Below are 144,179 nucleotides of genomic sequence, written 5' to 3'. Positions count from 1 at the left end.
TTGATCTTGGATAAACATAACATCAGGGGGCACGAGGGTTTGAACCGAGGACCTCTCGATCTGCAGTCGAATGCTCTACCACTGATCTATTCCCCCGCTGCTCTGCCTCAATTGGAATGATATTTCCAGATTAAGCGAGATATCTGTCTGAAACAAAACGCTTTCTCTGGATTCCTTATTCATCGAAACGTAATTGTTCAAAAAATTTTGATCTTGGATAAATATAACATCAGGGGGCACCCGGGTTTGAACCGCGGACCTCTCGATCTGCAGTCGAATGCTCTACCACTGAGCTATACCCCCGCTATACTGCCTCAATTGGAATGATATTTCCAGATTAAGCGGAATATCTGTCTGAAACAAAACGCTTTCTCTGAATTCCTTATTCATCGAAACGTGATTTTTCAAAGAATTTTGATCTTGGATAAACATAACATCAGGGGGCACCCGGGTTTGAACCGAGGACCTCTCGATCTGCAGTCGAATGCTCTACCACTGATCTATTCCCCCGCTGCTCTGCCTCAATTGGAATGATATTTCCAGATTAAGCGAGATATCTGTCTATGAAAGAAAACGCTTTCTCTGGATTCCTTATTCATCGAAACGTAATTGTTCAAAACATTTTGATTTTGGATAAACATAACATCATGGGGCACCCGGGTTTGAACCGAGGACCTCTCGATCTGCAGTCGAATGCTCTACCACTGTGCTATACCCCCGCTGCTCTGCTTCAATTGGAATGATATTTCGAGATTAAGCGAGATATCTGTCTGAAACAAAACGCTTTCTTTGGATTCCTTATTCATCGAAACGTAATTGTTCAAAAAATTTTGATTTTGGATAAACATAACATCAGGGGGCACCCAGGTTTGAACCGAGGACCTCTCGATCTGCAGTCGAATGCTCTACCACTGTGCTATACCCTCGCTGCTCTGCTTCAATTGGAATGATATTTCGAGATAAAGCGAGATATCTGTCTGAAACAAAACGCTTTCTCTGGATTCCTTATTCATCGAAACGTAATTGTTCAAAAAATTTTGATCTCGGGTAAACATAACATCAGGGGGCACCCAGGTTTGAACCGAGGACCCCTCGATCTGCAGTCGAATGCTCTACCACTAAGCTATACCCACGCTATACTGCCTCAATTGGAATGATATTTCTAGATTAAGCGAAATATCTGTCTGAAACAAAACACTTTCTCTGAATTCCTTATTCATCAAAACGTAATTGTTCAAAAAATTTTGATCTTGGATAAACATAACATCAGGGGGCACCCGGGTTTGAACCGAGGACCTCTCGATCTGCAGTCGAATGCTCTACCATTGAGCTATACCCCCGCTGCTCTGCCTCAATTGGAATGATATTTCCAGATTAAGCGAGATATCTGTCTGAAACAAAACGCTTTCTCTGGATTCCTTATTCATCGAAACGTAATTGTTCAAAAAATTTTGATTTTGCATAAACATAACATCATGGGGCACCCGGGTTTGAACCGAGGACCTCTCGATCTGCAGTCGAATGCTCTACCAATGTGCTATACCCCCGCTGCTCTGCCTCAATTGGAATGATATTTCCAGATTAAGCGAAATATCTGTCTATGAAACAAAACGCTTTCTCTGGATTCCTTATTCATCGAAACGTAATTGTTCAAAAAATTTTGATTTTGGATAAACATAACATCAGGGGGCACCCGGGTTTGAACCGAGGACCTCTCGATCTGTAGTCGAATGCTGTACCACTGAGCTATACCTCCGCTGCTGTGCCTCAATTGGAATGATATTTCGAGATTAAGCGAGATATCTGTCTGAAACAAAACGCTTTCTCTGGATTCCTTATTCATCGAAACGTAATTGTTCAAAAAATTTTGATCTTGGATAAATATAACATCAGGGGGCACCCGGGTTTGAACCGTGGACCTCTCGATCTGCAGTCGAATGCTCTACCACTGAGCTATACCCCCGCTATACTGCCTCAATTGGAATGATATTTCCAGATTAAGCGGAATATCTGTCTGAAACAAAACGCTTTCTCTGAATTCCTTATTCATCGAAACGTGATTTTTCAAAGAATTTTGATCTTGGATAAACATAACATCAGGGGGCACGAGGGTTTGAACCGAGGACCTCTCGATCTGCAGTCGAATGCTCTACCACTGATCTATTCCCCCGCTGCTCTGCCTCAATTGGAATGATATTTCCAGATTAAGCGAGATATCTGTCTGAAACAAAACGCTTTCTCTGGATTCCTTATTCATCGAAACGTAATTGTTCAAAAAATTTTGATTTTGCATAAACATAACATCATGGGGCACCCGGGTTTGAACCGAGGACCTCTCGATCTGCAGTCGAATGCTCTACCAATGTGCTATACCCCCGCTGCTCTGCCTCAATTGGAATGATATTTCCAGATTAAGCGAAATATCTGTCTATGAAACAAAACGCTTTCTCTGGATTCCTTATTCATCGAAACGTAATTGTTCAAAAAATTTTGATTTTGGATAAACATAACATCAGGGGGCACCCGGGTTTGAACCGAGGACCTCTCGATCTGTAGTCGAATGCTGTACCACTGAGCTATACCTCCGCTGCTGTGCCTCAATTGGAATGATATTTCGAGATTAAGCGAGATATCTGTCTGAAACAAAACGCTTTCTCTGGATTCCTTATTCATCGAAACGTAATTGTTCAAAAAATTTTGATCTTGGATAAATATAACATCAGGGGGTACCCGGGTTTGAACCGTGGACCTCTCGATCTGCAGTCGAATGCTCTACCACTGAGCTATACCCCCGCTATACTGCCTCAATTGGAATGATATTTCCAGATTAAGCGGAATATCTGTCTGAAACAAAACGCTTTCTCTGAATTCCTTATTCATCGAAACGTGATTTTTCAAAGAATTTTGATCTTGGATAAACATAACATCAGGGGGCACCCGGGTTTGAACCGAGGACCTCTCGATCTGCAGTCGAATGCTCTACCACTGATCTATTCCCCCGCTGCTCTGCCTCAATTGGAATGATATTTCCAGATTAAGCGAGATATCTGTCTATGAAACAAAACGCTTTCTCTGGATTCCTTATTCATCGAAACGTAATTGTTCAAAACATTTTGATTTTGGATAAACATAACATCATGGGGCACCCGGGTTTGAACCGAGGACCTCTCGATCTGCAGTCGAATGCTCTACCACTGTGCTATACCCCCGCTGCTCTGCTTCAATTGGAATGATATTTCGAGATTAAGCGAGATATCTGTCTGAAACAAAACGCTTTCTTTGGATTCCTTATTCATCGAAACGTAATTGTTCAAAAAATTTTGATTTTGGATAAAAATAACATCAGGGGGCACCCAGGTTTGAACCGAGGACCTCTCGATCTGCAGTCGAATGCTCTACCACTGTGCTATACCCTCGCTGCTCTGCTTCAATTGGAATGATATTTCGAGATAAAGCGAGATATCTGTCTGAAACAAAACGCTTTCTCTGGATTCCTTATTCATCGAAACGTAATTGTTCAAAAAATTTTGATCTCGGATAAACATACATCAGGGGGCACCCGGGTTTGAACCGAGGACATCTCGATCTGCAGTCGAATGCTCTACCACTGAGCTATACCCCCGCTGCTCTGCCTCAATTGGAATGATATTTCCAGATTAAGCGAAATATCTGTCTGAAACAAAACGCTTTCTCTGGATTCCTTATTCATCGAAACGTAATTGTTCAAAAAATTTTGATCTTGGATGAATATAACATCAGGGGGCACCCGGGTTTGAACCGAGGACCTCTCGATCTGCAGCCGAATGCTCTAGCACTGAGCTATACCTCCTCGGCTCTGCCTCAAATGGAATAATACTTCAGGATTATGCCAAATATATTTCTAAAGCAGAGCGCTTTCTCTGGTATCCTTCTTAATCGAAACTTATTTAAATAAATAGGCATCATTTCTAGAAAAAACAACTTCAGGGGGCATCCGGGACCTTTCGATCTGCAGTCGAATGCTCTACCACTGAGCTATACCCCCGCTGCCCTGTCTCGAATACTTCTAGATTATGCGAAATATATTTCTAAAGCAACACGCTTGCTCTGTTATCCTTTTTTTATTGAAACGTAATTAAAGAAATAAACAACATTTCTCAAAAAGGCAACTTTATTGGGCACCCGGGTTTGAACAGGGGTCTTCTCGATCTCCTAGGGAATGTTCTACTACTGAGTTATACCCCGTTTCTCGGTCTCAACAGGAATAATGCTTCTGGATTATGCGAAATAGCTGTCTATGAAGCAGAACGTTTTCTCTGGTGTCCTTATTTATCGAAACGTAATTAAAGATAAAAACATGATACCTGGAAAACCAAATTTCAGGGGGCACCCGGGATTGAAGAAGGGACCTCTCGCTCTATAGTCGAATGCTGTACCACTGAGCTATACTCCCGTTCTCTGTCTCAATTGGAATAATATTTCTACATAAAGAGAAATAGCCGTCTATAAAACAGAAGGCTTGCTCTGGTATCCTTATTTATCGAATCGTAATTTAAGAAAAATCATGATCTCCGGAAAACACAACTTCATAGGGAACCCGCTTGTGAACCGGGGACCTGTGGGTCTGCAGTCTTATGCTCTACTAGTGAGCTATACCCCCGTTGCTCTGTATAAAATGGAATAATATATCTAGATTATGTGGAATAGCTGCCTATAAAGCAGAAAACTTGCTCTTTTATCCTCATTTATCGAAACGTAATTTTTGAAATAGTGTAGGTTTGAAACGGGGGCCTCTTCATCTGCAGTCGAATTCTCTACCCCTCAGCTATACCTCCGGAGATTTACCTCCAATGGAATAATATTTCTAAAGTATGCGAAATAGCTGCCTATAAAACAGAACGCATGCTCTTGAATACTCATTTTTTCATACTCATCGTAGTTGTTGAAAAAATTTGATTTGTGGTAAACACAGCTTCAGGGGGCACGCTGGTTTGATCCGGGGACCTCTCAGTCTGATGTCGAATGCTCTACAACCGAGCTGTACCCCCATTGCTCTGTCTCAAATGGAATAATATTTCTAGATTTTGCGAAATACCTGTCTATAAAACAGAACGCTAACTTTGGTATCCTTATTTATCGAAACGTAATTGTTAAAAAAATTTTGATCTTTGGAAAACACAACTTCAGGGGTCTCCCGGGTTTTTATCTTGGATCTCCCAATCTGCTTTCGAATGCTCTACCACTGAGCTATACCCCCGACTCTTGATACCTGTAATGTAACCTTTTTGTGACTTTATGTCGCTTCGTGATCTGTATAAATGATTTGCAGTGAAACAGGCAGATAATCTGGATATTTTCTTCCTTTGTTTTAACATAATAAAAATATATGTTTGTGTGCGTGTTTTTCTGAAATTGCGTTATGTGTGTAGCAAATATCATTCAAACGTCCTTATTGCATTTAAAGTGACTAATTTGTAAGTAATTACTTCTTAGATTGTAAGAACTCATCAAGAGTGGATTTCCCAAAGCGTTACGGTTGCCGTATTTATTAAAATTTTATAGATATTTTAAAGTTTTTTCCGAATATTTTTTGATCACATGATTGCTGAAAAATTATATTTGTTTTAATTTGAATATTCTGGAACTTTGCATTTCAGCGATACTTAAATCTTTTTTTCTACCTTCTTTTATTTTTATGTTTTTTTTAATGATTAAAATGTAATTATTCAATTATTTTTTATTTGAATTATAATTTTAAACACAATTAATGTTTTTATTTTCACGTGCCGCACATCCGCATATCAAAATCATGGAAAGCTGTATGAAAATGGAATATTCAGGTTATTTTTAATATCTCTGAGAGCTCTTATGATCTTTAACACCTTCAACGCCTACTGACGAGATATCTCGTTTTTCAGATACTTCTAATTACAGGTTTCTGTGGGCTAAAATTAATCTCTTGTGCCAGTTTAGATAGGTTGAACTTTCTCATACATATCTATCAACCAATAAGAAACGAATGTTAGCCCACAGAAATCTGTAACTGGAAATATCTGAATGACGAGATATCTCGTTTTTCAGATACTTCTAATTACAGGTTTCTGTGGGCTAAAATTAATCTCTGATGCCAGTTTAGATAGGTTGAACTTTCTAATACATATCTATCAACCAATAAGAAACGAATGTTAGCCCACAGAAATCTGTAACTGGAAATATCTGAATGACGAGATATCTCGTTTTTCAGATACTTCTAATTACAGGTTTCTGTGGGCTAAAATTAATCTCTGATGCCAGTTTAGATAGGTTGAACTTTCTAACACATATGTATCAACCAATAAGAAACAAATGTTAGCCCACAGAAACCTGTAACTGGAAATATCTGAATGACGAGATATCTCGTCGGTAGCGTTGAAAGTGTTAACAAAATAAATATCAGATTAAATTTAGATTAGATTTTTTAGAGTTTAATTCTAATTTCATGCTTTAACATATTTGAAATCATTGGATATTAATTTAACTCTGCTTTTAAAATCGACATTTTTTTAGTTATTAATATGATGTAAAAAACGCTACTCACTAAATAAATGCTATGACTAATACAATCAAAATAGACAAATAAAGGCTATGGCTCTATCTTGTTCCGAAACTTTTAAGTCAATGAATGGATTTCCTCCCCCCTTTTGGCAAATTAAACAACATGAAGTTATACCGAATGTTGCTGCGTTAGTTGCATATTCCATACGCTAGAGGGCTGACAGCTGCTTATGTAATTCCAAGGCCGCATCTTAAAAACAAATAAATGCTAAGTGATTCTGATAAGACTTTTTTTTAACATTGTATTTACAAAACCGGATATTCGCATGATGTTTCATTTTAGGATGGTAGTGTCCACGATATTATCTTATCAATCCAACTCTTAGCGTACTCAAGGTGAAAATGACAGCGTTGATATTTTATCAACTGATATCAATAATAAATAAGTTTCGCGTATATTTTTATTCAACTAATTGAATAATATGTTAGTAAGTCGAGAGATTATTTACAATTGCAAACATCTTGTGTTTTGAACTTGGCCTAATTCTGTTTGGAAAGGTAAGATATTTCCTTATTCGATGGATGCCAAATCAAATCATTGACAGTATACTAATTATTGATGGATTAAATGTATGGATATTTAACATTAAGTATAACCTATATAATATTTAAAATGTAATTTGTTTAAATTTTTAGTTTGATTTTGATGGATCACTGTTTTTAAATATTTAATATTTACATTTTGAAATGTTGATACTAAAATTCTTAGGCTAAGTGGAAATAATTAATTCATTTTTCATGTTTAGTTTAACAACTTACCTGATTTATATGTACTCCATGCATACATCGTTTTACACATTTTTACATTTTTTTTAATACAATAATAAAACTACTAAAAAAAATATAATTTTGTTACAAAATTTCCTGGAATATTTAAACAATCTATAGATTCCAATTTGAATCTAAGGGACAATCCTTCCCTAAACAGATATATATTAATAATACAGTTGAGAAAATAAACCAGTAGATGAAATAAAGTATAGAATGTAGTAAGTGAATTTTTAATCATAATTTGATTTTTAAAAATGAGGTTAATGGTATGTTTTAATCCCATCAGAAATTAACCATCGTTATTTGATTGAGCGTTTACTATTGTAAACTATGTTTCAATAGATATTAATGTGCATCCACAGTTCAATCATTCGTTGAATATATTGAACCTTACACATTTCATCTTTACTAATAATAAAGTGTCTCTATACGTCTGTCCTTTGAAGATTATTAAGTTTAAAGTTACACCATACATATATAATATTTCAGGGTTAATATCTGCACACTTTTTGAAATTTAATAAGTATTTTAATTTATAAAACAAATAATTAAAAACTTTCCAGTTATTTCATGGTAACTTTGGAAATTATCATAGTTTAATCATTCTTTTTACATTATTAAAAAATTTTAAATAACTTTTTTAAAAATAATAATTTATAGTTTGATAATTATTTCTTTAATTTTAATACATTTTTAAAAAATGTTTTATAATTAATACATAATGTAATATGATGTTAATTATTAATATAATATAATGTATGTAACATAATACATGAATGTAATAAGTGAATTTTTTATGATTTATAATGTAAGATGTAAAAAAATGAATGTTTTATACATCTCTTATTTTTAATACATTTTTAAAAATGTTTTATAATTAATTATTTTCATAACAACAATAATTTTCACTGTTATTAAGGAAATTTAATTATCAATCAAATTAATTGTTACTGCATATTTCCACTTTGTTTTTTCTTTATTATTCATTTTTAATAACCGAAGTATAAAAAAATTGGTTTATTTTTTCATTTTGAATGGATTTCATTATAATAAAATGCTTTAATTTAATTTTTTAAATATTAATTACTGATAAGGTTTAAAATGAAAAAAAAAATGATGAAAATTTACATAATGTAATAAGTGAAATTTTTATGATTTATACAGATGTAAAAAAATGAATGTTTTATACATCTGTGATTTTTAATACATTTTTAAAAATGTTTTGTTTTAATACATTTTTAATGTATTAAAACATGTTTGTACATGTTTTAATACATTTTTAAAATGTAGTGTTAACTTTATATCTGAATTTCGTCACGTTACCGAGATGTTGAATTCATATTTGTATCATCATTTTCGCCCTATATTTCATACGAAGTGGACTTTAACCAAAAAAGGCTCAATTTATATACATATATTTATTGCTCACTAGCCGTCTTCGGCAACCAGCTGGTTAAAAGGGCTGTAGTATTAAATAGATAAAGAAAGAAATTGACAAGAGACCATATAACTTTAGAGGGGTAAAACCCCTCAAGATTTTTTTTTTTTTTGCTATATTTTGGAAGATTTAATTTGTGATGTCATTTAATTATAAATACTGTGCATTCTAACTTATTCAAATTAAAATATCGTATTTTTTAAAATTAATTTTGGAGCATTATTTTTATAATATTCTGAATTAAATACATTTACAGATTTTTCATTGTATAAATAGTCACCTTTAGCGATTTTATTGAATTTTAGTTAAGGCATATGACTACATTTGGGATGTAGTCATAAACCTACATTTTTCTTTTGAAAAACGAAATAAAATTGAAATATTTTTGAATTTGGGCATAAAATAGACACTTGAAACATCAGCCAAATCAAATTATATCAGTTAAATGTTAAGCCGTTTTTTAATTGAAAAAAAAACATATATTTTTTTTTGCTAAAAAGAGATATAAAGAAAAAACTTCTGATTCAAAAGTTTATGAAATGATTTTAAAAACGCGTGCAAATAGTTTAATATATATATTTCTTAATTTCAGAACTTATAACAAAAGTTCTCCTTCTATTCAATCTCTAAATATTTGAGTTCAACTGTTAAATAGCCTGAATATCTCCACTTTTCAACATTGGGAATCTTTAAAATAACTATTGAATATTTCTAAATGAATAGATTGTTTATTCTCAAGTTCAAAATCTCCAGAAAATATTAAAATATTATTATATCAAATTTCAACAAAAAAAATGGCATTAAATTTTAATCTGCAATAAAACAATAATGCATAAAAAAGTGGCCGCGGTGGCCTAGTGGTAAGATCTCGGCTTCAGAACAGGAGGGCTTTTGGTTCGAGATCTTCAATCTGCACAATCTTCATCAGTTTCAGCTTCAGCTGTTAGTACTAATATAAATTAACTACAAAGAACGGTATAGAAATAATACAAAGAAAACAACTAACGAAAAAGAAAAGTAGATATAATACAAAGAAAATAACTAATAAAAAAAGAAAAATAGAAATAATAAAAAGAAAGCAACTAACAGAAAAGAAAAAATAGATATAATACAAAGAAAATAACTAACAAAAAATATAGAATTACAAAGAAAACAACTAACAAAAAAAAGAAGAATAGAAATAATATTATTAACAAAAAAAATTATAATAGAAATAATACGAAAAAATAACTACAAAGAAAAACAATCCTTCAAATAAAAGAAAATCTACGGTTAATCAGAAATAATAAAACAAGAAAAGACATTTAACTAACAATCCTTTATAGTTTCATTAAAAAAATCATAAGTGAATTTGTTAAGAAACTCAATAATAGTGGTAATGGTAAAGAAAATACTATGCCACATTAAGTACTGTAAGCCTCTCCCCCTCCCCCAGAATATTTGCAATCCGCTGACCCTTTTAGTGTCGCTAAGCTATCCTCATCTGAACGAGTCCTGAATGCCACTGAATATTTTGATGAGAATAGGTTATAAAAAAAATTAACATATCTCACCAACTGGTTCTCTTTCTCTTGAAATATATGTTATCCTATTTATAGATATAAATTATATTAACTATCATTTTATGCAAAAAATGTTATAATTTTTATGATTCTTTAACCCTTTTGCATACAATGACGAGTCTGACTCGTGCCTCGAATTACTGAATTTTTAATTTTAAATCTGCAATTAAGTAAAAGCGTTAAGTAATTTAAAATGCAAAAATCGCTTGAAAACGCAACATTATTTCAAATACTCTTGGATTATAGTTGGAATTAAAATAATTATAATTTTTTTCATATTGGATGTGTCATCTAATTAGATGGCTAAGTAATTCATGTGTGAAGGGGTAAAGTAATTATAATTTTATTTCCCCTTTCTTGTAATTGTTGTAACTGTCGGCGATTAACTATTATTGAGCTCAAAAGCTCTGTTCAAACATTGCACATTTTAATAAACGATAAGTAAAACTACATATAAAATTTCCTTTGAGAATTGGTTATTTTTGATGATTAGCTACTAATTAAATTAAATGGCCTTTTTCATGTAATCCATTTTGTTTAATAGTAGCCAAATTCGGTGTTTAATATTTCTATATTCTACTCTTTCATGATGAAATGTATATTTATTGTTGTAGGTATGTCTTCAACCTACAAAGACGATTTAGAAAGTAAAGGCTTTCTGCCTTTTCACCTCGATCACCTGACACCTCATATGATACAAAAAGCAAAGCAGGAACTGAACGAAACCGAGAGCACGCGCTCTTCTTCAATCAAGCAACTAAGAGAATTAATTAAAAGTAAGCATTCTCAATTTTTAGAATTTCTTATGTTTACGAAAATTATTTACTGTTATCATCATAATAGTTAGCAAAAGGTGCCCTGTTTATTTTGGAGTAATTAATGAGCTAAATAAAAATGACATCTCAAAAATGAATAGTAACTACTGTAGTCATTCCATTACGATTTATTAAATTTATCCTTTGCAAACAATACAGATACTGTATAATCAGATACTTTAACAATAGTGATAGACTCAAACGTCCGTTCAACAAAACTACTGCGAGCGCTCAAAATGGCTGGATATCACTCCTAGATTTATGTTCCTTTCGTTTCGTGCGATTGATTGAATACTTAACGGGCGGGCTTTGCCAGACACACTAGCTCAAATAGATTTGGTAAAATAGAAAATTCCTCAGAATTCTCAAAAGATGTTTGAGCAAACATTTGCTTAGTAGTCACCATCTGAGCGGGACCCTGTTTTTTATATGAACCTATCAATTCAGGCTGTCATTGAGGTTTCTGAGAAGTGTAGGGAATTCTTCTAATCTTTGAAGTGTTACAATATTTAGAGATACTTGAAATCAAATAAATGAGATGGCTAAATAATAATATTAAAAACTGCTTGTTACTGATTTTTTAAAAATCACTTTTTAGATAAGGTTTGCAAACAAGTTCGAATACTTTTAAGATGACCTGTTATTTATATGTTTTTTTCTGTCGGCACTTGTCATAGACAAACCCGCTGACTAATTGTTAGCGAATTTAAGCCGAAATTATTGCGTCTCTTGTTTTACAGTAGCGTCATCTAGGGCCAAGAATAAGACTTAGCTACTCACGCGTCGCAACCTTTTTTACGGGGCGAACTTCATTCTTACATTCCATTCATTCAAACACAGAACGTCATTTAGACCTGAATCAGAGAACGATCACCTCTGATCCAGTGCCCCTAGTGGTATTACTCTCGACATGGAGGACTTTGTGACCACGACAGATTTATACTTGCGCCAGCCACCACACACACACACGGAGAGTCTTCGACTGGCGGGTTCGAGCTCACAATCCAAGAGATGCGAATCCAACGCCCTACCAGCCAGGCTATCCCGGCCCTTTGTTATTTATATACTACTCTCTAGTAGCTATTTTCTTTTACATTCACGAATTTCACGGGATGCAGATTGATATAGAAAAAGAGATCGATTGAATCTGATTTCCAGTTTATGGAAATCGTGGATACTGTACCTTGACTGAAGGGATGAGGTGGTAATTTTTACTTATCTTTGAGAGATAAACAGGAGCTTTTCAGTATTTTGACGAGCCTGAATTTGAATTATTTTAGTAACTGTTAAATACACTGATTCTGTATATAGCATAAATACAAGCAAGTTGACTCTATTAAATTTTCAGTTCATGTAATTCTAAATATTTGCATTTTTAACTTGTTCCATGTTTGTGATAAGTATTGCCAACGTGATGTGTTAGTAATTATTATTATTGTTTAATATTAAGATAGCGTTAATGCTTATTCGCGCAATTCAATCTGTTAAAATACAAGTACAAAGCCTTGCCTTAGATGTTGGTGAACATTACCGTCGATAGGACCAATGAAAAAAATTCAAAACAATTGAATTTAAATGGCATCCTAGAGAAGTACTAGTGATAAAGAAAAGTTATCAATCTGCGCAACCCTTCCACGAGGAGAGGATTACTTAAATAAGGAGACATAATTTATTTTAAGTTCAAAGTAATATGAATAAAATGATTTTTATTGAACAAAGTTGACTCGTAGAGAGTATAAAATATATGTTATAGCACCTCTTTTTCCCCTTGAGCAGAGAGTGCCCCCTTGTGGCGTTTTGTAGAAGACAACCAGTTGAACCGCAGACCTGCACCCTGAGGTCGACTTTTTCCCAATGCGCAACCCTTGCCCTAACGTCGTATGGCTTCTGTTGGAAACAGTGAAATCCCTCCACCATACTGTTCTTTAACCTAATTTTCTATATGTGTCTGTAGTAATAAGTGTTTGTGAATTTTGTAGTGTAACTGTGTTTGTGAAGATTAAAAATAGTGTATTAAAAACCGGGCAGTTCCTTAGAAAACACAACACACAACTATAAGGTTAGTTTATAATACTAGAACCTAAACTAATGCTAGATTGACCAGCGGGAATCCAGAAACAGCCCCTCCTCCACTCTCCAATAAAAGTCTTATCTCTCATCTTGGATATAAAATTGTGGACGTTGGGTAAGCCCGCGAATAATTTGTATAGCACTGGTGAACGATAGGTACAAAATATAGATCTTTGGCTTGAATATAGTGTTTTTACTGAATCAATAGTGCAAATATATTTTGAATGCCGTTTTCCCCAACGATTGGAACTACAGTTGTCATCACAAGATGACATGCCAAATTTCATTAATTTAAGTTATTGTGTTCATGAATTATTGCATTCAAATGCATGCAAAATTCCAGGTTGCTAGACAGTCAATCTTTTACTGGATTTCTGTAAGTCGTCGTCAAAATTTGAGAAGTATCTATATTTTAGATTTTAAACTTTGCACCAATATTTATCTGCCCATCTCTTTGGCCATTTTAGTTAACGAACTCATTTCTAATCCAGACCTGACAGACAGACTTTCTCTGAATGAATTTCGTTCAACGTTTGACAGATATCTGGAGATTCGGTCTGATGTCCATATACCAAATTTCAGCCGCCTTACTCAAAGAGTTTTTGAATTGTTGCATTCTCAAGCAGATATAATGCCAAAAATGCATTTTTTTTTATTCAATGAGGTTCCGATGTCGAATTTTTTTATGATTACGATACTTTATATGTGAGAAATAAAAAATGCAGAAATGCTCAATCTTTCGAATAATCGAATGTATTTGCAACAAGAAATTAAATCACAGGTTAAGACAAAAATGTGTGGTGAATAGCATATAACAACTACTCTACCTGAGCAATTGCTTTTGTATTCTGGTCATGTTACTGGACTGCGAATCACAAGGTCCCAGGTTCTATCCTCGCGCATCTCAATTCGTTAAATTGGTGACCTCGGACGATGAACCTTCAACCTTCGTATAGCTGTGGCGCCATCTACCCGCAACTAAAGTCGCCAGACTCACTTGGCGCAGCAGCATCAGCAACCACTCACCCACATACGCTCGCCATAACGATTGGCGCTACTCTACTGGGTACAGGCCCATTAGACAGCAGCTAATAATCAATACATCACCACTCAACAGCCATATCATTCGTCTTACCTCCGACTCACTGGAGGGAGAGTCTGTGGTGAATAGCATATAAGCCAGTTAACAACTATGCTGCACGAGCATATGCTTTTGTATCCCGGTCATGTTACTGGACTGCGAACTACAAGGTCCCAGGTTCTATCCTCGCGCATCTCAATCCGTTAAAAATGTATTAAAAGCAGTAACGCCTCTCAGCACTGCAGGTTACCATACTGATTTTGAAAGTCTCGGTTATTTTGGTGACAGGACAGAATTCTTAATTAAATTCACAGTCCACGCTTTCCAGTTGTCTATTGCTGTTTCTCTTCAAAGACGTTAATCCCTAGTGTGCATGCACTTAGTCACATTTTGTTCTTTTTTTTCAGAGGAAAAGAACTTTCAGTGTCGCATGGATGACGAATTCCTCTTACAATATCTGAGAGCCAGGAAATTCAACGTCAAAAAGGCCTTTGATCGTCTTCAGACCTTCTATCAAATGGTGAGCAAAAGCTTCTCAGATGTTTTCTTGCACATGGACGAAGAGAGCGCGAAAAAGGCGATTAGAACGGGATTCATGAGTCACTTGCCATACAGAGATAAAGATGGAGCTGCCATTGTCGGCTTCAAAATGAGTAAGGATTGACAATGTTTATAGACTAATTGTTATTTGGAAATGTCCGGATGTTATAATTGCATGCTATAAACTGCGTGGCAAGCTATGATGTAAAAATATTTCAAATCGTTTTACAGGATAGATATGGGATCTAGAGCCAGCAAACTCTGCATGTGGTTATTTTTTGGGGTTGTAGGTTTTCAGTGAGAATTTTTTTTCAAATTGTTAATGAAAGAAATTTTAAATCAAATATTAATTTTTATCATTGACTTCGGAACATTTTATCCAACAAAAATCATTTTTACACCAGTTTAAAGGAAAATTAACTCCTCAGTCATATTAATTTTATTTCAGCAGAAATTCTGAAGCTGAAAGAAATTCTGAATTTCTTCCAGCACAATTTTTTCTCTAATTTCAATAAAAATACTTTCTAAGTATAAAGCACAATAAAATATTTTTTATTGTTTTATTTACTGATTTTATACATTCGCGCATTGTGACAATATTTAATATATTTTTGAGCTCACTTGTTGCTATAGTTTAGAGTAAATTTTGTAAAATAATACGAAGGCAGACGATATAATTCTAAAACTTTATCCTGTTACGTTATTCAAGATTAGAAGTTAAATTTTTAAAAAATTTTTTTATTTCTGTAAACGGTGCAGGAGAAAGTAAGAAAAAGAATCCGACAACTTTCTACTGTAAATTATCATGAGAATGCTATTTGTAACTTCTATTTAATATGGATAATCCTTGCGATGGCTGTACAATGAACGTCCAGCAAGCGCAGTAAGGAATAATGGCAATTTATTATACACAAAAGATGGAACCCTCCGGGGGGCACCTCGAAATGAGAATGAGATGCTACCGGCATGGTAGTTTGATCTCGACACCCTGAAGGGGTACACTAATAGGTGGGGGATCTGACTCATCCCATCGATGACGGGACGTACTTCCTTCGGGGAGGGTTGTAAAGTGGCCGGTGACGGCCCTTAGGACTCAACCACAGTTCCCACCAATATTGCTTTTGCGGCGGTCCGGTGATTCAGTTTTATGGTTTAAATCCGTGTGCCTTCGTGGCGGGTCGGAGAGTTAGATGGCTGATTACACAAAAGATGGCCCCCTGGGGGGCACCTCGAAATGAGGATGAGAAGCTCATTTCGTGGCATGGTGGTTAATTCTTGCCACTTTGGAGGGTGCACAAAAAAGTAATGTCTGGCTCTTTCCATCGATGATGAGACGTACTTCCTTAGGGAAGGGTTGTACCGTGACCGGTGATGGCCCTTAGGACTCAACCACAGTTCCCGCCTGTGTTGCTGTAGCGGCGGTTCAGTCATTCAGTAATTTTTACCCTGGGCCTTCAGGCAGGTCGGAGAGTCAGTGATATGACTTACAAAAAAGACAGGAAACAAAAGGCAGGCAAAGCATACAAAAGATAACATTTGCCTAAATTAATAACACAGAAGCGGCAAATCGTTATTAAACAATCACAATGTCACAAAGCGGACAGAGAGAACTTTTCTTGAGAGAAAACTTCCTCGACTACTTGCAGTTACTGACTACTGAATTCCACCTCCACAATTTATAACTTCCATGACAGAGATTAGAATGTTTTTATAGGCAAATGTTCTTGCCACTTTGGAGGGTGCACAAAAAAGTAGTTTCTGGCTCTTCCCATTGATGATGGAACATACTTCCTTAGGGAAGGGTTGTACCGTGACCGGTGATGGTCCTTAGGACTGAACCACAGTTCCCGCCTGTGTTGCTGTAACGGCGGGCCGGTCATTCAGTAATTTTAACCCTGGGCTTGGATTAGAATGTAACAGAGATTAGAATGTTTTTATAGGATATCGTATCTTTGTTCCAAATCAATATATTACAAAATTCCATCAATTTCAGATGGATTTTTTTTTAAACCGCAAAATCGTCGACAGGCTCGGATATGGTGAACCCATCATCCATTCAGCACCTGTTAGAATTATTTGTAAAACACTTTTTCTAAATAATAAATCTAATTGCATAAAACTAAATAATTGCTCCGGGAAACAATATTTCGAATTTATAACATAGTAAAAAATGAATGTGAATTTTCCTAATACTACTACGTTCTCTATCGCTTTTACTAAATCGCATGCAAAATTATCTTTCTTCTGATTTTCAAGTATATTGATTTTAAAACTTTTATGTTATCCAGTAATATTTTAGGAACTATTATCAGAAGAAAACGTTTTAAGATAATTTTTTATATGAAAAAAATCATTATTATCTTCATTTCTATTTAATCGGAAAAAGTATAAAAAGAAACGTTTTATCTTTTTTTTTTCTGATTGCAAAGCTTTTAGCAATTCATTTTTAATGATAAAAAATATACAATATAAACCATAAATCTGTTCCTATTTTCTTAAAATGTTCTTGCTACATTTTTGTTACCAAATACAATAATTGAAAAATAAGCTTTGTATTTATTCAAGGTCAATACTATAATAAATAATATATAAATAATAATAATATTCTAAGTATATATAATAAATAATATATAAATAATAATAATATTCTAAGTATATATAATAAATAATATATTAAAGTATAATTTTTTTGTATATTTTCATAGTACAAATAAAGAAAAGAATCTTATATGTTGCGTTATTTAATCTAACAAAAACAGTTACAATAAACAAAACAAAATACAAACGAACAAAATACAGTTAAAATAAAAAAAATCGTTTATAAAATTAAATATTATAAATTTAAGACGTTTGTTAACCAAACACATCATTACCGCAATTTATATCTGAATTAGAACTTTGAATCTGAAATGTCAGGTTCACAACTTTTAAAAACCAAAAATATGAAGATGGTTGCTTTTACCAGTGCTGCCCTCTGTGTAAACCCAACATCCAACGATGCGTGCTTTTACCAGTTCTGCCTGTTTGTGAACAAAACATAAGGACTTCAAAACAAGAGGAAAGTCACCGTCAAGTTTTGAACGCACAAAAATATTAATAAATTAATAAAAGTCATACCAGTTTTTGTTGTTTTTTAGCTATATCCTTTAAAATAATACAGTATTTTAACTTCAGCATAATCTGAAATATCTAAAAATCATTTTTTAAATTATATTAATTTCCTTTCCCTATAATTTTGATAAATTTTAAATGATAATTTGACAATTGGAATTAGTTACTATATAAGAATGTTTTACAAATTTCTTGCTCCTGTTCTTTGAAAGATAAAAATTTCTCCTTTATTATAATAAGGAAACAACATTACCTATAAATAAGGAAAAACTTAAAACATTTTTTCTGATAAGAAAGAGGAAAGTCTTAGATTTCAAAGACCTGTTATAAATTTTAAATAAATAACTTCTCACTGAAAATAATACAAAAGATACTGGATATTATACATATTATCCAGTTAGATGCAACGAAATTATTGAACCCCAAGCGAAACCAAGTAATCATAATAGTTAATTCCTGAAATAGAATAAACAAAAGAAAAAATAAAACATTAAAATAAAAGATATTTTTCGAATAAAAGAAATCTGTTAACATGCCTTAAAAAACTAATTTATTCCTTTTATATAGTAATATTTTTTTAACATTTAGAACACATTATCTTTTATAGAAAAAAATCTTTAAAGAAAAGATTTTGTCGTATTAGGGAACTTCAGGCTGCTAATTTTTGTGTGTAGTTAACAGTAATAATCAATAAATGGATTTTACACATAGTGGTAGTAAGTGTAAAACAGCACACCAATATGTGTACTAGTAGTATTGCCAGTTTACACTTGGATAGTTATAAGACGGCAGCGCATGCGTAGAAAGGCTGATAATTGCTGCTCGGTCGATGGCAAGTAATTGTCCTGATGGGACAACATGCCGCTTTATTGTATATTTTTTTTCTTATTGCGCATGCGTTTGTAGAATTTGGCGGATTTTTTTGGCGTGAGGAAATTGATCATATATCATGGATTAATTCCGACATTCTTTTCTCTTTGTACTTTCTGATGCGAGTTTTTTTTTTGTCATTTTATTTGCCATTTCTTTCTTTATGGTTCTCCAAATTTAGGTATGTTGACCGTTTTTGTTTGTTTGTTTTTTAAATTTATTTTACCATGTCTCTTTATGTAAATATCCATCATTTTAATAAGATGCGCAGTGAAAAAGAGAAATTCAGGGGAGCCAAAACGGCAGTTCATAGCCAAGCATGGAATGCCTGAATCTATCTTATGTGATTGTGGCAAACATAAATCAATCCCTCTCTACGCATGCGCTGTTTACTGTCCATCTAATAACTAGCCCATTGTAAACCCGGCTTAAGTTTCTATAATTTTAATAGTATAAGATAGTGGGTGGGGAGGATAGAGTTACTTGTAAATGAGAAAGTAAATTAGATTAGAATAAGGCCAAAAGAGAGAAGTGAAAAAATAGAATTATTGATTTTACAGAGGTTAATTTAATGAGAACTTTCAGAGGATTTGTGCTTGCGTCATGGAATATGACCTTCTTAACGAAATCGGAGAGAAAAAAAAATATTTTTTGGTCTATCGGAAATTTATCAAGTGGAACAGAAGAAAAATTAGTAACTTTGTAAATCCGTGCTAAGTTTGTCAAAATAAAAAGAGTTTTTGTTAAATTTCTACTTTTTCGTATACGTAGCATAGTGAAAGTATTCGTCAAAATTTTTGAACTCGAGATTTTGGCGAATCTTCACGTTTTAGATCTCCCTGAGTTCGACAAACACATTTTTGGACGATGTCCTTCTATTCAAATAACTCAAAAGTGCTTTGAACTAGACAACTAAAATTTGGTATACAGTCTTTACATAAAATTTTCAGATTTCTAACAAATTTTAAGCAAAAATCTGTTTGCCCGGAAACAGCCCGTCTGTCCGGCTGTTTGAATATATGATAACACAGTAACTAAAATATGAAAAGAGCTTGAGTTATAAAATTCGGTACACTGATTTAGCATTTTTAGGACAAGATGCCTTTCAAATTTTGAGCCAAATCTAATGAAAGGTTGACCATCTGTCTGCCTGTACTTTTAGAAACATGCAAACACAATAATTCAAATGTTTTGCATATATCAAATTTGGTATTGAATTTTATGACTACAAATATAAATTTGAATCAAATTTTTCAATCATTTGACAAAAATTCGTCTAAAATATAAATTCTATTTTCTAATGCTACTAACAGCATACCAGGGATTAAGCGCCAAAAACGTCACCAAGGATAGCACAGTAAATTTAGTAAAAATGCTAAATTCACGCCAAGCATTAATATTTCGTAACTATTGGACGCCAATGCCATGTAAGGCCTTCTCTGGGGTAAATCTTTTATTAGAGTGTATGCAGGAAAGATTTGGAGATGTCAAACCCACTGGTTATTTAACTTATATTACAGAACTGACAAATATAATCTGCAGAAAAATTACAAAACTGCAAAATTTTCTTAAGTTATTCAAGTTTTAGCTCTCGCGGTGGCATCATGACGGAGTCTTGGTTTTAGGGAGGTAGGATCGCTGGTTCATGACCCGATTCTATGGACAATCAGTCAAATATATGGTTTTAGAGCATATTAGATCTATCAAGTGTCGAATGTTCTCCTATTGGTATAGTGAGAAATTTTAATGAGAAACCCGCTTAGGTGCCCTCGATACTTAACTACTATTCAATATTACAAGGTCTATCCGTTACCTATACATTGATTTGAAGTCTATAGCCTATGTGTTACCTATACATTGATTTGAAGTCTATAGCCTATGTGTTACCTATACATTGATTTGAAGTCTATAGCCTATATGTTACCTATACATTGATTTGAAGTCTATAGCCTATGCGTTACCTATACATTGATTTGAAGTCTATAGCCTATGCGTTACCTATACATTGATTTGAAGTCTATAGCCTATGCGTTACCTATACATTGATTTGAAGTCTATAGCCTATGCGTTACCTATACATTGATTTGAAGTCTATAGCCTATGCGTTACCTATACATTGATTTGAAGTCTATAGCCTATATGTTACCTATACATTGATTTGAAGTCTATAGCCTATGCGTTACCTATACATTGATTTGAAATCTATAGCCTATGCGTTACCTATACATTGATTTGAAATCTATAGCCTATGCGTTACTTAGGAAGATTAAGATAATCAAAATAAAATGAGCTGTTTTGTTCAAATTTCATTAAGCTCCTAGCAATATAGATACACAAATTGTTGGAGTTTAGTTTAGTTATAATAACGTCTCGTTTTAAAGCAACACTTGAGCTATTTTGGAACGGACCTTGTAATTTTGAAACTCGAACAGATAACGAGGACAACACCTGAGCCAGCACCCCCTCTCCAAACATCCCGACGGATTTAACGTGCACCAGACAGAGTGATTCTTCGGTGGAATCGGCTCTCGAACCTTAAACCCTCTAGCTCCGAAGCCAGGCCACCGCTGTCTAACACTATACCTGTTGAAATCATATTTAGTGGGAGCTTATAAATTGAAATAATATTCAGTTCGTTATTTTCCCTTTCCCAAAGCCAAAGAAAGATACCAGTTAATCATTTAATGAAAAGGAATGTAACCCATAATATATAACTGCAATTCAGTGTCAATTATTTGAGTAATCTTTATTTCTCTTTCAGGCAACTGGAACACCGAAGAGCTCGACGCCTTCAGCGTCATGAATTGTTGCGGTATCGTAATCCAGTCAGCCATAGATTATCCGGCCACTCAGGTATGTGGTGTCCAACTTCTGATCGATTGCAAAGGAACCTCAGTGCAGCACATGACGTGTCTTACACCCAGGCTTCTCTATCTGGTATCAAAAGGTCTCCGGGTAAGTTTATTTTCATTTTTGTGAACGTGGATTCGGATGTTTTAGTCAGTCATATGATGAATCAGTAGAAACGCTCAGCCCTAAAATTTCTCATTTTCTTCTCGAAACAATATAGGCTTTAGAGTAGAAAGAAGCATAAAGTAGAAAACTAGGTATGGACTTTTAATATCTTTTTTTGCAACTGGATGAGCTCAAAAGTATTTCGGAACTATCATTTCGGTGACAAGGCGACAACCCTTTGGCAGAATGGGTCCGAAATAGGATATTAATTAAAAATTCTAATCATAAATATGCACATTTTATTTCATCCATCCACCAATTTTAATTTTTATTAGGCCACGGTGGTCTGGTGGTAAGGTCTCGGCTTGTGAGGCGTAGGGTTTCAGGTTCGAGACCTGATTCCACCGAAGAACCTTCGTGTAAGGTGATCTGTTGCACGTAAAATCCGTCATGCCAAACTTCCTCCCGCTGGTGTGGTGTGGTGTGGAGAGAAGGGGGGGTGCCAGCTCAGGTGTCGTCCTCGTCATCTGACCGCGTTTTAAAATTACGAAGTCCGTCCCAAAATAGCCCTAATGTTGCTTTACAACGGGACGTTAACATAAATAAACTAAACTTGAATTTTTATCATCTCATATAAGGAGTTTTCAAAAAGAAAGTATTGTAATCGTAAAAAAAATAAAATGAAATAGATATTTTTGCGAATTTTCATGCTTAAAATCTTCCTAAAACAACAGTCTTCCTATACAATTTTGTCTGTCTGTCTGTGAATAAGTAGCTTTAACGCGATTTGAATTAGACGAATGAGATATGGTACGTGGTCTGAAGGCTAAATGTGTACCTCTCTGTCAAATTTTTTGTGCAATTCTATTACATAGTATCTATCTGTCAGAATAGAGGAACATGATAACTTATAAAATTTAAAGAGTTAGAATAGACAAAATACGGTTCATAGATATAGCATTTAAATTGATTTGTATTAACTCTCTTAGCCTTAGAAACGAGAAATCTGTGTGAATTTTTTTCCCCTTCAAAACGGCAAGCACGAGATATCTCGGGTAAAATAAGTCTCTAAAAAATGTCAAACCCGAGATTTTCTGTTACCTATTTTTCTGCACCCCCCTCCAGCTGCATGTGCAGATATCCAGCTGCAGGTATAATGGTCGGAAGAGTCTACTATCAGTTGAAGGTCAGTGATCGATTCACCATTAGTGGGACCTATCTTCCAATTCACGAGGCATTAAATTTCGAACCAAATTCATAAAGGATTTGATCTTCCGCCATTCTATAGTTTCGATGGCATGTAAACTCTATTAAAAATTTGTTATGCGATCTTTTTACTTAAACTGTAATTATGTCAACTTTTGGTACCAATCGTTCTAAAAAAATCGTCCGTTGTGTATACTCTATTTTCGTCTTTACATTATGAAACACAAAATACTGATATAAACTTGGGGTTCTTTCAATTTGTTGGTCGCTGAAGAAACAAACCTCAGTAACAAACGACGACTTTTATTAACTCGAAGACAAGAATACGCTGACAACAAATGCACAGTCGAGATGTACACAGGCAACACACAGCAGCACATTACAACAAACAACAAACAGTAGTCACAAGTAGTAATCTGTAATAATAACAACCACAGAACACAAAGACAAAATTCAACAGGAGGGGGGGGGATCTTCGGAACTACTCTCTACGGTCTCTCCAAACGCCTACAAATCTCCACTGTCTCCTCAATTTAATTGTATAAAATTGCCGACTCACTACTAAAAGACTGGCTACTCCTCACACGACACGATACTGCTTCTATAATAAATTACAGAATTCGACCCACAGCTCAGTTCAGAAAACTTTTGAACTCCACACAATGGTTGTGCTTTGCTGGACTGATACAACTGTTCACCGTTGAATCGCTATGCGACTCTAAACATTTCGGCGACTCTTTCCACGATAGTTTTAGCTCGGACTGTCGGCATTTTATAGTTCCCGGAGAACTATAAAATGCCGGAAGAGAAGGGCAGCGAAGGTTTTGGAACAATCGGGCATATCTTGGTTCCTATTGGCTCTATCGCCAAAATTCTGGAAGATTCCAGTATTATCTATTTTGTCGCCAAATTCCTTGCCAAGTCGCCAAATGATTGCCGTGTTTGTCGCCAAGCTCTGGGATCACTCATTCTGCACCCGATGAGCATCCATCAGAGCTGATCGTAAAACGATCTTTCCAGTGATTGAACTAAAAGTGTTGGGAAGCAACATTGCAGATTTGTAACTATACTTATGAGCAGGGGACTGAAAAATTGACCTCTTGTGATGTTTTTAGCCTTGCTAAATAAACACAATTTTAAAAAGTTGGAATCGGAAATAACACATTTATCTGTTGCATAGAAAGAAGCTTCGTTGAGACTAATTGTTGCTGGTTTCAAAACGTCGCTGAATTGGAAAAAAAAGTGAAATATATTATAAAGCCTGATGTGATTTTAATGGTCTTCAATATTATTCGATGATTCTTTTATTTTGACTATTGCATAAAACGTAAGAGATTTCATAAACATAAATGAATAGAAATAATAAATGAAAAATGATGTATAAATGAACTAAGGCCACTGATAGCTAGCTGCATACTTACATGCTTTATTATTTCTCCTCCAAATTAAAAAAAAAACAAAAAAAAAAACCTTAAAATTTTTTTTTTATTATGCTTTATTAAAAATGTTTTTTTGGCATATGGTATTCCACTTTTTTGAAGATTCGAATTTTTGAAAGCATTTTGGGCTTTTTTTTTTCGTTTTACATAAGCGTTACTTTAAATAGAAATAAGTAAATTTCCTTCATAGAAACAAAGATACAACTTCTATTTATATGAAGTTGTATCTTCCTTTGTTTATATGAAGGAAATTTACTTATTTCTATTTAAAGTAATACTTACTTTACTATTACTATAATACTATAACTTCTATTTATATGAAGTTATATCTTAACCTCCTTCATTTTTTTGCAATTTCCTTATATATATATATATATATATATGTGTGTGTGTGTGTGTGTGTGTGTGTATGTGTGTAATGATATTTCTTAATATAACTGAAGTTTTAATTTATTTCCTATTTTTTTATCTTAATTTAGCCCGTATTAACTTCGTTCTAAAATATTCTCTTATTTCCTGATCCAATTCCACCTTCCATTTAAAATTCAGGAGATTCTCACACTCTGAACAGAGAGATAAAAATCCTTAATGCTTTTGCACACTTTTTTGAAGATACCTAAATTCCCCTATCCTAAATCGACACATGTCAAAAAAAAATCTCTATCAAAATCTCTTGGTATAAAATCACTAAGGGAAATATTTCTGTCTCTTTCGCTCTCTTTTGCTCTTCTACTCTTGTATCACGCTGTGAACGAACGTTAGTTTCATCATCGCTCCCTGTACATAAAATGATATGCCTGCTGGATGAAATCAAAAGTAGTATTAAACATATATATAAGAAACAAAACGGATTCATCTTTAAAATTTTTAAAATGATTACCTAATATTGCCTTATTAATTATTAAATATTTTATGCAGTAGATTTAATTTTTTAAATATTTTTTTGTATTTCTTTATTCTAGGGTGCTATGGCAATACGCTTTAAAGGCGTTCATCTAATCAACGCTTCTGCTATATTTCGATATTTATGGGCCATTATCAATGTTTTCCTTACTGAAAAACTTCGGAAGCGGGTGAGTTTCAATGATTATTAATACAGACATTAATTCACGACTGTTTTTTCTCCCTTTGTTTTAGATACTGAATTAGAAAAATACCAATAGACTTATAAAAATCCGGAACTTCTGAAATATTTTCCAGAAGTAAATGAATTCGGCCATTTATCATCCAATAAGAAAAGGGTGCCTTGTGAACTAAGAATGGGTACATCCTATGACTCATGATTGCAGGCATTCAAAATTTTCCATCGTGATGTCAAATTTTGTATATTTCTTCGAAATTCGTTTGCTTTACCAGATGAACAAGCCAACTTATAATGGTAATGGGTTAAAATAAATTTTTTAAAGAAACATCGATGGTTCAAAAGGGTTGCTAGAGCATAGGGGAGGATGGAAGGTCAGAATGGCAATCAGTATCTACAACGGATGTAGAGACGGAAAAAAGTCAGGACAACAGTCAGTATGCCCAAAGAATTTGGAAAAGGATGAAAGGTCAAGATAGCCGTCAGTATCTACAGTAGATACAGAGAAGACTGAATAGTCAAGAGGGCACAATGAATGGAAAAGTGGATGAAGACGGTCCTCAATATCAACAGTCGATATAGAGGAGTACAAAAACCCACCGTGGCAATCAGTGTCCACAACGAATGGAAAAGTGGATGAAGACGGTAATCAGTATCGACAGTCGATACAGAGGAGTACGAAAACCCAACGTGGCAATCAGTGTCCACAACGAATGGAAAAGTGGATGAAGATGGTAATCAGTATCGACAGTCGATACAGAGGAGTACGAAAACCCAACGTGGCAATCAGTGTCCACAACGAATGGAAAAGTGGATGAAGACAGTAATCAGTATCGACAGTCGATACAGAGGAGTACGAAAACCCAACGTGGCAATCAGTGTCCACAACGAATGGAAAAGTGGATGAAGACGGTGATCAGTATCGACAGTCGATACAGAGGAGTACGAAAACCCAACGTGGCAATCAGTGTCCACAACGAATGGAAAAGTGGATGAAGACAGTAATCAGTATCGACAGTCGATACAGAGGAGTACGAAAACCCAACGTGGCAATCAGTGTCCACAACGAATGGAAAAGTGGATGAAGACGGTAATCAGTATCGACAGTCGATACAGAGGAGTACGAAAACCCACCGTGGCAATCAGTGTCCACAACGAATGGAAAAGTGGATGAAGACAGTAATCAGTATCGACAGTCGATACAGAGGAGTACGAAAACCCAACGTGGCAATCAGTGTCCACAACGAATGGAAAAGTGGATGAAGACGGTGATCAGTATCGACAGTCGATACAGAGGAGTACGAAAACCCAACGTGGCAATCAGTGTCCACAACGAATGGAAAAGTGGATGAAGACGGTAATCAGTATCGACAGTCGATACAGAGGAGTACGAAAACCCAACGTGGCAATCAGTGTCCACAACGAATGGAAAAGTGGATGAAGACGGTATTCAGTATCGACAGTCGATACAGAGGAGTACGAAAACCCAACGTGGGAATCAGTGTCCACAACGAATGGAAAAGTGGATGAAGACGGTAATCAGTATCGACAGTCGATACAGAGGAGTACGAAAACCCAACTTGGCAATCAGTGTCCACAACGAATGGAAAAGTTTATGAAGACGGTAATCAGTATCGACAGTCGATACAGAGGAGTACGAAAACTCAACGTGGCAATCAGTGTTCACAATGAATACATAGGAGGATGAAATACCAAGACGGTAGTTAATATCCAGAATAGATGAATATATCTCCATTTTCAAAGAAATTGAAAAGAATATTAAATAAAATTTACTGAGTATCTAAAACTTGTAGCATTAACCCTTAACTGGGGAGGTGAAATTTTAGGACTTTACTGGGGAGATGCGGTCTGCGAGACCGCATTTCATTTACACTCAAATTAATTTTTCTAATGAATGTATTAATATGAAAAAGTGTCAATATATTTTGCAGATATTTTTCTTGATATATAGACATGTTTTAGAAATTTTTCAAACTATATTATCAATAAAAATAATAAATGCGTTGGAACATACAGTTTCTTCTCAAATTACATGTTAAAATAAATAATATTCTTGAAAAAACATATCATTTTTTACTTTTTAAATGATATTTATTTTTACAGTATATGAAGGTATATAGAAGACAATAGAATGTAAAATTCAACAATTATAAGAAAAAAAAACTGACATTGGGTAAAATTGGCCCTTTTCTTATCGGCTTGTGTGACTTTCATAGCACGGTTTTCTAGGGCATTTGAAACATACAGATTAAGAACTAGTATAAAATCAACCTATAAATTCTTTATATGTATCTCTTGGTATATTAATATATTTTATAAATTTTTCAAAATACATTATCACAAGAAAAATTAATTATGTTTGAATATACATATCAGAATCAGTTGAATGCGAACTTTCATCGAAAAACTCTTCTGTACAATTATCCTTATCACTAAAATCACTTTCTGCTTCATTTAAAAGTGTCTGGAGCATTTCTTCATCATAAATCAGTAAACTGCATGATATTTCGGAATCCAAGTTTTAGCACCATCTGCTAAGCCTTGTTTATCACTGGGGCATTAACAGGGAGGTGCGGTCATAGAGACCGCACTCGAAGAAATAACTGAATTATTTTAAAAAGCATCCGCTGAAATCGGTTGAAAAAGTGCACGTGTATGCAAGGTCACAAAACAGGAAGCTACAGGATTAATCCATTCCATTGAGCTAAAAATAGCATAGGGGTGACCGAAAATCTATCGCTAGCGGTCTCACAGTCCGCACGTCCCCAGTTAAGGGTTAAAAAACTTGTTGATCTTTATGCAGTAGCAATATTCGAGGATTATAGCAATGATTCGAAAAATTGCCAGACAATAAAGAAATTATATATTGAGTAAGTACTGAGCGCTTATGAAAGTACAAAATATGTTGCGCATTGATGATATTTATAAGTGTTGAACACCTATGAAAGAAGATGATATGCGGAACATTGAGGACTCTTACAAGTATATTGTTGCATTTTATTATATGAAGAGTCAGGTCAACCATCATTTAGTGGACGAAAAATGGGTTCATAATATCAACCTAATTAAACGCCTTTCTTCAACGATATTATTCAATTTTCCAAATTCTTTTCTCATAGCTTTTGATTTATCTTCATTCAGTAATTTTTATAGTCGTAATATGGTGGCAAGTTCAATGAAGAACTGCGTTTGGAGTGGAGGAATCTTTGGTAAAAGTAGGTGGAAGTAGATCTTTCAGTTGATAATAGTTTCAACGTGAACCGGATACAGATTCTCAATTTTGCCCTATATTGGATGGACTATAATTTTTTATGACTTTCTACATGGTGAGTTTTTTCGCTGTGACTCATTTTTTCCCAGTTTGACTTTAGAGCGGGCAGGATCGCATACCAAAAGATTCATTCTCGCTCTTGCATTATTAAATGGTTTGCGTTGTATTTTACCTCATGAAATACTTTGCTTTGAATCTTATATTATGAAATGCTTTGCTTTAGATCTTGCGTCGTAAAATGTTTTGCTTTTTGATCTTGCATTATCAAATGTTTTGTTTTATGTCTTGAATAATGAGATGCTTTGCTTCGTACTTTATATTACGAAATGCTTTGCTATGGATCTCGCATAATGAAATGTATTACTTAGATATCATATTGCCGCATTGAAAAGATGTGGTCGACTCTCCATGGCCGAATGGTCATAGCACTGATCTCATATTGAAGAGATTGTAAGCTCGAATCCCGTTAGAGACAATGCGATTCGCAGTTTGTGTAAATATTTTATTCCTTTACTTTATGTTCTCTTTATTTCATGTTCCAGAAGATTCTGGACATTTCTTTAGTTTACCAGACAAGTGTTCTGGACTTTTTTTACTGTCTCTAGAAAAGTATTCTGGAACTTTCCCTGCTATTATAAAAACAGAAGATTTTTCTGTCACTGTATTCTCAGTTCAGAGTTGAGTTAATAAATTGGTTTAGCTCTACTTATTGTGTGTGTCAGTGAGTTCCACACTAAAGAACTTACCTGACAATATTATGAAATGCTTTGCTTTGAATCTCCTATTATAAAAGGCTTCTGTCAAATGTTTTGATTTGTATCTGGTATTATGAAATATTTTTCTTTTGATGTTGCATCTTATAATATTATTTGCTTTGCTTTGGATCTTATATTATTAGTTGCTTTGCTTCGTATGTTATTTCTTTTATTCTCAAATGTTTTGGCTATGTTTATGGGAAGAAATCTGATAAACGTTATTTTTGTGAAACTTTCGAAATGAACTCGGATACTTTAACAAAACAATAATTGTTGCAATGTTTTAATCTGGATCCAAATCGATCGGGAATCGTAATACTGGTGCTCATAACGAAAACATTTGACTAAATTTTTAGAAATTACCCAATACTTCGTAAATAGGGAGATATAATACATTATTTTAATAAATTACTTTTACTTCATTATTTCAGTTTCAATTTTTACAGATGCCAAATTTTAGTACTTCACTGAAAAAAAATGTTTATTTATTTTTGTATTACAGATCCACTTTCATGATAACAATCTGGAAAATTTGCACAAATACATCCCAAAAGAAATTCTACCCACGGAATATGGAGGAGATTGTCCCAATTTCGACCCACACGAGTTAGGAGTAGCAGAAATGGAGAACTTTCTACCCAAATATTTTCAAATTATGCATGACGGCTACAGGAAAAATTAGATTAATTCCATATAGACATTTTTTTCTTACAACATTGTATAAGATCACGATGAATATGAAGTGCATTTGAAATTACAAAGATTTCAAGGCAGGTGGATTTTAGTCACATAAATCGTATAAGTGTGAAAAAGTACAAAGTTTTTTATGCATGAAAATAAAATCTGTTGCTCTTCGGAAAGCTAGAAATGTCTTTTGTTTCATAGAACATAGTTACCAATCCACATCCTTTTACAAAAAAGTGAATGCAAGTCATATTCTTTGCTTTACATTATTTTATAATTTTTTTATGACACTATACATGGAACCGCATAATTAAACTTCAAATTATAATATGTTATATTTATCTCATGAATGTCAAAATGATGTTCCATCTTTGATTTTATATAATAATCCTCGATTTCCATATTTTACCAAATAAATTTTCTATTTGAGTTCCAAATATTTTATCCTAAATGCATGTTAGATTTTTTTTTTCTTTCGCCAGAAAAATACATTTCTACAAAAAATAGTAATGCAGTACTTTCAGAAATCAGACTATCTTAGATTCATTACTTGTTGTTAACAAAAGTTACATTTCCTGTTGTTACATTTCCTAATAGGCAAACTGAACAATTGCCTACGATCGTTGAACTGAGAAGGAACTAAAAAGTAGGCCATTTAAAAAATTATTAGTTAAGTTACTGAATAAATTTGAAAAATTATATATATAATATAAAATATTAGGATAATAATACCTTGACAAATATAATTTTCCAAGTTCCTATCTGTTTCTTTCCGTTCACTAATTATTATATTATTTATAAACATTGGCCATTTGAAAAATTATATATATAATATAAAATATTAGGATAATAATACCGTGGCAAATATATATAGACTAGTCCAAGTTCCTATCTGTTTCTTTCCGTTGACTAATTATTATATTATTTATAAACATTGGCCACTTGCTTATAAATGAAATTATGTACAAACGTGGAAGCTGCTCATTTGTGAATGACAAATAAATAAATAACATTTTCAAAAACTTATGGAAATGAAGTCTATCCTAAATAAATTATTAACATGTCGATTCATCTAAAAATGAGCTGAAATTTGAAACTAAATTGATTTGTTTGTTAACAGAAGAGCTTCGTAATGTATACTGTCTAAAACCACAATTCGCCACTCTTTAATTACTCTAAGACGCTGACATAAAATAACTTAATTCGAAAATTCTGCAAAGAAAAACCATCTTAATTGAATTTATATTAATTGCGGTATAAAGCATGTAATACATAAATAGACTAAAAGTCAGGACAATGAGTTTTAATGTCTGTACATTCAAAAGCATGTGAATGCGATAGTTCAGAAGCGCAATGATTTCAATATATAAAATCTCTTATGTGGTTTTTGTGGTTGCAGATGTAGTCCTGTGTGACATTTTTGTTTTAGTCATTTGAAAAATAGCATCAGAAACAGACTAAAAATTAGAATAAAGAGACATGTTTACTTTCTGTCGGTCTGTACATTCACAGACATGTAAATAAGATAACTCTAAAACGCAATGATTTAAATATATAAAATTTCTTATGTGATTTTGTTATTACAAACTATAATTCTTTTGTAATTTTTGTTGTAATCATTCAAAAACAAAGCGCCTGAAACAGGCTGAAAATCAGGATAAAGGGTTTTACTTTCTACCAGTCTATATATTCACAAGCATGTAAATGCGATAGCTCAAAAACGAAATGAATTAAATCTGTGAAATTCCTTATGTGATTTTGTGATTAGAATTGTAATCCTTTTGTAATTTTTGTTTTAATCATTTGAAAACAAATTGTTTGAAACACAAATTTAATTTTCCGATACCTATTTTTAAATGCCATGAATTAATCGCCTATTAAATCGTCAAAGATCACACGACAGATTCAGTAAATAAATCATAGACTAATAACTCTGTCTTTCAATAAATGTAGGAAATCATATGAGCAGCTAGTTGATGAAACAATAAAACTGATTACACATTAGGACAACAATGTAATCTATTGTCAAACATTAGGTAAAAAGATATTTAAAAAAAATTCTCGAAATTCAATAGAACTTCATACAATTATTAAATTTATATCATTAAATAGGCATTTTTTAAAAATTTTGAAACTATGGAAAATTTATTTATTTTATTATTATTTTTTTGCAATAATATTTTTAGAAGTTAGCGCAGAAGATTTCAAAATGCAGCTTAATTTTTAATTAATTAAATTCCAATTAAAATTTCAAACAAATTGTTCCGAGGTGCAGAAAATCATGCGATCAGGTAAGGTAGTTGACGAAGCAACGAAACCGACTGGACTTCAAGGCTACAATGTAATCTATTCTTAGACATTAGGTAATTTAGAAAAACTTCGTGCATTTAATAAATTTATATCATTAAATAAATAATTTTTCAAAATTCTAAAAAAATGAAAAATTTATTTTCGTGTAGCAATATTTTTAGAAGTTAACGGCAAAGACTCCAAAATAAAGTTTAATTTTTAATGAATTAAAATTCTAATCAAAATTTTAAACGAATTGCTCTGAGGTGCATATTTTCACCTTCCAAGGTATATATGTTCTATATGTCCGCGGATATAAAATGAAAAATGCGAACTCAGTAGTGTACTTACACTAAACGGAATATATATTTATAATTCCTTTACTGCACAGTTCAACGCCAGATGGCAGCACGATAGAAGAAATAACAGATAACTTTTAAATCTTATAAATTTTCAATTTTCATCCCATGACTACTTTGAAAATGTTAAAAAATAATAAGAATATTAAATTTGAGGAAATTTTATTTTTATTTGAATTTTTCAACAATAAAATTTTTCTTAGAATGGAAGAAAATTCGATTAATCGAATTCCTTGAAATTCTTTTTTCTCTGATTCTTTGAATTTCCTAAAAACACATCATTTCATAGAATATGCGGCTGAAATTTGTATTGATTAATTCTATGCTAAAACGATAACGGTTTTTCTGCTTGATGTTTTTTCATTAATGAAGTTCCATCAGTTTCACTGTACCCAAAAAAATCACTAAAACATATAAATTTTTTTATTGGTTCATATGATAAATTGAATCTTTCTAAATGCGCCTGTATAATTTTAAAGCTGTATCTGTATTTTTAATTAAGTTACTGAAGAATTTTTGATGCGTGACAAGAGAGTAAACAATGTTGCCAATCTACACTTTCGAGATCGTCTGCTACAATAGACATCGATAAAAAATTAATTTTTTTTTCTACCGCTCGGAAATGTATCATTAAATTGAAATGAAGTAAGTCACTTAATTTTGTTTATATACAGTTTATCTTATAAGAATAAGCATTTCAATTAGACGGAGCGTAATTTTTTTTTTTCCTTTACAATTTTCTACACACTAAAGCTTTTAAAATAACGAGAATAAAAGCGTTTCTATTTTTATACATGTTGCTAATTTAATTTTGCAGAAGAATACTTAATCGTTCTCCCATATTCTCTAATAAAATTGTCTCGCGAAATATCTCTTTACATGGCATTGCCGTAAAATAGTCACGAAATATTAACTTTTGGAGTTAATTTAGCCTTTCTACTGATTTTGACCTGTCATCCTTGGCGAGGAATTTGGCGATTAATTCCTGGCATGCGGTTAATAGTATCCTAAAATCGAATTTTTGTTTTAGACAAGTATTTTCTCAGCCGATTGAAACAAAAATTTGATTAAAAAAAATTGCCCTTGTAGTCAAAAAATCATATACCAAATGTGATATATTTAATTCACTATGTTTTTTGAATGATCGCGTTTACTTATTTCTGTAATTACAGACCGACAGACATTTCATCCGTTGTTGGATTTGGTTCAAAATTTAACAGGTGCCTGCACTATAGATATTAAATCTGAGTAAATATTTCATCTATCTAGCTTTCTTCATTTTGTAATTATCTTGTTAACTTATATTCGAACAGCTGTACAAACGAATTTCCTCTGAACAGATTTTACTGATTTCTGATACTAAAATTTGACGGCAATCGTGCACCAAATTTTAAAGGTCTATCTGAAAACATTTTATATTTATCTTTGTCCCCGACAGACAGACGAACAGACTGAAGAACATTTTGGAGAAATCTGTTTTTCAAACTCAAGGTGGACTAAACCTTAGATATTCGTTAAAATAGAGTCCGAATTTTTTTAAAGATTACTATTGTTGTGACTTATGGCACTTTACAAGCCCACCGATAGTTATCGGTTAGTAATTTAAGCCAGGTGAGCGCCTCTTGTTCTTTCAGTAGCTCCATCTAGGGCCAAGAGTACAACTTAGCAACTTCATGCGTCGCATTCGCTTGCACAAGCCTTTTTTACAGGCCTTATTTTCACCCATTCGCACACCTCGCAAATAGAACACAGAAGAAGAATCATGCCCAAACCGGGACTCGAACCCGGGAAAAAGTGCTACCCCTATGCCAGGACGCCAGCAAAATTTACTATATTTCCTCTATACTATGTATACAAGAAAGTATAATAAAAAAGGCATTTATATTATCTGGACATTCAAAAATTTACTTTTAATGATGTCATTTTCATTTCTGCTAAATTTTTCCTTTATTTCAATAATATGTTCTACCTTAATTTGATATAAAAGTGATTTGACATAATGTTCTATATAACAAAGGAACTGAAACTCATCCACAGAAACCTTCAGTTGGGTGCTTCTGACAATTATTGACTTCGCAGTGGGATTTTGACTTTCTTCTAACGAAGTATAAAGAAAGTATTATAATCGTTAAAAAATTCGAACCTGATATTTTGACCAAATATTTACGTTTTAGACCTCTCTGAGCCAGAAAAATATATTTTTGGAAAATGTCTGTCTGTCTGTGACAAAGATAAATAAAAAACACCTTGAGCTAGACGGACGAAATATGATATACGGTCTTTACACCAAATTTGGAGATATTTATCAAATTTGGAATAAACTCCGTTCAGAAGTCTGTAAGATTATTCGAATATAAACTAGCATGATAACTACAAAACGAAGAGAGCTACAGAGATAAAATTCCCTTTGCAGATACAATATCTATAGTGTAGGCATTTATCAACTTAGAAGCCAAATCTAATAAGGGATTCACTGTACAGTCGGCCTGTGCTTTCATAAGAATGTAAACTCAATAACACAAAAACGCATGTCAAATTTGGTGTATGATTTTGTGATAACAATTTTAGCACCATATCAGCTTTTGGTTTCCATAGATTGGGAAAAAAACTCGTCTATAACACAAATTCGATTCTTGGATACTATTAAACGCATTTCAGGAATTAATCGCCAAAAATATCGCCAAGGATCATACAATAGATTTAGTAAAAATGCTAATTCACGCCAAATGTTAATATTTCCTGATTATTGTACATCAAAGGTATGCAAGGTGTTCTATAAGATAGCATCTTTATTAGAGAGTACGCGAGAAAATTTTATGGAGACCACTCCCACAGGCTATTTTATATAATATATACTTTTTAATTTGTAGTAAACTGATTCCATTGAAGTAGTGTTTTTAAGTAATATCATATAACTTGGTTATTAAAAAAAAATATGCATTCTATATAAATCATTTAGCAACATAAAATTCAATAATCTGGGCTAATAATCTAGTCACCAAAAGTAGAAAATAATAATTTATAATTTTATACTTTTTACAGCTTTTTGTTATATTTTAAACTACTAATTAATAAATTAATTTAAACTACTAAACAATTATTAAATGTTTTAATTTGTAAGTTAATCAATCGTTAACAAATAATTGTGGTTAATTTTTCAATTATATTATTATTTTATTCATTTTTATCCATAATAATTAACAATTTATAATTTATTATAATTTTGTACTTTTTACAGCTTTTGTTATCTTTAAAACTACTAATTAATAAATTAATTTAAATTACTAAACAATTATTTAATGTTTTAATTTGTAAGTTAATCAATCCTTAACAAATAATTACGGTTAATTTTTCAATTATATTATTATTTTATTCATTTTTATCCATAATAATTAATAATTTATAATTTATTATAATTTTGTACTTTCTACAGCTTTTTGTTATCTTTAAAACTACTAATTAATAAATTAATTTAAATTACTAAACAATTATTTAATGTTTTAATTTGTAAGTTAATCAATCGTTAACAAATAATTGTGGTTAATTTTTCAATTATATTATTATTTTATTCATTTTTATCCATAATAATTAACAATTTATAATTTATTATAATTTTGTACTTTTTACAGCTTTTGTTATCTTTAAAACTACTAATTAATAAATTAATTTAAATTACTAAACAATTATTTAATGTTTTAATTTGTAAGTTAATCAATCGTTAACAAATAATTGTGGTTAATTTTTCAATTATATTATTATTTTATTCATTTTTATCCATAATAATTAATAATTTATAATTTATTATAATTTTGTACTTTTTACAGCTTTTTGTTATCGTTTAAACTACTAATTAATAAATTAATTTAAACTACTAAACAATTATTAAATGTTTTAATTTGTAAGTTAATCAATCGTTAACAAATAATTGTGGTTAATTTTTCAATTATATTATTATTTTATTCATTTTTATCCATAATAATTAATAATTAATAATTTATTATAATTTTGTACTTTTTACAGCTTTTGTTATCTTTAAAACTACTAATTAATAAATTAATTTAAATTACTAAACAATTATTTAATGTTTTAATTTGTAAGTTAATCAATCGTTAACAAATAATTGTGGTTAATTTTTCAATTATATTATTATTTTATTCATTTTTATCCATAATAATTTATAATTTATTATAATTTTGTACTTTTTACAGCTTTTTGTTATCTTTTAAACTACTAATTAATAAATTAATTTAAACTACTAAACAATTATTAAATGTTTTAATTTGTAAGTTAATCAATCGTTAACAAATAATTGTGGTTAATTTTTCAATTATATTATTATTTTATTCATTTTTATCCATAATAATTAATAATTTATAATTTATTATAATTTTGTACTTTCTACAGCTTTTTGTTATCTTTAAAACTACTAATTAATAAATTAATTTAAATTACTAAACAATTATTTAATGTTTTAATTTGTAAGTTAATCAATCGTTAACAAATAATTGTGGTTAATTTTTCAATTATATTATTATTTTATTCATTTTTATCCATAATAATTCATCATTTATAATTTATTATAATTTTGTACTTTTTACAGCTTTTTGTTATCTTTAAAACTACTAATTAATAAATTAATTTAAATTACTAAACAATTATTTAATGTTTTAATTTGTAAGTTAATCAATCGTTAACAAATAATTGTGGTTAGTTTTTCAATTATATTATTATTTTATTCATTTTTATCCATAATAATTTATAATTTATTATAATTTTGTACTTTTTACAGCTTTTTGTTATCTTTTAAACTACTAATTAATAAAATAATTTAAACTACTAAACAATTATTAAATGTTTTAATTTGTAAGTTAATCAATCGTTAACAAATAATTGTGGTTAATTTTTCAATTATATTATTATTTTATTCATTTTTATCCATAATAATTAATAATTTATAATTTATTATAATTTTGTACTTTTTACAGCTTTTTGTAATCTTTAAAACTACTAATTAATAAATTAATTTAAATTACTAAACAATTATTTAATGTTTTAATTTGTAAGTTAATCAATCGTTAATAAATAATTGTGGTTAATTTTTCAATTATATTATTATTTTATTCATTTTTATCCATAATAATTAATAATTAATAATTTATTATAATTTTGTACTTTTTACAGCTTTTGTTATCCTTAAAACTACTAATTAATAAATTAATTTAAATTACTAAACAATTATTTAATGTTTTAATTTGTAAGTTAATCAATCGTTAACAAATAATTACGATTAATTTTTCAATAATTTTATTATTTTATTCATTTTTATCATAATAATACATAATTAATTATAATTTTGTACTTTTTATAGCTTTTGTTATCTTTAAAACTACTAATTAAGAAATTAATTTAAACTACTAAACAATTATTAAATGTTTTAATTTGTAATTTAATCAATCGTTAACAAATAATTACGGTTAATTTTTCAATAATGTTATTGTTTTATTCATTTTTATCCATAATAATTAATAATTAATTAAATAAATAATTTATAATTAATTATAATTTTGTAATTTTTACAGCTTTTGTTTTCTTTTAAACTACTAATTAAAAATTAATTTAAACTACTAAACAATTATTAAATGTTTTAATTTGTAAATTAATCAATCGTTAACAAATAATTGCGGTTAATTTTTCAATCATTTTATTATTTTATTCATTTTTATCCATAATAATTAATAATTAAGTAATAAATAATTTATAATTAGTTATAATTTTGTACTTTTTACAGCTTTTTGTTATCTTTAAAACTACTAATTAATAAATTAATTTAAATTACTAAACAATTATTTAATGTTTTAATTTGTAAGTTAATCAATCGTTAATAAATAATTGTGGTTAATTTTTCAATAATTTTATTATTTTATTCATTTTTATCCATAATAATTAATAATTTATAATTAATTAGAATGCTGTACTTTTTACAGCTTTTTTTATCTTTTAAACTACTAATTGATAAATTAATTTAAACTACTAAACAATTAATAAATGTTTTAATTTGTAAATTAATCAATCGTTAACAAATAATTACGGTTAATTTTTCAATTATTTTATTATTTTATTCATTTTTATCCATGATATATGCATCAAAGAATAAATGAATAAGAACGTATACATTTTCAAAAAGTTCTCAAAATAAAAAACAATACTAAAATAAATTATTATAATATGAAATTCAGATTCTTTTTGAAATATTATGGTTGTGCGCGAATTGTCCAATTATAAAACAGGGACATAATAAAGTACACTATTGCTATAAAACACCCAAATTCAACATTATTGAATTAAATATATAAATCTCGTACATATATATTGACGTCGCGTGCGCGTTACCATTTAAAGAGGGTGCAGTAGCTTCTGAGGATAAAGACCCCTGAGCAATTGCGGGCAGAATTCCGACTGCTAGCTCAAATGAAGATGAAAACCACACATTCGCTTGCACAACCCCTTTTTACAGGGGAGCACCTTCACACACCTCACAGAAAGAACAACCATGCCCGAACCGGGATTCGAACCCGGGACGCCCAGATCATGGGGAAGATGCGCTACCCCTGTGCAAGGACGCCTGCTACAGATACGTTGAAAAATAAATATTTTTTATCTCAAATATTGTGTTTTCTTACACTTTGCACTGACTTATCGAATAGCCTTCAAACTCTATATAATTTTAAGTCATTCGTCATAGATAAATGCATAATTTTTCGAATACGGAAGGTCGCCTTTTATGCCTATTCGCTTATCTTTTTTTCTAGATGTATTTTCTAAAACAGAATCTATAATATCTGATAAAAGACTATCAGCTTGCTTTCAATGTTTTTGACTATTTTAGGATATTAAAGATGATAGTAATTACTTCATCATTTATCGGTTGCCATGGATACACTCTACTCTAAAGGAAAGGGGTGTGTGACGTTTTATCAAAATGATAATATTACTTACAAAATATTTAGTTTTAAATTTCAATAACCCATTTTAAAATACTTTGAATACAGACACATTGTTTGCAGGGTGAAATTCCATGGTGGTTGTTCTTACTCTCATTTCTGTTTAGAAGGTAATATACTTTCCTGTTTAGTGAATTCCAAAGCAAATAGTTGAAGTTAAATTACAATGTGAGAAGTTTGAAATATAAATTTCGTTTTAAAATATTTTGAATAGTTAAATTTTATCTGCAAACAGAGAAAACTTTACTTACCTTTCTTTTTGAATCTTAAGATATTTTCTAGTTTAATGAATTACTGAGCAAATCATAAAAAAAGTTACATAATGTGAATTTGAAATTTACATAATGTGAATTTGAAATTTACATAATGTGAATTTGAAATTTACATAACGCAGTATTTGATTACTTAAATGCAGTCTGTACAGTGAAAACGTCTTGTCCTTACTCTTATTCCTGTTTAGAAGGTAATATACTTTCCTGTTTAGTGAATTCCAAAGCAAATAGTTGAAATTAAATTACAATGTGAGAAGTTTGAAATAGGATTTCATTTTAAAATATTTTGAATAGTTACATTTTATCTGCGAACAGAGAAAACTTTACTTACTTTTCTTTTTGAATCTTAAGATATTTTCTAGTTTAATGAATTACCGAGCAAATCATAAAAATAGTTACATAATGTGAATTTGAAATTTACATAATGTAAATTTGAAATTTACATAACGCAGTATTTGATTACTTAAATGCAGTCTGTACAGAGAAAACGTCTTGTCCTTACTCTTATTTCTGTTTAGAAGGTAATATACTTTCCTGTTTAGTGAATTCCAAAACAAATAATTGAAATTAAATTACGTGAGAAGTTTGAAATATGATTTTATTTTAAAATATTTTTAATAGTTACATTTTATCTGCGAACAGAGAAAACTTTACTTACTTTTCTTTTTGAATCTTAAGATATTTTCTAGTTTAATGAATTACCGAGCAAATCATAAAAATAGTTACATAATGTGAATTTGAAATTTACATAATGTAAATTTGAAATTTACATAACGCAGTATTTGATTACTTAAATGCAGTCTGTACAGAGAAAACGTCTTGTCATTACTCTTATTTCTGTTTAGAAGGTAATATACTTTCCTGTTTAGTGAATTCCAAAGCAAATAGTTGAAATTAAATTACAATGTGAGAAGTTTGAAATATGAATTTCGTTTTAAAATATTTTGAATAGTTAAATTTTATCTGCTGACAGAGAAAACTTTACTTACCTTTCTTTTTGAATCTTAAGATATTTTCTAGTTTAATGAATTACTGAGCAAATCATAAAAAAAGTTACATAATGTGAATTTGAAATTTACATAACGCAGTATTTGTTCACTTAAATGCAATCTGTAGAGAAAAAACGCCTTGGAGATGGAACTTTCTCACATTTCTTTCTAAAAGGTAGGACGTTTCCTGTTTAGTGAATTCGAAAGCAAATAATCCAAATTAAATTTCAGAATGTGAGGTTTGAAATTTGACTAAACTTTTAAAATATTTTGGAAACTTAAATTTCATCTGCAGATAGAGAAAACTTCCTGATAGTTTGCTTGTTCTCTTTTCTATTTGGATTGTAGAATAGTGAATTCCAAAGCAAATAGTTAAAAACTACAAATGATGAGTTTGAAATATGAATAATTCATTTTAAAATATTTTAGATACTCGAATATTATGTGAAACGGTGGAAACCTTGTACTGGTTGTACTTGCTCTGATTTGTTTTTGGTGATAATTGGATGTTTTGCTGTTTAGTGAATTCTAGAGCAAATAGCAGAAAAAAGACTGAGTTTGAAATTTGAATAGCCCATTTTAAAATATTTTGGATACTTAAATATTGTCTGTAGAGTAAAAACTTTTACAATCTTTTTTTTTCTTTTTGGATGGTGGAATGTTTTCTTATTTAACAAATTACAAAGCTAATAATTGGAAAAACATTGTACATACATTTAATTTTATATGCATAGTGATTCAATAGTTAAACTGAAATCTGTTTAATTATTTTCAGTTTAAAGTTGATAAATATCTATTTTTAAAAACTTATTGCGATAATAATAAAACCACCGTATATTATGAAGTTCCTCTTTATTTGGAACATTAGTATACTTTCGGATCTAATTTTTAAAACTCTTTAATACTTTAACTAATTTAAGCTAAAAATTTAATCTCTACTAATAATAAACCTGCCACAGGGCTCTCTGTCAAGAAAGCAGATATGGGTATTATAGGTCTTGGCCCACATGGGCTGTCGCACCACTGAGTTTTTTTTTTTAATTAATAAACATGAATGTGAGTATTTGGATGGCCTTCTAAAGGCCAAACTGTAGGTTTCTAATCCGTATTTGTGCAACAATATGCTGAATTCTGACTGATGTATTCAGTTAGTTTTGATTGGCATTATGTATACACTAAAGGATGGATTGATTTTGCCAATGCCTGCTATATAGATTGCTGACTACGAATTAAACCGGCGTGAGCGCCTCCCCCATACTTTCTCATGTACTCTCTGATAAACTTGTCATGCCAGAGAATGTCTTACAAGGCAATGGCCTACAATAGTTACAAAATGTTAACTTTTGTCGGTGAATTTAACATTTTTACTGAATCTGTAATGTTATCCTTGGCGAGAATTTTGGCGATTAATCTTTGGCATGCAGTTAGTAGTATTAAAAAATCGAATACTAATTCAAGTTACGTAGTGTTTAAAATACTACGTGTATTTTAAGCATGTTTTTCTCAACCGAATGAAATAAAAATTAGATAAAACAATGTACTTGTAGTCACACATTTTCATACCAAATTTGATATATTTCAGTCATTGCGGTTTTGAATTACCACGTTTGTATATTTCTGAAAATACAGACCAACAATAACTCAACCCTTTGTTGAATTTGGCTTAAAAGTTGACAGATGTCTACACTAAATATGGTAAATATGTGCGCCAAATTTTATCTATCCAGCTCTCTTTGCTTTGTATTTATCGGGTAGAATTATATTCGAACAGATGGAGTTCTGAGCAGGTTTTACTCAAAATTTCATAGAAACCTGCAAATTCGGTATAAAGACCGTATACCAAATTTCAAATATCTAGCTCAAAGCTCTTTTCTGTTATCTTTGTTGCAGACAGATAGTCATTTTTAAAAAATGTGTTTTTTGAACTAAAACGTGGAGGTTTATTAAAATCTCCAATTCGAATTTTTTAACGATTATTGTACTTTCTCTATACTACATATTATGAGAAAATTAAAGCCTGCCTTTAAGTTCCAAATGATGACCATTTATTAAAATTTAATGAAAATTAATAAATAAGATTTAATGTTCTGATTCTACTGTTCTGATTCTAATTTGTGGTATACATATTATCCCTGAAAGTTGGAAGGAAAGTCTCCTTCCAGTAACGGTCAGAGGTGTGAAATAAAAATGGTTTAAGACAGTAAATTTATCTTTTTATATCTTAGCAAATTTTACAGAAGCATGAAACTTTTCAAGCGCATAAACGTTATAAGAATAATAATGACGCTTTTCCAATATGGGGGGAGGTCTTAAAAAATTCAATTTTTTTAACTTTTAATCATTGCATTCAACAGAAGACAAAATTATTTAGCATAATTGGGTATTGTGGTGGTATGTAGATTATTATGATCCATGCAGGAAGCAACAGGACGAATGTTTTTAGGAACATTTCTTTTAATAATCACATTCACACACTAAACAAGCACAAAGACAAGACATTCACGCGCGCGGCTTCACAGTTCAGCGTCACATCTCATTCCAATTACAATCGCAATGCACTATGGGATAGCCTAATCAGGCATCGCCATCTAGTATCCAAAAAAGAAGATAAGAGTAATGCAACTGCTACTGTATCTTGTTTTACGACACTTTGCAACTGGAAGTATGTATCTAAGAGTAATTACAATAGTTAAGGAAATAAAGGCTTGCACTGTTTTCTGGGGACACACTGTATATACAAATAATAAAGGGATTTATGAGTACGTGCGTACGTGTGTGATTTAACACTGCACAAAACCAATCATAAAATCTATAACTACAGAATGTGCGCCGATATACTGTGTAGGATTGAAATAATTCCTCTGACCGATTTTTTAAAATTCTTTATTAGAATTTAATTAATTAAAAATTAAGCGATATTTTGATGTTTTCTTCTGCTATTATAGTCAAATATACTATAGAATAAAAATTAATTTCACACCATCTTTATTTTTCCGTATACATTGTATAGAAAAGTAATCGTAAAAGAATTCGAACCCGAGATTTAGACGAAGCTCCACGTTTTAGACCTCCTTCAGTTCGAAAAACACATTTTTTTGAAAAATATCTCCCAGTTCTGTCTGCCTGTGATGAAGATAACTCAAAAACGCGTTGAGCTAGATGGATGAAATTTGGTAAAACGCCTCTAAATCGAATTTTAAGATTTCTTTCACACTTTGTGCAAATTCCGTTGAGAGGAAGTCTGTCTGTCTAGATCTTCATATATAGGTTAACGCAATAACTAAAAAACGAAGAGATCTAGATAGATAAAATTTGGTAGGCAGAATTAGCATCTACAGTCTAGACACCTATAAAATTCTGAACACAATCCACGATGGGGTTGATTGTCTGTCAATTTGTACTTTCAGAAACATGTAAATTATATAACTCTAAATCTCTTAAACATCAAATTTGCTATGGATTTTGAGACTATAAGAGGCAGTTTTAGGTCAAATTTTTGTTTCAATCGGAAAGGGAAAACTCTGCTAAAACAAATATTTCATCTAGAACAAAAATGAATGACCAAAAAAATCTCCAATAATCATATTATAGTTTCAGCAATAAGGCTATATTCACCTCCAATGTTATTATTTCCTAACTATTGTACACCCATGCTATGCTAGTCATTCTATGGAATAGCACCTTTATTAACCCTTTAAAGGGCCATTTTTTTCTAGTCATATTATGTTAAAATATTTTTAGGCTTAAAATTAGAATAAGAAAAGGGATTCATTTAGCTTATTAGATAAATTTAATTTGATTAATTAATTAATTTGGTTAATGAATAATTAAGTGACAAATCAAGACACATCCTTTTGTGTGAGATAAAGAACTGAAGCATCTAAGTTTCTGTCTTTCTAAAAAAAATTGTCAGAACTTATGCTAACCTACATAAATTCATACAAAGATTGATAAATTTGGTGGGAAGCATACTTCCCACGGCCTTAGAAAGGGTTAAAGAGTATAGGAGAAAGTTTTGACTAGACCACTCACGCTGGTTCGTTTTAAAAATTACCTTTTTAAATTCTTAATGAAAATTTAATTAATCAAGAAACAATGTTTTGACATTGTCTATTATCCTAACTACCGAAAATATTATAGGACAAAAATGAATTTAGCGTAACTTCAATTATAATTATTATCGATTCACTTATATAAATTTAGATTCATATCTAATCATCGATATCATTTTTTAAATTTATTTTTATTTTGCAGTAATATATTTCATTGTTATAAAACAATTCAAATCAATTCATTGTTTTATTTCATTCCAGAATACACTTCTATTGTTAATTATGAAGATGTGAAGATAAGGTTTATTTTTAAACATTAAACAAGATTCTTTTAAATTTTTTTTTTGTTCTAACAATAATTGATTAATCTCAACAAGTAAGAAATAATCAGGAAAGTGAAAGTGTGTCCATTTTTAAACAGTGATAACTTTTTTCTGAATACAATCGAGTGCACAAAATTATATTATTGATTCTATTATCACGGGAGAACATGATGTTGCTTTGGTTTGGGGTTTTTGAAGCCTCAAAATACACGGGCAGAAAACTGACGATAAATCGCATTTGAGCCATCAATTTTTCTCTTTTAGAATTGTTGGAATATGATGAAGAAGGTTGTCCCACGTGGTGTCTTATCGCCAACAAAAAGTTACAACTATATATATATATATATATATATATATATATATATATATATATATATATATATATATATATATATATATATATATATATATATATATATATATATATATATATATATATATATATATATATATATATATATATATATGTATATATATATATATATATATATATATATGTTACCGTTAAAGTATATAATGCAGTTATTTCATAGAATACCTAGTTATTCCATGAAATAACTGATCGTGTCCGTTAAAGTATGTAATATGTTATTAATTTGACACTTTAACTAGTTATTCTATGAAATAACTAGGTATTCTATAAATTAACTAATGAGAGACAGTTAAAGCGTAAAATAAACAATTTATCTAAAATGAATTTAAACTAATGATAGACAATTAAAATGAAAAAGAAGCAATTTACCTAATTTATGCAGTTTCCATAAATGGTATTTATGGAAACACATACACACACATATATATATATGTGTGTGTGTGTGTGTGTGTGTGTGTGTGCGTGTGTGTGTGCTAAAAAAGATAAACACAATTTATCATATTTTATAGTTGGTAGCGCCTCCGCTTGAGGCTATTACATATTTAACCCTCCGGGACATGCATTCCAAAAATGTTTCTATGATGGACACTGGTATTTTCTTCCACTCGGCTTGGAGAAAACATGTAAGTTCTTTCACCGATTTCGAGTTTTCTAAAGGATTCAAATCTGGACGTGGGACAGACCAGTCCAGTCGGTTCGCCCCATTGTCCTCATACTAATCCATGGTGGATCTTGCAGGACGACAAGTGGCGTTGTCATCCTGGAAATAACAATGATCCAATGATTTACCACAGGGTAGGAATTACATTGTTGGCAAAAATGGTGGGGTAGAAGAAGTCGGCGTTGAGCTTACCAAGATTTGGGATCAACGGTTTCATTCCATACCACGAGAAACATCATCAGACCATAATTCCATCTCCTCCAAACTTTACTTTGGCACAATGCATTCTACCAACATGCGTTGTCCATGCGTACGCCAAACCTAAACTTGATCCATCATTCCATAGAGCCTGTTTCCACTCATCTACAGTCCAATAACGACGTGCCAAACACACTTCAAACGAGCAGCAAGGTTGGATTTTGTAATCAAAAGCTTACGGCGGCAAAACGACCATGAAAACCAAACAAGTTGGGTTTCCTTGCGGTTGGTATTTATTGAAGTTCCGAATGCTTGTTGGAACTCCTGGAGTATGTGGGCCATCCGTTTATAGCCGTATTTCCGAATTTCTTTGGCCAGCATTCGTCGGTCTCTCTCTCTTATTTTTGTAGGACTGCAAGGTCGAAGCATATTCTGAAAATAACCATTCACTTCCCACTTCTTAATCACAAAAGCCACTGTCGATTTTAGAATGTTTAACTCGTTAGATGTGTCCCTTAAAGATCAGTCATTTGTATGATATCCAACCATTGCTATTTTCCCGAAGTCAGACAGCTCTGAATTTCGTGACATCCTGCGTGCATCTAATGTCAATGATGTTTCCTACACGATATTTAAGTACAGAAGGCATGACGTAGATCAGGAACACAGATATTCTCAATTTTACAAGCTAGCAAACAAAATTTTGCAAACGATTTTGAGATGAAAAATACCATTATTTTCTAAATAAGCGTGCGAAATCTGATAGCTACGTGATTTTTTAAACCGGTTTAAACTGGTTTTTCAATATTCTGGCCTCAAGAATAAAATTTTAGAACTCTACTGATTTTGAGATGGTCGAAAACTATCATTTTTTCTAAATGTTGGTAATTGCGAAATATGAGTCAAGTGAGAACATGATGTTTTTTTTTGTCGGATTGATACCACCTGACCTAAAAAAATAAGGTTCTCACACGATAACTTGAAATTTGCGATAGCGGCTTTCAATTTTTTATTAGTTGAAAATTGTTTTCCTACTGAAGTGCGCTGAATTTTTTATTGCTGTTTTTGAACCACAGAAATTTTTAACAAATAATCCTCTGAAGTCTCTACTAATAAAGATGATCTTGTGTAGGTCTTTGTTTTTATGTGCATATCTGTAGGTGTGCTGGCACTCTATAGGCTTGGCCATTGACCTACAACTGCCAAATTGGCAAATATATACCTTTAAGGCTAAAAAGTCCAACTCGGAGCGATTGTTTTTGAAATTTTAATAAGATTATAAATTAATAAGAGTTTTGACGTTTTTTAACAGCGATTTTCAAAAATATTATAACGCAACGATGTTTTTTAAATCATCTTAAAATTCACAAAATAATCTTTTCAATTTTACTAATTTATATTCGCGTAAATTTTTTTTGATGAATTTCCAACAATAGAGGACATTGTTACCCTGAAATACGAAAAGTTTACAATGTTTGATAGAATAGTTAATCGCATGATTTTTTTTTCATTCTTGAAAATGAAAAAAAGAAATGATATCTTTATCATTATATTTTAAAGTCATTGTGATTTTGAATTATCAAGTTTACTTTTTTCTGAAAGTAAACAGATGACCAACCCCTTGGCGGCTTAATTCAAAATTGGATAGGTGTCTATACGTTAGATTTTAATGTCGTGCATCGAATTTTATCTATTTAGCGCTCTTCGTTTTGTAGTTATCATGTTAAATAATATTCGAACAGCCGGACAGGCAGACTTCCTCCGATCGGATTTTATTCAAAAATTAATAGAAATCTTCAAATTTGGTATAAAGACCAGATACCAAATTTTATTACTCTAGCTGCAAGTGGTTTTGATTTGTCTTTGTCACAGATAGACAGATGGACATTTTCCAGAAATGTGTTTTTCCCACTCAGGGAGATCTAAATACGGAGTTTCATCAAAATCATTCAATCAATCAATTTCAATCATTCAATCAATTTCACTTCATTATTCAATCAATTTCATTTCATCATTCAATCAATTCAATCAATTTCATTTCAATTCATTCAATCAATTTCAATCATTCAATCAATTCAATCAATTTCACTTCATCATTCAATCAATTTCATTTCAATCAATTTCAATCAATTCATTAAATCAATTTAATCAATTTCATTTCAATTCATTCAATCAATTCAATCAATTTCATTTCATCAAATCATTTTTTGACGATTATTATTCTCTCTCTACATAAGAAAGTAAAAAAAAAAAAAAAAAAATACTAAATATATCAGAAAATAAAAAATCCAATAAAAATGGTTTAAATTTCACAGTTATAAAGCCAATTTAGAAATTGGGTCTAAAATCTATAAAAACGTAATAAATTTTAGCAAAATAAGATTGGTATCATTGGAATGATAGTTTTTTCTTGTATTTTAAAATATTGCGAAAGTTTTCATAGTCCAACAGTATATATGCTCTGAACTAAATGTCCAATCAAGATTTTTTTTTATCTGTTTTTTTATTTAGCACTGACAAATAAGGTTACTCTAGGTCCAAAAACCAGTCCAGTGCCAAATTTTGAAAGATTTCTTACATTTTTGTCATGAACAAATGACGCGATTGAAAAAAATATGCCGCCTTATCGTGTTAAAATGTACGTTAATATTATAGAATAGCTTCAAAATATAGAGTCCCTGATATGTTTCACTATCCAAAGGCTGTCTTTTTCTTCTGTGTAAATAAGCTGAGTAACCTGTTTTATATTTTGTTCTACAATTTCATGAGTAATCTTTGGTCCCTCAACGATTGGATATCTGACAGAGAAATACTCATGCTTTATCGCTCTTCTGTTTATTCTCTAAATTATATATCAGTGGTTTTCATTAAACTTATAAGTTCGCTAATTTCCGTAATTAATGATTAGCTAAAATTCTTTGAGGAAAACATGCTCATCTTTGCATTTTCGATACAGCATTTGAAGATATTATCAGAATTTCGGTTATTTAACATTATGTCTGGGCATCTATTATTTAACACTTTAATGGTCATAAGTTTGCTTGAAAATATTCATTTTCAGTTCTTTTGGAATGGAAATATCATAATTATAAACAAAAATTAAAAGTTATTTCATTTTAACTAAAAAAATATTTCAAAACCTCCTTCTTTTTAAGTGCAAGGCTTTCGACATTTTATTTTGGTGACAAACATTTTTGGGACTTTTTCTTCAGTAAAGCTTATTATTAAAAACTGAAGTCGCTTTTTTTCTCACAAATCTTTTCGCTGTTTCAAATTTAAAAGCGATAATAATAAATAAATAAGCTAAAACCAATGAAAAATGTAAGTATATCTCTACTGCAGCTTCCAAAAAATGCTCTATTTAGCTATAAAATTTGTAAACACATTGTAAAACCAGCTATTTATTATGCATTTGATTTCACTTTTCAAATATAAAATTCGTTCTAAGTCTAAACTAGTGAGATTTTGTTTGAACCTTCCTTTTATCGAATTTTTAAAAAATTAATTAAAAGATGAAAAATTAAAAATTCAACACACGAATAAAGTTAAAATTTGTTTGAGTTGCTAATTGAGTTTATCGCCAATATGGTAACACAAACAAGCAAAATAGTTATAACAACTAAAGTGTTATTGTTATTTATTTTCTAATGTTTTCGCTTATTGAGTTGTACACAGACAATAACTAATTTTATGAGAATTAAAAATTAAAAACAATCGAAAAAAACATGGATTAAAGAATTTAATTAAATTTTGACTATAATTAAAAGCATTTTTAATGCTAATAAATGATTTTAGTGTCATTTTTAAAACGAACTACAAAATTTTAAAGTGATAGCTGGGGAGATGTGTTAATTGTAAAAGGGAGAAGTTATAACACACGTTTTACGCAGTGATGTTTTTAAAAAAAACTTTGTTAGAAATTTGATTAAATATGAGTTTTATAACTGAAGCTGTTAAATATACACAATTAATTCCCTTCTGAAAAGAGTAATGAGAAATTGTGTGAACGTGTCCCTTTTTAGCTCGTTAAAGGATAAAGTATTTCGTCAATTTTGATTTAATGTAAATTAAGTGAAATAGAAAAATTATTATTTATTTTATCTATGTATAAGACTACATAATCTTATAAAATACAATTATAAACCTTAAAATACAATTATGATTTAAAAAATTTTAATAAGTGCAATATTAATTTATAAATCAGTATAAATATCCGAATCCATATGATGGGGCAAGTTGTAATATGCTTTTCCTCGTATCTCGATTTGTGCAGTTAGACATTTTGCTTTAACTGACATGTTACCATGATAGTTAATTACTCTTGTTAAAATAATTTGTGAACAATTGTCGATCGGAAGGAAGAAAAAATAAATTATTATTTAGAAACAGATGACAAGAGTGGTAAGAAAATAAACACACATATTGAGAAGATATCAACCAATCATATTAAAATACGCCAAACCTGAATACGTAGTTGCTTTAGTTTAATTTAGTTAGTTTGACGCCCCGTTTTAAAGCAACACTATGACTATTTTAATACGGATCTTTAGTTAGCTTGACATCCCATTTTAAAGTAACACTAGGACCATTTTAATACGGACCTTTAGTTAGCTTGACGTCCCGTTTTAAAGTAACACTAGGACTATTTCGGTACGGACCTGTAGTTAGCTTGACGTCCCGTTTTAAAGCAACACTAGGACTATTTTGGTACAGACCTCGTAATTTTGAAACGAGGTAAGATGACGAGAATGACACCTGTTCAAGCACCCCTTCCCCGAAAGTCAACACCCCATCGGGGAGGACGTTTGGCCCCGACGGATTTAACGTCCAGACCCGCTTGCGCGACAGCTCTTCGGGGGAACCAGGTCTCGAACCTGAAACCCCGCGGTTTCAAAGCCGAGACCTTACTAGCTGGCCACCGCGGCCCTCAAGTACGAGGTTGCATCGGAGAAATTAATAGATAGCATGAAAGTGATTATAGAACAAATTACTAGCTGGAGAAATCTCTCCAACACTTTCTCGCACGCTCTTTAATAAAGGTGCTATTTCAGAGAACGCCTTGCTTGTCATTGGCGTACAATATTTAGGACATGCCAATCTTTGGCTTGAATTTAGAATTTTTAATGAATCTATCATGTGATCCTTGGCGTGTTTCTCCTCGATTAATCCTTGGTATGTCGTTAATAGTATTCGAATATCAAATTTGCGTTTTAGGCACGTTTTTCCCAAACAACTGAAACAAAACTACTCTTATAGTGACAAATGCCCTGCCAGATGTGTTATATATTTATATATTATATTCCATTTTTGAGTTATCGCGTTTGCATGTTTCTGAAAGTACAGACCGACAGACTGTCAACTCATTGATGGATTCGGCTCAAAATTTGACAGATGCCTAAACTATTGATGTTAAATCTGTGTACCGCATTTTATTTATCTGGCTTTCTCCGGTTTGTAGTTATTGTTTTAACTAACTTATATTCGAATAACACGACAAACCACTTCCTGTGACTAAATTTGGCTCAAATTTTGAAAGAAATCTACGTATTCAGTATAATGACCGTATGCCAAACTTCATTCGTCTAGCTCAAACCGATTTTTGAGTGGTCTTTGTCACAGACAGACGGACATTTTCCAAAAATATGTTTTTCGAACTCTAGGAGTGGAAATTCTTCAAAATCTTGAGTTCGAATTTCTCTATAATACCTATACGAAAAAGTAATAAATCTGAAACGATTCTATCTAGTAATTTCTTGCTTTAGAATGAAAAACTATAAATGAAAATTTAATCGCTCTTCAAGAATTCGTGATATATATATGAGTTAGCTGTTATCTTAATCAGAAAAAAAATTATTATGTTAGAATCAGAAAAATATTAAATGTTAGAATTGCAGTTGCATTATTCAATATTTGTTACTTGTCTCTGCATATACAGTGGCTCAAAAAATTGAGAGTACACTTTACGTTTACTTGATAAATGTGATTTTCAATATAAATAACACATTACCGGGAAGTGCAAACATGATTTTATTTTTACATGTAACAAATGGTTTAATTTAGAGTAAAAATAAAGAAAAATCAACGAAAAATTTCTAAATTGAAAATTTTCAGAAGCATTTTAAATAAACATACGCAGAATTTTGCGTCAAAAAATTGAGAATACACCAATGAAATTTTTGCAATATCACGCATAGAAATAAAGTGTCACTATTAAATTGAATGTCTTTTGGCTCTTATAATGGCCTCTAAACGTCATGGTACCGATTTGACATATTTTTGGTGGTATTTGAAAATATTTTACCCCATTCTTCTTGCACCACTTATTTTAAATGAGTTTTGTTTCTAATTTTGTGTCTTTGAACCCCTTTTTCGGGTATGGCCCACGAATATTCAATGGCATTGATGTCGGGGTACTGTGGTGGTGTGTGTAACTGCTATTTACAATGAAAAAGACACCATATTTTGAAGTTACGTGTATTCTGTTTCGGGTCGTTGTCTTACTGGAAAATGAAATTTCCATCTAAACCCAAATTTTTGGCACTTTACTTTAGATTTCTGCGAAGTATATCCAAGTAAACCGTATCATTTATAATACCATCTATAAAAATTAAATTTCCTACCCCGAATGAAGCCATGTAACCTGAAATCATCACGGAGTCACCATCATGTTTAACTGTAGGACGTAAATTTTTTGGATACAAAGCAGTATTAGGCTTTCTCCATACAGTAAGATGGTTGTCACTGCCAAAAATGTTGAGGTTTCTTTCATTACTAAATATAGATTTTTTCCAAAGGTTATTGGTCTTCAATTGATGAGTTTTTTCAAACTTCAAATGCTTTTTCTGAATTTGTAAGCTGGTGAACGTTTTCTCTCTAACAATGTTACTTTTATATCCAGCTTGTTTAATGGCATTTATCACAGTTTCAGCACTTACACTTCTGCCTATGATTTGAAAAGTTTCTGCAACACTTTGGATGAACCATATGGTAGCAGCAATCTAAAGGAAAGTGTTAAAAATTTGGGTTTAGATGGAAATTCCATTTTCTAGCAGGACAACGACCCCAAACAGAATGCACGTAACGTCAAAATATGATATCTTTTTCATTGTAAACAACAATTACACACACCACTACAGTACCCTGACATCAATGCCATTGAATATTCGTGGGGGATACTCGAAAAAGTGGTTCAAAAATACAAAATTAGAAACAACACCCATTTAAAACAAGTGGTGCAAGAAGAATGCGGTAAAATATCTTCAGATACCACCAAAAATGGGACAAATCGGTACCATGACGTTTAGAGACCATTATAAGAACCAAAAGACATGCAATTTAATAGTGACACTTTGTTTCTATGCGTGATATTGCAAAAATTTCATTGGTGTATTCTCAATCTGAGGCAAAATTCTGCGTATGTTTATTTAAAATGCTTCTGAAAATTTTCAATTTAGAAATTTTTCGTTGATTTTTCTTTATTTTTACTCTAAATTAAACCATTTGTTATGTGTAAAAATAAAAACAAGTTTACACTTCCCGTTAATGTGTTATTTATATTGAAAGTCGCATTTATCAAGTAAACGTAAGGTGTACTCTCAATTTTTTGAGCCACTGTATATATTAAACAGAAACAGCAAAGTGTTTATCTTGCTGCTGTATCTGCTAAACCAATGTTAATATTTACGTCTACGGAAGAAAATAAAATATTTGCGGTAATTCGAATGTTTACTTTAGATTGCTTTATTTGAAGTAAGAAAGTTGGCTTATCAGAGTTGTACAAGTATTAGCTTACAAAATATACTATGTTCTTGGCATGAAAATAAAATGGCTGATTAACTCTGATGACTAAGACTAGTTGTAATATTTAATTTTCAAATATTACAACAAATTTTCAGCAGTTTGTGAGAGGAAACGATATGTTATTGTTTTGCATCAATTCCAATTTTGTTAAAGATTAACTTTTATGTTGAAAGTTTAAATAATGTTATCATTTCTTTTCCTATAAAGCACTTCATATCGTTCATTGTCACTATTCCAAATAATAACAATAGTAGGTGTCTATTTTGTCTCACTTAATAATAGAATGTTAACGAAAAAGATATTTTTAAATATTGTTGCTCTTATTGTTACAACTTGTCCCAAGAAAGAGACAAGTTGTAACAGCTGATTTGTTTTGAAAAAATATTGCGTTAAAATCATCAAAATTATCGAATGTTTATATTTATGTATAAATAGCTATACTATAAAAAAGCAGCTCTAAATGAGAAGTCTTTAATATTTTTAAAATAGGAACATTTACCAAATGTTGTTACAAATTACCTCCAGTTACTCTATTTATCTTTTTGCTATTCTTACTGAATTTATTCTAAATAAAATCAATTATTCACGAATTTGTTAGAACTGAAAATAAAAAATAGCAAATAAATTATTGATTTTTAAGAATTTAATCAAAATCTGTTTCTAATTTCATATAATTAAAATTATTTTGTGAAAGAATAATTAACAAAACATATTAATGATATTTTTAAATAGACCCAAAAAAATTTTTCCCTTTTGTTTTTCTAAGTAAATGAATTGTTATTTTAATTAAAAACATCTGCTCGAGCTTTTTCAAATCGTTTTCTTTTATTTTACACATTTTATTATTATTATTATTTTTAAATCTTGTCATTCAAATGGAGTTCCTTGTCGTTCTTTTTACTCTGATAATTAAAAGTACTAAAAACAAATGTTTTTTAATTTTTTATTTATTATTGCCCTTGATAAATCGTTATGTCAGCGGTCGTTTGAAAATAGATATCTGCTTAATGGGATGTTTAGAAATATCAAAGAATTCGATGCTTTCCATCGCAAAGTGTAAATCGCGGCGACGAAATAAATATCAATATTATATTGAAAAGGTCCGCCATTTTTTTACAAAAACTTCCAAAGCATTCTCTGTCTAGATCAAAGGTTAGTTGAATCAAGCAAAAGCATTAATTCCTTAAAATGGTTGGTGAAAAACATCCATCTTTCCTGGTGAAAAGTACTAAAAACAGATGTTTTTTTTTATTTTAATTCTATGCTATTTCTGTTATTCTTCGAATTTTTAATTATTTTGCGTTAACGGAGCTAATAAGTTGTTGCTCCAGAAGCCAGAAAATATATACAATAATTTTTGATTATTTTATTGCCGAAAAAAAAATTCTACCGATATTTTATTCAAACGCCGAAGGTTACTACCTAAAGACTCTGCCTTTACCATCTAAAGCGCAATTTGGATAATACAAGGAATCTCTAGAAATCTGTTTAAGGTGTACGTACACACTTGAAACTTCCAAAATCGTTCAAAATATCGAATATCTTTTTAATTGCTTAGTAATGTTCTCTGATCCTTTAGCTTTCAAACGATACCAAGATGTTATCAATATTCAAAATATTTCTGGAGTTATAATTATTTTTCTTGAGGTGCTTTCATTAAAAACTCTAGTTACGGTGTTTTTAAAACTCATTTTATGAAGAATGATATTTTTCCACTATGTTGCTTCATTCAAACACTCATAACTCAACAAGAAATGAACCAAATGCAGTTTTTTTATATATCAAAATAATATGTATGAAATAGCGGATATTTTGTGTCTCAATCAAAGTTATATTTATAGAAATAAATTTTTAATAGCTATTTAAATGTAAAAATTACAGAAAAAATCTCGCTTTTTTTAATTCATCGTTGATGAAAAATATTGTTTAAAAAAAACTATATACTTTTATAACTTGATGGAGGCAGACAACATGAAGACTAATATTGGGCATCATTTTCAATTAGAATTGTGAGTCTGTACAAATTAGAATTTAAGATATCATGTTTTTAAAAAATAGGCTAATTAGCTGATTAAATATTATTTAATTAATTAATAATTAGTGTAATATGGTTTTTTCTCACTGAAATGAGTTTAAACATATATTAATGACCTACTGTGAAAAAACTGGGTTTTTAAAATTAAAATTTAAAAAAAAATCTTCTATTGTGTACGTGCACCTTAACCGAATTCCAGAATCCAAAGAAATTGGTCAATAGTTACCCAAAATGATTCAAAAGACCGCTTTCTTAATCCTGATGAATGAAACTCACAATTGTAATAAGAACATTTAATTGTTTATTGTTCTATTATACAGTATGTTTTATCTTCCGAATCATCTCTATTTTTTACTTTGATATCTTGTCATTGTTGGCATCCTAACATAGATTTCAAACAATAAAAAGGAAAATATTATACACTATTCGCCTTTGGTGACCAGCGGGCTCGCCAGAAATATTGATAATATTTAATTTTATTTAAATCGTATAGACTTAACATTGATCATGATTCTACGAAATTATGATACATTAAGACAGTTTTACTTTAATTGTGTTACATGCTCTTTGTTTATCGTGTGCATGAACTTTACTAATGGATATCAATCCCATGACGTCATAACCCAATGAAAAAAGTAAATGTTCAGTTCATCTGTCTTTTAAATATTGAGGCACTTTAACTTCACTTTTTTTTTTATTTGTCTTGTAAAGTCTATAGGCATTGAACAATATCTTTTTTTAGCTTTCTTTTTAGCTTTTTGAAATAATGAAAATAGTTTGAACTTCAGAGCAACAAAGTAATCTATTTTTGGAAATCAGGCAAGAAAAAAATTTAACAGAGCTAAAGTTCAACAAAAATTCGACACCATTTATTAAATAGTGTCACGAAAAAATTTTTGCAATAATATTTTTCAAAAATTATCTCTGGAAAACTATAAAATCCAGCTGTTTTTTTAATAAATTAAAATTCTAAATAAAATTTCAAAAAAAAATCGCTCTGAAATGTGCATTCCCTATCTCGGAGTTATAATATGCTAAATTTGGCAGCTGCTTGGCTTATGGTATCCAAACACACATTTATCTTCATTAGTTTTAAGGTTATAAATCTTTTCTTAAATACAAAGCGTTTATTAATAATAATAATAACAGTATTTTTAATTTGTTAATTTAAATTCCAATCTAAATTTCTAAAAGTTTTTAGATTTCTTGGTGCGTTATTGTTAAGTTCAAATGATTTTGATTTTTGCGCAAAGAAAGAAAAAAAAAGGAAAGCTGATTATGAGAGGGGGAAAATAGGTCCATGATTTCTTATGAAAGTGTTGCAATCGTTTTACGAGAATTGATAACATCGTATTATAAAAATAAAAATAATAAAAAATGTTCTCTATTATCGAAATCTAAATGGTTTCAATAAAGAAAAAAACACCTTTACAGCTGTTTACGTGCAGTTTTGTGATTTCGCAACTTTACAAAACTATATATTGTTCACTTCAGAATCTAAGATAAGCACTTTTGGACACTTCCATTTCGCGAAGGGGTCTTGCGCAGTAAGATGATTACTTCATTGTTAGGCCTTGGCCTTGACATCCATCGAATCAGACACGATTTCATTCCGTTTTATTTTACGCTTATCGTTTTGAACTGAAATATCTTATTTCATTCGGAACTTATGTACTGTTCATATGCCTAGTTCAAGTAGCGATAAAACTTTCTTGAAGAATTTTTCATATTAATATTATGTTATTCGTATCAGGAAACTTTCAGCTGGGAATTTTTCATATAAATATTATGTTATTCATATCAGGAAGCTTTCAGCTAGGAATTTCTTCATATTAATATTATGTTATTGATATCAGGAAACTTTCAGCTAGGAATTTCTTCATATTAATATTATGTTATTGATATCAGGAAACTTTCAGCTAGGCATTTTCATATAAATATATGTTATTCATATCAGGAAACTCTCAGCTAGGAATGTTTCATATTAATATTATTTTATTCATATCAGGAAATTACAGCTGGAAATGTTTCATATTAATATTATTTTATTCATTTGGGAAATTACAGCTAGGGATTTTTCATATAAATATTATGTTATTCATACCAGGAAACTTTCAGCTAGGAATGTTTCATATTAATATTATTTTATTCATATCAGGAAACGTTCAGCTAGGCATTTTTCATATAAATGTATGTTATTCATATCAGGAAACTTTCAGCTAGGAATGTTTCATATTAATATTATTTTATTCATATCAGGAAACTTTCAGCTAGGCATTTTTCATATAAATATATGTTATTCATATCAGGAAACTCTCAGCTAGGAATGTTTCATATTAATATTATTTTATTCATATCAGGAAATTACAGCTAGGAATTTGTCATATAAATATTATGTTATTCGTATCAGGAAACTTTCAGCTGGGAATTTTTCATATAAATATTATGTTATTCATATCAGGAAACTTTCAGCTGGAAACGTTTCATATTAATATTATTTTATTCATTTGGGAAATTACAGCTAGGGATTTTTCATATAAATATTATGTTATTCGTATCAGAAAACTTTCAGCTGGTAATTTTTCATATAAATATTATGTTATTCATATCAGGAAACTTTCAGCTAGGCATTTTTCATATAAATATATGTTATTCATATCAGAAAACTCTCAGCTAGGAATGTTTCATATTAATATTATTTTATTCATATCAGGAAATTACAGCTAGGAATTTTTCATATAAATATTATGTTATTCGTATCAGGAAACTTTCAGCTGGGAATTTTTGATATAAATAATATGTTATTCATATCAGGAAACTTTCAGCTGGGAATGTTTCATATAAATATTATGTTATTCATATCAGGAAACTTTCAGCTGGAAATGTTTCATATTAATATTATTTTATTCATTTGGGAAATTACAGCTAGGGATTTTTCATATAAATATTATGTTATTCGTATCAGGAAACTTTCAGCTAGGCATTTTTCATATAAATGTATGTTATTCATATCAGGAAACTTTCAGCTAGGAATGTTTCATATTAATATTATTTTATTCATGTCAGGAAACTTTCAGCTAGGCATTTTTCATATAAATGTATGTTATTCATACCAGGAAACCTTCAGCTAGGAATGTTTCATATTAATATTATTTTATTCATATCAGGAAACTTTCAGCTAGGCATTTTTCATATAAATATTATGTTATTCATATCAGGAAACTTTCAGCTAGGAATGTTTCATATTAATATTATTTTATTCATATCAGAAAATTACAGCTAGGAATTTTTCATATAAATATTATGTTATTCTTATCAGGGAACTTTCAGCTGGGAATTTTTCATATAAATATTATATTATTCATATCAGGAAACTTTCAGCTAGGAATTTTTCATATTAATATTATTTTACTAAATACTTTTATTGAATCAACAGGTGGATCTCTTTGAAACTTTCTAGGATATTCTTTAACAAAAATGTTATATTACACCCCCATAAAATTGTGAACCTTGAGAGAAGCGATGAAGGCTTCGAGTGCTGACGGTTTTCTTTCAACATTTGAGAGTTTTGTGCTTCCCAGTATATTTCCAGAAAATATTTCCCCTCACAATTTTATAAAAAAGTCTTCAAGTTTGCTGTAAAGATCATATACCATCAATCGTCTTCCTCCAAATATTTTTTAGTTGCCATTTTTCACTGACAGGCATATAAATAAATTTTCAAAAATGTGTTTTTGTCTGAAAAGAGAAGATTCGTTCAAAATTTCGAGTTCGAATTTCTTGATGATTACAATTTTTTCTCTTTGTATACTTTTCATACGAGGAATGAAAACGGTCTCTAAAATATATACTCAATTTTCTTCACTATTTCACAAAACATAAAATTCTCATACAAGGGCCCTTGGAAATAAAAATCTGAGCAATCGAGAATTCCCCACACTTGCTTAGAGTCAACAGTTTCAGTGCGAAGGGAAGATATAATCCATTTAATAGGGTAAGTATAAGAAAGTTTCTGGGGAGCTATTCTCAGTGATTTAAACAGGCGGTCGAGGGTTAAACATGATGATATTGGATATGAAAATTGGCAAGAGAATGGGCGGTTCGACTGTTCTCCTGATTCCTTACAATGGTTAAAGTTATGAGTCTAGTTTCACAAAAAACCTTGTATAACATCAAAAAAAAAAATATTAATACAAAAAAAAATCAACAGATTTTTGAAATTTGATATCGAAAACAATACAAATAAATTATATTGTTTATTGTCTTGCATTGCGGTAGTTGAAAGTAACAAATCAACAGTAACGAGTCATTCGAGCACCAATTTCATATTACTGAAATATTCTGAAATCTTTTGTATTATTAAAATTGTATTCTAATATTTACGAACTCTATGAGAAAACAATTCGTAAGAGTTCAGTTAAAGTCGTAAAAAGGAGGTTATAAAGTATATGGTTAAAGCTGTTAAAAAATAAACCTAAATTTTATATTTTGGATGTGGCATACCAAAAGCAATATTCACTCAGAGGTGAAAAATATAAATGAAATAAAAAATAGGCTTCAAAACAATCGCACATTTATTATCGCACGAAAATAGGGATTAACCATTGCAAAACGGGTAATCGCTATGACTTAACTATGGAAATTGATAACTTTATTTTCCAAAATACTCCAAAAGTTGTCTCCTTAGTGATGACAATTTCATCTCCGTACAATGTTTTCTTTATTTTTAAGTGTAATACAGAATTTACGACAGTCAGCTTTTAATGTCAAAACATCCCAATGTTAAGATTAAGATTTAAAAAATTTCTCTCGGCAAGCTGGAAGACAAAGATAAATTCTTTTTCATTTGAATTACTATCTGGCAACATAAATTTTTGAAGTTAGAAGCAGTCAAAATTAGGGCTTGAAATTCACTTTTTCAGCGCCTAATTTCTAAAATATTGTCGTTATCGAAAAACTTGAAATGCAGAAGTTTTCGTCTTATGTAATAGGCAGTTTTCTTATAGGAATCTACCTAAAATGATTTCTGTGGTCACTAATTCCGAAATAGGATTTTCGTTTTCGATTTTATTTCATAATATATGCATTTTTCTGCACGCATTTGTTTTGACTTTTCACTTAAATTTATATTTTTCGGTCTTATCAAATGACAAAGTGAAAGTTAAAAAATATATAAATGCTAATATATATACATATACACAAATGTTTAATAGCTTAAAAAGTCAATAATTTTCATGAACGGGCTGGTTGCCTAAAGCGGTTGGTCAAAATTGAAATTTCAATTAGCAATGATAAAAATTTGGTAATCAATGAATAATATTTCCAAAGTTTTGTCTTTAAATGGATAGAAATATAGGTTCTATATAAAATTTTAAACTGGCAGCAAATATTAGAGTGTCATTTTTTGAAAATTAATTTATAATTTAATCACTTGATCAAAGTTTAAAATTACTTGTTCAACCAGATTTTGTTCTGTAACCAGAACATTCCGATAATTTTTAAAGCATACAATTTTTGAGGATGAATAATTCAATCAAGCAATCATTATTTTCTAGAAATGATTCCACGTGACTTCTGTCAAACAGACTGACGAACGAAGTTGGTAGAACGGACACGTTTCATTTATCTCTATTATTTTGTATTTTATTAAGATAGGGCTTAAGTGTGACTTGAATGAGCAGATAAGACCTATATGTTCAAATAAGAAATTCGAACGCAATTGTGATAGCAATCCAAGGATATTAATTTCTTGTTGTTCGAAGGAAGATAAAGTAGAATAACTAATCATAATATCCCTTAGATAACTAATCATAAGGCTATTTTTAAATCAATATACATATATATATAGTCATCCATCGCCATATGAAATGCTGGGTGAAATCAAAAATTTCCCCTTTTCTTTTGTTTGTTTGCGTTATTACCGAAAACGAATTATCAACATCTGTTTTGACGTTTAGCAATTCTGGGAAAGTTTGAACTGATTCATTTAGAAATTCGTGAAAAAAAAACCTAAGCATGGATAAATAGCAAAGATCAATGTGCTGAAATCTGCAATTTCTGTTATTCTTTATTTATGATAATTAACAACATTCTACCTTCACGGAGAAAAATAAAACTTTCAGGTAATATTTTCTTTCATTACTTTTTTTATTTTGTATTCGGTATTGTGTTATTTTCTGTAAATGTATCACTGACTGTTTACATCCTACTTTAGAGATAAGTCTAGATTTGAATGGTTCTCTAATTTTATTGTACAAGGTGTTCATTAATTATTGTCGGGGTTTCCGTACCTCATAACTTTCGAATAAAAAATATTACGCAAAAACCGATTACGTATTCGTAAATTACAACTCAAAGAATTTTATTAATGATATTAAAATGTAAAGGTTGCATAATTTGCACTTTGTAGGCATTCAGCTGAAGTTGATTCTTTGAGTTGTACTTTACGAATACATAATTCTTTGAGTTGTAATTTACATATTCATAATTCTTTGAGTTGTACTTTACGAATACATAATTCTTTGAGTTGTAATTTACATATTCATAATTCTTTGAGTTGTACTTTACGAATACATAATTCTTTGAGTTGTAATTTACATATTCATAATTCTTTGAGTTGTACTTTACGAATACATAATTCTTTGAATTGTAATTTACGAATACACAATTCTTTGAGTTGTAATTTACATATTCATAATTCTTTGAGTTGTACTTGACGAATACATAATTCTTTGAATTGTAATTTACGAATACGCAATTCTTTGAGTTGTAATTTACGTATTCATAATTCTTTGAGTTGTAATTTACGAATACATAATCGCCTTCAGCTGAATGCGTACAAAGTGCAAATTGTGCAAGCTTTACACTTTAATATTATTAATAAAATTCTTTGAGTTGTAATTTACGAATACGTAATCGGTTTTTGCGTAATATTTTTTATTAGAAAGTTATGAAGTACGGAAACCCCGACAATAATTAATGAACACCCTATATATTCGCAAATGAAATACATAATAAATAATAATTCTTCTTTATTTTTAAGCACTCTACCAATGTGGATCATATTTTCTTCTACAATCTGCGGTAATCTGCTCATCTATGATAATCATTACAATCTCCTCATTTGTGATAATCAAATTTGAAATATTATTAACAGAATAAAGGCTCTTCTAAGACGCGCATTTACTCTAGTTATAAAAGAAAGCACACTTTTATAATCATAAAATGAAGTAGATTGTAGTAAAAAGGTAATCTTGATATGTATTGAAAGTTTAACGAATTGCTAGAAATATCTTATGTTTAGAATAATATAGGAAGTTTTAAATAATATAGAAAGCATGTGCGAGAAAGTTACTATGTCTAGACTCTAAATAGCTCTTGTATAGCTTTAAAGCAGAAAATTAATCAAGAAAATAAATAAATCGATTTTTCAAATACAAAATTCAACATCGAAGCATTAACAATATAAATCAATGACATTGTCGATTATTTTACAAAATATAAATATTTAATTTAAAAAAATTATTATAAAAGTTATATGCAAAAATTTATTAAAATAAAAAATTCGTTCGCAAGTAATTCGATCACAAATTAGCTATTACTGAAATATTCTGGAAAATGTTGTACATGTGAATGAACGTCGAATAAATATAAAGCAATTTGATTTTAAAATTTAACTCTACTATTTACAGATTTTTTGTGAAACAATTCATAAGAGCGAGGTTAAAATCAGAAAAAAAAAAAACTGTAATAGAACACACAAAAAATTGTTAAAAAGTAAACATAAGTTCAGCAAAAAAATTGTTAAAAAGTAAACATAAGTTCAGCATTACAAGAGTGCGATAGTTAAAATAATACATTAAAAAAATTTCGGAAACACCAAACGATATTTTTCCGATTTTCTGTGGCACGAGATCAATTAATAAAAAACAAGATATCAAATGGTAAATTAATAGCTCAATCTACAAGTGACGTCACTTCATAAAAACGATGAACATACAGAATTTCAACAAAAGCATATTATATCTAAGAGTAATACGACCAATTCTGTTATTTCAGCCAGTTTGAGGCTTCGACATAACTCTTTAAAAAATTTACTCTTTTATTTTTAAAAGAAACTTAAGAATATTTTATACAATGATGTGCAAAGTTGAATTAATCCAGTAACCTCTTCAGCGGATAAAAACTTATGCGTTTGCTTTCCTTCAAGAGCGACATTTCTGATTTGTTTATACATTTGTTCAACATCACTTTGCAAGTTTACCCATTTTTCTTACAGATTAATTGGAAAAAACTAATGTATTAACGATTCTGATAGGATTTTTAATGTTCTTCGTGAATTTTTTGAAATCATTTTTGGTTTTTTTTATGCATCATAAGTGCTTTTATAAACCTTATCATAGGGAAATATGGACACTTATAACCGAGATATATCTGCATTTCTTCAAATTTTAATAAAGATGGATTTAAATATATCCTATATTCTATACTAGTTTGTCATGGTTTTTTGCCGGTAATTTCGAAAATTTTGACCTTTAGAATTTTTGATAAATTTTTGGTAAGTTTTGTTATGAATTCTTTTTAATTACAATCGAAAGATTTTCAAATAGAAATAAATATATCATCTTCATAAAAAATTAAGAAACTGATTTTTTACCTTGCCATTTTGTTTAAAAATGATAAAGTCAATAAATTTAGATTTATATAGAGAAATACGAGACTGGTCAAATTACCATTGGCTTATAGCATTTTAAAGAATCATCTGTGAAATTTCAAATTTTAAAACAGAAATTCTTTTAAAAGTTTAAGGAGGGTAAATAGCTTTGATAACCATATGTTTTCAATGGTTCCATTATCATAATTTTAGTTTGAAAGAAGAGTGGCATTATTACTTTTAAATAGCTTGCAAAAATTTTTTACATCGTATATAGAAAATAAAAATTTCGTTTAAAATGACAAGATTTGGTGATAAATAAAATCTTTTTGCAAACCGTTTTCTTTCAACAAAAAGAGCCAAAAAATGGTGTATAAAGTTTAACTATAAAATAATTTAAAATTAAAAGCAAATATTAGAATGTATTTTTTTTTGAAAAACTAATTATTCAAATTAGTTTTTATTAAATTAATCATAAAATATTATCAAACTAATTATTAATTCCCTATTGGTTCAAAAATTAAAACTGCTTCTTTTACTAGATGTCATTTTGTAACCAACGCATTCTGAGAGCTTTGAAAAGAACAATCTTTTGTAAATAATTGAATCAATGAAATAAAATTCGCAATTTTCCAGAATTTGTAATTTTGCACGTGACTTCTTTTCAACAGTCTTTGACGAGCGGAGTTGGAAACTTCTGAAAACAAGCACGTTGCTTTTATCGCTATTATTTTACATGTTATTAAGATAGTGCTTAAGAATGGCATTAATGAGCAGATAAGGCACTTAAATTCAATTGAGAAGTTCAAAATCAGTCGTGATAAGTTACAAGGCAATTAGATTTTTTATCGCTCAAGGGTAAAAAGAGCAATAATAGGGTCATTTTTTAAATCATTATATATAATCTTCCCTCACCGTCGGTAATGCTATCGGATTAAAAATATATCCGCCCTTTCGATTTATGACATTATTGGATGCAATATCTCAATTTCAGTTTTGAATGTAAAAACCGAGAAAGGTTTTTATTTTAAATGTATAAACCGGCTGATTTAGAGGCTAACCTAAGTATGTATAAACAGCAAAGGTCAAGGACCTGAGGTCTGCAATTTTTATTATTTCATATTTATGGTGAGTCATTATATTCTTACTTAGCAGTCCAATTGAAAATTATTGCTATTATTTTTATCAGGATTTTTTTTTATTTTGTACTAGCGTACTAGTACTGTTTCAATTAAATATTTTATGCAACTTGGTATTAATCGCTTCTTCAGCAAAATATTTTAAAGTTCCAAATTTCGATAGTTATATAATTTATGCTATTTCAGAAGTTTATATCGTTCTATTTCATACATTTCCTTTATTTTTTTTTCTAAATAAAAATAAAGTTGCAAGAATTGAATGCCTTCTGTTATTTCCAAATTTTAAAAATGTTACTTCATTTCTAACATAAAATGTAGTATTTTTTCATGCTAATCGTATGTTTTAGATATAATTTTGAATCCTTTTCTAGGTTTTTCTCAAAATTAAGTACATATATTGCTTGCTTTCCGGAAATCTGCTTTGCCAACAATGATTTGTGTAAGGTCATATATTTAAATTCATTAATTTATTTATTTCATCATTTGTATTAATATCAATAATAATTCAAGTTGTGAAACAAAATTAAAAAAATATCTGCAACTTTAATAACTTTTATTAATAACTTTGGTGTTCCTTCAGAACTGTAATGCTTGCAGGATTTTTTAATCTTTTGTATGCTTCATGATTCTTTAAATATTCGTTCAGAATTCTAATAATTCATGTTAGAAAATATGCTTAAAATATTTTTGATTAAATATAGACAATAGATTTACACAATAAAAATGTTGATATTATTGAAAAGATAATTTTTTGAAGATTAAGATGATGTAAAATTATTTCATTATAATGTTTTTAGAAGTTGCAGCAAAAAAAGAGCTAAAATTTTATTAAGTTTTCAATTAAAATTGCAAATTAACGGAAGTGGTCTCCCCCAAACTTTCTCGCATACTCTCTAATAAATGTGTTATTTCGGGCAACGCCTGGTATGGTCGGTCAAGGGTTAATATTTCTAGCAATAATTACAAAATATTTGACAATTTTTTTTTTGTATTTGTTGTATTTGAATTTTTTGACGATCATAATACTGCCTCTACTCCACGTATACGAGAAAGTAATAATAGCCCCGGGTTGCACATTTGACCCCTCAAAAATATAAACGTATCAAGTTTGGAAGCTGTATGTCAAACGACCTGGCTTGTAGCCGCTTATAACACACACACACACATGCTCATCTTTATTATAAGTAAGGATTCAAAGTAAAGTCATAATTTCGGTATTGCATTTTTGATTGTAGTGGATCAGTGGATGTTTCAACTGTAGTTTTGAATCGAGTTTTCCTGAACATTACAGTTAGAGGATATTCCTCTACAAGAAAACAAAACTTTTAATGCTGTTGTGCACTTAAATTTAATCTTATGTGTGTCAATCTAATCTTATTTTGTTTCTTAAGCAATCTGCTAATGCGCATGATATTTACTACTATAACCTCCATTAGCTAATCTGTCGCAATCAGATCTCAGGTAGCATTAACAGGATAACTGCCATCTAGACAGTCGTAATCTGGTTACAAAAGAAAAATCTCTCATTTCCAAGATAGAAAATGAAATAGTTTCTAGTAAAAAAATATTCTTTATTCGTATATCAATTTTAAAGAAAAACTAGAACAGACTTAAGTTTAAAAATATCAAATTATTAAAAAATATATATAATTAAAAAAATATCAAATTACTAAAAAATATCAAATTACTAAAAAATATCAAATTATTAAAAAATATCGAATTACTAAAAAATATCAAATTATTAAAATAATATCTAATCATTAAAAAATATCAAATTATTAAAAAAATATATAATTAAAAAATATCGAATTACTAAAAAATATCAAATTATTAAAATAATATCTAATCATTAAAAAATATCAAATCATTAAAAAAATATCTAAAAATATCTAATTATTAAAAAATATCAAATTATTAAAAAAATATCTGATTATTAAAAAAATATCTGATTATTAAAAAAATATCTGATTATTAAAAAATATCTGATTATTAAAAAAATATCTGATTATTAAAAAAATATCTGATTATTAAAAAAATATCTGATTATTAAAAAATTTCACATTATTAAAAAATATCTGATTATTAAAAAAAATATCTGATTATTAAAAAATATCAAATTATTAAAAAAATATCAAATTATTAAAAAAATATCTGATTATTAAAAAAATATCTGATTATTAAAAAATATCAAATTATTAAAAAAATATCTAATTATTAAAAAAATCAAATTATTAAAAGATATATCAAATTATTAAAAAATATCAAAAACTCGCCAAAGATCACACGATAGATTTATTAAAAATACTAAATTAACGCCAAAGGTTAATATTTTATAATTATTACACGCCAATGTCGTGGCAATTCTCTGGAATAACACCTTTATAAGAGAGTATACGAGAAATTTTGGAGAGACCACTGTCTCTGGTTTGAGTAAAGGAACGAGGGGAAAACGTTTGTGTATTCAAGTTTCATAAGCGTTTGTGATTTCAGTGCTTCTCATTTATTTTCGCCAAGTTCTATAGAAAGCTTACAAAGATGGATATTGTATAAGGGATAAGATTCTGCATCGACTTTTATTGATTTTTCACTTAGTTCACTCAATTTTAGTTTGAAAATATTACTTGTAAGTGCAAGAGAAGAATGTGTAGGTTAAATATGCGAATTTTTTCATGCATTTTTCAGTTAAAATAATGTTGTTGTGACGTATGACACTTTATAAGCCCGCTGACAGTTATCGGTCAGCGATTTAAGCCGAGTGAGCGTCTTATTTTTCAATAGCGCAAACAGTACAATTTAGCTACTTCATGCGTCATATTCACTTGCACAACCCATTTTTACAGGGGGGGGGCACAATCACACAACTCACAAATAGAACAACCAAGTCCTAACCGTGACTCGAACCCGGGACATCCGCGTGACGGGGAAGACGCTCTACCCGTATGCCAGGATGCCGACCGTTAAAATAACAGTTGGATAATATTATTCTCAATGTATATTTGAAACTGCATTAACGTGGAAGTGTGTGTGTGTGTGTGTGTGTGTGTGTGTGTGTGTGTGTGTGTGTGTGTGTGTGTGTGTGTGTGTGTGTGTGTGTGTATGTATGTGTGTGTGTGTGTGTTCATATGCGTGCAGGTGTGTGTGTGTATGTGTGCGTGTGTGTGTGTGTTCATATGCGTGCAGGTGTGTCTGTACATATGCGTGCAGGTGTGTATGTACATGTACGATTATGTGAATATGTGCTTCATTTGGTGTTACCATCTAAAAGAAAAATCTCTCCTGAAGCAGAAAAGTTTGAATAGTGTTATAAAAGTGAATGGATGAGTATTGTGAACACATATTTATTTTTTCACATTTCTTGTTCAAGGAAATTATCCATTAAGTATTAAAAATTTCAGCCCCTTTTTCTTTTACTAAAAGAATTTGAAAATAATATATTTGTCAGAATATTGTTACGAAATTTCCCGGGGTTCGTTTGGATAGTGGGGGTAATATGGTGTGGAGAACGCTCAATCAGCAGGCGGCAATAGAAAATGAAACAACGACGTTTATTTACACGAAGACACACAGGACAGCACAAAGACGACAACTATATACAGCACACAATTATCTTCAGCCGAGACGTGCAGACAACAGCACACAACAGACTCTAATGCAGATCGTAGTTCACAACTTAATTCAGCACTCACTTGTTCGAGGCGTATCTCCGTTCCTACTCGACGGATCGGGAAAATTCTCGATGTTTCGGGTATAATCTATTTTGGCGCCAAAGTCTCCAAATTCGTCGCCAAGTCGCCAAATGGTCGCCAAGTTTGTCGCCAAGCTCTGGGACCTCCTATGGAACCCACTATGCTGGGAAGCCGCATCAAGGATTCGTAACAATATATTATTTTTGTTGACTATATACTTCTCTAGATAAACGCTTGAACCTTATACAAAGTAAAAATAATCTTAAATTAAATTATGACTATATTATAAAAAACCTAATTTTGTGCATGATTTTTAATTAAAATATGAATGTTATTTGAAGGAACTATTCAATAACTTCTGATAAACATTACTGACAGCATCGAATGATTCTTTAAAACGGCTGAAAGATAAATTTTTCCATAAGTTTTAATAATTTTTCCAGAATGATATAAAATTTAGCTAAGCACTTCGAGAAGCATCTAACTGCCAAAATATAAAATGATTTAAAATATCTAAAATATTTTCATTTAAATGGAATAATAGTCTTGAATGTAAATCAATCTATTTTGTTAAGGTGACAAAGTTTTTTAATTAATGAAAAATTAATCATTTCTTTCATTGTCTCGAAAACCTCCATTGAATCCTTTTCCTTGTTTTAAATTATTTGTGAGTTAGGTTTGGGAAAAATCAGTGGATTTTTACAGCATTTAAACTATCTGTGTGTTCCACTTTTATTTAGACAGTTATGTTTTCAATTCTGATATAATCGCAAATATTATAATAATATCTTTTAACTCGTGTATTTTTTGGAAATTTTTATCTTTCCATTATAAAAATGGAATGATAACAATATGGATATGGATTGACCTACATTGTCTCTTGGCAACTGATTCTTTAAGAACCAATCCGTCACAGATAAATTGCTTAGATATGTTAAAGCCAGCGTAATTGAAACAGCATACACCAAATTTGTAAGTAACTATTAAATTTTTAAATTATTAATGTTTTCTGCAGTGAAAGTATCTACTGAAGCTAAAATTGTTATAATAATGAAATAAATAACAGTTTTTTAAATTTTTTTGTTTTTGATATTATATTTATTTTCAGATATTAATAATTAAATTCTCTCAAAACCCTTTAACATTAAATTATGATGTATGTTACACGCAACAATTTTTTTGGATAACTTTATCATTATATATTTTATAAGTATGATGTATACTGTAACTGTATCCAAAAGCTATTTATTAGAGTTAAACATGTATTTCTACTCGGAAAAATGTTGTCCATGAAGAATAATTTTATCTTTTATGATGTTTGAGTCAATAAATATTATACTAGATAAATATAGATACGGATTTTCATCCAGTTATAAATTGACGTGATCTAAAATGTTTGAAATGGTGATAATCAAAGCTTTGTATCTCGGTTATTTTTGGCAGAAAAAGAATGAAATTTTTTTATATATATAAAAGGTTTCACTTTTCCACCTTCATTTCCAATGATCTTATTTTAGTTGATTTAATTCAGTTTTCTTTTTTAGTTTCTTTTATTTGAAAGTTTCTTTCTGTTTTGTATTTAGTGAGTTTTAAATTTCTATTTCTTTTCACCATTTTAGCAAAGTAAGCCAACAAAACGTGGTAAAATGTAAGATTACAGTCTAGATTCTTGTTAGGCATGCCAAAATCAGGCCAACTTTCCAAAACTTTCCACAAGTAGGTTCAAAAACAGTTAAAATATAAGGTATCAAATGTCTGCTAAGATTGCAATAGCGCCAATGTGAGGTTTACATTTGGCGAAAAGTAGTCCCCAAAAATTGTATTCGGGTAAACTGACGGTCTGAAAAATTTGGGTATCTTGGACAATACAAATGTAGACAGTTTGTTCTTATATTTCAGTTACTTTTTCATTAAGTAAAATCTATAATTGATTTCATTGATGAAAATTCAATTTGTGTTCAATTTTATTTTATTATTGCAATGGAATATCCATTAGACTTTTTTTTTCACTTGTTGAAACCCATTCATATTTCAAAATGAGCCTTGACACTCTATTGTCAAAAAAATAATAAATAAATAAAATAGATAAATAAAAATAGTTTAATTAAGTTTCGAAGAGAGAGAGGACACTTTCGAATTTTAAATTTCGCTTTTATTCCATCCCGGGAGGCATAATTTATGTACATGAAGCACGGACAAAATACGTCCGTTCGCAGACAGGAAACAAGAGCTAAAGAGAGCAAAAAAAGAGAAGAGAGAGAAAAAAATTTTCCCCAATGTTTATATATTATGAGAATTTGATAGTGATTGCTTTACGCTGTCGATTTAGGTAAGGGAATCATAGGGATCTTTTAAAAAGAACTCGCTTATGTTGACAATATTTTATCCCTTCACTCGGAGCGTGTGAACCGCTGATTTAAGAATTTTTACAACGCTTTTTTTGATTTAATTAAATAAAAAATGTGGTATGGGATCAGGAAATAAGAGAAGATTTTAAAATGAAGTTAATATGGGTTAAATTGATTAATTAGAACTGAAATTAGATCTTAATATATATATATATGAATAAACAATTTATTTCACTATTGAAGAACAATAATTTGTAGTTGGGGGGTGGGGTGGAATACGTTTCATCAAAAAGTTAAGCAAAAGCAAGTTTAGTTTACCTAAAACCAAAAGCAAGGGGACAGAAATTTTGAGATTTCTTTCACCTGTTTCAACTTTTGGAAAGAAAGCGCAGATGTAAAGGAGGTGGAAATGCGTAGGTGTTTGTCCCTTCGCTCGTGGCGTGCGAAATAAAAGAGTCGTCGATTTTTTTAGAGCGCGTGTTAGAAATAACCAAATCAAAAGTGCGATTTGAATCAGAAAATAAAAGAAAATTTTAGAACAAAGTAACATGGACAAATTTAAGAAAAAGGTTTGGTAATTAATTAAAATGTAAATTAAAGTGGATAAGATTGAATGGAATGGATATAAATAAAACTAATAAAGTTCATTATTGGCCGCTTAAAACAGTAAGGAATGTCGTTTCCCGTGAGAATAGACAAATATTTTGCCATTATGATGATAAGCAAGGATTTAATGTTTCCTTAAGAACGTCTCATTATCTGACTGCCAATACACATGGGGTTGTTACCACATTCTAAGATTCCGTTTTGGTCTATTTCCTGCCCCAGTAATATTTCAAAAAATTACTTGATCTATTCTGAAAAGTTTAGAAAATGCAAAGTGTTCAATAGATGAGATTTTTTAATCGGATCATTACCACAAACAAGTTACAAAAGTCGATTAAAAATGGTTTTCAAATACTATTTGATCATGGAGTACTCCTTAGCAAATGCTATTTGATCATGGAGTACTCCTTAGCAAATGCTATTTGATCATGGAGTACTCCTTAGCAAATGCTATTTGATCATGGAGTGTTTGATCATGGAGTACTCCTTAGCAAATGCTATTTGATCATGGAGTACTCCTTAGCAAATGCTATTTGATCATGGAGTGCTCCTTAGCAAATGCTATTTGATCATGGAGTACTCCTTAGCAAATGCTATTTGATCATGGAGTACTCCTTAGCAAATGCTATTTGATCATGGAGTGCTCCTTAGCAAATGCTATTTGATCATGGTGTAATCCTTAGCAAAGAAAAATGTGTTTTTAGCAATAATGAAATAATGCTTCTAGGACGTGCGATTGCTTTTGAAAGCAATGAGATAGATAGATCCAAAATTAAGATTTTCGATAGTTTGAAAACTCTGCCATGTTTTACCAAATTATTGAGATCTATCGTCTAAGGTAAAATTATGTGTCCAAATTTATTCCTGATAATTCAATAAATTCACAGCTTTTGCGTAAATTTCTTCGCAAAATATTATTTGGCTTTGGTCAACTGATGGAAAAAACTTTCTTTAAAATGAACGGCGTTTGACAAAATAAGCCAAAATTGTCTTACTAAATAAGCCAGAGGTAGTTTTCACATACATTCTGATGTCGTAGAAGTTCAAGAAAGCAGACCTAGTGCGGTTTTTTATTTTTATCATGTGAGAACATGATGTTGTTTTGGGTAGAAGGTTTGAAGCTCAAAATCGCGTAGGTAATTAATATTGAAGCTCGAAATCGCGAAGGCAATGAATAAATCATAAATGGCAATTTTCATCATCATCTTTTAATCGCATATATTTTTTTGCCTGCTTTTACCAGTACTGCATTATTCTTACGTATGCTTCTTTGACAGCAGAAGCGTTTTCAAAAGGTTGGCGTAGAATTATGACATCATATCTGTTATTTTCATGAAATGTAATTTTCTTTCGGAGGAAATTAAATAACTTAATTTTTATAATATGTACAAAAAAACTTCACTCCCGTTTAATAACAGTTTTGATAAAAGTATTTTCTCTTTCCTTCAAAGGGGAAATATATCACTTCATTCATTCTTAAGTGGGAAACACTGAATGATTTGGCACCTGTTCTAAGATTAATGCATTATGAAACTGCTTTATGATCTCAGAAATTAGAAAACAGCAGTTTGTGTTTACAAAAATATTGTTTTCATAACAATTCTATATAGACTAATATGTTTAAAAATGTATTGGTAAATAGTTTATCATTTGAAAATCGCACTGCTATGGAAATGCTATTTATTCAGCTTACAAACGTAGCATTCCTTTTTGTGAGAACGTGATATTGTTTTGGTTGGGGGGATTGAAACTAGAAATCGTGGAGGCAATGAATAAAACATAAATGCAAATTTTCATTTACAATTTTTTCTTGGCTGACAAAAAAGTTTTGGAGCTCTGGTAAACCGGTTTAAACTGGTTAATGACTTAAATGAATTAAGACATTAATGACTTAAAAATAATAATATTCTGACATGATAACTTGAAATTTCCGATTGTAGATTTCATTTTAATTTTTATTTATTTATCTTTTTGCAAATTTTTTAAAATTTTCTCAACAGCATTATTTAGAATTATATGTATTTGCTACTTGCTATAGTTGCAAAATTCTTCGTGATTATAATTGTGATAAATTAAAAGTAATTGAAACTAATTGAATCCTAAACCTTTATTGAATCCTTAAACCTTATCCTAATCCTAAACCTAATTGAATCCTAAACCTTTATTGAATCCTTAAACCTTATCCTAATCCTAAACCTAATTGAATCCTAAACCTTTATTGAATCCTTAAACCTTATCCTAATCCTAAACCTAATTGAATCCTAAACCTTTAGAAATTATTTGTCATCACCATCACGTTCTTTATAACATCTATTGTTTCATAAGCAATATATTCTCCAAAAAAAGATGAATAAATGAGACTCTGATGCTTAAGACCTTGAATGAAAAGTTTAATTTATATAAATTTCATTTAAAATACTGCACCACTTTTTACAGAATTTTTTTTTTCGTAAAAAATGGTGCATCTCTTAAGCCTTAATTTCAGGGGATTTTCGGGTCACGAGGGGTCAATATTGTTGGACAAAAATTCAGACTTCCCACAAAAAAATCCCTTGTTTTGAATATTGAATGTATATATATATATATATATATATATATATATATATATATATATATATATATATATATATATATATATATATATATATATATATATATATATATATATATATATATATATATATATATATATATATATATATATATATATATATATATATATATATATATATATATATATATATATATATATATATATATATATATATATATATATATATATATATATATATATATATATATATATATATATATATATATATATATAAGCTTTAAAACAAAGAGTGACTTAGGGATCATGGTCGGTAAAAAACTGCATTGTTATGAGAATCATTGCAATAGGTAGTCCCCGTATAGGGGTCAGCTTAGCGTGGTTGGTAGGGCGTTGAATTCGCATTCCTTGGGTTGTGAGTTCGAACGCGCCAACCGAAGACTCTCCGTGTGTGGTGGCGGCTGGTGAACGTATAAATCTGTCGTGGTCACAATGTCCTCCATGTCGAGAGCATTACCGTTGGGGAATCCTGAATCTGAGGTGATCGCTCTCTGGTTCTGGTTTAAATAACGATCTGTGGTTGAGTGAATGAAAGGCATGAATAAAGTCCACTCCGTAAAAGAGGTTGTGACACGTGAGTATCTAAGCCATACTCTTGGCCCTAGACGGCGCTACTGAAAAACAAGAGATGCAAAAATTTCGGCTTAAATTCGCTAACTTAGTCAGCGGGTTTGACTTTGACAAGTGCCATTAGAAACAACAACAGCAGTTTCCTTATAGGAAACTACCTAAAATTACTTTCTCAAGCATAACGACCTTGGGAAGCCCTATTAGTACCTTAATTCCTCTAAATTCATTTCCATGCCGACCCAGAATGTCTCTGTTGATATTTCCACGAAAAACTACAGAAAGGGAACAGTTAAGTAACAATCTATACAAAAACTCTACAATATTTATAAAAAAAGCGACTTCTTTAGATTGAAAGTAGCACAGAAAGAAACAAAATTCTTGTAATCCTTTCTTCGGCTTCAGATTCTTCCTGTTTTTAATTCTTTATTACATTTGATGGGGGATATTCAAAACTTATTCACGCCACAGTTATTATCTTTTTCACATTCTCGTATACTTATAGTGATCTTCAAAAAATTTGAACTCGTGATTTTGACGAATCTACAGATTTTAGACCTCTCTGAATTCAGAAAACACATTTTTGAAAATGTCCGTCTGTCTATCTGATAACTCAAAATCGCTTTGAGTTAGATTGTTAGAATTAGGTATACAATTTTTATTCCGAATTTGCAGATTTCTATCAAATTTTGAGCAAGCTCCATTCACATGAAGTCTGTCTGTCCTGCTGATCGAATGTAATTTAACGTGATAACTACGAAACGAAGAGAGCTAGATAGATAAAATTAGGTGTGCAAGTTTAACATCTGTATTTTAGACACCTATAAAATTTTAGTCAAATCGAACAACGTGTTATCTGTCTGTCGGCTTGTGCTTTCAGAAACATGTTAACGCTATAATTAAAAGATGTAACAAATATAATAAAGGTATGGGATTAGGTATGGGATTTCTTGCCTACAAATGCAGTTTTGAGTTTATCTTTGTTTCAATCGCCTATGAAAAACGTTTCTAAAACAGAAATTTGATTTTCTGATACTATGACGTGAATGCCGAGGATTAATCGCTAGGATGACACGATAGATTCAGTAAAAAGGCTAAATTTCCTCCAAAAGTTAATATTTCGTAACCGTTGCCATGGAAGGCGTCCTCTGGCATGATAAGTGCATTAGAGAGTATGCGAGAAAGTTTTTGGGAGACCAATCATGCTAGTTGAATGTGAAATTGTTGTTCAGCCAGCTTCAGCTCATCTTTCTCAAAATCTTGCTAAGATTCCTTCAACAATTCTTCACAACAATTAGCTATTCTAGTGATATTTTTCCTTCCTACTGCTGTGTGGTGAATTCCAATTACATTGCTTTACCAACAACAACTGATTCTGGCCATGTAGTGTGTGGGATCATTTGGAAGATTTAAATATTATTAACTTATTGTTATTCATTCATTAATTCATGTGCTATTTTAATAACTAATTTATTTTATTAAATGTTTTATTAATTAACAATTTTTTGTGATTTGTGTCGTAAAAAATAGTTTTGGTGATATTCAAATATTTTATTAATTAGTTTGTTAAAAAGAAAAGATGCTATAAAATTTGTAAGAACTATGACACTTGTCACCCATTTAGCACCATTGTAAATTTTAGTTAAGGATTTAACCTGTGCGATAAAAAACGTCGCCAAAAAAAGTTGTAGCGTTAGATTTATACGCAAGTTGGCATAGGTTTTGGCGAGGTTTTTTTGAATTAAGTCCAAATTATTTGGCGACTTTTCGTTTGCGCCTTTTTAACCAAAAGTAACTAAGTACATCTGGCACTTGGGGAGACATTTACGCTTTTAAACAAATATTTTACCTATGTTTACCTTTTTTTTTTTATCTAAGATAAACATCCGGCAGACAGATTCATTTCGTCATTAACAAATCAGTTATATTTCCTGTTTGAAGTCTCATCTTCTTATCCTCCATTTAATAACTATTAAGAACTCATTAGAACCGTTAATCCTCCCAGAGACAATAATATTAAAAAGGTGTCCCAAAAAACGTAAGCAAATAATAGTGGAAAATTTTTAGTGTGCAAGTTGTTTTCAATGAGCAAACATTTTGGTTTTTTCAGAAAACCATCGTTGAATAAATTCATTCTTGCACAGCTTCGATGATTAATATTTTTATATTCTACTATTTCATAACTTCCACTATATTCTACAATTTCATAACGGAATATTTACTTATTGTTACAGATTCTACTTAGTAAGACATGTCTTCATCCTACGAAGAACTCTTGGAACTCAAAAATTTTCTGCCGTACCATTTCGATCACCTGACTCCTCGAATGATACAGATAGCAAAGGATGAGTTGAACGAAAACGAAAACAACCGTTCTTCTTCAATCGAAGAACTTAGGAAATTAATTTTTAGTAAGTATTCTGAATTAACTAATTGAATAAATTCGCACAATATTTTGTTTTAATTTATTTCCTACTAGCTGTACCCGGCGCGTTGCTGCCACAGAAAAAATAATTTTGGAAATACCATTTGAAATTTGAAATAGCTACCTTGTTTAATTAGGAATGATAGAAATAATATTTATTTATTTGCTTGCCGGAGATGAATGCATTCATTAATATTGAATGATATATTAAGAAGAAGTATAAATAATATTTATTCTTTTTTTTCCTTTATTATTCAAGTGCTTTAGGGTAGAAAATATATTATTTTTTTGTTTCTCCGTCTTTAGTAAAGACAAATAAATTTCTTAGCTGTCCGACTCGTGAGCATCCAACATACAATTGGCCATGTGAAAAACATGGATTTTCCAGGTTCAATCCGCACACTTGATTGACCTTGCTCCCTGTTGATGGTCATCAAAATTGCAATTCGAAAGGAGAACAGCTGTCGTTTGAAATCAAAAGGCATATCGGTGGGAATAATTGGAATGCGTGGAATGTGCGCATCTTCTCCATTCGGTTTTCCATTAAGAATAGTCGCCTCAATTCTTTCCGCATGTTGATTTCCGGATTCTCATGTGCGAGATCGGGTATCACATAAAAGTTGACTTTCGATTCTTGCCGCATGTTGATCTTGAGATTCTGAAGTACGTAAATTTGCAATTCGTAAATGATCTGCTTCGTTGATCGCTTTTTGTTCCTCTTTTGCTTGAGAAGCTCGAATTGGTTTATTTCTATGTGCTGCAATGCTAGATCTACTAAGTGACGAACGTTTGGTGACATGTTTTTTTTTTTTTTTTTTTATGTCGAAGCAATCAAAACGATATGCGCTTGCACAACTAAAATAGCGTTTGCCGATTCACTAAATGAATAGAAAAATTACTATTTGCACTGGAAAAATTCTATAATATATAACTTACCTTGATCTTAATCGATAATTAGTTTTGTTAAGTGTGAAATAAACTCTGAATAATATGTGTGGTTTGCCTCAGCCAAAATATTGTACAGGTTGACAATATCTTATGTAGAAGACTATCCAATTATTCTACAATATCTTATGTAGAAGACTATCCAATTATTCTACAATATCTTATGTAGAAGACTATCCAATAAAAAAAAAATAGAGCTTGCATTGAATATTTTCGATTTAATTTCACATACATTGATTGACATCAATCATAATCATTTTATTTTATTTGATAAATGTGCGATTCACTCCGAATGGGAGTTTGCCGTTTATTATTTGTTTTTTGACGATTGTCAATTGTCAATTTTAAAATAATGTTTAATCATAAAAATGTATGAAACGATTGTTTGTGAATTTCACTGTCTTCAAAATAAATGCTGACAATTGTATTATGTACCTATACCTTCGTCCAAGTGCAAGCAATATGTTTGCAAAGTTTTATCGAAATCGGATAAACAGTGCGGCAGCGAACAAACGAACAAACAAATAAACATTTTTATATATTATATATAATATATGAACTTGTTGGATTTTGAATAACTAAGTCTACCCTCTTCTAATAAAAATTCAGCGAAAAGGCATTGTTCTGTTAAAAAAAAATTATTTAAAAAAATCTGTTTTAAGAACATTTATAAGTTCTTTTAATAGTAGTGATTATAATTTTATTGGAATTTAGTTGCTATATCTTTAAATAGATAGTAATTTGTAATAGTGTAAATGCTTTTTTTTATTTTTATAATTTACAAATACTATTTGTTTGTAATTTATAATTCTAAACCGGAAATAATATGGAAGAATTAGAGAAATAATAGAGATAAATTCTTATTTAAGAGTGTATTTGTTATATTTTTTTTATATAGAAAATTTCTTTTTATATCTAGTTCTAACCAGTATGTTGACAACTTAAAAATATCCTTTAATGCTTTTAATAATAAGGGCTTATAATTCTTAATATCTTATCACATCTGTTTAGTATATTAAGGGCTAAATGCTTTGTATTTTTCAGGCCTTTTAAAAATAATTGTCGGATTAAGTGTTTAATACGAGTTTTAAATTCTTCGTTTGATTAATGCTCATTTTGGAGTCTTATATTGCGCACATTTGCATAAACTAAATATATTATTTTAGTTTATGAATTTACACTGTCTTTTTTTTTTCCTTTTTTTGACAGATCTTGTCTTAAGTTTCTTTTTGTTCCAAAAGAATTCATTTGTGGAACATATATGATTTTTTTAATATTAACCATAGTTTATAAAATATTATATTATATACTTTATAAAAAATCATAACATATATCATATAATTCATAAAAGATAAGAAGTTACAGAGGACAACCATCCATTCAGAGTTATGATGTTTTCAACTTCCGCAGCAATATTTTAATTGATATATAAAATGTTCAGAAATCAGCTATTTGTACAGCCAAATTCTTTGCTACGTTATCAACGTTTTCTTTCAGAGATAATGTCTGTATTTCAGAGAATAATAGTTTCCCACCTGATATGCCCTTTTTTTTCTTAATACTTTTCCTGGTCCGCTTGTTGATAAATGGTGAATTTCCAAAGATGCAGACTAGACAGCTATGTAGAACAGCCAAGCCAGTTTAATTATATTAACGTCCTGTTTTAAAGTAACACGAGGGCTATTTTGGGACAGAAATATATTTTTAAACAGCTGTCAGTGGACGAGGACGACAAGAGAGCTGGCATCCCCCTCTCCAAACTTCCACACCACAAAGGCGGCTTTGTTTGGCCCTGACGGATTTAACACGCACCTGAACCGCTTAAACGATGGTTCTTTTGTGTAATCGAGCATCAAAGCTGAAGCCCTCAGGATCCGAAGCCGAGACCTTACCATCAGGACACTTCGGCTCTTGACAGCCAGAGCAAGAGGATTATCAGGACCGTTAGGACAAAAATTTCGACCGTTGGTATGATGTGGAAATTTGGAGAGGTGATGTCAGCTCAAACGTCGTCCTCGTCATCTGATTGCGGTTCACAACTGCGAGAACACTCCCAAAATAACCCTGTTGTTTCTTTAAAACGGGGCTTTAATATAATTAAATTAAACCAAAAAAAGCTTCTATTTTCAGGAAAACATGGTATTATCTTTCTATGCTAATATTTTTTGAATTGTTTTCAGAGGAAAAGAACCTTCAGTGTCGCACCGATGACGAATTACTGCTGCAATTTCTGAGAGCGAGGAGATTCAACGTCAAGAAGGCATTCGCTCGCGTTCAGAGCTTTTTCCAAGTGGCCAGCAAAAGCTTCTCGGATGTCTACGCAAATATGGACGTCGAGATTGCAAAAAAGGCCTTCAGGAGTGGATTCTGCAGCCACCTTCCATACAGAGATAAAGATGGCGCTGCTGTGGTATTCATCAAAATGAGTAAGGATTTTTTTTTTCCCTGTGTGTTCTGGGAAAATGCAGAAGTAGAAAAGGTAGTAACGTCCACTTTCTCCTACGCAGAAGGAGTCAAAAGTTCTGATCGAATTCAGAAGTTTATTATACTCAATCGAATGAAATAAAAAATGTGAGCAGAAATAATTAAAATAAACACCGGTGGTTTTTTTGTTGTCGTGAAATTACAAATTTTTAATGATATTGTTTCGAATCTAAATTATTTTATTGTTTTTCAAATAGACAACTTTCAGTGGAAGATGGATAACCAGCATAATTGTGTTTATCATATTGTTTCGAATTTAATTTATTTGATTGTTTTTCAAATAGACAACTTTCAGCTGAAAGATGGATAACCAGCACAATTGTGTTTATGATAGTGTCTCTAATTTAATTCATTTGACTGTTTTTCAAATAGATAACTTTCAGCTGAAAGATGGATAACCAGAATAATTGTGTTTATGATATTGTTTCGAATTTAAATCGTTTGATTGTTTTTCAAATAGACATCTTTCAGTTGGAAGATGGATAACCAGCACAATTGTGTTTATGATAGTGTCTCTAATTTAATTCATTTGACTGTTTTTCAAATAGATAACTTTCAGCTGAAAGATGGATAACCAGAATAATTGTGTTTATGATATTGCTTCGAATTTAAATCGTTTGATTGTTTTTCAAATAGACATCTTTCAGTTGGAAGATGGATAACCAGCACAATTGTGTTTATGATATTGTTTCGAATTTAAATCATTTGATTGATTTTCAAATAGACAACTTTCAGCTGGAAGATGGATAACCAGCACAATTGTGTTTATGATAGTGTCTCTAATTTAATTCATTTGACTGTTTTTCAAATAGATAACTTTCAGCTGAAAGATGGATAACCAGAATAATTGTGTTTATGATATTGCTTCGAATTTAAATCGTTTGATTGTTTTTCAAATAGACATCTTTCAGTTGGAAGATGGATAACCAGCACAATTGTGTTTATGATATTGTTTCGAATTTAAATCATTTGATTGATTTTCAAATAGACAACTTTTAGCTGGAAGATGGATAACCAGCACAATTGTGTTTATGATAGTGTCTCGAATTTAATTCATTTGACTGTTTTGAAAGTTGTCAAATAGACAACTTTCAGCTGAAAGATGGATAACCAGAATAATTGGGTTTATGATATTGCTTCGAATTTAAATCGTTTGATTGTTTTTCAAATAGACATCTTTCAGTTGGAAGATGGATAACCAGCACAATTGTGTTTATGATATTGTTTCGAATTTAAATCATTTGATTGTTTCTCAAAGAGATAACTTTCAGTTGGAAGATGGATAACGAGCACAATTGTGTTTATGATATTGTTTCGAACTAAAATCATATGATTTTCTTTTTCAAATAGACAATGTTTAAATGGAAGATAGATAACCAGGACAATTATGTTTTTAAGGGCATCGTGATGTCAAAGAGCTCGATTTAACAATCCGCGGGAGGATGGACGGAATTCTTGGACTCAAATTTTTGACCTCATGGAATGGCAGAAGGATGGGAAAAAAGTCACTTAACAGTATATATATATATATATAGAGAGAGAGAGAGAGAGAGACGAGACGTTGTATTTTTAATTTTGTTTTATTCTCTCTTTAATATCCATCTCGGGAGCAATTTATTTACAAGTAGACGCAGCGCGACACAAAAGCAGAAGTAAGAAAAAAGCGTAAAACAAAATGATCACTAATCTTATATAACATAGGATTTCCGGCCACGCGCCGATGGAATACATGTTTTGACCTCTGATAAGGGCAAATAAGAGAATATTTTTAGAATGAAGATACTATGGGCTAAATTAAAATAAAATCTTGGAAATTAATTAAATGGAAATTAGAATTTATATATATATATATATATATATATATATATATATATATATATATATATATATATAGAGAGAGAGAGAGAGAGAGAGAGATAATGAAAAACGGAAGAAAGAAACAAAAATAAAGAAGAGAGGAGAATGAATTTTTCGTGAAGAAATAATCGGCAATGTTGGTTGTCTAATTGCAAATGAGTCTCAAGGGTTTAGTAGAGGTTCTTAGGATTGTTGTTCTGAATTTGCTTAGTTGCAACATTGTCGTTCTTATCTAATTTATCAAAAAAATCTGGTGGACAGCTTTTTAAGGAATTCACTAAGAATGGATAATGGGATATTTTTTTTTTGTCAATATTCCATACAAATCACAGCATACTGATTATTTGCCTCACTGTCCTTTTTTGAAGAGATTTTAATTCTTGTATTAGTTCCTTAGCTACAGTCATCTAAACGATAAGTGCATGAGAAATCAGCAATATTAAGATGGTTTTAAAAATGAGTAGATTTTTTTTTATTTCTCTTTTAAATCCTAGAGCTCAATTGCATTAAAATTTTCTCAAAAACAATAGGTCTACACTGTTTATGTATAAAACACTTTTCGCTAATCATGAACATCCAATTAAATAAGAGATTTTATTGAAATTAAAATTCAGCAGGAGGAGGGAAATCTATGTATGTAACTTCATCCTACGGCCTCTCCAAACGCCTGCAAATCCCCACTGTCTCTTCGCTTTAGCTGTATTCTACTACCAACTCACTACTACACGACTGACTACTCCACACACGACTCGATGTTGCTTCTACAATAAATTCCAGGATTCGGCACACAACTCAATTCAGCAAACGCTTCAGCTCCACTCAACACCTGCGTTTCACTGGACTAATCCAACTAATTTACTGTTGAATCGCTATGTGACTTTAAACCTCTCGACGACACTATACATGCTTGTCTTCAGATTAGACTGCCGGCCTTTTATAATTCCTGGAGCCGGGTAGAGAGGGTTCTGGAATAATCAGGCATATCTTGGTTCCTATTGGCTCTATCGTCAAAATTCTGGAAGATTCTAGTGTTATCTATTTTGGCGACAAAGTCGCCAAATTCGTCGCCAAGTTTTGGATCAATGATTCTGCATCCAATCAGCATCCAACAGAGCTCACCGTAAAACGATATTTCCAGTGATTGAACTAATCGTGTTGGGAAGCAACATTGCAGATTTGTAACAATATGTTAATAAGTGCTCAATTTGTCCAGAATAAAGCCTTCTTTTATTTTGTTCAATAATTTTCAATTCTCACCTTAAAAGGGAAAATGAAAAAGATACTATTATAGATTATGTTCAAATTTTCAAAACTTCCTTCAGTTACAAAGAATACTACGCTGCATATTATCAGAATTTGTAATAAAAGAAGAAGAATTAAATATTAAAATTTAAAAAGACGAAAATTATTAAAAGACTTTTTTATTAACAGTACATATTTTATTAACATACTGCAAGAATCGTATTTAATCAGAAATTTGTAACCTAATCAAAAAAATTTCTTTACTAATGCATTTTTAAAAATAATTAATTAATTAATCGTTTGATAATGAGAGAATAGTGTGACTCATCATTGTTAATTATGATACAGATTTAATGACTCGAGTCTTCTTTTAAGGCAACTGGAATACAGACGAGATCGACGCTTTCGGTGCCTTGAACTGTGTTACTGCAGCGGTCCTCGCGGCTGTGGATTATCCGGCCACTCAGGTATGTGGTCTTAAAGTTGTGGCCGACATCAGAGGAACCACCCTACAACATATGAGGAGTCTCACACCCAGATTTTTGTACCTGTTGTCCAAAGGTCTTCGAGTAAGTTTCCGCTCACAAACAATGGAGGAATGGATTGTTTTTCTTTCATAAAATGAAAAATCTTCTTCGTTGTTTTCTTTCATCTTTTGTTGTTTTAGTATTTCATAAAATGTAAAAGAATGAAAAGAATCTCATTTCTGTATTAAGCGCATACCATTGGCGAATATAATTTAAGAAAGAGCCTATTACAGTGCGATCTTTGGAGGCTTTTACTTTCTCGTAAAGTATAACAATCGTCAAAAAATTTGATCATGAGATTTTGAGAAATCTACTTGTTGTAGACCTCTCTGATTTCGAAAAACACATTTCAGGGAAACGTCGGTCTCTCTGTCTGTGACAAAGATAACTCAAAACGATTTGACTCAGACAGATGAAATTCGGCTTACGAGCTTCATACTAAATTTGTATGTTTCTATCAAATTTTGAACTAAATCCTCTCAGAGGAAGTCATTCTGTTTGGCTGTTGGAATATAATTTAACATGATAACTACAAAAAGAGAGAGCTGGTAGATCGGTTCACAGATTTAACATCTACAGTCTAGCCACCTATCAAATTTTGAGCCAAATCCAACAAAGGATTGACTGTTTTTTGGTCTACATTTCCAAAAACACGTAAACGCGATAATTTAAAGACGCAATGACTTAAATATATGATTTATTAAGTGATTTAGTGAGTATAAGTGCATATTTATGTCAAATATTTTGTGTCGGTTGGTAAAAACGCGCCTAAAACACAAATTCGATTTTCGGACCCTGTTAACCACATACTAGGGAATAATAGCCAAGTAACTCGCCAAGGGTGATACGATAGATTCGGCAAACATACTAAATTCATTTCATAAATATTGTACACTAATGCTATGCAAAGCGCTCCCCGGGATAACATTTTTATTAGAGTGAAAGTTATGGAAAGTGTTATTGTATTCCCACTGCGGTTTTTTTGGTGATTATGTGTTAACACATGGTGAACACACAATTACCTTTATTTTTAAATTATTACAATACATAATTCAATTTTCTCATTTTCAGAAGATAATTTTTAATTTATTACAATACATAATTAAATTTTCTCATTTTCAGAAGATAATTTTTAATTTATTACAATACATAATTAAATTTTCTCATTTTCAGAAGATAATTTTTAATTTATTACAATACATAATTAAATTTTCTCATTTTCAGAAGATAATTTTTAATTTATTACAATACATGATTAAATTTTCTCATTTTCAGAAGATAATTTTTAATTTATTACAATACATGATTAAAGTTTCTCATTTTCAGAAGATAATTTTTAATTTATTACAATACATAATTAAATTTTCTCATTTTCAGAAGATAATTTTTAATTTATTACAATACATAATTAAAGTTTCTCATTTTGAGAAGATAATTTTTAACTTATTACAATACATAATTAAAGTTTCCCATTTTCAGAAGATAATTTTTAATTTATTACAATACATAATTAAAGTTTCTCATTTTCAGAAGATAATTTTTAATTTATTACAATACATAATTAAATTTTCTCATTTTCAGAAGATAATTTTTAATTTATTACAATACATAATTAAAGTTTCTCATTTTCAGAAGACATTGCCTAAACTCCAATTATGGTATTGTATGACACAAAACATACATACAAAAGATTTTTTAAAAAATAAAGACATTTAAATTTAAATCTTAGAAAAACGTACTGAGAATTTAAAATCGTAAACACATAATTTTAATTCATTAAAATCATTTGAAAAATTTAAATAATACCTGCATCCAATCTTAAAATCATTAAAAATATATTAAGAACTTAAAAATATATTAAATTGTATGCTCTTACACTCGACAGAATTAAAAGGAATATGTGAATATTAAGACGTTTAAATGAAATAAATTCGAAATTTATGTAAAGCAATAAATATTTATTTGTTTATGAATATTAAATAATTGATATTTTTGATATAATTAAGTTTAAACAACATGTTTTCAATTAAGTGATTACCTTTAAACATATTGATGGGTACAGCAAAGTTTATAAAATGATTTGTGACTTTATAAATAAAACAGCACACAACAATGATCTCCGTCAGGAGTTTAAACTTGAAATGTAAAACTATTGCGCGAACAAGATCAAGATATATCTTTAGAATTTAAACGATTCATTTTATATTATAAATAATGAATATATATTTAATTTGCATTTTCCCTTAATTTTGTTTTAATATTTAAAGCAAGAATCTGACATATGATTATAATATTCAAATTTTGAGTGGAAAATAGGAAATACAGAACTTTAAGATCTTCATCATTAGAGTTTATTTTTAGTTTACTTTTACGATTACTTTACCTTTATCATTGAATCTAAAATGTTTATTAACTTCGAAAAGTGTGATGTCAGTTCGTGGTCTGTGTCATCAGTTCCAATAAAATCATAACACGTAAATCAGTAACTAAACCGGAGAAAAAAAAACCAGACTTTTTGATTTGATAAAGACAATTTAAGTTTTGATATTCACAAATTTAACTAAGAATATTACATATTCCAATATACAGAATTTCTGTATCTTCTTAATCTCAATATATATAGATTTGAAGAAAGAGTTGTACCATGGGACAATTTTGAAAAGAATATTTTTTTAACTGTGATAAACTTTAAAAGCTGTACAATTCAAACTTTTTTCAAACCAGTCATTTAATAAAAGTACTACTACATATCATTTAAGAAAAGGTGTAATAAGGTTTTCTTTTCTATTTTTGTATTCTTGCAAATATTCCAAGATGTAACATTAAATCTTAAAATTGGGGCTGGAAACAAAATAAATAAATAAAGGCTCATATTTCTTACAAAAAGAAAGAAATATTTTTTAAAACACATTCAAAACTAAATATAGTAATATAATTAAAACTAACTGGTTAACTAATATATAATTATATTGTTAATATGATTATTGCCAATCTTGGCATCTTTGATAACAGAAAGAAAAATATATTCACTTAATTTTTTTTTCTAAATAAAATTATTTCAGAAATTATAACTATAAAGTCGATGCCCTATCATTCGGATATCTTTTATCCGATTAAAAACTCTGCTATCCAATAGAATAAAAACAAATGTTTTGAAAAAATGCTATTGGATAATCTTTTTTATGCTATTGGATAACTCAGAGATTTATTTTTAAATGGTATTTTTGAACTTGGCGCCTTTAATAAATGTTTTTAAAAACTGATTAGGTTTTTCTCGATATTTTTAGATGGTATTTTTTATCATGTCATATCTTTATTCCAGGATACTCTGCCAATCCAATTTAAAGGCATACATCTTATCAATTCTTCATCCATATTTCGATGCCTTTGGGCTGTTATCCATATTTTTCTAAGCGAAAAAATGAGAAAGCGGGTAAGTTAATTTAATCATACAAATTAGCTGTTAAGCTGTCCAATTAGAGTAGATGTCTTGTGCATATTAAACCATGTTTGCCTTAAGTAAAACTGTTTAATTGAATTAATAATATAGGTATTATACAAGATAATAGAAAACGTTTCCTTGCATTTAATTTTCAAAAAATATAATGTTTGGATCGCGAGTTCGCAAATTGTACAGACTAAGTCTATCGAAAAGGATACCGACGTGATCTGATTGGTTTAAGCCTTGGCATCTTTTTGGCAATGTTTTTCACTCATAATAGTGTAGTTTTCCCTTATTTGGCTCAAACCTTGTTCCTTTCATTAGTTTTATGGAAGATACGAGTGAATATCAACACGAGCTAATTTTTATTGATATAATTGTTTTCTCTAAATATTACTAGTAATACTACTAATACTAATTATTATTATTATTAATAATAAATATTACTAATAATACTAGTAATACAAGTAACTAATGTTGTTTATGCACAGAAGTATGAAAACTAAATGAAAGTAATTACTCAACATATGATGCAGCAATGAAATAATTCTTATTTTTCTATGATTTTTGTTCCTTTATTAGATAATTTATGCAGTTATTGAAACTTGTTGCTGACTTTTGTTACTTTCCCATCAACTACATATGGTAGGAGGCATTAATATTACATGTACCAAAAGTATAAATATGTAAGCTTTAACGGAATATGTGGTTTCGTCGCTAATTTCTCTAGTTATATCAAAGTAATATTAAGAAGATAAACACACAAAAAGATTTTTAATAAATTGTAATTTTTATATTTCCTGAATTTACGTTTCAGGATTTGATCTTTTCTGCTGTATATATGTTCCAGATTAATATTACATGTATTTCAGTATGGCATCTTTTGCCAAAAAGATGCCAAGGCTTAAACCAATCAGAGCACGTAGGTATCCTTTGCCATAGACTTAGTCTGTACAATTTGCGAACTCGCGTTTGGATCTTTATTTAATTTCATACAGTCACGTGCTGAAAATTACATATTTATATATATTTAATTTAAAATTATAGTTAACTTATTTTTTAATTCGAGCTTATGTCAATATGATGGCAACGCGTTGAGTGAAGTTTTTTTTTTCTATTTAACGTGCAATTCGCTCGTGCAACTTAAAATTTATTATTATTTTGCGCAAAATAAATTGTTGAAAAATGTGATTAAATTATTTTTTAAAAAAATTAATTTGTTCGTTAAAATATTAGTATAATTGAAAAGATTATTTTTTAAATTTCAATATGATCTAAAAATCAATTTTGTGCTGTAATATTTTCGAAAGTTATAGCGAAAAATTTCTGGAATTTCGCTTAATTTTCAATTAACTCCACGATTCACATTTTTGGCCTTTGAAGTATATACGTGCCAAATTTGGTAGCTCTAGGTCGAACGGTCTGGCCTGTAGAGCGCCAACATACGCCCACACACACACACACACACACACACACACACTCACACACAACCATACACACACAATCTCTCTCTCTCTCTCTCTCTCTCACACACACACACACAGCCATATACACACAATCTCTCACTCTCTATCTCTCACTCTCACACACACACACAACCATACACACACAATCTCTCTCTCTCTCACACACACACACAACCATACACACACAATCTCTCTCTCTCTCTCTCACACACACACACACACACACACAACCATACACACACAATCTCTCTCTCTCTCTCTCTCTCACACACACACACACACACAACCATACACACACAATCTCTCTCTCTCACACACGCGCAATCACACATATTGAGCTTTATGATAAGTATATATTATTTCTTGGGAAAACGATTTTGTTGGTTGGCGTAACGTTGGAATGGCTAAGCAGTTTCCCCTGATTCAATCTGACTCCCATTTCGAGTCAGTTTGATTCACAAGTTTAAAAGACTTCTGAACTGGAAATCCCAGCCTCCATTGCATCATCTCCATTGGTTTAAGGTTTGCAGTGGGTGACTGGATCTCAATTGGAGTAAGGATCATGATGTAATTATAAATAGAAAACCTTGGTCCTTGGTCCAATGTGAATCAGGCATGGAATCTATTTCACATTTCAAGATTTCAAATAGATTAACTGCTGTATTGAAGGCGATAGATATTTCCATTTCAGAGTTAAGATGAAAGAAGTGTTTACTTTTATGATATTGCGTGAAATTATTCCATTGAAAATCTAACGAAGCCAGATAATGTATCAATATATCTTGGGCCTTGAAAGAATTTCATTACCGGAACTTCCTAACGTTAGAAGAGGGTCAAAATTCTTATATAAAATTCATTAAATCTTTTAGAAGAGTTAAAAATTGCAGTGAAAAAAGTCGGGAGTCTTCTTAGCATTCTTCATGAAATGTGGCAGAATTTTGCAGCTAACAGTGTGGTTATGAATCATTTAGATTTCCAGTTCTTTACAGATAATTTGGCAGCTGTTGGCTCACAATATTAAAGAAGTAATGTCAATGAACTTTCATGAGCCTTATTTTATCATAAAAAATGAAAGTACTATTTGAAATTATTATGGCTTATTAAAAATAGAATATTCTGATGGCTCATTGTATAAACAAAGTGGAGAAATTAGCTGGTAAAACAAATCCAATTATTTATATTGGGGGCTGTGACTAGATTTTATTTTGTGATACCTTTAGAAATGGAGAATTGTAACATAAGACCGGTGACCATTAATGATGCATTATTTAATCATAAGCTTTTATATGAAATGAAAATTTCCGAAATCGATACAATGGTTGTGGCTGGGGAATTCCTTTGGGGTGTTTCCCATAGAGAATATACAGTGAAGTCGTTTTTTTGTTTTAATTTTTCGTTAAAAAAAATGAGGGCTTTAAAAGAGCAGGAGACTGGCTATGGCATAATTAGAGGCGCTTTCAAAAATCGGAGCAATCAAACCAGCGGTTGAGGCTGGGAACTTGGTTCTTTGATTGTCCTTATTATTTTAAATATTTAGATATTGAATAATTGTTTAGGAAAATTTGAATTTTTCTGAGATTTAATTCGAAAATTATTCTTGAGATCAGAGTTATTTGGAACAATGAATTCGATACTGGTTTTTTTAAAATTATGTTGATAATAAATAAGTTGCATCCCATACTATATGCCCAGATTTTTAAACCTGCAGGATAATAAGCCGTAAGGATAATTTTAAACCTGCAGGATAATAAGCCGTAAGCATAATTTTCCTAATAGGATGATAAATATAGAAGGATGGGATTTTTGAAATGGCAATTTATTGTTTTTATAATTTTAGAACGTTTGGATGTTCATGTCATTTGAACCATAGATTGTTTTTCAAATTTCAACTTCATAAAAATGATGGTTCAAAAATGTGGTATTGCTAAAGGTTTTTGATTTTGATATGTAGTTTGTCTTTATATTTAATTGAGAAATTATTATAAATTTTCTTCACTGGCTGTTTTCGCAGTTCCTATTATTATTTTTTATAAAATTAATATTTAAATGTTGATGTTTATAGTGCCGTTCGAATTAAATTTCCTTTCTGAAGATTTTAAAAGGTTTAATTTTACAATTAATACAATACAATAATTACATACAATTTAATTTATTTTCATTTAGAGTAGAGTTATACATTTGATTATCTGATTTTAACTCGACAGTAGGTGGACAAGGTTTTAAGAGACATTGATATTTTGTAATAAGGCTGAAGAAATAGAAATGAAAGATCAATGATAACACTGCCATCAACTAAAAATCACGCTTTGATTTTAGGAACTTAGTTGATAAAAATTGGGACGATGAAAGAAGAGTGCAACGACATTTGATGAATCTGATTTTAACTTGGCAATAGGTAGACGCGGCTTTAAGAGGCATCAGATATTCTGTAATAAAGTTGCAGAAATAGGAGTTTAAAATCAATGAAGGGCAATACTATCAACTAAAAGTCACATTAGAATTTTACGCGAGTTCGCAAATTGTACAGACTAAGTATATGACAAAGGATACCGACGTGCTGTGATTGGTTTAAGCCTTGGCATCTTTTTGGCAATGTTTTGCACTCATAATAGTGTAGTTTTCGCTTATTTGGCTTCATCCTTGTACCTTTCATTCGTTTTATGGAAGATACGAGTGAATATCCACACGATCTAATTTTTAATGATATAATTGTTTTCTCTAAATATTACTAGTAATACTGCTAATACTAATTAATAATAATAATAATAAATATTACTAATAATACTAGTAATACAAGTAACTAATGTTGTTTATGCACAGAAATATAAAAACTAAATGAAAATAATTACTCAACATATGATGCAGTAATTAAATAATTCTTATTTTTCTATGATTTCCGAGTCTTTATTAGATAATGTATGCAGTCATTGAAACTTGTTGCTGAACGTTTGTGACTTTCCCATCCACTACATATGGGGAGATGATTACTTAATGTCCAAAACGTATAAATATGTAAGCTATAACGGAATATGTCATTTCGTAGCTAATTCTTTTAGTTATATCAAAATAATATTAAGAAGAAACACACACAAAAAAAATGCTTTTAATAAATTGTAATTTTTATATTTCCTGAATTTAGGTTTCAGTATTTGATCTTTTCTGCTATATATGTGTTCCAGATTAATATTACATGTAAACCTTAAAAAATAAGGGGGGGGATTAACAAATTTTATTTATTTTTATAAAAATATATTTCTGTTGGGCATCTCTTTGGCAAAACATTGCCAAAAAGATGGCAAGGCTTAAGCCAATCACAGCACATCGGTATCCTTTGTCATATACTTAGTCTGTACAATTTGCGAACTCGCGGAGTTTTTTTTTACATAAAAGTTGAGGTGATTAAAGAAGAGAACAGCGATTTGTTAATGTAACAATAGGATTGACGAGGTTTCTGGAGACATTAAATATTTTGTGACAAAGTTGTAGAAATGGGAATTGAGAGTAAATGATGGCAATATCATCAACTAAAAAGCACATTAGGAGCTTAGTTGATAAAATTTGAGATAATGAAAGAAGAGAGTAACCATCCTTAATTACACTATTAATTATTTGTCTAGAACCAGTTTAAAGATGAAAACGCCTACAACCACTTATAAAGTCTTCAGGTAAAGGTTTCATAAAGTCTTTTTTAAAAAGTAATAAATAATTGATAATAATAATTTCGATAAAGTAATTTTTCTTTAATTTTCCATTTTATGCTGTTGTTCTAGTAGCACACATATATTGTATAGTAATGCATGACATTAATTGCAATATTTTATTATGTTTTTGAATATTAAATTATATAATATAATATTAGTTCGGGATAAAAGAAATCCATTATTTTTTAGATAGATGGTTGTAGAGATCGATATCTCGTAAAGTATCGATCAAACAATTTCAGATTTAGGCTCGTTGGAAATGTGACATTTCACACTAAAAAAATTCTGTTGCTGTTTTTCTTTTGGTCTATTTAATTGTGAGTTACAGGTTGTTAAAAATGGAAGTCAACAAAATGAATATTCGGTACATTTTACAGTTTTTCTTTGATAAAGGCGAAACTGCAAGCCAGGGGGCTGAAATTGTGAATGGTGTTTATGGTCCCGATAGTGCAATAGCCAATGACGTGCAATTTTGATTTCGTCGATTCCGTTCAGGTATTTTTTATGTTAAAGAGGATGGATCGAATTTCGACCTACGAAGCCTTGGCTAAACGGAATGAAATTTACCCATTTTTTTAAACGGATGGTGACTGGGGATGAGAAATGAGTCACGTACGGCAACACTGTACGAAAACGATCGTGGTCAAAGCTCTGTGAAGCATCTCAAATGATAGCCAAATCAGGACTAACAGCCAAGTATATCCTGCTATGCATTTGATGGTACTGAAAAGGAATAATTTATTATAGGTTGCTTCCATAAGGTCAAACATTAAAATTTGGATCTCTATTTTCAACAACTGGAACGTTTGATTGACCAGAAATGGCCAGAATTGACCAACAGCACAGGTATTGAGTTCCATCAGGACGCACATGTCTATAGTGGCTCGCCAGGAACTTCAGGAGTTTGGTTGAGAAGTTTTGATGCATCCACCATATAGTTTGAATCTGGCACCATATTTTTCTTGCATTGCAAAACTTTTTTAGCGATAAGAAATTGGCATCAAGAGAATTTTTTCTCCTATAGAGGACAAGACTTCTATGAGAGAGGCATTATGAAGCTATCTTTAGAATAGCAACAAAATATAAAACAAAATGGTGCATATTTGACTAAAATTGGTAATCTGAAATATGTTAAATGAGGTTTTGAAGTTCAATTAAAATAATGGATTTCTTTTTTCCCCAACTTGATATCACACAATATTGTATAACATTATGCTATTATGCAGCAAGATGTTCTGCTTGGGTGTATGCACTTTCAACTTAAGTCTTATTGATCATTTCTTGTTTGAATAACTAGAAAGATAGCATTCACAATGTCAATATGTTACTTTATTTTCATTCTTGCATCTTTCAGGAAACAAAAACAAAAGTATACTAATCATTTTGCTGATAAATTATTTTTTACCTATATTTCAGGTCCACTTTCATGACGACAGTATGGAGAGCTTGCACAAATTCATCTCAAGAGAAATTTTGCCCAAGGAATACGGAGGAGATTATCCCAAATTTGACCCAATCGAGTTGGGTTCTGCGGAACTGGAGAAATTCTTTCCCAAATATTTAGAACTAGCACGTGGCGGCTACATAAAAAATTAGATACTGAAAAAAAATTGGATTTAATACTGTAATATATATATATTTATTTAGGACATTGACTGAGATATGCGTGAAGAACATTATAAAACTGTGAATATATCTTACTGGTATAAAGATTTCGGAACACATATCATTTCACACCTAAGTATGAATCTGTGGCTTAGCAACTGGAATGTAAGAAAGGTAAAGATGTCTGTCCCAGGCGTTCTTAGTACAAGCACTGAAGAAAGAAGATAGTGTTAAATGCTTTTCTAAAGCCAAAATGTGACAATGGGCTTAAAAGTGGAATGAAATTAAAAGGTCGTAACATGATAATATTTTAAATTTGATTTGCCTATGTTTATATAATTTTTAAATATCAAATCTGAATTATTATGATAACATGCATATAAAATTGCATTTAATATCGCCGAAATGTGTTTGCAGGAGATAAAACAATGAAAATTTTATATAAAGTATTTTTATGTGTTTAACGTAAGTCGAAAACGTCGTTTACAAAACAATCACAAAAAACGCGTACGTTATTTATTTCAAAATAAAGTTTATGTTTTATATTATCTGATTGCAAATGTCACTCACTTTATTTGAGTCCCAGATTCTTCGCAATAAAGTAGATATTCTTAACAAAAGCATGAAGCTTATTTTTATGGAATGTTACAACAGCGTTGCCACTTTCACTAAACTAAAAAAAAAATGTTACAAAGTTGCCATTCACTTAAAATTTTGAATTGCAAATTAAATTTCTATTTTTAAATGATTTTTTAAAAATAATCTAATCATGTTTATCAGCAATTTAGCTCGCACGAAATACAAATAAAATTTGACCTGCGCGAGAACGTTACGCGTGCATTGGAAAAAAATTTGATTTTATCAAAGAATTGACATCACATTGACAAAAATTAAAAAAATAAGTTAAATATTATGGCAAATTACTTTATGATACGAAATAAATATAAAGTATCATTTTTCTAAAAAGTAAATGCAAAATATAACAACGTGATTTAAAATTAGAGAAAATTGTGCGGAAAAAAATTAATATTATTGAAAAACTAATTGCTTAAACTCTAAAGTGATGTTAAAATAATTATTTCGTTATAATTTACTTCGAAAATATTAAGGAAACTCTTAACTCTTCGAATAATTTTGATGAAAGGATATGAAAGTTTGAGAAACCCGTTCTTAGTAAGCACCTACTGCATAAGTAGTAACTACACGTCAAATGTGGTAACTCTAGATTCAGTGGTCTGCTCTATAGAGTGTTTGAATCATTTTTTAGCATCTTGTATTTGCCTCATTGAATTCACAGATAATAGAATAAAAACATCTACATATTATTAATTTGTTTTGAGAGCTGTTTACTTTGGGTTATTCACTGTTGAAGATCAGGGGCGATAAATTGTATTATATCCCTAGCGCCTCTTACTCTCGCTTTGCCACTGATATGAGGTAAAAACCTGCAAGTGTATACAAATAAATATGTATATATATATATCCCCTGTTTCACAGATCTTGGTTTTAATCCTACCTTGCTTGTAAATCATTAATTACTATACTTATAGCTTTCTATGGTTTATATTTTAAGAACGTCAACATAACTTCCTTAGAAATATGATACTGTTCTTCGAAAGACATTATTCATTGAACAATATAAATTCAGTTATGATGATAAAATTGCTTGTGTTTTCTAAATAATCTGCAAAATATTTTGTGTCTCAATATTTTGTAATATTCCTCTATTTACAATCTTTTAGAAAAATTATTTTTTTATTTAATTCAAATACTTTTTATCCATTTTACATCATGTTGATTTTTGTTAAGAACTCAAAGGGCAAAATTATAAATTTAAACTGCTATGTATTAGGGAAATAAAAAATTATGCAAATTACTTTTTCGTGATCAAAACCTGCTAGGTCAGTTACTTTGCAAAAAATGTAAAGTTAAAATTTCTTTCAAAAATAAAATCGCAAATTTAATTCAATGTATTTAAATCAGTATTAATTGGGTTTTAGACCATGCATAAGAGCAGAGGAATCAATAAAAAAAAAGAGTAAAAGTAATTATTAATTCTTGATGTCATAAGGTATGATTCAAGATAAATTATTAATTCTTGGTGTCATAAGGTATGATTCAAGATAAATTATTAATTCTTGGTGTCATAAGGTATGATTCAAGGTAAATTATTAATTATTAATTCTTGGTGTCATAAGGTATGATTCAAGGTAAATTATTAATTATTAATTCTTGGTGTCATAAGGTATGATTCAAGATAAATTATTAATTATTAATTCTTGTTGTCATAAGGTATGATTCAAGATAAATTATTAATTATTAATTCTTGGCGTCATAAGGTATGATTCAAGATAATAACTATTCACTATTTCCTAATATTTTTGGTGAGAAACAAAAGTAAAAGTTTTAAATGCCTCACGCCATTCATTTTTATTTTTAAAAAAACGTGTCTCTTCAGATGTACAATTTATAGCAGAAAATGTTCGAAAATTATTTTATAAAATAAATAAATATCATTCAGCTAACATTAAGAAAATAATTCTTTCTTTTTGTAAGCTGAAATGCATAAAAATTTTCTTATTTGTCTCTTTTAGCATTTCGACATTATTTTGCAGATCAATAATACTGGTGTAAGATAGATAATGTTGTATGACTTAAAAAAAAAAAATGAATGAATTTAAAAGCAAGACAAATTAAGAAAGTTCCTATATATATTTGTTTTGAATTCCATCCAAATATTTTCTAAAGATAATCGTGGGATCACCCAAAGAACGTGGGATAAGAAACAAAGAACATGGGAAATATTTTGCCTGGAAACATGAGATAACAACTGCGATGGATAATCAATTTCAGAAGACTCTATGCAAAGAACTAATTAAGGTGTACGTACACACTAGAAGATTTTAAAAAAAAATTTAACTTTAAAAATCCAGTTTTTTTATAGTAGGTCATTAATATATGTTTGAACTCATTTCAGTGAGAAAAAACCATATTACACTAATTATTAATTAATTAAATAATATTTAATGAGCTAATTAGCCTATATTTTGAAACATGATATTTTAAATTCTAATTTGTACAGACACACAATTCTAGTTGGAAATGATGCCTAATATGAGTTTTCATGTTGTCTGCCTCCATCAAGTTTTGAAAATATATAATTTTTTTACCGATTTTTTTATCAACAATGAATAGAAAAATCGAGATTTTTTTCTATAATTTTAACTTTTAAATAGCTATTAAAAATTTATTTCTATAAATATAACTTTGATTGAGGCACAAAACATCCACTATTTCATACAGATTATTTTGGTATGTAAATAATTGCATTTGGTTAATGTCTTGTTGAGTTATGATTGTTTTAATGAAGTAACATAGTGCGAAAATATCATTCTTCATAAAATGAGTTTTTAAAAAACCCGAAACTTGAGTTCTTAGTCAAAATACCTCAAGAAAAATAATTATAACTCGAGAAATATTCCGAATATTGACAACATCTTGGTATCGTTTGAAAGATAAAATATCAGAGAACCTTTTGAAGCAATAAAAAACTATTCGATATTTTGAACGATTTTCAAAGTTTCAAGTGTATACTTACACCTTAAAGAAAAAAGATATAATCTTATAAAATTTACAACCTCAGTTTAACTTAATGCAAGTAATAAATACACAACAGTACAAAAACACAGTTGTATGACAAGTTGTATTCGGTATAACAAATACAATGTGGTGATAATTTGTGTGTGTGTGTGTGTTTGTTTGCTGTTATTCTTGAAATTCAGAAGTGTTCTTAGAAATTATTAGTGCAGCAAGAATTAAAATTCCAAAGATTGTAATTTTAGCCAGTTGTAGTGGTCACTCCAGAACTTTCTGGCATACTCTCTACAGAGCTGGATTAAAGCTTCTAGGAGCCGCCCTTAAGTAATGCGTCTCGGGGCTCTCTTTCTTTAACAAAATGAAAATTATTGATTTTGTGATTTGCAATAATTAACTTAATAGTGAAGATTGATGCCTGGTTTTTAAATAACTTGAAGGCACAGGTTGGTCTTTTTTTGGTTTATTGGTAACAGAAACGTAACATCAACAAATTTAGACTGAAAATTTCTGGATAAACAAAAGGCCCATAATTACGCCTTCCAGGACAATTCATTAATATTGTTTGCCAATGGATTCTAAAACTCTCTTCGCTTTTGCGCATGCGTTAGGATGGGTTTGATTAGGTAAAACAGGGGTGAGAGGAAAGGAACAGATGCTTACATTTAATAATAAAGTAAATATTGGAAATAGCGCACATCTTTCTGTGTGTCACCCCTTAGTGAGATAGAACCGTCGAAAAGTGGTCGTCTCAGAATACTGCGTACGTACTTCGTATCCAAGAAGATATAACAAGGTGTAGCAAGCATAGAGAGCTACACATACCATAACATTCGACAGAGAACCGAGATCAAACCCAACATAATGTTACAAATCTGTAATTTTGCTACCCGGCACAAATAGTGTCATCCTGGAAAAACCGTTAAAAACTTTGTAAGATCTGTCCTGTGCGTGCTGAGCTTGGCGACCATTTGGTGACTTGGCGACGAATTTGGCGAGTTTGGAGACTAAATGGATCATACCGGAAAGTTCGAGAAGTTTCACGATCCATCCAGTAGGAACCAAGATACACTCAGATACGCCCTGATTGGTCTGAAGATTCTAGCCCCGCCTCCCGGAACTATAAAAGACAGGCACTCTGAAGCTGCGAAGAAGTTGTATGGATCGTCAGAAGTCGTGTGTGAGAGGAGTCGGAGTCGCCGACAAGTAAAGAAACTGGATAATGAGACAGCAAGCAAGCTGCTGAATTAGCGATATTAAATGCGTTACGTTATTATGACTAATTGACGGTATTTTGTTGTAGAAAATTTTTTGTAACAATAATAAATGATATTCAAGTTTGTTTCCGGTATAAAAAGAAAATATTCTAGCATCAACAGTGAGACCACGTGGTATTTACATGATTGACAGCTGGCTCCGCCTAAGAAAACCACGTGGTTAACTGAATTCTTAACACAAAACACCCAAAAATAGATATTTCTTTTGGCTTTGATTTAAATAAACAGATTTAAATATAAAATTTTGGCAAACTGAAATAACAGAAGTTATTACTACAGATTACTTAATAAAGAAAAGATTGCTTTCATATTTCGCCTTTAAATTGATCCAGAATTAGAATTTAAATATAATTTTAAATGAAATAGTAAAAGTGCTAACACAACATTTTTTTATACATTCTAGATACTATTCAACGACAGAATCAGAGAGATTTTAAATTATAAAGCAATGTTTCAGGTTAGAATTATAAAACAATGTAATATAAAAAAAAAACATGCAGGAAATAATATTCTAGGAATGCCTTTAGAATAATGTCACAAAATTTAAACAATAATTGATTTCATTTTAAAAGTTTAAATGCACAACTTAATTTTCTCTGATAATAAATAATAATACAAGAGAAAAAATACGGATATTTTGGATCCCCCAGATCTGCGGTGCACTCTAAATAAGCACGTTGCCAACATTGTTTATTTATTAATCCTCTCAGACACTGTAATAAAGGGAATTTTCATCTCCTAGCTCCAAATAAAATTGTAGGCTTTTTGCAAGTCGTAAATACCACAAGTGCTCAGTTTTATTTTCACTGTCCCACACGTAAGAGTTGTCTACTTCGTAGTATAATAAAGAAAACTGGTACTTGTTTATCATTAGTCACGTATCATTCGTGACCTATACTTACGGAAGAGCGTTTTAGCTCCATATTCTGGAGATTGATCTCAGGAATGCGGTTTATACACAAGTACCAGAAAACTGAATATGTATTTTGGATGTTTATTTTCTCGGCCATTTGAAACTAAATTTGACATAGAATTACAACTGAAGTCTCATTATCATGTATCAGATTTCAATATTGTTTAACCCGTAACTGGAAACATGACTTTCCCCACGCGGCGAAACATATGGAACAAAAGTGACTCCGATATTTTTTTTTTATTTTATTTTATTTATTTATTTTGTCTTTTGTAAACAGCATTGGAATTTATTTTGGAAACACAATACATTCTGCAAATCATGTAGGTACCAGAAATATGAAAAATGTTAAATGTCATACTATTAAATGTTGGAAAGATGTTATAAGAAGAAAAAAAATCTAAACAATATTTTAATGAATATTCACTTTCTTTAGGTATTACGGAAGGACATTAATGTTAATAACAGTTAGAAATTAACAAACAAAAATGAAGAGTACAATATTTAAAAATATCATTTTAAGAATATTTCTCTATTCTTTTTGCATTATTCAAATGAAAATCAGTTTCAGAGACATGGAGCCAATGACTCTATAAATAACAAAATATTTGAAAAAGAATAACTCCATTATACGCACGTGTTCATACTTAGACTTTTTCCAGCATACTGCTGAAAGAACAAATTGAAGGTACTGTAGATAATTGAATTGAGCAAGGATAGAACCTGTGACCTTGTGGCTCCACCTCCGCCTCACTGGAGGAAGAGTACTGTGGTGAAAAGCTTATAAGCCAGTTAACAGCTACGAAACACGGGCAATTGCTTTTGTATTGTGGTCTTGTTACTCGGCTGTGAACCACAAGGCCACGGGTTCTGTCCTCTCTCAATTCAATTCTCTGCAGTATTGAGGAGATGATTGTATTCAAAGACAAAATACCACGTGATAATCAAAGCTAATGAACAATGCGAAGTCATTTTGACTGCCGTCTCCAGTAACGGGTTAATTCATTGAGTTATTTTGTTTACATGCATATGAAAGTACAGACCGATAGACGGCTAACTCTTTGATGGCATATCAAAATTTTCTAAGGATATATACTTTAAATATTAAAATTTATATCGAATTTCCTCTATTCAAGTCGATACATTTATATACATTTGAAAACTCCTCGTTTGATTTGGTTCAAAATTTGACATGGTCTATATTTTAGATAATAAATCTATGAACCAAATTTCATTCGTCTTGATCTTTTAGTTACGCAGTTCTCATGCTGACGCGTATAGACAGACTTCCTCTGAATAGAGTTTGTTCAAAATTTAACAGATTCAATTTGAAACTTCACATTTTGATATATTTAGAGTAAAAATCATATATATATTTTTTTCAGATCATAAAACGTTTTCAAGTTAAAAAAACAGATACTATAGTTACAAAATTGCAATTTTCAGGAAATTTAGAATGTCAGCATTCGCAAAATATCTATTTCTAATTTTTTTTTTTTTTTTTGCCGATTACGATACTTTGTATACTTCATATATAAAAAAGTAATAGTGATACTTTAGTCATAAATAGATTACAATTTCCGAGTCATATATGATATTTATTGCATTAAACAGCTAATAAATAATATAAATTCCTTGCAGTTTTGTCTATAGAAATTTCTGAGAATTTTGAATATAATTCAGTAGAAGTATTGGAACCTCCTCTCTCCCTACATACCTCCATCCTTGCAAAGTCAGTTCGGTTTTCAGAAAGGAATGCCAAATAAGTTGTATACTAAAAGATCTGTAACATTCATTGTTTTCACATGTAATAATTGATCATTATATATCCCTCTTGAAAGTTTTGGAGTGAATCATAGTTTAACTCCTTCTTCGCCGTTGACGATAACTCTCCAAAGCTGGCAACCCCATTTTCTCTAGTCTAGGACTCCTCCGAAAAATACGGCGTAAGATCTTGATTGGCGATTTTTGAAAAGTGCGCCAAGCAGAGAGTTAAAGAATAATAATATGCAATACAGTAGATGCACTTATATCAAGAACTTAGAATCAAAGTAAAATCTTATAAGTAATGCAATGACAGAGACGTAAAAAAAGGCGAATTTTAGATGGGAATGAAAAAAAAAAATCATTACTCCAAGTTAAATCTTCTCTGATTGCAGCTCCAACGCTTCCAAGTTGTAGCTCCCCTCTTTCTTTCTCTTTTTTTGTGATTTTTGCCATGTTTTTTGTCATCCGCATTGAAATTATCACCAAAACTACTCTTTGCAAGTTATTTTTAAAGGGACATGCTCACAATAAATGTCCAATAACATCCGCAGTTTTCTTTGAAATAAAATAAATGTAACTTAACTTCAGGCAAATGCTGTTTTGGCGGTATAACACTCGTTTGTATTCTAAGCTCATATACGTGTATATAGTTTATCTGTTATAATTTAATGTCCAATTTTGGTAGCAACTCGACGGATATTTTCGGATGGAGCTCGTAATTTTCAATTCCGGTCAGAAGTTGAGGACAACACCTGAGCAGGAAACCCCCTCTCCAACTTTCCACAATACACCAAATGAGAGCCTATTTGCCCCACCCCTTCAGATTTAAGATACACCTTATGAGATTTTATACAGAGAGATCGACAAAATATTAACCAAATGTCGCACATTCATTTTTAAAGATTGTTTTGAAATCTTTCAATTTATTTGTTAGTAAGCAATACTACTAATGGCAGTTTTTGATAATGGGCGTATCCATATTTTCAACAAATGCCGTTATTTATGTAGATTCTTTTTTTATTCATTACTAACTGCCTTTGGCGACCTGCCGGTTCCCCAGTACTAATGATTGCCAAAATTTTCAATTAAATATTTTATGTAACTTAGTCCTTTAATTGTTTTTTCTGCAAAACATTTTTAAGCTTTAGATTTTGATAGTTATATAATTCAGTTATGCTATTAATGTAGGCCTTAAACAGTTTTGTTCATTGTTCTACTTATCTTTCACTTTAATTTTCTGTCAGAGCCCATCAATTTTCAACCTTTAATTAGAGTGGAAATGTTAACCTGAAATTAATATAAAAACATTTTTTATGAAAAAGCCATGCCTTTTTTTAAACATGAGAATTGAAAACAGAGTTGTTCGGCACTGAAATTGTATGTGCACTGCAGAATAATTTTCGTAATTTATATAATATCTTAACGAATTATTCAACAAAAATTTCTCTGGTTCATCGTAAAATTCAGTTTTTAGTTTTTACTTCAAAACATTGAAATAAAATATTTTATTTTATTTCTGTCAGTAAATGTACTTATGAAAAAATTATGAAGTTCAAATTTTACACTATCCTTTTGTTCTGAGGAATCATATTCTGCGGATTACTCCTGACACTTCAACTTTTAAATAAATAAATAAACTTTCCTATCTTCTGCGATCAAATCTGACCTATTTATGAAATTTGTATATATCAACTATCTGACCCGGCAAACGTTGTTCTGCCTTATAAATTATTTCTATTGAATATTTTGATTGTTAATTAAAATAACGAATGTATTGTAAGTGTGTGGGGATGGGATGTATGACAGAAAAAGGAATGGAGCGTTGTAGACTTCGCTGTATGGTAGCTTTGATAACGTTTTTCATCATTTTTTTTAATTACCAATCGCGTGTCATTGCACAGCCATGATGGGTTCTAATTCCGAAGTAAAATAACCGGAGATTCAACTTTCAGTCGTAGAAGGTATGGTGACATGCCTGGCAAATCCAGAGATTTCAAAAACTTCGTTGGATCATTTACAGCTTCGTTAGCATCGCAAACTGTATCGATCGATTTGTATGATACCAAGTCGCCTGGCAACGACTGCTGTATCTTGAAGTTTAAATCGTCGTTTTTTGCTGCCAAAATGGCTCGTTCTTCCAGTCATGCATGATTTATGTATTGTGTGCGTACATCAGGAAATATGCGGTCAATGAGAGCATTTTGCGAATCAAGGACAGTGCAGAAATGAGTGGGCAATTTTTTGCATCCAGTATTTTCATAGAAAGCAACTTTTCCATCGCCGATATCTAACAATTGGTCTGAGAATGTATCAGCAAATGGATCTTGTAGCATTTGGAAGCGCGTGTTTATTTTTAGCTGGACTTTTTCAACATTACGCCATATTGGCAATGATTTCAAGCAAGCGTTGATCTCATCAGCATACGTTGAACGTGGATAGGAACACCCTAATTACCTAGCGTTGTGAAATATACTTTACGACCTATTCTCATACCTACCAAATACACATAAAAAATTTCATAAAAGTCGGTCGAACCGTTTAGGAAGAGTACGAACACAAACACCGTGACACGAGATTTTTATATATTAGACTATAGAACAGTCTACATTTTCCTTATTCATAGGCCAAATCATTATCGAGAAACTCTGGCATAAGATTAGTGTATCTTCTTTCAAATGGCCAATGAAATGGTTTAAAATTGCCAGTTTATATAGAAAAGTGATATACAAATTTTATAAATTAGTCAGTTTTAGTGATTGATTTAGTTGATTGGTTTGGTTTGGTTATATTAACATCCCGTTTGAAGCAATACTAGGGCTATTTTGGGACGGACCTCTTAATTTTGAACCGCGGTCAGATGACGAGGACGACACCTGAGCTGGCACCCCCCTCTCCACACCACACCAGCGGGAGGACGTTTGGTCAGGACGGATTTAACGTGCAACAGATCCCCTTACACGACGGTTCTTCGGTGGAATCGGGTCACGAACCTGAAACCCTCAGGTTCCGAAGCTGAGACCTTACCACCAGGCCACCGCGGCCCTTAGTTAATTGGAGTTAAACATTTTTTATTTAAGATATTGGTATTTCAAGAATAGTTTGTTAAATATGATTCAAAAGGCAGAGGATCTATGTAAAAATTTAAAATTCGCAATTCAAAGGAGTGTTTATTGACTGAAGTTACATAAAACAGAATTATTTAGTTCATTTAGACTATTTTGTTAACAGATGTATGCCCTAAAGTAATTAATGGGAGCAGCTTTGAGTGATTTTCCTATGTATATTAACACATGTTTGCCTTAAATGAAACTGTTTTATTGAATTAATAATATAGATATTGTAAAAGATCATAGCTAACTCTTCCTCCATATACTTTTTAGGAAATATCATATTTTAAATATTTTTTACTTCATACAGACACGTGCTGAAGATCACATTTTTATATATTTCATTTACAATAATAGTTGATTATTTTATTAAATTTTAACTTCTGTTAATGTGATAGATAAAATTCTGAATTTTTCCAGCTGGAAAAAGAAGTTTTGGAGTTCTAACGATTTTGAAATGGGGGAAAAAATACATCGATCAGCTAAAAGTTGACGATTGCGTAATACAATAGTCACATGACCATTCTAATCCAAATCAAGCAAAAAAAAAAAAAAAAATCTGGCATCGGGATAAAGTTTTTTAGCCCGAACGATTTTGAGGTGAGGAAAAAAAAAAAAAAAACCCGTCATTTTTTGTAAATATCGGCTCATATATAATCTGATAGTCACGTGATTTTTCAAACCGGTATAAACTGGTAAATGACTTAAATTAATTAAGACAAACAATGATTTAAAAAAATAATAACATTCTCACATGATAATACGGAATTTACAATAGAAGATTTCAATTATTTTATCAATTTAAAATTGATGTAAATATTGAAATTTTTGTAAAATATCGTTGGAACGTATTATCAAACAAAAACATTTTAAACTCTATAATACAAATAAAAAATTAGCAATTCAATGATATCCATTTTATTTCTGTTATATTTTCTTAATTGATCATAAATTTTCAAGATTAAATTTAAATGTTTTTACTTTATGTAACTTTAATGGCTTTTTTTTTCATTTTTATTTCATTTCTTAGAGACACGTTCTGTAAATTACACTTTTATATGTTTAATTTGCAATAATATTTGATTTATTTTTAAATTTGAGCTTCTGTCAATATGATGGCAACACGTTGCTAAAAGTTAATTTTCTCCCATTGACTCATAACTTGCACGTGCAGGTTAAATTTTATTCTGGACGAAATAAATTGTTGAAAAATATGGTTAGAATATTTTTTAAAAATTCGTTAAAAATAGAAATTTAATATATATTTTAAAATATTGGTTTTCATTGAAAAGATAATTTTTTTAACTTTAATTTGATGTAAAGTTCATTTTTGTGCGATAATATTTTCGGAAATTATAGCGGAAAAACGCCAAAATTTCGTTTAATTTTTAATTAATTAAAATTTTAATAAAAAAATCGCTCCGAGATGCACATTTCCCATCTCCAAGATATACACGCGCCAAATTTGGTAGCTGTAGGTCGAACGGTCTGGCCTGTAGAGCGCTACCCCCCCCCACATACACACACACATTTATCTTTATTATAAGTATAGATTATGATTCGTGTTCATAAATCTCAGAAAATGTATCATTTCACATAGTGATTCGTAATATCATAATAAAAAATTATAAATTAAAAGCTGAAAAGTAGAAAATAAAAATAATTGAAACAAAAAATTTCTACTTTTTAGATCATTTATTATTTTTGCAATTATGTTTAATATGAATATAAAAATTCATAATTCATTTCAATATTTAATTAAAATGCCTTAATACAAATTCAAAAGATTTAAAAATTGTGTATCTAGTTAGATCATGGTTTGGTTGAGAATGAACGCTTATCTCCATTATGTTTCTCTCATTTTATACCTGAAAGTTCGTGAAAGGGCGAAGAATGATATCATGTTCTTTTAATAAATCGACCAAGTATAATTTATTTCTTTGAAAATGAAACTCTAGATGGCAGCACAGTGAAAAATATTTTTAAATAGTTTTGAAACCTCTGAGAAAATAATTTCGTGCCGAGTTTTTTAAAAAGTAAATGTGATCACAGAATTATTCACACGTTTTATTTTTTAAAAATATGCTTTGTAATGAATTTTAACAAATAGTAAAATAGCTAAACAATTTCTATAATTTTGAAGGACGCATGAGATATATAAACTTGCCAAAAAACAGCTTAGAAAATAAATTCATTCACAACAAAACTTAAAACCTATCTCAAATAGATGAAAGTTTTGATTCAGAATTCTCGTCATTGAAAAATCATAAAATCGCATTGTTTCAAAGATTTTGTTAAAACTTAAACAAGAATATTTCCAATTTTCTTGAAAATTCTTTCTTGTTTTTTAATAACTTGCAAAATTTGGTAGTTCTAGTTCAAACAATTGGCCTTATGGGGGACTTTTTATGTCTAGCATTATGTAATTCATAAAAGGTAATTGTCGCGTTGATTCTCTATATCTATTAATATTGTCTATGTTTCAGCTTTTGTTTTGTTCCGAATGGCAACGGTGTTAAAAAAAGATGTATATGTAGTTTTGGAATTCATTAAAAAAGGGTGTGTTTTACTTTTGAGAATAGCTTTGAGTTTTATATTTACGCCATAAACAAATGCCCTTTCATCCAAGAAATCCAAAGCAGAGTCTTTAATGAAAGTATCTGAATAAGAATATTATCTGATTCGATGTCAAACCGTGACAGTAATACTATCTAAAAGAATTATTAGACTTCAAATTAATCTCAAAATTAACTAGTGGAGATATCCTCGCACACACTTTCATAAAGATACTAAGCTCCTTATAAAGTTGTGGATCCAGACGAGGCCGGGAACGCTATGAGTTCTCATGTTTCTCTCTTTCTCTCTCTTGAAAGTTATGGGATTCAAAATACAAAACGAAACAGGTATTTATGCATTAATTGTATGGCATTGCAAACAATAGTTGCGAAAAATCGATCTTTGGTATGAATATGCCGATTTCAATTAATCTAACATACGACCTTAGCGATTTATTTTTGGCGATTAAACTTTATATTAATAATATGAAAATACCAGATAAACGAATATGTATTTCAGACGCCTTTATTCCAACAGATTAATGTCAAATTGGGCGTAGAACTACTAATGTTTAGTTTAGTTATATTAACATCTTATTGTAGTTACAGTAACGTATTTTAAAGCAAAAGTAGGGCTATTTTGGGACGGACCTCCTAATTTTGAACCACGGTCAGATGACGAGGACAACATTTGAGCTCCCTCTCCAAGTTTCCACATCATACCAGCGGGAGGACGTTTGGCCTCGACGGATTTAGCGTGCACCAGAGCCGCTTACACGACGATTCTTCGATGGATTTGGGTCTCGAACCTGACACCCTCCGGTTCCGAAGACAAGACAATACAATCATTCGAGAGATTCGGTTACAAATTTCGTAGGGATCTATATTTTAGATGCTAAAACTGTGTACCGAATAACATTAACTTAATTTACCTTCTCGAATGATTTCTTTTACGTGCATGCAAAAGTACAGAAAGACAGACGGTCAGTCATTGGAAGGATTTAGTTCCAAATTTGCTGTAGATCTGCATTCTAGATGCTAAATCCGAACACCAAATTTTATTTATCTACTTATTTAAATTTTGTATTTACCATGCTCGCTAGTATTCGAACGTCCAGACAGACAGAACGTCCAGAAAGACAGACTTCCTATAATTGGATTCTATTCAAAATTTGAAAAAAATTTATAAATTTAATGTAAAGACCAAATTTTATCTGTCTAGCTCAAAGCGTTGTGAGTTATCGTGTTCATAGCAAGACTGGCAAGGGACAGATATAATACCAAAAATATGTTTTTTCAAATATAATACCAAAAATGTGAAAACGTGGTGAGTCGTCAAAATTTGGAGCTCGAATTTTCTGATGGCTACAACTCTCTTTCTATATATGCTTTGTGTAAGAGAAAGTAAAAAGTCAAAATTAATTAAAATAAAAATAAATTCCGATGCCATTTTTACTATTTAAACCATATTTTTTACAATAATTCTACAGCAGTGGTGGGCATTAAGTCTATCGCGATCGACCGGTGGACCACCAAGACATTTTGAGGTGACCGCCTTTACTAAGACCTGAGACGTCCATTATAAAAAAAAAACTAATTGTTACATTCACGTATTACCTATTTGGCAATGTTGATGTGGAAGAAATAAGTTAAAATAAAAAAGAACAATAACAAAATCATAAAAACTGGAGAAAAATTAAAAGGAAATCTATGAGCGCAAATTTCAAGTTATCATGTCAGAACATTATTATTTTTAAGACATTATTTGTCTTAACTAATTTAAGTCATTAACCAGTTTAAACCGGTTTGAAACACTCACGAGACTTAACTATCGGTCTCTATCCATATATATATATATATATATATATATATATATATATATATATATATATATAAACTTTCATTTTCAATTTTTCTAGTTGACAAACAAAGTTTTGGAGCTCGAACGATTTTGAGATGAATTAAGAAGCATACATAATAATAAAGCACTACTGGTAAAAGCAGGTCAATCTTTGAAAATGGCATCTGCTTTCAAAGAAGTATACATAATAATAATGCAATACTGGTAAAAGCAGCTAAAAAAATATATGCGATTAAAAGGTGATGATGAAAATTGCCATTTATGCTTTATTCATTGCCTACGCGATTTCGAGCTTCAATATTCATTGCCTATACGATTTTGAGCTTCAAAATCCCCTAACCAAAACGATCATGTTCTCACATGATAATAAATTATATAGCTCTTTACTCTTAAGAAAAATGAAATTTTTCTTCTTCAAAATGACATTCTTAAAAGCATTTAATTCAGAACTTAAGAATAACTTTTGAAAACTCTAATGGATGAAGTAAAGTTGCATATCATTTAACATCGTTCTTTAGCTCCACTTATCTGTGCGATTCTGCATCTTCAACGATGAATCTAATTAAGGCAGCATATCTCTCCCACCTCACAGTCGACCACTTAGAATGCAGTGCAAATTAGCAGTTATTTATTATATACCGAGATATTCAAAATTGGCTGACAATATGCAAACTAAGTCTTCTATTAACCATAAATACTAGAACTAATTTTAGATGAAAATGATTTATTTTTTAATGTATTTTGTTTGACATTAAATGAATGATTTGATATTATTATATTGTTACGAATCTGTGATGCTGCTTCCCAGCATAGTTGGTTCCATCACCAGAAAGACTGTTTTACAGTCATCTGTATTGGACGGAGTCCGGATGTCGCGTCGGAGGTCCCGGAGCTTGGCGACAAACTTGGCGACCATTTGGCGACTTGGCAACCAATTTGGAGACTTTGGCGCCAAAATAGATTATACCCGAAACATCGAGAATTTTCCCGATCCGTCCATTAGGAATCGAGATACGCCTCGAAAGTTCCTGATTGGTTGAGAGGCTTCTAGCCCCGCCTCCTGAGACCTATAAAAGGAGGCATTCTGCTGCTGCCGGGGTAGTCGGAATCGACGATAAAGAACGGGTCTTACAGAGATTAGCAGAGCAGCGACGAAGTCAAGCTAGTGCTGAACTAAGCTGTGCGCTGCTGTCTGCAGTAGAGTCTTGTTGTGTGCTGCTGTGTGCACGTCTCGGCTGAAGATAATTGTCTTCTCTATGCTGTATATAGTTGTCTTCTTTGTGCTGTCCTGTGTGTCGTAGTGTTAATAAACGTGTTGTGTGTTCGTCTACTGAAAGGACTGATCATTGTGTTGGGTTATCTTCATACCATACACAACCACTAAATACACACAAGTAAACGAACCCGACGGATTGATAGTGATAGAGGGAAATCCGTAACAATATTTATGGCTATTATCATTATGTTTGTAATTATTCAATTCAGTCCATATTCCGTATTTATTATTAAGTTGTAATAAATATTGTAGACCATTTTCTTACCTCACCACACCTACGCCACTTGGTGGTTCAAAACACCTCGAAAAAAATTAGAAGTAACCCGTACTCTAGAAAAATCTGCCCACCCTTGTTCTACAGATTCGAAATTAATATTGCAGTAAAAATATTTTTGAAAGAATAAATTTTTTTAAAGACAGACACTTTACCCATTAGTAGTCTAAAATATTTAATTTCAAATTTACGAATGAAGTTACTTTCTTTTTAAATGTATTAAATAAATAATTATATGATATCAATTTCTTGTAGTTCCTCCAACCTAAAATAATATAATTGTGAAGATGTAATTAAATAGATAAAAATTTCAGAACCTCCCTTCCCCGACACACGCTACCCTCTTCAACCAATCAACTCGATAATACTCGTTTAAAAATGAATTCTCAGTAAGATGTGGAATGAATGATCTGCAACATTCATTACTTTTTACGTGTAATAAATAATTAACAATAATTTATATCTTGTAAAAATTTTTATTAAGATAAGGTTTTAAAAAATTACCAAATACATTTTTTGAAGAGTAATTTCAAAGGGAAAAAAATAAATATTCAATAAAGCATACGTAATTCTGTGAAGGCCAGAATCGAAATCAAAACTTATGAAAACAAATGAGAGTCACAGAGAAGAAAAATCAAGAGAATAAGGGTGAACCTTGGATAGGATAAAAGAAAAATTATAAAAGCTTTGAAACCCGGTCTGCTCTAGTTGCAGCTCTGAAGCTCTAAATTCAAAGGGAGAAACCGTTTTTCTTTTCCCTGCAATTTCATATACACAAGGGTTTTTCGTGAGCTGTGGGACGAAACGACAGGACTTGCATTTCTTTTGCTTAATAATTAAATTTTTCCTTTTTTTTTTTCCGTTGCCCATTTTGTTACTCAGAAACACAAAGTAAACAAAGAGCATAGAAATCCCAAAATAGAAAAATAACAAAATTATACATAAAAGATAGTTTAACTTTTAAAAATAAGTTCAAGGGATATTACATCTCTGAAGCCCTAATAAAATCACCACTGGTAGCCCATTATTATTGGGTTTAAAAATTATATTGTACTCTGAGAGCTACTTGCTCTCGTTACGCCACTGTTTTTCTGATTTGCGACTTATGAATTTGAACAGTTGCTACCGATTCTGCTCAACATACCAGCTCAAGGTAATGAGTATGAAGACTGTCTTTCCGTGTCAAAAATAAAATTAACTTTCGACTAGGTAGGTGACTAAGCCAAAAAAAGTCGATTATGAAGATATATAAACAATAATAAAAAAATAAAATAAATAGATAATAAAAAAAACAAATATTCAATATTCTTAATTTATAAGGAGATATCGGTATGAAAGTTCCTAATTTTGGTTCTATCTGAGAATTTACAGATATTTATATATTTATAGTACACGTAATATACATGATAATAAGTGTAAGAGCTGCCTTTCCGAGTCTGAAATAAAATTAACTTCCGACTAAGTAGGTGTTTATGTGAAAAAAATCGATTTTTGGTAAAAATATCTAAAAAAATTAATTTAATATTCTTAATTTCTAAGGAGTTTTCGTTATAAAAAAATATACTTTTGGTTCTATCTGATAATTTACAGATATTTAGATTTGCATAGTATACATCTTTAAATATACAAGATAATAAGTGCCAAGATTATCTTTCCGAGTTAAAAATAAAATTATCTTTCGACTAGGCAGGTGGCTACGCCAAAAAAGTCGATTATGAAGATATATAAACAATAATAAAAAAATAAAATAAATAGATAATAAAAAAACAAATATTCAATATTCTTAATTTATAAGGAGATATCGTTATGAAAGTTCCTAATTTTGGTTCTATCTGAGAATTTACAGATATTTATATATTTATAGTGTACGTAATATACATGATAATAAGTGTAAGAGCTGTCTTTTCGAGTCAGAAATAAAATTAACTTTCAACTAAGTTGGTGTTTATGTGAAAAAATCGATTTTTGGTAAAAATATCTAAACAATTAATTTAATATTCTTAATTTCTAAGGAGTTTTCGTTATAAAAAAATATACTTTTGGTTCTATCTGATAATTTACAGATATTTAGATTTGCATAGTATACATCTTTAAATATACAAGATAATAAGTGCCAAGATTATCTTTCCGAGTTAAAAATAAAATTATCTTTCGACTAGGCAGGTGGCTACGCCAAAAAAGTCGATTATGAAGATATATAAACAATAATAAAAAAATAAAATAAATAGATAATAAAAAAAACAAATATTCAATATTCTTAATTTATAAGGAGATATCGTTATGAAAGTTCCTAATTTTGGTTCTATCTGAGAATTTACAGATATTTATATATTTATAGTGTACGTAATATACATGATAATAAGTGTAAGAGCTGTCTTTTCGAGTCAGAAATAAAATTAACTTTCAACTAAGTTGGTGTTTATGTGAAAAAATCGATTTTTGGTAAAAATATCTAAACAATTAATTTAATATTCTTAATTTCTAAGGAGTTTTCGTTATAAAAAAATATACTTTTGGTTCTATCTGATAATTTACAGATATTTAGATTTGCATAGTATACATCTTTAAATATACAAGATAATAAGTGCCAAGATTATCTTTCCGAGTTAAAAATAAAATTATCTTTCGACTAGGCAGGTGGCTACGCCAAAAAAGTCGATTATGAAGATATATAAACAATAATAAAAAAATAAAATAAATAGATAATAAAAAAAACAAATATTCAATATTCTTAATTTATAAGGAGATATCGTTATGAAAGTTCCTAATTTTGGTTCTATCTGAGAATTTACAGATATTTATATATTTATAGTGTACGTAATATACATGATAATAAGTGTAAGAGCTGTCTTTTCGAGTCAGAAATAAAATTAACTTTCAACTAAGTAGGTGTCTATGTGAAAAAATCGATTTTTGGTAAAAATATCTAAAAAATTTAATATATTATTCTTAATTTCTAAGGAGTTTTCGTTATAAAAATATCTACTTTTGGTTCTCTGAGAATTTACAGATATTTAGATTTGCATAGTTTACATCTTTAAATATACAAGATAATAAGTGCCAAGATTATTTTTCCGAGTCAAAAATAAAATTATCTTTCGACTAGGCAGGTGGTTACACCAAAACTCGACTTTTTAGCTTATGAGTCACCTATTTGGAGAAAACTTTTATTCGATGTTTTTAATTTCTAAACAATATTCTTTATAAAAATTTTCGAACTTTGTTCTTATTTGGTGGAGTTACATAAATTTTTATAGTTGCATGAAACAAGCTTTAAATCTAGTTCACATCTTTAAATGCAGATTTCTCGAATTCTATATATTGGCGAATTCTCCTTAACAAAAAATTTTAAAATCTTTCGCATATTTTTTTTACTTTAAAATTTGGTATAATGTTTTCTCAATATGTTTTTGTAATTTGGGCAATAAAATAAGTAATTTATTCATTTCAAGCCATTTTACAACGTGTTTTATTGCTTTGTAAATCAGAAAAATTAAACCACAATTTTAAAAAATTAGATAAAAATATAACATTTCCTTGTTCTGGAACTACGCAATATATTTATAAAGCTCTCTGCAAGATTTTGAATAATTCATTTGCTAAACTAGACGAGTTTTGCTTTATAGCATTCTTTAATCATATATATACAGTGTCTCACAAAAGTGATGGGACACTTGTGCTTTACAAAAGGAAACTGTAATAAAATAAATAAATAAACATGTACAAAAATTTTGTGGGTGTGTTTCATATTTAAAATTAGTAACAATTATTACATAACATACATTTTGTCAAAATAATAAAATATTAATTTAATAAAAATACAGTTGTTTAGAACGGAGCAAAAAATGGCTCACATAAGTGACGGGACACTTATTTTTCCATCAAATATTTATCCAAAAATTTTACTTTTTAAAAGGTTTTAATATTTTTTTGGATTTCCTTTTACTTTTAAAACATGATTTAATCTTCTTGGGATGGATTCGACAAATTTTTTTTTGTGATTTCTGGAGTGATTTTACCCCATTCTTCTTGAAGCACAGATTTTAATTGTTGTTTTGAAGAAATGGTGTGTTTACGAATTCTTGATTCCAATTCTTGCCAAATATTCTCTATGGGATTTCAGTCTGCAGATTGTGGTGGTGTTTTTATTATTTCAGGACAGATATACAGCAGACAGAGTCTAACGTTCAAAGCAGTGTACTTGGGGTCATTGTCCTGGTAGAATTTAAAATCATTATGAAGGTTCAATTTTCGTGCTGAAGATTTCAAATTTTGCTTCAAAAGGTCAATATACTTGTACTGATCCATTATACTGTCGATAAAAACAAGATTACCAACTCCAGCGGACGACATACACCCCCATACCATAACTCCTCCTCCACCATGTTTTACTGTTGGCACCAAGTTCTGTTTGCGAAATTCTTCCCTGGGTTTTCTCCACACAAAGATTCTACCGTCAGAACCAAATATATTAAATTTACTCTCATCAGCAAATATAACTTTATTCCAGTAATCAGAATTCTTATTTATGTTGGATTTTGCGAAAGTTAGTTTGAGTTTTTAATTCTTTTCACTTACGAAGAATTTTTTTCCTGGCTACTCTACCGTGATATCCAGTAGATCGAATTACCCTTCTAATAGTCTCAAGATTAACAATTATTCCATATAATGCTTGTAAATCAGCAGCAACTTTAGAAGCACTCTTTCTTGGATTTTTTTAGTATTTCGAACGATCATTCGCTTTATTCCATTGGATAGCTTTGATGGTCGGCCAGGTCTTCTTTTATCCTGAATAATATGATTCTTTTTATATCATTTAATGATATTGAAAACTGTTGAATGACTCAAGTTAACTGTTTCAGCAGTTTTTCTAATAGATTTTCCACGTTCAATATGCAAATTAATAACTAATTTTCGAATTTCAGGCGAAGTTTCTTTTTGTTTAGCATTTATGGCTGCACAGAGCTAAAAAACGCAAAAATTCCAAAACAAACTGGAGAGAATTGGCAATAAATTATTGCCAATTGCTTTTGAGTAAAAATAAAACCACTAAAAATATTTTTATTGCTTATTTCAGACGATTTTTGTTGCATATCTAATGGTGTCCCATCACTTATGTGAGCTATTTTTTGCTCCGTTCTAAACAATTGTATTTTTATTAAAGTAATATTTTAATATTTTGACAAAATGTATGTTATGTAATAATTGTTACTAAATTTAAGTATGAAACACACCCACAAAAATTTTTTACATGTTTTTTTAATTTATTTTATTACAGTTTCCTTTTGTAAAACACAAGTGTCCCATCACTTTTGTGAGACACTGCATATATATATATATATATATATATATATATATATATGCTATTTTTAAAACATTTTGAATTTTAACTTTCCTTTTTTTTGTTTTTTAAATAATTTTATTAAAAAATATAAACATTTTATAAGTTTTTTTTTCCAAAAATAAATTATTAGCGAACTTATAGGCATGCTTTGCAATTCTGGATCAAAAACACAATTCACTTTAAACTTGATTAGACTTTGGTAAAAAAAATAATGTGTCAGGAAAACTAAAACTCAACGCATTCCATTGACAGGGGAAAAAAAACACAAAAAAACCAAAAAAAAAAAAACCGCGTGAATGTATCGATTACAATCTTCAGAGAATTGCATTGATTAGTTGATAAAAACTCATTTATTTCTCGCACGATGGCACAAATATGAGGAGCACGCACAGGAAATAATCTTAGTAAACATGAAATGCGTAAATCGTAATATGTAGGCGTTTTTTTTTTTTTTTTTTTTTTTTCTAACGCGTGTATTTATTTTTTGGATAAAATATTAGGTACGAAGTTCCGTAGAATGATCTATTGCAACAATCCTTATCTATTGCAAACAAAATGTTACTTTTTTTGTGTCAGTTTACGATAATAAATTTGCACCGTTGAGAAAACTAACAGATTTTTGTTTCGTTCTGAATATCAGTCGTTCGATAGATAAGCAAGTGAATCAATGGCCGAATTATGTAATTTGTTGTGTTAAGCCGTTTAAATTATGAGACTGTTATTTTAATAACCTGGTTTAATGTATTTCATAATGGATTTCATTTTTAAAATTTAAATACTTGATTTTGTTTTTTTAATTTCATTATCATGTGAGGATTTGCTGTTGTTTTTGAAATTTCGAAATGCACGGCAGCACGCCTGACGAAGCACAGAGAATAAAATGACAATAAACGCTCAACAGCATGATTTTTTTAAACCGGTTTAAACTAGTTTTTCACGAAAAAATTTTTTAGAATTGATTCATTTTGAGATGGTCAAAAACCATCGCTTTTCTAAATGTTAGTGATTGAGAAAAATGAGCCATGATTAAGTGAAAGTGAACCGGATAAAGTATGAATAATATCTTTATTTGTATAAATAAAACGTTAACGTACAAGGCACAGAAATCGCTTTTATTCCTTATAATTGAATGGCAACAGTCAAATCTAAACAAAAACTATAGTACGAATTTCAAACTGCATCGTTGAACGTTATTTTACAGCTACAGTAGCTACAACTTCGAATTTAGTTGCAAAATATTATTGGAACTGTTCTGTTCGTGTCATCAAAAAGATCATTCAGCCATAGGGGAGAAAATAAAAAAGAAAACAAGAAATAGGCGTGAATAGAAAGTTGAATAGAATTTAAAAATCGGCTTAAATATCAACGGATGGGTAATCGCTTTGACTTGTCTGCAAAATTGATGTTCATAAAAAACAATTATCTAACAAAAATTGTCTTTTATTATCTTAATTCTTGAAAATTATCTTTCTGATGATTTTAATTCCATTTCTATATATTTTTCCTTTAATTTTAATTATATTTTTTAATTCAATTAGATATCTTATCTGTAATAATGTTTTAAAGTATTATGATAGAAAAATCAAAATCATCCACCCGTTGGTGTGGCATTATCTAAAAAAAATTGTCTTTTATTATCTTGATTCTTGAAAATTACCTTTCTGATGATATTAACTCCATTTCTATATATTTTCCTTTAATTTTAATTATATTTTTAATTCAATTAGATATCTTATCTGTACTAATGTTTTTAAATATTATGATAGAAAAATCAAAATCATCCACCCGTTGGTGTGGCATTATCTAAAAAAAATTGTCTTTTATTATCTTGATTCTTGAAAATTACCTTTCTGATGATATTAACTCCATTTCTATATATTTTCCTTTAATTTTAATTATATTTTTAATTCAATTAGATATCTTATCTGTACTAATGTTTTTAAATATTATGAAAGAAAAATCAAAATCATCCACCCGTTGGTGTGGCATTATCTAAAAAAAATTGTCTTTTACTATCTTAATTCTTGAAAATTACCTTTCTGATGATATTAACTCCATTTCTATATATTTTCCTTTAATTTTAATTATATTTTTAATTTATTTAGATATCTTATCTGTACTAATGTTTTTAAATATTATGATAGAAAAATCAAAATCATCCACCCGTTGGTGTGGCATTATCTAAAAAAAATTGTCTTTTACTATCTTAATTCTTGAAAATTACCTTTCTGATGATATTAACTCCATTTCTATATATTTTCCTTTAATTTTAATTATATTTTTAATTCAATTAGATATCTTATCTGTACTAATGTTTTTAAATATTATGATAGAAAAATCAAAATCATCCACCCGTTGGTGTGGCATTATCTAAAAAAAATTGTCTTTTATTATCTTGATTCTTGAAAATTACCTTTCTGATGATATTAACTCCATTTTTATATATTTTCCTTTAATTTTAATTATATTTTTAATTCAATTAGATATCTTATCTGTACTAATGTTTTTAAATATTATGATAGAAAAATCAAAATCATAAACCCGTTGGTGTGGCATGCATGCTTGAAGCTGGAGGTACCGACTCAAGAATCTTCCTCATCATCTGACCTCAGCTCAAAATTGTGAGGTCTGTTTCAAAATAGCTGTAGTATTACTTCAAAACGGAACTTTAATGTAACTAAACTCATTCAGCAAAGTGTACAATCTCTTGCTTTTGCCATTTATCAATTCTCCAGTAGGATATTTACGTCCAATTTTATTTCATAATATATACAATTTTTAACTGTTGTAAATTCCGTATTCTTTAGTGGCATCAAATAACAAAGGGGTTTAGAACAAAGCACTCCCTAATAATCATTTAACATCCTAAAAAGGCAATAATCTGGGCGAACAAACTGGTCGCCAAAGGTGGCTAGTATTCTATAATTCTTAAGATTTGCTTTATAAACTACCATTTGACAATTAAGAAATTAAATATCTTTAATTAAAATATTGTGGCTTTAGATTTCTAGGTTGGAAATCTTTCTTTGTATTAAATCATTAAATATTTAATAATCATGAGATATTCACAAAAAAAGAAATCCATGAATACAAGTACAATTGTGCCCAAAAAAATTGAAATGAATTCCCCCCCCCCTCCCTAATTTTGCAAACTTTTTATGAAAATGATATTTTTTCTTTATCGTATATAAAATATGCCAAGAGAAAATGTTATTTATTAACAAAAAATCTGGCCTTGAAATGTGGAGGAATTCCCCTATTTCAGTGTTCTCGTATTTCAGTTACTCGGTGGATATAGTTTCTCTCAATTTACGACGTGGCTGGTAACTAATACTGATTCGGATTTGATTCTAAATAGGGATTTCGCATCTTCAGAAGAATTATTGACGACTATATGTGAGGAACTTTGGTTTTGACAATGATTGACGGATGGGTGAGAAGAGGAAAAAAAAAGGCTTTGTTGATATATTTAGTATAAGAGAAGACAGAGATTCCTCAGTGGCATGTGAGCATTACATAGAATAAAGGGCATGAATAGATGGAGATAAATTAAAGGTAGATTTTTAAAAAATCATCACGCATGCAAAAATGTCGTCGAGGATGGTGAACTAGGTTATATCGACATATAACTCTGCCTCAGATTTATATAATGTCACCAGATCGAGAATGAATCTCGAGGATATTATCAATTGGACCCCTAAATTAATACCGAGTAATCTGTATAAACTTGTTGTGTCATCTGTTGTTATTGTGGTTGTGACTTATGGCACTTTACAAGCCCACTGACAGTTATCTGACAACGATTTAAGCCGAGTGAGCCTCTCTTGTTTTTTCAGTAGCGCCAACTAGGACCAAGAGTACGACTTAGCTATTTCATGCGTCACAATCGCTTGCACGACTCCTTTTTACAGGGGGGCACATATACACACCTCACAGATAGAACACAGAAGAACAACCATGCTCGAACCGGGACTCGAACCCGGGACGCGCTACTCCTATGCCAGGACGCCGGCTTGTATCATCTGTAAAATCTATATAAATCATCTGTATAAATTTACTTTACAATGTATAAATTTACTGTACCTGATACTTTTGAGTACCTGATGTAAAGTATCAGGTTCGTACAGTATCACCCAACTAACTATTCAAGCAACATATTTTTAGAAACCATGCTTTTGCAAGTTCACAAGAGTAGAACATACATTTAACCCTGAATTGAGGACGTGCGGTCTGTGAGACCGCTAGCGATGGATATTCGGTCACCCCTATTCTATTTTTAGCTTAATTGGATGGATTGACACTGTAGCTCCCTCTTTTGTAACCTTCAATATACGTGCACTTTTTCATCCGATTTCAGCGGATGCTTTTTAAAATAATTCAGTTATGTCTTTGAGCGCGGTCTCTAAGACCTCACCTTCCTGTTAGCGTCCCAGTGATAAACAAGGCTCAGCAGATGGTGATAAAATTTGGACCCCGAAATATCATCAAATTTACTGATTCTATTATGAAGCAGTGCTTCAGACACTTTTAAAGGAAGCAGAAAGTGATTTTAATAATAAGGATAATTGTACAGAAGAGTTTTTCGATGAATGTTCGCCTTCAACTGATTCTGATATGTATATTCAAACATAATTAAATTTCTTGTGATAATGCATTTTGAAAATTTATAAAATATATTAATATACCAAGATATATATATATACAGAATTTATAGGTTGATTTTTATATTAGTTCTTAACCTGTATGTTTAAAATGCCCCAGAAAACCGTGCTATTAGAGTCACACAAGCCGATAAAAAAAGGGCTAATTTTACCCATTGTCATTTTTTTTTATTTTTCATATAATTGTTGAATTTTACATTATATTGTCTTCTATATACCTTCATATATTGTAAATATAAATATGATTTAAAAAGTAAAAAGTAATATGTTTTTTCAAGAATATTATTTATTGTAACATGTAATTTGAGAAGAAAATGTATGTTCCAACGCATTTACTTTTTTCAATGATAATATATTTTGAAAAATTTCTAAAACATATCTATGCATCAAGAAAAATATCTGCAAAATATATTGACAGTTTTTCATACTAATACATTCATTAGAAAATTTAATTTGAGTGTAAATGAAATGCGGTCTCGTAGACCGCACCTCCCCAGTTAAGTCCTAAAATTTCCCCTCCTCAGTTAAGGATTAAAACAATGATTCATCACCAGGTTGGTAAAAACTACTATAATTAAGTTTTCGTTGGTGGCATATTTCCCACACTTTTTATCTTTCCCGCATGAATAGAATTCTTAACTAATCTGACCAGAACGTGCTCTATTTCATTAATAGAATTTCTTTCACTTCATGCAGGCGGAATGACGAGATTCCGAAGTTTATTTACCCTTTCGTATCTTGCATGTCCACTGGTACTTGACGGGAAATTAAAACACCGTTGGTAAAAGCAAATTCAGTTAAAGCAGCTGAAAAACCGGTAGCAGGTGAAAAATACTTGACGATTTTTCTCTGTCTTTGTTAAAAATTTGCTTTCTTCGCCTGTATGATTCTTTTTTCTTTTTTTTTCATGTAGTTTTAAAAGATAAAATCTAAATCGTCTACTCGGTTTCGTTTATGCGCTTTCAACTGAAATATTTATTCCATTTAATTTTACAATTCTAATGTTTATTTATCTTTGCTTGCGATTTATAAATGAATAACAAATAAATAAAATCCTTGTATTGTTAAATTTTTATATAATTTGTTTCACAACTAAATATACATTACATAAAAATGTATAGTTAAAAATATTTTCTGTATAAAGGTTAATAATTAATAAGATGCAAATTAACATTTTATACGTTTTTATTTTCTCGTATGCGAAATATACAAAGAGAGAAGATCATCATCGTCAAAAAACTCAAGATTTTCATCAATCGCTACATTGAGCTAGGCGGATGAAATTTGGTACAAGATATTTGCTTAAAATGTGCATATTTCTTTCCAATATAGAACGAAATCCATTCAGAGGAAGTTTGTCCGTCTGGCTGTACAAGTACTCAATAGTTAGATGAAAAAGAACTAGATGGATAAAATTTGGAACACAGACTTTGCCTTTTAAATATTGATAATATGCAATAAATTTAGAATTAAATCCGTCATGGAGTTGACCGTCTGTAAGTCTTTACTTTTACATGCATATAAATTCGAAAACTGAAAAAAATGCAGCGACATTGAAAATATATATGGCATGCAATTTTCTGATTATAATTGCACCTCCATGTTAATTTTTTATATCAGTATCTCTAAAGGAGGCATACAAAGTACATATTCCATTTTTTTCTGAACTTTCCTCAGCCATAAATCATCAAAAAAAAAAAAAAAAAAAAAAACGTCAAAGATCGCACACAGATAGGCTGTTTCATAACTATCGTTCACCAATGGCATATGCACGTGCTGATATATGTTCAATACTACCGATACAAAAGTCCAATAATACGCACGTGCCGATATACACTCGAGACAGCCGATACGCAAGTTCAATAATACACACGTGCCAATACACGATCGATACGCACGTGTCGATCTTTACGGTAGTATGAAGCAACAACTCAATTGTACGACATTCTTATAATAAAAATCTCAGTATCACGCTAAACGGTTTTAAAATTAGTTACTAGATCACGATTAAAGTGAACGCCCTGTATTTATATTTGGGCCAATCCGATGCACTCATTTAAAATTATTAACAATCCTGACGAATCAGGGTGGTTTCACCACTTTAGGTTAGAAATGTACTCATTTTTGCTGTCGCTTTCTTTTTGGTGAAATATAGTGACACAGATAACTAGAAAATGCTTCGAGTCAGAGTGACGAAATTTCGTATAGATGCAACAAATTTATTGATTTGTATCAAATTTTGAACAAACTCCATTCAGAGGAAATCTGTCCGGTTGCTCGAATTAAGCTGACACGATAATTACAAAATGGAAAGAATTAAATAGATAAAATTCGGTACATTTAGCTCTTAGGTAGGCATTCTAACATTTATAGTGTAAATAGCTACAAAATGTGTACCAAATCCAACAAAAAGTTCTCAGTTTGTAGTTTTAAAAGTATGTGAATGCGACTGCTCAAAAACGCAATCACTTAAATATATCGAATTTGATATCAGATTTGGTAATTACAGTTGCAGTTTTAGGTCCAATTTTGTTTCAGAAAAACATATCTAAGACAAATATTCAGTTTTCGGATACTACTAAACGCATACGAGGGATTAACCTCTAATACATTCACCAAGGAATCACAAAATAAATTCAGTAAAAATGCTAAATTTAAACCAAAGATTAATATTTCTTTACTATTGTACGACATTGCCCATGCAAGGTATTCTCTGTCCTACCTAAGGTTAATTTTTTGCCGGAGGTAGAATATAGCACCTTAATTACCGTAATAAAATCATTCAGTAAAAATGCTAAATTCAGGCAAATGATTAATATTTCGTAACTATTGCACGACATTGCCCAAGCAAGGTATTCTCTGTCCTACCTAAGGTTGATTTTTTGCCGGAGGTAGAATATAGCACCTTAATTACTGTAATAAAATCATTCAGTAAAAATGCTAAATTTAGACCAAAGATTAATATTTTGTAGCTATTGTACGACATTGCCCATGCAAGGTATTCTCTGTTCTACCTAAGGTTAATTTTTTGGCGCAGGTAGAATATAGCACCTTAATTACTGTAATAAAATCATTCAGTAAAAATGCTAAATTCAAGCCAAAGATTAATATTTCTTAACTATTGTACGACATTGCCCATGCAAGGTATTCTCTGTCCTACCTAAGGTTAATTTTTTGCCGGAGGTAGAATATAGCACTTTAATTACTGTAATAAAATCATTCAGTAAAAATGCTAAATTTAGACCAAAGATTAATATTTTGTAGCTATTGTACGACATTGCCCATGCAAGGTATTCTCTGTTCTACCTAAGGTTAATTTTTTGGCGCAGGTAGAATATAGCACCTTAATTACTGTAATAAAATCATTCAGTAAAAATGCTAAATTCAAGCCAAAGATTAATATTTCTTAACTATTGTACGACATTGCCCATGCAAGGTATTCTCTGTCCTACCTAAGGTTAATTTTTTGCCGGAGGTAGAATATAGCACCTTAATTACTGTAATAAAATCATTCAGTAAAAATGCTAAATTTAGACCAAAGATTAATATTTTGTAGCTATTGTACGACATTGCCCATGCAAGGTATTCTCTGTTCTACCTAAGGTTAATTTTTTGGCGCAGGTGGAATATAGCACCTTAATTACTGTAATAAAATCATTCAGTAAAAATGCTAAATTCAAGCCAAAGATTAATATTTCTTAACTATTGTAGGACATTGCCCATGCAAGGTATTCTCTGTCCTACCTAAGGTTAATTTTTTGGCGCAGGTAGAATATAGCACCTTAATTACTGTAATAAAATCATTCAGTAAAAATGCTAAATTCAAGCCAAAGATTAATATTTCTTAACTATTGTACGACATTGCCCATGCAAGGTATTCTCTGTCCTACCTAAGGTTAATTTTTTGCCGGAGGTAGAATATAGCACTTTAATTACTGTAATAAAATCATTCAGTAAAAATGCTAAATTTAGACCAAAGATTAATATTTCTTAACTATTGTACGACATTGCCCATGCAAGGTATTCTCTGTCCTACCTAAGGTTAATTTTTTGGCGCAGGTAGAATATAGCACCTTAATTACTGTAATAAAATCATTCAGTAAAAATGCTAAATTCAAGCCAAAGATTAATATTTCTTAACTATTGTACGACATTGCCCATGCAAGGTATTCTCTGTTCTACCTAAGGTTAATTTTTTGCCGGAGGTAGAATATAGCACCTTAATTACTGTAATAAAATCATTCAGTAAAAATGCTAAATTCAGGCCAAAGATTAATATTTCTTAACTATTGTACGACATTGCCCATGCAAGGTATTCTCTGTCCTACCTAAGGTTAATTTTTTGCCGGAGGTAGAATATAGCACCTTAATTACAGAATATGCGAGACAATTTCTGGGAGACCACTGTTCCTGGTTTTCATTAATAATCAAATGTACCTTAAATGAGTTTTTCGCTTGAATATATAATGAGACTAACTACTTTTTCATGTTATGGCAATAATACTATCACAAAAATTCTCCACACAAATGCGGCTACTAGTACCAGGTACAATTTTGTCTTTCGTATTCCGGCCAATTCGAAATCAAAACATATGCCCATTGCCGTTCCTGCAGTCAAAACAAAGAAAGAAGAATTGGGGTAGCGGCGTCACGTGCGTTTTACAAAGAGAAAGAAAGAAAGCAGCGGAGAAAGTGTGTCAGTAGGAACCGTTACACGCCACTTCACAAAGGAGTTGAGTTCTCTCTTGTAGTATCGTTTGGTCTGTCGAAATTGCTCCGACACATTATCCTACATCGTGCTTCTGTAGGCCTGCTTTATGCAGCGGCTAACAATGAATCAGTATTCAGACAACAACTGGACTTGCAAATAGATAGTAGACAGTTCTATTTTGATCTTCATTTTCATGAAGAAGGACATCAGTTGAAATGAACTGTCTCGAAGTATGAATATTTTAATGTGAATCTGATAATGGAGTCGTAAATTATAAAGGGTTCGAGGCTCAATTTTATTGAAGAAGGTAGAATATATCTTTACTTTCATTCTAAAACTGAATGTTATTAAAATTTTAAAACATTTTAAACCAATGATTATCTAATTATAACATAATTCGTATGTATTATTAATTGTATGCCATTGGCGAAAAAATTGTTCAGAATGAACTTAATAAAATTCAATATTTGGCGAGTTTTTCTGCTTCTTTTTATGAATAATTTGACGGGAGGCATTTAATACGAAAGTACAAAAAAATTAAATGCTTATTTTAGGTACCCTTTTACTCCATGGTTAAAATAAAAATTTGACACAAGAACTAAAATTATTATCACAATACAAACAATACAAAATTTACAATTATTATACAAAATTTCATATAGTTAAATCATTCAGTTTTTGACTTGTCGTGTTTATATACTTGCGAAAATACAGACCGACAGGCAATCAATCCCTTATTAGATTTAGTTTAAAATTTGAAAGATTCTACACTTTAACTATTATGTCTGCGTAACAAATTTTATCCATCTAGATCTCTTCTTTTTATATTTATCGTATTAATTTATATTCAGATAGCCGGACAGATAATCTTTCTTTGGGTGAATTTCGTTCAAAATTTGTTAAAAATCTGCAAATTTTTATCAAATTTTGAATAGACTGCAAAGAGAGATTTTCTCTGCATGAATTTCGTTCAAAATTTGTTAAAAAATCTGCAAATTTTTATCAAATTTTGAATAGAATGCACAGATTGACTTTCTCTCGATGAATTTCTAGATGAATGCACAGATAGATTTTCTCTTGATGAAATTTTACAAAATTCTGCAAATTTTTATCAAATTTTAAATAGACTGCACAGATAGACTTTCACTCGAAGAATTTCATTCAAAATTGGATAAATATCTGCAAATTTTTGTCAAATTTTGAATAGAATGCACATATAGACTTTCGATGAATTTCTAGATGAATGCACAGATAGACTTTCTCTCGATGAAATTTGACAAAAATCTGCAAATTTTTATCAAATTTTAAATAGACTGCACAGATAGACTTTCTCTCGATGAATTTCATTCAAAATTTGACAAAAATCTGCAAATTTGATCTTCAAGTCCATAATATAAATTTTCCCCCATTTAGATCAAAGCGTCTTTGAGTTATCGAGTTAACAGACAAAAGGAAATAATTACAAAAATATATTTCATGAACTCAGGAAGGTTTAAAACATGGAGATGCAGCGTCAATATCTCGAATTCGAATATCGACGATTACAATATTTTATCTATATTTCGAATACAAGAAAATAAAAAAGAGAATTAGTTTTGTAAAGCAAATAAGGTAAAAATTTATTTTGCATTTACTGAAGAATATCACAATATAGATTTCATATATCTAGCTTTCTATGTGGTATATTCCCATTTTCATATTGAAAGACAAATTTACAGAAAATAGTCCCATGACGAATTAAGTTCTTATTTAAATTTTGTAATGAAGATAGAAGACTAAAATTCACACACATATAGAATATTACGTATTTGAATCTACGTATATATCTTTACGCATACCTTTATATACGTATATACCTTTACCTTTATATACGTATATACCTTTACGTATACCTTTACATACGTATATACCTTTACCTTTATATGCGTATATACCTTTACGTATACCTTTACCTTTATATACGTATACCTTTACATACGTATATACCTTTACCTTTATATACGTATATATCTTTACGTATACCTTTACCTTTATATACGCATACCTTTACCTTTATATACGTATACCTTTACCTTTATATACGTATATACCTTTACGTATACCTTTATATAAGTATACATTTACGTATATACTAATAGACAGATCTATTGGTAATTGTCTAGGAGATTGAAATTCAACTTCGGTGTGTAAAATCAACTCGTGAACAACTTATTGTAGAAGTATGTACGTTATTAACTTATGATCGATAAGCAATCAACACACTGACTACTATTTGTCTAGGAGAATGAAATTCAACTTCTGGCGTAAAATCAACTCGTGAAAAACTTGTGTAATCGACGCACGTTGAATTCGAATATTTATAGTTCTTTGGCCCTCTTATTCATATGATCAATCGATTTCGAGTACCTCATATTACTGGAACGCTCAAGTTTCTCCTTCAAAAATAATAAAAATTCCCTCCCTTCCTCAGAAACTGTAATAACAATCGTATAACTGATTCAACAGCTGATAGAGTGCTGAAAAGTGTGAATATGCGAAAGAGGAACTCGCTGAGTGGATAGCTACAAAGTAATGCAGATGTCGGATATCCTTTGAGAAATCTCAGAACACCTCCTTATTCCCCAAACCCACACACCTTACTTTAAAAAATGAAATAAAAATCACTTTTTTTGTCTTTGTGGCAGCTCTTGATGTTCATAGACATTTCCACTCCTTACATTACTGATTTAATGGTTAATCGGATATTGACGTGTGATCAAATTTCATAAAATATGATCAAAAACATGATGGATAGAGGTATTATGTATTTCGTTTCCTGAAGTTACGAAGAGGAATTTAGAAAGCATATTAAAAATATTTCATCTGTGTCTGATTGATTTAAACCCTGATAAATGCGCTGGATATCCTCTTCGGAAATATCCAATTTACCCAAATATTACATCACCAGAGATCATGATATAAAGAATTAGGTAATTATTAGTATTAGGCTCATGTGTGTACATAATTTTGCAGATGCGTGACTGAAAAGGAAACTTTTAAAATTTTGACTTCGATTTATTTCATCACGGCTGTCATATTTTGTACAGAGAAAAAGTGTTAAGAGATACGTTGTTAATAAGTGTTAAGAGATATGTAGAGTAACATCACAATGCAAGGGTGAAAGTGACCGAAATTTTTCCCTTCAGTGATTTTAGTGTTAGAGTATTTTAGGTATTTCTTTCTTAGGCAAGGGAATCTGAGGTATCTTTGAAAAGTAAGGGTGAGTGCAAGCGACTTTTATCCCTTTGTGGGAACATCGGAATCAGTAGTTTTATTAAGCGCTTTTTAGAATTAATTAAATTTAAAAAAGTGGGAATTGAATGAGGAAATGAGAGAACATTTTAGAATAAAGTTAATATGGACTAAATTAGGATAAAAATTGGGAAATTAATTAGGATTTAAACTAGATCAAGAGATATCAATACTTATGGGCTTGTGTGTGTCTGTGTTTGCGTCAACAGAATCCGTAAGGAACCAAATATGTTCACTCTGTTAAGAGGAATTCTATAGGAACTGACACTTGGAGGGAGGATAGCCATACCTGAATTATGTGTTAATAAGTTCCAAAAAACAACAACTCTCCAGCTCAAATAAGTTTATAATCTTATTTCCGGCAGTGCATATACATTCTCGCCATTAGTATACAAACAGATCACGTCCCTTTTCTCTTGATTCATTGAACATGAAAATGTCCCTCACGGTACATTTCCTTTGGAAGAAGTGAGCAGGATATTAACAAATTGTGCTTTGAAATAAATCAAACCTCATGACGAATTCGTGCTACAGTAAAAAAGGATAATTAAAATTCTGGCGGTAGCCTAAATGTCTCAAACGAACTGCCTTGAAATTCATCACGATTTCTTCAAATCGACAATGGCGAGAAATAGTCTTCAGTTGCACCTGATGCTCTTGACTGTTTTCTCCAAACTGTATTCTAATTAAACAGCCCTCGGTTGCACCTGATGCTCTTGACTGTTTTTTTCCAAGCCCTATACTAATTAAAAGTCTTCTGTTGCACCTGTTGCTATTGGCTATTTTTCCCGAGCTGTATACTAATTAAAACAGTCCTCTGTTGCATCTGATGCTCCTGACTGCTTTTCCCAAGCTGTATACTAATTTTAACAGCATTCTGTTGCACCTGATGCTCCTGACTGTTTTCCCCGATTTGTATACTAATTAAAACAGCCTTCGGTTGCACCTGATGCTATTGACTATTTTTCCCGAGCTGTATACTAATTACAACAGTCTTCTGTTGCACCTCATGCTCTTGACTGTTTTTCCCGAGCTGTATACTAATTAAAACAGTCCTCTGTTGCACCTGATGCTCCTGACTGTTTTTCCCAAGCTGTATACTAATTAAAACAGTCCTCTGTTGCATCTGATGCTCCTGACTGCTTTTCCCAAGCTGTATACTAATTTTAACAGCATTCTGTTGCACCTGATGCTCCTGACTGTTTTTCCCAAGCTGTATACTAATTAAAACAGTCCTCTGTTGCACCTGATGCTCCTGACTGTTTTTCCCGAGCTGTATACTAATTAAAACAGTCCTCTGTTGCATCTGATGCTCCTGACTGCTTTTCCCAAGCTGTATACTAATTTTAACAGCATTCTGTTGCACCTGATGCTCCTGACTGTTTTTCCCAAGCTGTATACTAATTAAAACAGTCCTCTGTTGCACCTGATGCTCCTGACTGTTTTTCCCGAGCTGTATACTAATTAAAACAGTCCTCTGTTGCATCTGATGCTCCTGACTGCTTTTCCCAAGCTGTATACTAATTTTAACAGCATTCTGTTGCACCTGATGCTCCTGACTGTTTTCCCCGATTTGTATACTAATTAAAACAGCCTTCGGTTGCACCTGATGCTATTGGCTATTTTTCCCGAGCTGTATACTAATTACAACAGTCTTCTGTTGCACCTCATGCTCTTGACTGTTTTTCCCGAGCTGTATACTAATTAAAACAGTCCTCTGTTGCACCTGATGCTCCTGACTGTTTTTCCCAATCTGTATACTAATTAAAACAGTCTTCTGTTGCACCTGATGCTCCTGACTGTTTTCCCCGATTTGTATACTAATTAAAACAGCCTTCGGTTGCACCTGATGCTATTGGCTATTTTTCCCGAGCTGTATACTAATTACAACAGTCTTCTGTTGCACCTCATGCTCTTGACTGTTTTTCCCGAGCTGTATACTAATTAAAACAGTCCTCTGTTGCACCTGATGCTCCTGACTGTTTTTCCCAAGCTGTATACTAATTAAAACAGTCCTCTGTTGCATCTGATGCTCCTGACTGCTTTTCCCAAGCTGTATACTAATTTTAACAGCATTCTGTTGCACCTGATGCTCCTGACTGTTTTTCCCAAGCTGTATACTAATTAAAACAGTCCTCTGTTGCACCTGATGCTCCTGACTGTTTTTCCCGAGCTGTATACTAATTAAAACAGTCCTCTGTTGCATCTGATGCTCCTGACTGCTTTTCCCAAGCTGTATACTAATTTTAACAGCATTCTGTTGCACCTGATGCTCCTGACTGTTTTTCCCAAGCTGTATACTAATTAAAACAGTCCTCTGTTGCACCTGATGCTCCTGACTGTTTTTCCCGAGCTGTATACTAATTAAAACAGTCCTCTGTTGCATCTGATGCTCCTGACTGCTTTTCCCAAGCTGTATACTAATTTTAACAGCATTCTGTTGCACCTGATGCTCCTGACTGTTTTCCCCGATTTGTATACTAATTAAAACAGCCTTCGGTTGCACCTGATGCTATTGGCTATTTTTCCCGAGCTGTATACTAATTACAACAGTCTTCTGTTGCACCTCATGCTCTTGACTGTTTTTCCCGAGCTGTATACTAATTAAAACAGTCCTCTGTTGCACCTGATGCTCCTGACTGTTTTTCCCAAGCTGTATACTAATTAAAACAGTCTTCTGTTGCACCTGATGCTCTTGACCGTTCTTCCCAAGCTGTATACTAATTAAATCAATGTGTAAAATTTATGCCATGCTTTTGATATGACATTTTTTGGTTTATTTGGATTTACTGTTAATCTCCGTTTGCATATCTCTCTCTTGAGTCTACTATTTTTTTCCCTTGAATCTAACAATTATTTTTTTCCTGTCAATAAAATAATGATTTTAAGTCATAAAAAAATAAAACGGCCTTGCGAATCAGAATTTCAATACATTTTTCCTTGCGCATATGTGTCTTCCGCCTTATTTGCATATTTTGCGAACTTTTTATATCTCATTTTGTGTATATTTGTGAGATTTAATAGTATAAATAAATACGCTAATGGCTATAGATTGAAAATTTAATTAATAGGAATATTTATTAGAATTATATTTTAATTCCAATGGGCAATTTACATATAATAGAAGCTCTTAAGAAAATAATTACTTGTAAAATTACATCAAAGAATCTGAAATCCATTTAGCAGATCTGCTGATTTTGAAATTGCGAACTCTTGTATCAAGTAAAAAGTTTAGTTCTAGCAGTAGTTAGTCCATTATCAGCAAGCTATAATCAATTTCTTATGAAAAACATCAGCAAAGCCAAATGAATCAATTGCCAAAAAATAATATTTCTAACCGATTTCTTTATTATTTCAAAAAATATATAAATAAAAATTTCTACTAATAAGTAATAAGTCATGCAGCACTTATAATGCTGTACTCCAAGGGTTCCCAAATATTTGGTTTAATTTGATCCACAGAATATGAAAAATTGTCATCTGAGATGGTATTGACGGAAAATGGATGAAAAGTATTTGTTTCCTAACTGAATCAAAGTGAATAGATATATAGCATAAATACTAGGGGATTTAGACCCTGCTCAATTCACTTATCACCCCCTAAGAACCACTTTGATATTTTTAGGACCTGTGTGAGCCCAGCTCGCTTCGATTGTTCGCCATATAATTATAGCATTTTTGCCAATAATGCGTAGTTATAGTCGGAGTCCTGGTCTAGTGGTAGCACTTCGTCCCCATGGTCTGATCGTCCCGGGTTCGAGTCCTGGTTTGGATATGGTTGTTCTTTACCCTGTGTTCTGTCTGTGAGGTGTGTCAAAGACCCCCCCCCCCTGTGGGAAAGGGCTGTGCAAGCGAGTGTGTGAGTGTCATCTTCAGATGCGATAAAATCAGACTTCTGCTATCGGGTGCTTAGGGGTCTGTACCCTCGAAAGCTATTGCACTCCCCCCCACTTCATCGATCTCTTGTCTTACTTTGAATTGGAGTTCAATCCAAGGAGGATAAGCTGCAACTGCAGCATAAGAAGTTATAAATACCTTCTCGACTAAACGCTGATTTCAATTATTAGAAATCGCATATATTGCTAGAATTAATTTTTCATCAATTATTAAAAACTAAATCATCAATTTTTAAAGTTAAAATTTTCCGGTAACAGAGAGATGTAAAAAAAAAAAAAATATGTAGCTCAAGTATATTTAAAAATCAAAATTGAATTTAATATTTTTTTCTATGTTTTGATAAGACCTATTGCCGCATTGAAAAGCGGAAGTCAACTCTCCATGGCTGAATGGTCATAACACTGGTCTCATAATCAAGAGATCGTAAGTTCAAATCCCGCTAGAGACAATGCGATTCACAGTTTGAGTAAATATTTAATTCCTTGATTTTATGTTTTCCTTTATTTCATGTTCCAGAAGATTCTGGTCATTTCTTTAGTTTACCATTATTCGCGCTCGCCATAGTTTATTTTCGCGCTCTAGTTTCTTATTAATTTAATTTGCTATCTAAAACCTAAATTATGAACAAAAGATTAACGATGAAAATTATTAATCGGATTTTTTTGAATGACTATTCAAATATTTAAGAATTTTGCCTCTGAATAGACGTGATATTTTTAATGAAGGAGTTAAAAGTAAAAAAAGAAAGAAAGAACGTTATCATTTAATTAACATCATTTAATCAAATTAATATAATTTAATCAAATACAAAATTTTATTGCTATCATGTGTTCCTTGGAAGAAATAATAAGCGTTTTAAAATTTTCTGTGTTCTGAGTTCAGCTCTACAAGCTCTACTTCTTGTGTGTGTCATTCAGTTCCACACTAGAGTACCTACTTGACAGTATTTCATCAAAATTGGCCGTTGTAATAACAATACTCAAATAATCGCCGATGGTGGCGAGTAAAAATAAGATTAATTTATCTTTAATCAACTTTGATGAATACGTTTTATCACAAAAAGATACCGCATTATTTTTATCATGTTGTTTAAATTGAACTTCAGCAATAATAACAAAGCACCATAGTAGCACACATATGTGATGCAATATCGTACGATATTGAACAATATATGCAATATTATATAATATTATTACGTATTAAATTATATAATATAATACTAAACAGTAACGTTTAATATTGTGCAATAGAATGTGCTACCTGTTCAATCCATGTGGTTAGCACACTTCAAAAGTGACAAAATTAATTAGTAGTGTTGCTTTTGATCTTTTTATGAAGAATTCTTCAAATCGCTCAATGAATTCGATTTTTTTTTATTGAAACTATTCCATTTAGGCTTAGTTATTTATTCGTACAAATCAACTAAAAAAAATGTTGCTTCAAAATCTTTCGCCGTAGCAAGCAAGTAAACAAGTCAACTGTGCGAGATGTTGCCAAATGACGATTAACAAATTCGGCCTGATTTTGCACCCACACAAAGGTTGCGTCTCATAAATATAAGCAGTTTAGGGAAATTACAATAATCTTCAAAAAATTCAAACTCGTGATTTCGACGAATCTTCACGCTTTAGACTACCCGGAGTTCGAAAACAACATTTTGATAAACCGTCTATCTGTCTCTGACAGAGATAATTCGAAAACGCTTTGAGCTAGACGGGTGAAATTTTGTATACGGTATTATTGAATTTGTAAATTTCAATCCAATTTTGAGCAAATTCCTTTGAGAGGAAATCTGTATGTCCGGATATTCGAATATCGGTTAATACAATAATTACAAAATGGAGAGATTTAGATAGATAAAATGTGGTACAAAGAATTAGCATCTACAGTCTAAACACCTACAGAATTTTCAATCGAATCCAACAAGGGGGTGAACGTCTGTCGGTCTGTACTTTTAGTAACATGTAAAGTCGATAACTCAAAAACGAGATTATTTAAATACATCAAATTTGGTTTTTTTCTGACTACTTTTGCACTTTTGGGTTAAATTTTTGTTTCAATCGGTTGTTTAAAACGCATCTAAAACTCCAATTCGATTTCGGTTAGTGTTAAACCGTAGGCTAGGAACAAATCGTCAAAAACTCGCCAAGGATGACACGATAGATTTAATAAAAATCATAAATTCACACCGAAAGTTAATATTTCGTAACTATTGCACGCTAATGCTATGCAAGGCGTTCTCGGTGTAACATCTTTATTGCGATAAAGTTTCTTTTTCGGGGGAGGGGTACTCCTGCTAGCACATATAGATATAGATATAGATGCGAAGATGATTTTTCATTTTCTAACAGTGACGGGATATCAGCTAGAGTGTTAAGTGTTTTCACTGAAACGTCTTATTACCATTTTAAGAAACTTTCGCACATTCAACCTTCCCCAACCCATTCTTCAAAATCATTTCTTCGACGCCTTTTTAATAGCTTAATATACTGTAACATTCCCCGTTTCCCAGTATTGATAAGACATTTACAGCCAGCTGTGTGGACGTTGTTAAATACTAAACTCCTCGAGATAGCCCGATGGTGGATCTTTTCACCTGGGTGGTCTCGCATCTGTTCATTAGCGACTACAGTGAAATACCACATGTGGAATTCCTCGTCCAAGAGGTATTGATCGTAAATTCAAAGAGAAAGGGGTGCCCAAACAACTGGATGCTAAATGTTTCTCATTGTGAAAGGACTATGATAACTTCGTGTTCCAGAATAGTCAGTTGTGAAAGGTGCGTCACACAAAGGACCTTCCCACGACCGACACGCGCCGCTGAAAGAGCATATTGCTGAACTCCTATTGGCCGAAAGAGAGCTCAAGATAAACCTTTGACTTCGATAGTTGTGTCTCCTACTACAGGTGTAAATTACTATTTATTTAACCAATATTAGAACAAGTTGTTCTTTTGTATATATAGGGCTGTAAAATAAAGAATTGTCTGGAAATTCTGCATCGTTATTTGATCAGTCCAGATCAAGACATTACAATACTATGACTATAAATTTCTAATCCATTCGGAATTTATCCATAGATATAGTCTTTGCTTCCATTGATAGTAAAAAGATGTTGCCAATAAAAATAATCTTTTGGATAAAAATTATTTTTTGTGGGTATGTATAAAGTAGATATAGATCTTCTGCACTTTTTCGAATACGAAGAATATAAACAGAAAGTAATAACCGTCGGAACATTCGACCTGAGGATTTTCATGGATCTTTATATGATTTCTGCATGCTTCCTTAGGTCAAAAAATACATTTATATGTCGTTCTATCTGTAAACAGGATGGCTTAAAAACCATTTGGGTGAGAGAGATGAAATTTGGTGTGTAGTCATGACATCAACTTTGTAGAGTTTTATCAGATTTTGAATCAGTTCAAAAAAGATCTGGATTTCCGACTTTTATTTTAATGTTTCGGACAATTTTAGATATTTTTTGTTGTAAGGCATAATTTATGTTTATTGTTTACAATGGGCAGAAGTGATTTCTACTTTGTTTCATGACAACTCGAAATAAGGAATTTCCTTTTAACTCTCTTACCCGATATTGTGACCTTCTGTTGTTTGATTACTTTACCCATCAGGAACCACGTAGTTTTGCACCCAGGATTGATTTAAACAAATTATTTTTGCAATAACCTATTATCCATTGTTTGAAGAAAAGCGATTATTTCTGTTGTTGGAGATAGCTCAAAATAAACAATTCATTCGATAACCTGGCAGCCTACATCATAGCCTTTTACTCACAGAACTGGTTCTCATCTTCAAGAACACTGATATTCGCATTTAGTGAAACTATAAATAATACATTTTTTCCAAACCAATTTATCAGCTGTTTTAAAGAAAAGTGGATGCTATTTTCCTTGAAATTCAAAATAAACAGTTCCTTATATTCTGACATCTTATAGCCAGACTTTATGTTTCTTGAGCTACTTAACCTGCCCAGTACCTTGAAATTTACGTCCTTTGCTACTATAAACAATGTATTACTTTAAACATTTTTTGTTTGAAAAAAAATGTCATTGTTTCTTTTCTTCGAGATATTTCGAAATAAACAATTCCCTCATAATCTTGTCAATTGGCATGACCTTGTATTGTTTGAAATTATTCTCCAATCGGTGTTTATGATGCTTTTCATTCTGTATTGCAATGAGCAAATGCATGCGACTTTAAAGTAAAAATCATTCTGATGTGTGTGTTTTTTAAAATACAACAAACTTTTACCGAACATTTCTGTCTCTAAATTGATATTCGCGGAAAGAAATTTTCATTAGTTATAAATTGGAGGGATTAAATTTAGAATGTCAATCAATTTACTTAAGATTACACCTTAATTTTCCTCCAAATATCTCATTTGACTCAACAGAGTACGATTTAAGTTTTAAACAGTGACTTTGTTCTTAATTTGAAATGAATATTTACCAAAAAGAAAGCTTTGCAAACCCTGACATGCGTATTCTATCAGTAGATCATCTCAATTTTTATCTCTGCCTGTATTAATATTTAAGATGAACGTGTATGTGCGTGTGTGTGTACGTGTGTGTGCATGTGTGTGCACGTGTATGTGCGTGTTTGCGTACGTGTGTGTGCGTATGTGCTGGCGCTTTACTGGCCAGACTATATGATCTACAACCCTACGTCTCAAATTTGGCAAATATATCATTGGAAAGTAGAAATATGCAATTCGGATATATATATATATATATATATATATATATATATATATATATATATATATATATATATATATATATATATATATATATATATATATATATATATATATATATATGTGTGTGTGTGTGTGTGTGTGTGTGTGTGTAATGAATTTTCAAATTCTGTCGGCTCTTTAATATGTAAGCATTATTTTATGTTTGAAGACAGTGAAGATACTTTTAATTTCGTGACGTCATTTTATTTCATTTTGAAGAAGCAGGCATATGTACAAACGATGAGCACACAGAAAGACACAGAAAAGGAATGAGGAAAAAGCCCTTGGACATTTTATCCCTGGTCTTATATAACCTTAGATTTTGATACTGAAAACATTTCTTCATAGTGCTAATATATTAATAAGATTCCGACGCATGTCAATCACATGTAAGGAAAACACAGGGATCTTTTAAGAAAAAATGCGCTTACTGGACATTTTTACCCCTTCACGCCGAGCGTGTGAAAGAATCGGCGTTTGGTAAATTCAGCAGTTTTATAAAGCTTATCTTGAATTAATTAAGTAGAGAAAGTGGAATTGGATCACGAAATAAGAGAATATTTTAAAAATGAAGTTACTATGGGCTAAATTAAGAAAAAATCTTGGAAAATAATTAAATTGAAATTAAAAGTTTAAAATATCATTACATATTTATATATATATATATATTGAAATTTTAATTAACTAAAATTTAACCTATATTTAGCCTTTTTTCTTTACAACTTTCGAAAAATATTACAGCATAGAAGTGAAATTTTAGTCCCTCTCAAAATTTAAAATATTGTCTTTTTAATGATGCCAATTTAATTGTCTCTCAAATTTTTGTTAAATTTTTGGAAGCTTTTATTAAACACATTTTTTAATCTAATTTCCAACAATAGATTATACAGTTGCTTAAACCATTCTCATTGTTTTATCAAATATTTAATCTCGTAATTTTCTTTCCATTGTATTAATGCTGAAAAAAGAAGAATTCTGTAGTTCTAAAAAAGAAGGAATTTACAAAATGAATAAAAATATGAAACGCGAAATTTTTGAGACAGATGAACCGCGGATTTTCATTTTTAAAAGCGCTATGATATCATGGGACTGTATTCATTAAGATAGTTCATATGCTCAAAGATTAGAAAATATGTAAAACGATTAAAACAACTAGATTTTAACGTTTGGCAGTTTAATAAAATCATGGGCAGGAAATTACGTCAAAACGAATAAATATGATCAATGTTCCCGGCTAACCAACTGGTCGACAAAAGCGGTTAATGTTAAACCAGTAATAAAAATGGTAAAGATAATAATATATGCATAAATATGCTAACAATAAATCCGGATGGGACTTTAGCCTGAGATGATTAACATTTTTGGAGTTCAGTTTACTAAGGAGGTATTGGACAAAATATATATTAGAAAAATCAACAAGAAAGTGAAAAAAATTTTAATTCAAAAACGATGAAATAATTATTTATTTAAAATTTTTCACAACATTTTAAAAATAGTTTTTATAGTTTTACTGTTGCTTGTATTGTTTTATTTTCATTACTGCTTTTTTTTAAAAATTAATCTACTTCCTTTCATAAAAGACTGATCTCCTATGCTTGTTACAAAAATGCGGTTAGGAGAATTTCCCAAATGTTTATTTGTTTTCTAAAGTTAAATATAATATCAAAATTGTTACCTTCAAACCATTTTGGTCCTGTCATGTCTTAATACGGTATTCTTTTTATATATTCTTTTATGTGGGGAAAATTTTTTAAATTCATATTCTTGTGATACTAAATTTACACTAAGACCTGAGCTTCATGATTTGAAATCAATAAATGTCCTAAATATTCGCATTATTAAAAAAATAGTATTATAAATCGGACGTTCTTTATTCGTGATATAGATTATACAGCCATGAACGCATCTTTAAAGAATTGTCAAAATTGTTTATGCCTAAAAATTGGAAAAAGAATTTATGATTTATTAAAAACACAGAAGCACGGGAAAAATTTGTGTTATTTTTCAGAGAGATTTTTTTTTCATGTATGAACAAATATATACACCAACCTCTCCCGCCGATTAAAGAATATATAAAAAATCACCAAGAACCGAATGCATTTCATTCAAAATATGGCATAATCCCAGCATTTTATTTTAACCTAAATCTAACAATGAATATGTCGTATTTCCATAATCATTAATGCATGCAGACTTTGGGATTTTCCCTTTATTATATTCGAGCATCTGACAGAAGTACAAATATAAAAATGAATATCTAATTGTTTTTAAATCCTTTAAATGGCTCGGTTAAATTTATCCAAATTCAATGAAAAACGTATACAAGATTTATACAAGAGATAATAAAATGTGATTCTCAAAGTCCTTCTGTAACCACAAAGGACAAAACAACACAACTGCGTGCTGAACATTAGTAATTCCATGAATCTTTCTTCGTGTGTCGCAATGTGAAGTTTATATTATACGCTTTTTGCATGCAGATGGCTTATCTATGTACCATGGTCAGACTAAATTGCAAAAACAGGGCAATTTATTCCTGTTTCTACTATGTTTCTTCTTGGACTTTTTTTTTTGTCTCGCTCAATAATTGTTGGCATCATGCGCATACGCATGCGTTTTACTTTTACTTTAGAATGTGCACGTGTTTCAGTTTATCACATGAAAATGAACTCATTCCATTTACTTCATTTATAAGCTATTAATTTCTTAACACAAATAAAAAAAGAGAGATACAATTTAAATTAAAAGATAAATATTAAAATATCAGCAGATTGTGATGAATCCTCGTAATGGTAGAAATTTATTATGACATGATTCACGTCTCAATTATTTTATTTGTTATTTTGAAAATAAAATCAAAGGAAATGTTCGAAACACTTGTCGTTTGCAATATAAATGTGACGTAACACAAATTTATCTCGTTATGGTTATGATAAACTTTGTGTTTCATCTGTGAAAATTTAATTTAATCAATCTTTTGTCAAAGTAAATATTTCTTAAATGTTTAGCAATCAAATACTTCTTATAATACTTAATATATATAAAATACACTTGCTTTACACATAATTGCCAACGTTCTTTTCATATTTATTTGATACAATGAATTTGATATTTGATACAATGATTTGATACAAAATGTAGAAACGAAAAAAAATCGTTTGCACATTTCATTATTTTATGTGATATTTTATTTAAAAGATAATCAACGATATTTTTTATATAAAATTTCACAAATAATCAAAGTTGTCTATACCAAAAGAAGCAAAATGTCTTCCATTTAAACTAAAATAGGAGTTTTGCAAGAATAATTCAGTATAGAATACTTACTGTATTTAGCTCTTTCTTCATTTCAACTTAGAATATCAATTACAGACAAAACTATATTATTATTGCTCATAAATTAATTAGGTTATTCAGTCATATTTTTAAACCATATGTGATAACAAAATATTTTCGAAACGCAAGGATTTAGTGAAGAGCAGGGTGGGTTTTTTTTCATCCAAATCTTTCTAGAAGTTTCAAAAATTATCTGTCTGATATAACGCTTGAACTTTGTAATCCAACAGTTTGAACAGAATCTATTTGTTTCTTTCCAAATTTTTATGACAGAAACTTCTTTCGTAGATTGTAAGATTATATATTTTATTGCAAAACATTTCCTGGGAAATCGCTTTTGTAATTAAAAGACCTAAATCATTTCAAGCATTTAAAAAATTCTAACAAAAGAAAATGTAAAAAAGAGAATGAAATTTTAAAAATGTTCCACTTTCTTATTGTTTATCTATTGGATAATTTTAATAAATTATAACTGTTATCTATGTTGCCAACAATCGTCTGTATTTATTCATAATTTATTACTTTGATTTCAATGCACGTTTTTATTTTTGTATTTTAATCATCGGTCTTGATCAAAGAAAGAGTATGGTCGAAACATTTTACGCTTGAATGAGCAAATAGACATTTTATTTGTAATGAAATATTACGTATCATAAAACTTTTTTTGTTCGATTGACAAGTTGTTGGCATTAATTATCAGCACATGTCATCTTCCACAATAAGGAAAATTCAAGAGTGGTATTATCAAATCAACTATCAATCACCTGTCTCCCCTGTTATTACTTCCTGATTTATTTTCTATCAGTGTAAAAGCGTGGTGATTCATAAAATTAAAAAATTCTCACTTAAAAACGAGAAAAAGTTATTGCAGACGATTTTTAATGTTTTATTATTGAATGCATTTAGCATGTTTTTTTATTATAGAAATAATATTTAGTAAATTGTCACTTTTATTAAAAATTTTCTTTTTTATAACTAGAAACATTATTTATAAATAAAGAAATTAAGAGAAAAATCATTGATGCTTCTTATGAAAAATTATGATTTTCTTAGAAACTTGATATGAATGTGATATGTTCTGTCGAAATCTCGTTAATCGACTTATTTGATTCGAATGTAGAAAAGAAATCAACAAAAAATTCGAATGAAGAGGTGGGGGGTTTTTCGTCTATCTTTATCTTTCGTTTATCTTAAACAACGCGCGTTTGTATAAAATCTAGTAAAACTAATATAATGGAAATATTAAAGTATTGTAAAATATATTTAAAAATATCTTTAAAAATTAATTAAAATTAGAATAAGAAAACTTTGTCCTGAATTAAATTTGGTACTTCTAAAAAGTTTTATTTTCTGAAATTTAAATATTTAAAAATTAATTACTACATTGATGACAAAAAGAGTTAAATTTTCAATTATTTTTTAATTAGAATTTTCAAATTTTTCTAAAATTTAATACTTAAAAAGTTATTATTTGCTAACTTTGATAACTGCAGGTGCAACGATCTGTTCTATATCAAGTTTTCAATTTAAAAAAATGTTTATTATTATTGTTATGCATATCGAATGACAAACTTTAGAGTAATATGGAACATATTCAAGAATACGGGAGGGTCACAAATTATATAAATAAAAATTTCATTGTAGAAAAACTATTATAA

General features: G+C 30.5%; 4 protein-coding genes and 7 non-coding genes across 14 annotated transcripts in view; 2 read left to right on the top strand and 9 right to left on the bottom strand.

Moving 5' to 3' along the window:
- Nucleotides 1-30,419, top strand: part of LOC129976645 (retinaldehyde-binding protein 1-like) — a 112,094-nt gene extending 81,675 nt beyond the window's left edge. Inside the window, exons 1-6 of one of the 2 annotated variants that reach the window (XM_056090325.1) lie at nt 6,832-7,071; nt 10,959-11,120; nt 14,718-14,963; nt 21,593-21,786; nt 25,394-25,504; nt 30,062-30,419. In XM_056090325.1, the coding sequence (XP_055946300.1) occupies nt 10,961-11,120; nt 14,718-14,963; nt 21,593-21,786; nt 25,394-25,504; nt 30,062-30,241 (891 nt within the window). In that variant the 5' untranslated portion in view covers nt 6,832-7,071; nt 10,959-10,960 and the 3' untranslated portion in view covers nt 30,242-30,419. Of the gene's footprint in view, nt 1-6,831; nt 7,072-10,958; nt 11,121-14,717; nt 14,964-21,592; nt 21,787-25,393; nt 25,505-30,061 lie in introns of those variants that run through there. The other variant, XM_056090326.1, reaches the window with a different exon arrangement.
- Nucleotides 232-303, bottom strand: Trnac-gca (transfer RNA cysteine (anticodon GCA)). Its single transcript has one exon. It is a non-coding gene; the product is annotated as a tRNA-Cys (tRNA).
- Trnac-gca (transfer RNA cysteine (anticodon GCA)) lies at nt 1,269-1,340 on the bottom strand. The gene has a single exon. It is a non-coding gene; the product is annotated as a tRNA-Cys (tRNA).
- On the bottom strand, nt 1,685-1,756 carry Trnac-aca (transfer RNA cysteine (anticodon ACA)). Its single transcript has one exon. It is a non-coding gene; the product is annotated as a tRNA-Cys (tRNA).
- On the bottom strand, nt 1,892-1,963 carry Trnac-gca (transfer RNA cysteine (anticodon GCA)). Its single transcript has one exon. It is a non-coding gene; the product is annotated as a tRNA-Cys (tRNA).
- Nucleotides 2,515-2,586, bottom strand: Trnac-aca (transfer RNA cysteine (anticodon ACA)). Its single transcript has one exon. It is a non-coding gene; the product is annotated as a tRNA-Cys (tRNA).
- Trnac-gca (transfer RNA cysteine (anticodon GCA)) lies at nt 2,722-2,793 on the bottom strand. The gene has a single exon. It is a non-coding gene; the product is annotated as a tRNA-Cys (tRNA).
- On the bottom strand, nt 3,551-3,622 carry Trnac-gca (transfer RNA cysteine (anticodon GCA)). Its single transcript has one exon. It is a non-coding gene; the product is annotated as a tRNA-Cys (tRNA).
- A 9,464-nt stretch (nt 30,420-39,883) lies between the features above and the next one.
- On the top strand, nt 39,884-96,447 carry LOC129976398 (clavesin-2-like). Of its 3 annotated transcripts, none has more exons than XM_056089936.1 (6): nt 39,884-40,002; nt 78,440-78,616; nt 81,756-82,001; nt 85,534-85,727; nt 89,008-89,118; nt 95,711-96,447. In XM_056089936.1, exons 2-6 carry the CDS (start codon nt 78,457-78,459, stop codon nt 95,888-95,890), a joined length of 891 nt encoding a protein of 296 aa, XP_055945911.1. In that variant the 5' UTR covers nt 39,884-40,002; nt 78,440-78,456; the 3' UTR covers nt 95,891-96,447. The 3 variants fall into 3 exon arrangements, with proteins under 3 accessions (XP_055945911.1, XP_055945910.1, XP_055945912.1); XM_056089935.1 differs by lacking the exon at nt 39,884-40,002 and adding an exon at nt 66,759-66,826; XM_056089937.1 differs by lacking the exon at nt 39,884-40,002 and adding an exon at nt 70,967-71,045.
- Nucleotides 96,448-131,482: 35,035 nt separating this feature from the next.
- Nucleotides 131,483-132,016, bottom strand: LOC129975290 (putative mediator of RNA polymerase II transcription subunit 26). Its single transcript, XM_056088344.1, has one exon. The coding sequence runs from the start codon at nt 132,014-132,016 to the stop codon at nt 131,483-131,485; it is 534 nt and encodes a 177-aa protein (XP_055944319.1).
- A 366-nt stretch (nt 132,017-132,382) lies between these two features.
- Nucleotides 132,383-132,916, bottom strand: LOC129975289 (putative mediator of RNA polymerase II transcription subunit 26). The gene has a single exon (XM_056088343.1). The coding sequence runs from the start codon at nt 132,914-132,916 to the stop codon at nt 132,383-132,385; it is 534 nt and encodes a 177-aa protein (XP_055944318.1).
- Between the last annotated feature and the right edge of the window lie 11,263 nt (nt 132,917-144,179).

Source organism: Argiope bruennichi, chromosome 7, assembly GCF_947563725.1.
Source record: "Argiope bruennichi chromosome 7, qqArgBrue1.1, whole genome shotgun sequence".
Taxonomy (NCBI): Eukaryota; Metazoa; Arthropoda; class Arachnida; order Araneae; family Araneidae; genus Argiope; species Argiope bruennichi.
This window is presented reverse-complemented; position numbering and strand designations above follow the sequence as displayed.

Coding starts and splice junctions, on each gene's coding strand:
- LOC129976398 (XM_056089936.1), top strand. CDS start 78,457: ATGTCTTCATCCTACGAAGAACTCTTGGAACTCAAAAATTTTCTGCCG. Junction 78,617..81,755: donor ACTTAGGAAATTAATTTTTA/GTAAGTATTCTG, acceptor AATTGTTTTCAG/AGGAAAAGAACCTTCAGTGT. Junction 89,119..95,710: donor GCGAAAAAATGAGAAAGCGG/GTAAGTTAATTT, acceptor CCTATATTTCAG/GTCCACTTTCATGACGACAG.
- LOC129975290 (XM_056088344.1), bottom strand. CDS start 132,016: ATGCAACAGAGGACTGTTTTAATTAGTATACAGCTCGGGAAAAACAGT.
- LOC129975289 (XM_056088343.1), bottom strand. CDS start 132,916: ATGCAACAGAGGACTGTTTTAATTAGTATACAGCTCGGGAAAAACAGT.